This window comes from Thamnophis sirtalis, unplaced genomic scaffold (assembly GCF_051295495.1).
Source record: "Thamnophis sirtalis isolate CommonGarterSnake01/CBP01778 unplaced genomic scaffold, rThaSir2_p1.2 scaffold_3, whole genome shotgun sequence".
NCBI lineage: Eukaryota > Metazoa > Chordata > Lepidosauria > Squamata > Natricidae > Thamnophis > Thamnophis sirtalis.
The window spans coordinates 156,837,311-156,981,489 of record NW_028261383.1 but is presented as its reverse complement, the minus strand read 5'-3'; the positions used below and the strand labels follow the sequence as shown (position 1 = coordinate 156,981,489).

At 42.9% G+C, this 144,179-nt stretch overlaps 3 protein-coding genes and 1 long non-coding RNA gene across 4 annotated transcripts; 2 read left to right on the top strand and 2 right to left on the bottom strand.

Annotated features, from left to right (window-relative positions):
- The first annotated feature begins 11,980 nt into the window (after positions 1–11,980).
- Positions 11,981–28,902, top strand: METTL1 (methyltransferase 1, tRNA methylguanosine). The gene is made up of 6 exons (XM_087707884.1): positions 11,981–12,210; positions 14,784–14,950; positions 20,273–20,457; positions 22,234–22,347; positions 26,077–26,178; positions 28,460–28,902. Exons 1-6 carry the CDS (start codon positions 12,125–12,127, stop codon positions 28,586–28,588), a joined length of 783 nt encoding a protein of 260 aa, XP_087564010.1. The 5' UTR covers positions 11,981–12,124; the 3' UTR covers positions 28,589–28,902.
- A 17,708-nt stretch (positions 28,903–46,610) lies between these two features.
- Positions 46,611–60,964, top strand: CYP27B1 (cytochrome P450 family 27 subfamily B member 1). The gene is made up of 9 exons (XM_014071409.2): positions 46,611–47,049; positions 51,304–51,494; positions 53,662–53,858; positions 54,950–55,150; positions 55,767–55,930; positions 56,764–56,930; positions 58,329–58,410; positions 59,319–59,516; positions 60,170–60,964. Exons 1-9 carry the CDS (start codon positions 46,846–46,848, stop codon positions 60,281–60,283), a joined length of 1,518 nt encoding a protein of 505 aa, XP_013926884.2. The 5' UTR covers positions 46,611–46,845; the 3' UTR covers positions 60,284–60,964.
- An 8,027-nt stretch (positions 60,965–68,991) lies between these two features.
- Positions 68,992–78,330, bottom strand: LOC148048277 (uncharacterized). The gene is made up of 3 exons (XR_015695826.1): positions 78,036–78,330; positions 71,288–71,433; positions 68,992–69,143 (listed from the first exon to the last, which is right to left on the bottom strand). It is a non-coding gene; the product is annotated as an uncharacterized LOC148048277 (long non-coding RNA).
- A 12,121-nt stretch (positions 78,331–90,451) lies between these two features.
- MARCHF9 (membrane associated ring-CH-type finger 9) lies at positions 90,452–137,780 on the bottom strand. The gene is made up of 4 exons (XM_014071407.2): positions 137,091–137,780; positions 105,049–105,204; positions 102,110–102,302; positions 90,452–91,438 (listed from the first exon to the last, which is right to left on the bottom strand). The coding sequence occupies exons 1-4, from the start codon at positions 137,478–137,480 to the stop codon at positions 91,110–91,112; spliced, it is 1,068 nt and encodes a 355-aa protein (XP_013926882.2). The 5' UTR covers positions 137,481–137,780; the 3' UTR covers positions 90,452–91,109.
- Between the last annotated feature and the right edge of the window lie 6,399 nt (positions 137,781–144,179).

Here is a 144,179-nt window from a genome sequence, read left to right as displayed (position 1 = left end):
TTCAAGTAGCATTATTTTCTTCATTTACTACAATTCCTCTTGGTTTTTCTCATCTTTTTTGCAATACTTTTCATTACTTATAGCCCTGATGGCGAACCTATGGCACATGTGCCACAGGTGGCACGCAGAGCCGTATCTGCTGGCACGGGAGCCGTCAGCTCCAGCGCGCATACGCAATAGCAATAGCAATAGCAATAGCAATAGCAGTAGACTTATATACCGCTTCATAGGCCTTTCAGGCCTCTCTAAGCGGTTTACAGAGAGTCAGCATATTGCCCCCAACAATCTGGGTCCTCATTTTACCCACCTCGGAAGGATGGAAGGCTGAGTCAACCCTGAGCCGGTGAGATTTGAACCGCTGACCTGCTGATCTAGCAGTAGCCTGCAGTGCTGCTTTTAACCACTGCGCCACCTTGGCTCTTACGCGTACCGGCCACCTGATTTTCTGCCTTTTAGAGAGTCAGGGGAGGCCATTTTCACCCTCCCCAGTCTTCAGTTAAGCCTCTGGAGCCTGGGGAGAGTGAAAACGGCTTCCCCCGGCCCCTCTGAAGGAAATACCAAGCTCAGCTTGGAGGCAAGTAGTGCGGTGCGTGTGGGGGGAGTGTGTGTATGTGGGGGGTTGTTTGTGCATGTGTATGTGGGGGCACACTTTGCATTATTGGTGCCAGCACACCCATGCGCTACATGCAAACACCCTTGTATTTTTGGCACCCAACAATCAAAAGGTTAGCCATCACTGACCTATAGAATCACAGAGTTGGAAGGGACCTTGGAGGTCTTCTAGTCCAACCCAAAGGCAGGAATTCTTATTCCATCTTGGCCAAATGGTTGTTCAATCTTTTCTTGAACACCTCTAGTGATGCAGCACTCTGGGAGGCAAACTTGTTCCACTGAGTGATTGTTCTTACTTTCAACAAACTTCTCCTTAGTTCCAGGCTGGATTTTCCACTGAGACGCTTCCATCCATTGCTTCTTGTCCTGCCTTCAGGTGCAATGGTGAAATGTAAAACTTTTTGCCACTGGTTTTCTGAGCGCGGCTTGGTGGGTGTGACTTGGGGGTGGGGGTGGGGCTCATATGGCTGGGTGGGTGTGGCCAACTTAAAAAAAAATTTTTTTACTACCTATTTGCCTGCACAGATAGTAAAAAATGCTTTAAGAAGTGAAAAAAAAAAGGTTTAGCTGTGCCGGGCGATCATGGGACCCTTTTTTTCACCTTTTAAAGCATTTTTTTTTACTACCAGTTCTTTTTCAAAAAATGAAAAAGAAAAGGTTCCCACGATTGCATGGCACAGCTGATTGTCATCTAACCTTTCCCTGCACCACTTTTTAAAGTATTTTTTTCCTGCCGGTTCAGGCAAACCAGCAGGAAAAAAATGCTTTATAAAGTTTGTGTGTGTGGGAACTTCCGATGATCACACAGCTCACAGCTGATCCGTGTGATCCTCGGAAGCTTTTTTTTACTACCGGTTCACAGAACCAATGACAATCTTCCCAACTGGTTCGTGCCAACTGGTGCCAACTGGTAGCATTTCACCCCTGTTCAGGTGGTTTGGAGAATAAATCCACCCGCTCTTCCCTGGGACAGCCTTTCAAGAATTGAGGTTGGCCATGTGACCCCTAAGCCTTCACTTTGTTCAGCTAAACATATTTAATTTTCTCAAAGGTGTTTTTTTCCCCAAAGGGCAACTGAACTGTTTTTTTTTCCTTTGAGGAAGAATATATTTTGCTTCTCATCCAAGAAACTTCAACAGTTCTAGCTTGATGGTGGTGGTGATGGTGGAATGGAAGGATTAGGTCCTGACAAGATGAAGGACAGGAAACCAGGAAAAAAGATTGGTTGTAAAGATGCAAATGACATGTGAGACATATTATCTGTACTTTATCAGGTATTTTAACTTTCCCCTAAAAATAGTTAATTGACGCCAGTTTGACATTCAGACGCAATATTCAAAGAATTTCAACTTCTCAGGACCCCGAATAACAGATTGGATTTTGATAGAAAGAGGCTAACAGTACAATTGACTAAGAGGTCACATACTAAGGTCACACTTATTGAAAGTCTACTTCAAAAGATTCCAACCAACACAATGCATTTTTAGCAGATTACTGTGGTTCAGTGGTAAGATTGGGAACCACTTCTTGGGAATCTTCTTGCTCACATGGTCAGCATTCCTATTGATGTTCTGGTTTTTTTTATGGATTACGCCTATAACCTGCCTACTCCTGTTCCCCAGGGAAATGAGTGATGAGGGAAATAGAAGATATAAGATTCAGGGTATTCAGATCAAAGAATAGCAGTTCTTTGTGTTTTTAATCCAATCTTGATTCCAGAAGGCCATGTGGTTTCTGGAATGTGAGCTATCCATCAGCGGCAGCTGCATCTCTTCCAAAACAAAATAGCTTTGCCAATGCTGTCTATGCCTTGATAATTGCTTACTTACTTGGATAAACTAATGTAGCATTCAAAGACTATCCAGTCAGTCCAAAATATAGTAGATTTATGTCTGCCTCTGATTTGATGAACACAATTGCCACATCTGTTTTGAATCAGCTGTCCTAAATCCCAATGACTTCCAGACACTTTTCAATGATCTTTACACTAAGTATGATAGTTTGAATAAGCCGCACTTGCCTGAATTCACACTACATGCAAAGCCAAATCCAAATAAATCACATGATGATGCAGAAACCCCAAAGTGTTGGTTTTGAGCCTTTTGCTACCCAGAGCCATTGGTGGCACAGTGCTTAGCGTTGCAGGCTAATTCTGCCTACTGTCAGGAGTTCAATCCTGTCCTGCTCAAGGTTGACTCAGCCTTCATCCTTCCGAAGTGGGTAAAATGAGGACCCAGATTGTTGAGGGCAATAGGCTGACTCTATAAACCGTTTAGAGAGGGCTGTAAAGCACTATGAAGTGGTATATAAGTCTAAGTGCCATTGCTAAGTGCTATTTGATTTTTAAACTCATAAATAGCAGTACCAGGCAGAGACTGCTTTCTTTTACATGAGCCTACCCAATTATTAAGATCTGCTTCAGAAATCACCCCAAATAATCTAGCAACATAAAAATCTATAAATCATAGTCTGCCTCTAAAGCAAGCTTGGCATCTCATGGCCAATGTGCTTGACTTCAGGGCTCACAACATCTAGCCAGCATAACTAGTGGTAATTCCACCAACTGTAATTCAATAAAATCTGAAATAACATAATTTGGCTGGTTGAATTGCTGGTACACTGCTCATGTCCCCCAGCAATTACCTAAAGAAGCATATGAGGAAAATAGCAACAGCAGTAGACTTATATATTGCTTCACAGTGTTTACAGTCCTCTCTGAGAGGTTTACAGAGTCAGCCTATTGCCTCCACAATTGAAGTCATTTTACCAACCTCAGAAGGACGGAAGGCTAGGTCAACCTAGTGAGACTCGAACTGCTGAACTAGTGCCAACTAGCAGTCAGAATTAGTCTGCAATACTGCATTTTAACCACTGTGCCACTTGGGCTTATATAGAAGATATTATAGAGCTCACTGCTGCAGTAGTGACCAGGGCAAATGGACTGATTCAGACAAGATCCCTCTTTTGAGTTCTGGGTTTGAAGATGAATAATCTTCAAGGAATCCTTTCGGTGGGGTGTTTTTAAAGACCCCGAGATCTTAAAAGAAATCCAAACACTTGTTTTTAGATACACATAGCTCTTTCAGAAGACTGAATTAAAGGGTTATCCATCAATTTCACGAGCCATTTATTATGAAATTAATAAGGCAACAGATGGTGTTGTCATCACAGTATGCCTCAGCAGATATGTTAAGGAAGAAATTTCTTCTGGCTTTGTTTCCCTCCCAGCAAGTATTAGAAAGTAATAGTATTATGAAAAACAGTGACCGCTCCCTTTCCTTAAAATAGGACAGAGAGCAGTAAAATGAATTTAGCCCAATTAACAAGAGGCAGGCATTGGAGGGAAATGTGGTGAAGTGGGAGTTTCCCTGATGTTCCTTGTAATTCCTCTTTGCATATCCATCTGTCCATCCACATCTATTTATCCATCCATCCATCCATCCATCCATCCATCCATCCATCCATCCATCCATCCATCTATCTATCTATCTATCTATCTATCTATCTATCTATCTATCTATCTTGAAAGTCCATCTGATATACATAGCTGTGGGTGACTAACAATTTAAAAATAATAAAAACAGAAAAACAAACCCAATAATTAACTACATAACTAACACACAGCATAAAATAGCAGCCAAAAATATCAGCTCACAGTTGATTTAACCAAAACTTGGAGACACCCACACAAGCAGGACCCCGGGATCAGGGGTGATCAATTTACCTTCACTACCGGTTCACAGATGTGAGCATGCGCGGACCTTCAGGACCTTCCGCACATGCGCAGAGCGTCAAAAACAGGTTGTGATGACATCCAGGCAGCTGAGCGGAGCCTCCCGTTGCCACCACTACCTGTTCGCCCAAACCAGATAGAACTGACTGAATAGCACCACTGCCTAGGATTGACAGTAATGCCAAGGTTTTTGAAATGGCACTCTCTTACAGATGGGAATAGAAGCATACATTTCTTGCTAGATCTAATGGTATAGTAAACATCACTGGGAAAAGATGATCCCATAACTCTTACCTGTGAATCAGGCTATTTCTGAACACAGGTCAAATACTTGTTAAAAAGAGTGATAAAACTCATGTTCAAAATAGTCCAATTTACAGGTACAAATCCTAGAAAGAAGCATGCAGGGTAAAATGAGATACTAGCATATATAGAATCGTAACTGTTTATTGTTATAATGACATATATCTATTTTTAGCATTTGACTTTTTTGTGTTAAAGCATCTTGTTTTTTTCTTCTCTTTGACACTATATTCAACAACAGCACTATTCTTTTTGTGATTTGCTCTTTTATTCTTCCCTTTTTGTGATTAATTAAACACCAGTAATAAATAACCATGAGTTCCATCCTCAAGCAAGTGAGCAAGGAGTCCAGTTCTGTTCTTGTGGCTGGTAATGCTGGATGTACCTGGCAGATAGCCCTGGAAAACATGCAATTATGACTGACCCATGCATGATAAAAGCAATCATCCTGATACAACTTAATGCTGCAAAAAAAGAAAAAGGAAGCACTCACTCTTCTCACATCAGGGCAGAGGTGGGTTCCAACTAGTTCGCACCTATTGGGTAGAACCGGTTCGTCAAATCTATCGAACCGGTTAGAAGAGGTTCCACCAGTGGACCCGGAAAGCAGGCCACACCTAGAGAAGAGGTTCCAAAATTTTTTGAAACCCACTACTGGTCCTTGGATATAATTATTCTACACTATCATGCTCATATTTATAAAACTCAGTGCCTCTGTGAAAGGTAAGGATGACTACTGCGTTTGTGGTGCAATCAGAACATTGCATGTGTTGTAGTTGTTTTAACGCAAACCAAAGATGCCTTTTAAAAAACAAGTTTACATCATATTCCTATGCATGCCAGTGCTGTGTGTGAGGTAATTTAAGGTGGTTCTGACAAGTGTCGTCGGCATCTTCATATCCGGTCACATGGGCGGCAAGCCACTCCCATCCAGTCACATGGGCAGCAAGCTACTCCCACAAAGGAGGCCACACCCACAGAGTAGTTTCGAACAATTTTTGAAACCCACCACTGCATCAGGGCAACGTAAGTAAACAGCTACATGAGTTACAGAATAAGAAAATTGAAAGGGACCTTGGAGGTCTTCGGGTATAACCCCCTGCTCAAACAGGAGACCCAGAAGTGAGTTCCTACTGGTTCGGCCTGGTTCGGCCGGACCAGTAGTGGTATGCTGGCCTGGGTCGCAGAACTGGCAGCTACCCAGGCTGGCCATGCCTCCGAACCGTTTCTCTGGTCGTTGCAGTGACTGCTGCCATCTTGCTTTTGAATTCTGCACATGCGCAGAACAATTTCTATTGAACTGTGTGCATGCATGCGCAGCGCGCATCCAGCACACACGAAGTGTGCCCACGAGTGAACCGGCAGTAATGCCGGCTGGAACCCACCCCTGAGGAAACCTATATATTCCAGACAAATGGCTGTCCAATCTCTTAAAGACCTCCAGTGATGAAGCACCCACAATTTCTGGAGGCAAGTCATTTTACTGATTAATTGTTCTTTTAATTATAATTAATTGTTGACATGAAATTTCTCCTTAATTCTAGGTGGGATCTCTCTTTGGTGACACTGAACCTGGAAGCATTGAATGGTCAGAACAAGAATTGTGCTGCTTTTATACAAACCTTCCGAAATAATAAATGTAGTAAAATGATTTAAAAATAGGCTATTCAAAATTGTATCCACAGAAGCAACATCATATCCATAATACATCTGATGACAACATAATTGCACAGAGTTAGTAGATTCCAGCTCCCCTTCTTGGTTTCTAGTGACAAAATTGCCATCAGTCAATTGTAGAAGGCAGCTTTTCCTGGAAAAGCTTACAATACCTTCAACAGCAATACCATCAAATATACTTATCCCTTTTCCTTGGGAAGGACTTGATAAATTGGATAAAATATCAGCTCAAATTGTTGGAAGAAATGTCCATCTGAGTTCAGTTCCAAGTGGAGAGAAAGACACTGGAAACATGGAGGCTGTTTGGAAAGATGGCAGGGAGCTGAGGACCACATGGGGTTTTTTGGGTCCTGGGAAATGAGCACATGGGAGAGTGTGTGTGTGTGTGTGTGTGTGTGTGTGAGAGAGAGAGAGAGAGAGAGAGGGAGGGAGGGAGGGTGGGAGGGAGGGAGGGAGAGAGAGAGAGAGATTGAGATTTATATCCTTTCTTGGGCTTTGAATTTGAACTTCCTATTTCTGTGGCAAGGACATGTATTCTGATTGGTTGTCAGACTTCCAGGGGCCATGCAGAGGTAACTTTATAGGCTGTCTTGAGTCCCAGGCTTGGTTGAATCTTGCTGGGTGATGTAATCTTCCCAGGTCCATGTGCTGAGATGGATAGAGGGCTAATCCTATTATGTCCTGAGGATAAAGGTCTTTTTTTTTGTAGATAAACTGGCCTAGTCTTTTGTCTTGTAGATAGGTTGTCACCAAAATATCTGCTGGGGGGCAGGGAGCTGAGGCTGTGAGTTTATGTCTTTAGAAACATGTTTCTCCCTTAGGGAAACATAATATTCTATCTTTTTAATATTTCCTAGAATATTTCATTCTTCTAGGAGATGGATGGGTGCTAACTTCCTATAATCCCTTCCTTCAGTGGCTCCCAAAAGGAGAGCTTTCAACCATGAAGGTCTAGCAGTCAGAGCAAAAGTTCTGGAAAAAAAAATTACAGTATCCAATTTTCCATGCCATTAGTTTCAGAGATTTGATATCACTTTCTGTGAGCTTCCAGTCAGGTTTTAAGCAAGCAACAAGTCCCAAAATTCTTCACAGCCATGGTTTTCCTTTAAATTACAGGCTGCCCATTTCCAAGGGTTGGTTACTAAACCTGCCCTAGCTCTTAGTTTCCAGGGTTTGTAAGGCTAGATTGAGGTTAGCCAGTGTGCAAACCAGGCTATTTAATATTTTTCAAATTACACATAATGAGCCCTAGGATTCCTACTAATGAGACCACCAGTGCAACATATCCTGCTTTTTCTAGGCAACTGGGCAGCATCATTTGTGACTCACAATCGGGGCTTGGGTTTTGGAGATCTCTTTCCTGCTGCTTCTTCAGTGAGGGAATTGCCTGAGGGGGATTGCCCCCCCCCCCAGCCATGGAATTAGCAGGGAGATATGACTGTAGAGCAAAAAAGAGAAGTTTTGTGTAGGTAGGTGAAGGGGATAGTTTCAGTCTAATTCTGAATGGGGTGTCTCTCTGTGTGTGCATGTGTATGCAGCTACTTTTATAATATAGGCAATACAAATATGCTAGACAAATTTCCCTCCCACCAGACAGAAGTCCAAGGTGTTCAGAACTTGCTGTAGCAATCACTCCCAAATGCAATCCCTCCAAGAGTCCATTTAACTGATTGCAACATAAATGAGACAAGAAAGGAAACCTTACACTTATTTCCAGATTCCCCCTTAGTCTTTCCAGCTGTCTTCTGGGGATTGAAAAGAGTCTTCTAGTCTTTACTTGTCCATCTCAGGGTCCTTTCTTTCATGTCTGCTGGTTGGCATTAGGCTTGCCTTGGTGGTAAGGGTGGTCAGTCAGGCTTGGGAAGGTCTGCTCCACTCTGGTTGCTGTGATGACTTTCTAGTGGAGGGCTGGATCCAAACCCAACTCCTGGCTCAAATGGATGAAGGTCTACCTGAAAGACCGCCTCCTGCCAATTACCTCCCAAAGAGCAATTCGATCGCACAGGCTTGGCCTTCTCCGGGTTCCATCTGCCAGCCAATGCCGGCTGGCGACCCCCCGGGGGAGAGCCTTCTCTGTTGCTGCTCCGGCCCTCTGGAACAAGCTCCCCGTGAAGATCCGGACCTTTACTACCCTCCCGGCCTTCCGTAAAGCTACTAAGTCCTGGCTGTTCTGGCAGGCTGGGGGCTGTTAAAGCACCCAGCCCCGTCTTAATTGTGACTGTTGTGGATTTTAAAATTGTTTGTATTGTCTTATTTATTCCCTCCCCTGTTTATTGTGAGCCGCCCGGAGTCCTTCGGGAGTGGGCAGCATACAAAACCAATAAACCTAACCTAACCTCCTCTGGAGCAGCATCTGGGTCAGTGTTATCTGCTTCCACAGATTGCAGAGTCATCTGTGCAGGGCAGAAAGACATGTGAACAAGCCCACCTCCCCCATTTGTGGGGAATCTTTCCAGGAAAGGCGTTGTTGAAGGATAAGAGATGGGAGGTAGAGTGGGGTGGGGTGGGTGGATAGCAGTAGTGTGACTCAACCGGTCTATCAACTGGTTCGCTGAGTGCGCCCTTTGCAAGCATCCTTCTTTCCAAGAAGCCTTTAATCTCAACCCTCAAAACCCCTTTAAAACCTTTGTTCCAAATGACCAAGGTCCAGGAAAGCTCACTCACAGACTCAATGGGTCTGCTGCCAGCAAGGGAGGCTTACTTGGGCCAGATCCATTGGTCCAGTTAGCTTGGAGTCCAATCTGGAGTGCCAAATGGTTGATAGAAATGTCCATCTGGGTTCAGTTCCAAGTGAGGAGAAAGACACTGGAAACGTGGAGGCTGTTTGGAAAGATGGTTTAATGCTTGTAGGTTTTTTTGGGGGGGGGGTCCTGGGCAAATGAGCACATGGGAGAAAGAGAGAGAGAGACGGAGAGAGAGAGAGAGAGATTGATTTATACCCTATCTTGGGCTTTGAATTTGAACTTCCTGTTCCTGTGCCAAGGGCATGTATTCTGATTGGTTGTCAGACTCCCAGGAGGCTATGCAGGGGTAACTTTGTAGGCTGTCTCGAGTCCCAGGCTTGGTTGGACCATGATACAACCTCCCAGGTGCCATGTGGTGGGATGAGTAGAAGGCTAATCTTATTATGTCCTGAGGGTGAAGGTCTTTTGTTTTGTAGATAAGATGGCCTAGTTTTGTAGATAGGTTGGCACAAAAATATCTGCTGGAGGGCAGGGAGCTGAAGCTCTGAGTTTATGTCTTTAGAAACATGCTTCGCTTTTAGGGGAAAATATAATACTCTGCCTGTTGTGTCCGCACCATGGCAACCGTGGGATGTCCATCAACACCAGCAGTTGCCAGGATTGGCTAAGACAAGCAGGGGGAGTTAGCTTCATTCTAATTGGTTGACAGTTTGACAGCTGCACTATAAATAGTTGCTTGTTCTGTTCTGTATTAGTTGCTGATGATTATAAACCAAGTGTTAACTGCAGAGATCGCCTCAATCATTCTTTCTTACTCTGAGTACAAAATACTGGTCACGAGGAGTGGGGAAATTTCCCATGATTTCACTGAAGTGACAGATGAGAGGAAACATGTTTTTTTCCCTCAGCCGTGTAGACCTGAAATGTTCAGCATGGCAAGGGTGTTGTTGGCTCCAATGTCCATTAACACTGTACCTTGGGATGTCCTACTCACTAAATTAAAGAACCATTACTCTTCCGCGCCATCTAAGATAGCTACACGCATTCAGACAATGCACTCAGCACGAAGGAGAGTCAGTGTTTCAATATATGCGTTTCATCAGGAAGCTATTGACTGCAATTTTAAGGAATTGGACGAAGCCCTTTTAGGGCAATTGGTTTCCGGAGTTAGGGATGTCAGATTGCAGTGCCAGCTTCTGACTAAACCAGACTTTACACTTGAAGCCACTGTGGATGAGGCACGACCCACAGAAATGGCTGAAAAGTCAACCGCCCAGATCCAAACACGTATTAACGGGGCTAGCCCGAATTTCACCTACACCTCAATAACCCAACAAGTAGGGCAGGAACATGAGTGGTCTGATGAGATTGAGCAAATTGGCCGCGTCAACACTAGATATCACCTCAGGACGGAGCCCGCCAAAATTCCTAGCGACGGCTGCCTGAGCTGCGAAGGCTAACATCTCCACTTTAGCTCCCGTTTCAAAACGGCTATTTGCAGGCAATGTGGATAACAAGGGCATTTAGCTGCTTTATGCCACACAGAGGGTGAAAAACGGCCTCAAAAGAAGGCCAAAGTCAGCTGGCCAGCGCATGCATGCATGCTGGCCAGCTGACAGGACAACACCTCTCATGTCCTGACAAATGGCTGCACGTGCCACATGTGGCATGCGTGCCATAGGTTCGCCATCATGGTTCTAGGAGACGGATAGGTGCTAACGTCCTACAAAATTTAGATGTGTAGCTTCTGCGCAACCACGAAAATGATACCTTTAACACCATCAAACAATATCTGCCTATCCCAGGTGGTTGGGAAGTACAGCACACTAGGGAGGTGGACCAAATGCCAAATCCATTCTAACCATCCTGTTGACTCTGTGACGAATTTTAATATACTTAAAACCTAGTTTATAAATCTTTAAGAAGATAATGTATGTGGCTAGTTCTGAACACTAAAACAAAATACTGTTACTTCTGAGAAGTGGGTTGAGTTGTGGCACAGTACAAGTAGTCCTTGACATATGACAACAATTGAATCCAAAATTTACGTTGCTAAGCGAACATTTGATAAGTGAGTTTTGCCCCCATTTTACAAACATTTTTGCCATGTTTGTTAAGTGAATCACTGCAGTTGTTAAGTTAGCAACACGGTTGTTTAGTGAATCTGTTTTATCCATCAACTTTGCTTGTCAAAGGTCACGAAAGGTTATCACATGATCCCGGGACACTGCAACGGTCATAAATGTGAGACAGTTGCCAACAGTCTAAATTTTGATCAACTGACCATGGAGGATGCTGCAATGGCCCTAAGTGTGAAAAATGGTCATGTTACTTTTTTCACAGGGACGCGGTGGCTCAGTGGCTAAGACACTGAGCTTGTTGATCAGAAAGGTCAGCAGTTCAGCGGTTTGAATTCCTAGCGCCGCATAATGGAGTAACCTCTGGTTACTTATCCCAGCTTCTGCCAACTGAGCAGTTTGAAAGCATGTAAAAATGCAAGTAGAAATATAGGAACCACCTTTGGTGGGAAGGTAACAGCATTCTGTGCACTTTCGGCATTTAGTCATGCCAGCCACGTGACCACGGAGATGTCTTCAGACAGCGCTGGCTCTTCAGCTTTGAAACGGAGATGAGCACCGCCCCTTAGAGTTGGGAACGACTAGCACGTATGTGCGAGGGGAACCTTTACCTTTACCTTACTTTTTTATTGATGTTGTAACTTTGAATGGTCACTAAATGGACTGTTGTAAGTCAAAGACTACCTGTAATGCTTTTTTTTTTTTTTTTAAAAAGTAGGCTCCCAATATATCTTTTGATAAACGTTTGCTAACTTCATAACCTAGATACAGAATGAAGAAGATGGAAAGACAAGGAGGTGGTCGTTTAAAAATGTCTTTTATTTGAATATATTGGGTTTGGTTTCTTTTTTTTCAAATTTTGCCAGAAGTTCCCCGTCCATCAAGTATGATAGGCGTACAACCAGCATTTAAAAAAGAAAGGCGAGGCAAATTTCCTCGCGCGCTTGCGCTCCGCCGTGACGTCAGTTACCTGCGACTTCTACTTGCAGGGGAATCCACGTGTTTCGACATTTCCGGGTCTCCGACTCGGGTTAGCCATGGAGCAGGCAACGGCGGTGCCCCAGAAGCGTTACTACCGGCAGCGCGCTCATTCAAACCCGCTGGCGGATCACACCTTACTCTAGTGAGTGTAGACAGGGTTTGCCCTTAAGCAGTCCCTTAGCTTCTCATCTCCTCCCCATTTTCTTCAAATAGTTTTCCTGCGAGTTCCGAAAAGGAAGAGCGTCCAATTTTCAGCGAGTGCTTTTATTTCGTAGGGATGCATTTGTTCACGAGTCCCTGTGGTTTTGTTTTGTTTTTTCTCATTTGGCTGTTCTGAATTGCTCAAATGTTGATGCAGCCCTTTGCTGGTCGTATTGAGCTGTGGTTCAGAACATCTATCGGTGATTCTAGCTGTTAACAGTCACCCAAATGTAAAGAGATTTGGATTGTGTGTGTGTGTGTGTGTGTGTGTGTGTGTGTGTGTAAATCAGGCGTTATCTCTGTACCTGGGTGGGGACATGAAACTATCTTCTTTCATCTAGGTTATTGATTTTAAAGGACGATCGTTCTAAAAGATAGCAAGACAACATATTTCTCACCAGAACACTATAATCATTGCTACAGGTGCAGATGGCAACAGGGAGATAGGGAAACCTCCAATTTCTGTGGCCACTGACAATAATGTAGTGTTTTACCAGGATTTACACCTGACATGTATCTTATAATATTCTGTAAACCAGATTAGACTCTTCTTGAGTTTAATGTACCAAAGAAAGGCTGTCTGAAGGACAGTTGGACATGCAACCAGCATCAAGCTGATATTGAAAGATGGCAGAATGTAGGCATAGTTTAGTTTCTTGCACATTCTTATTTGCAAACCAGCTCAAAGAAAACCTATATGGTCATTGCTAAGAATTCTGGGAACTGCAATGCCAACCTATCTGGAGAGCTCCCAGTTAGAAAAGATTGGCATATCCCTTTTTATGGGAGGATGGCAGCGTATGTTTATTCAGTGTTAGGAGTAAATTTTGTTTAATTCAGCCTTTATTGCTTGAGTTGAATTTTGTTTAGAAATACTGTAATGTCCTTGGGACTTGATTTCAAAGTATCATTAACACTGCAGTCCTCTGCATAATTGCTTAGAAGTAATCCTATAAAACAGAAATGGATTGATGTAGCAGTCAGTCAATTTTTGTTTTGATCATTGACCAATATAAAATAACATTCAAAGATGGCATTTTGTAGCCATCTCAATACGTGCAGTTTAGCTGATAAGTTATGAAAAGTAACACTTAGAATTACTATTTCAAAATCATACCACTTAAATACTCATATTATAGAAACTTATAATATGGTACAGTATATAATTATGTGAAATAAATGTTAGTATGTAAAAACTTTAGAAATAAGATAGATAAACTAGTTTAATATATTTTAGAAGACAACTCAGATAATTTTATTCCCAAAGTGACAATTTATTGAATTAGTAGGTTGATTGCAATCCTAAGAATCTATTGACATCACTGGAATTTATCGTGGTTAGTCTTAATGAAAGTCCATAAATTATTGTATTTGGGAAATATTTTGCTTCCAGATTAGTACTTCATTTGACTATTAACACATATCCTTGGAATGTCAGTAGCAGTATAACTCATTTGAATGTTTTAAAATAGTCATCAGAAGCATCTCGGAAATAACCAACAGATTGTTATAACCACATGGAATCACCACAGCCCACTAACCAATTTCATTGTATACATTATGTACAATGACAATAAAGGCTTTGAAATCTAACCAACTAAATGCCTCCAAAACATGTTAAGTCAACAAAAAAAAACATGGTAGCCCAAGAAAAAACAAGAATCTGCCACATACAGTGTAAGGACTGTAACAGCCACTATGTAGAACAAACAGGCAGAAAACTAGCAGAGTGCACTTATGAACAGCAACTATTAGTTAGAAGACAGCATTCTACACCAAGCTAAATCCAAAAATGTTAGGGAATGTCTAGAAACGTCATGCAGACAAATCAGCCACCAACAGACACATAGAGACAAACCACATTTATGCACCATTCAAAAGACAATAAAAATAAAAAGGAAACAAACAAAAATCTTCTCCAGCAGCCTACACCCAGATAGACATTGTTTAACAGCAAGCAAGCAGAGAACAATACCCTAATCAAAGAACTACCAGGGAGAAAACCACACGCCCCACCAATACTGGCAGGGCAAGCTGCTATATGTAAACAGGGAGCAAACCTGCATTCATTAGCAATGTTACTTAGGTACAAACAAACAAGCTCGAAAAGCACCTAAAAACTCCACATTAAATTTTATTCTAGAATATAGGCTCAAAGATATGAGAATGACTCAAAAGAAAGCTTTCAACTCACACAAGGAGTTCTGCTGCTCATAAATGCAGCCAGACTTTGTTCAGCTTCTGCAAAAACAAACAAAAAAAAAACAAAAAAAAAACGCAGGGGTGGGGGGGAAATGATGCTTTAAGAAATCCATTTATTCAAATTAATGCAACTTTTAAAGCAGTAGTCTCTTTTTTTCCAAGCCCAAACAGCTGTATTGAATACTAGACAAGCCCGGCATTTATGTCTAGACTGAAATGAATTGTCTGCATTGTTTTTGAAGTGTGCATAGCCTTAATAGTTTCCCTTCTGCAGTGTTTGTTTCATATACCTCTGTTTTTTCCCCCAATTAGTCCTGCCAGACCTGAGGAAATGGACTGGTCTGCATTATATCCAGAGTTCTTTGCTCCTTTAACCAAGGATAATTTGCACGATGATCCAAAGGACATGGAGGAAAGAACCAAACCTAGATATCAAGTGGAATTTGCTGATATCGGTTGCGGTTATGGAGGATTACTTGGTAATTTTTTTTCCTTCCATTGATTCATAAGAAATGACTATGCTTATTTGAAAATATTCATACCATCATAAACCCTTTCAAGATGGTTTTTTTCCTTTTTTGCTTTTGGGACAAGATTTGTGAAGGTTTTGTGATATAAGTCAAGAAGGGAGTAAGGTATACCTTTTTTTGCCATCTGATGGCAAACCTGCTCGGCACTGAGTGCCCGTACCAGAATGCGTGTACATGCATGTGCATGTACGCCTGCCAGAGTGCCGGAAACCCAAAGACCAGCTGGGCGGTGTGCATGCCTGTTTTTTAGCTGGTTTTCAGGCTGTTTTCCTGTTTTTTGGTCGTTTTCAGGCCATTTTCCGGCACTCTCGCAGAGACCAGCTGGCTGGCGCACATGTGCGCTCCGGAAACCAAAAGAGCAGCTGGCGACAGCACATATGTCCACAGAGAGGGCTCTGCGTGCTACTCTGGCATGTGTGCATAGGTTCACTATCACAGGCCTATGGGCTGATTTCCACTGAGGTGATTTTTAGGTTATGATTGTGGCCACCATGTGTACAGTCTGATTAAAATGACCTTGCTGTTCTAGGTATCACATAAATAGAGTTTAGAATAGAATGGAATAGAATTCTTTATTGGCCAAGTGTGATCGGACACACAAGAAATTAGTCTTTGGTGCATAAGCTCTCTGTACATAAAAGAAAGGATACATTCATCACGAATCATACGGTGCAACACAATGATAGTCATAGGGTACAAATAAGCAATCAAATCATACTAGGAAAAAATTAATATAAATCATAAAAATACAAGCAACAAAGTTACAGTCATAAGTGGGAGGAGATGGGTGATAGGAACAATGGGAAGATTAATAGTAATAGTAATGCAGACTTAGTAAATAGTTTGACATTGTTGAGGGAATTATTTGTTTAGCAGAATGATGGCGTTCGGGGAAAACACTGTTCTGCTGTTTGTGCTCAGTTTTTCACGTGGTTAATTGTTCCTGCATGAATTGATTCTATGAAGCTACTTTTTAAATCCAGGCAAGTGTGAATTCATAGGAAATAAAGTCTGGAGACTCTGCAAGGCTTCTGAGACTTAAATTACTTCTATCTGAAATACCATAGGTCAAAATTTTAACTCCTTGTAGCATGTTCCCCCATTGAAGATACGACTCAGTGAATTCTGTAATGGTTATAGCACATGAAAATGTAGGGTTGTAGCATGCCTCCCGCAGGTAGTCCTTGACAATCTTTCATTTAGTGGCCATTCAAAGTTACGATGTCACTGAAAAAAATAACTTACGACAGTTGTTCACATGAGCTTTGCAGCATCCCCATGGTCATGTGATCAAAATTTGGATGCTTGGCAACTGGCATGTATTTATGACGATTGCAGTGTCCCTGGAGACCTTGTGGGCTTCTGACAGGCAAAGTCAATGGGGAAGTCAGATTCAGTTAACAGTCATGTGACCCACATAACATTTGCAGTGACTGACTTAACAACTCTGGCAAGGAAGGTCATAAAATGGGGCAAAACTCACTCAACAGCTGTCTCACTCAGCAACAGAAATTTTGGGCTCAGTTGTGGTAGTATATCAAGGGCTACTTGTAAGTCTATCAAAGCTTCTACCCTTTGGTACGCTAAGATTCCATGGAAGCAAAATTTATTCATTGTAGTTTGGTGTCATTAGGTGATAATATAAATATAAATATGGGTAGAGTCAAAGAAGCACCTCTGATCTGTTACTTACATATCCTATGGATAGATGTTTGTATTCAGTTCCAGGTATGCATCTCCTTTTGTTGACCTTGCTATTTCCTCTTCCCCCCACAACTCCCCAGCCAGCATGGATGATAGCAATAGCACTTAGACTTAGCTACCGCTTCACGGTGCTTTACAGCCACCTCTAAACGGTTTACAGAGTCAGCCTCTCGCCCCCAACAATCTGGGTCCTCATTTTATCCACCTCGGAAGGATGGAAGGATGAGTCAACTTTGAACCTGGTGAGATTTGAACTGCCAAACTGCTGGCAGCTGGTGATCAGCAGAAGTTGCCTGCAGTACTGCATTCTAACCATTGTGCCACCAAGGCTCTAGACATGTGTGGAGGTGAAAGGAGCGAGATGTGTGTTTGTCAGGCTAGCGTGGTCTGTGCAGCCCACCAATTTTATGCATCTTGCAAACAATGCTAGTTTGAGCTGGACCTTGCTCTACCATTCTGCCCTTAAGCACGAGGATATAGTATCATATTCATAATATGTAAGCTGTTAACTATTAAGAGACTCCCAAGTCCGCATGCTTGTTTTGCAGATTTATAACATGCTGGTTGACAATGGGAATTGCAGCAAAAAAAAAGGCTTGTCTCTTGCCCTGGTTTTAAAGTGTTTTTTAAGAGTAAATTGAATGATAGAGAATTGCAGGGCTGTGTGTGCTGTGATCAGAGCTCAAGAATACAAAATATATACATGTTATAAACTCGGGGTCGTATAGGTTACCGATTCTGCAAAATGGCTCTGGATCCACAATGGGTATAAAACCTGACAGGTAGTTAAAAAATATTTCCGCTTCCCTCTGCTGCTTGAGGGAAAGGACCGGCAGGATCCTGAAGCTTTAACCTATTGCCCCCATGACCATGTTTGAGAGATTGCCGAGGCTTGCCATGCGCTTCAAGGAGCATCTCAGTTGCCAGAAGCATTCAAAAGTTGCTTTGAAAGAACAGCAAGAGGCAGCTCCGGCAATTGAATATGGTGTTGAGTTCCACAATATCATCATCATGGCCATAATCTGAAGGAGTTGTGGCAGCAGCCACTTTGCTGAAAGAAGGCAGGTGTAGATCAAATTAGTTCTCTGAATAAAAAGATTGTTTGGAGATACTAAGCAAATTTAGCCTTGGCTTTTACAATACAAATGTGGAATTTAAATACAGGAAGAAATATTTTATCCCACCCGATTTAAATCAGCTATCCCAAGCTGTTGCCTTTTAGGTGTGGATGCCACTGGTCCCCAAAATGCCAGCTAGGGTGACATTCAAATTCTCTTATATGTTCTGACCGAGTTTTCCCAAGAGCATGAAGCAAACTCCTTGTACCGACAAAAACCCCTTTTATTAATTTTCTGTGAATTCTGCTCATTCACATCCAGCAAAGTCTTTCAAAGGAAGATTTACAGTCACAGATCTTATCTGGCTTGGAGAGCTGACAGGCCGATATTGAAAAGCTTGGCAAGGAGTCTCGGAGAGTCACAGACCAATTAAGCGAACGAATTGTCTCCAGCAAACTCCACTCCCCTTTCACTCCTCTTTTATTTCCTCTGGGAGGGGCCATTCATCGTCCACCTGTGGCCTTCCTCCCAAGTTGACCCCTGTTCTTTAGCTGTTCCCTTTGTCTGGCAACTCTGCGCATGCGCACACTGGGAACAGGCTCCATCTGTTCATCTGCCTCACTTATGTCTGACTCTGAAGGCAGCTGATAACTGGCATACGGCTCTGGCCCCCTCTCTGCCTCCGACACAGAGCCCTCATCAGAGCCTTCCCCAGACTCCAGGACTGGCCCATGTTCCTCCCCAACCTCCCCACTGCCCGAATCTGCTGCCAGCGGGTGGGCCACAACATTATACCTTGAGGCCACCAGATTGGTAGAACCTGCTATTCCAAACAACATTTGTTTGCTTGGAACAAAAGAAATGGATGAAAAAATTGAGACTGCAATCAATGCTGGTGACAATCCAGTTCATGTTAAGTGGATGTTTCCTCCTGATTTCAACAAGAGAACTATTTGTATACAGGTAGTTCTGGAGTTATGACAGTTATGGAGCCTACCCATTATAGTTTTTAGTTGTGATGGTCATAAAGCAGGTTATCACATAACTGGTCCAGATTTTGACCTTATTTGCTTTAGTTATTAAACAAATGTAAAGTGACTTGCCCGAGTTGCTAAATGCACCAATTGTTTTACCATTAGGCATTTTTGCAAAAACGTGGAAGTAAATGCCAGCTTTTGGTAAAAACATTGTAATACATGTGACTGTGGGACACTGCAAACAGCCATAAATGTGGGCCATTGCTAAGCATCCAAAGAGAAGAGGCAGCTGTCAGAATTTAGGAACTGGATCATAAGTACCTAACTTTGAATGGTCACTAAGAGAGCAGTCATAAGCTGTATTTACCTCTTATAATGTCACTTTAAGTTTGATCGTGTGAGCGGTTCAAGCAAAGAAGCCCATTTATTAAATATGAAGGCCCTAACAGGGTTATAATATAAGTAGGTGACAAAGTGCTCCTGACCACGTTTAATCAAAAAATGTTCCACTTGTTTCAGCAGATTAAATAAGCATGAGACAAGATTGCGACTTTACATAAAAGGCAATGACACCAACATGGTAGGAAAGGAGAGGGGAAAAAAGAGTCACATAAAGGTATCCAAGGCACCCCTTTGAAATTGCCTCCTCTATAATTTTGTCTTCCTGTAGGTGCGATAGGCAGCCTTTCTAGGTCGGTTAGGAATGGATTTGTAAAGTGGGTCACAAATGCTCCCTCCTCTTTAAAGAAGGGTTACTGAAGGATTTTCCTGAATAGGAAAACTTCTGCCAGGACGGACCTGCTGTGTATTTAGATGCCTCTTCCTCAGCAGGCAAAGTGGGACGGTTGTTTCCCTTTGTATTTTGTATTTGTATTTTATTAATATTTATAGGCCGCCCTTTTCCCCGCGGGGACTCAGGGCGGCTTACATAAAATAGGGAGGGGGGGTGTAAACAATAAACATAAAACAATACATAAGAGTAAAATAGAACACAACATTCATTCTTCATTCGGGTGGGGACAGATTGTGATCTTATCCCCAGGCCTGACGGGATAGCCAGGTCTTGAGGGCTGTGCGGAAGGTCTGGACGGTGGTGAGGGTACGAATCTCCACGGGGAGATCGTTCCAAAGGGTCGGAGCTGCTACTGAAAAGGCCCTCCTCCGTGTAGTTGCCAGTCGACACTGACTGGCGGATGGTATTCGGAGGAGGCCCAATCTATGTGATCTTATAGGTCGTAGGGAGGTAATTGGCAGGAGGCGGTCTCTCAAGTACGCAGATCCACTACCATGGAGGGCTTTATAGGTGGTGAGTAGCACCTTCCTTGTCCCAGGCTGCTTTTTGCCACCCCAACTTAAAAGAGAGGCGAGAGGTTGGTGTTTTGCCACACGACAACTCCCTGCTCTTGAAATTAAAAGAAAGAAATATTCAGGTGGAGGCAGAACATTTGGGGACTTCACTTAACCTATAGGACTTCGTGCAGGTGGAATATGGAAATGGGCATAAAATTGCTGATTGCTGTTTTCTTTTGTAGTGGCCCTGTCCCCCCTGTTCCCAAATACGCTAATGCTGGGCCTGGAGATCCGTGTAAAAGTCTCTGACTATGTTTGTGACCGAATCCAGGCACTCAGAGCTTCTCACCCAGGGCAGTTCCAGAATATTTCCTGTGTTCGCAGCAATGCTATGAAGCACTTGCCCAACTTCTTCTGCAAGGGACAGGTGAGTCTCCGGAAAGCATCGCTGGGGATCTTGCAGGAAGCAGAGCCATATTGGAGCGCTGAAAAACTGTTTTGACCTAGGCTTCCAAAAGCACGAAGTTGACTCCTCATCACGATAAAACCCCTTTTATTTAATTTAAAGTTAATTCCTCTCAAGCAAAGTCCCGGCTGTTGTGGCCAGCAGAGCTGGCAGCAGATTTGGACAGTGGGGAAGTTGGGGAGGAACATGGGGCAGTCCTGGAGTCTGGTGAGGCCTCTGTGTCGGAGGCAGAGGGGGGGCCAGAGCCATATGCCAGTTATCAGCTGCTTTCAGAGGCAGATATCAGTGAGGCAGACAAACAGCTGGAGCCTGTTCCCAGTGTGTGCATGCGCAGAGTTGCCAGACAAAGGGAACAGCTAAAGAACAGGGGTCGACTTGGGAGGAAGGCCACAGGTGGACGATGAATGGCCCCTCCCAGAGGAAATAAAAGAGGAGCGAAAAGGGAGTGGAGTTTGCAGGAGACAATTGGTTCACTTAATTGGTCTGTGACTCTCTGAGACTTCTTGCCAAGTTTTTCAGATATCGGTCTGGCAGCTCTCCAAGCTAGATAAGTTCTGTGACTGTAAATCCTCCCTTGAAAGACTTTGCTGGATGTGAATGAGCAGAATTCAAAGTAAATGAATAAAAGCATTTTTTTGTTGGGACAAGGAGTTTGCTTCATGCTCTTGGGAAGCCTATGTCAGAACAGCTTGCAGGGAAGAGAGTCTTCTCCCACCCTGTTTGGCGATGGGAAAGTTTTGATTTCAGGGATCTTTGGGATGGCTCACGAGAGGGAATTATTATATTTTATAAAAAGACATCTTACGTACATCTTGCACTGACTTCCCAAAGCATCAAGTAGATGCTTTGGATGCCTCTGTTGCCTGAAGAGTTTTTTAATCTAAAAAGCTAAGATTGACTCCAGATCAAGGGTGTCAAACTTGCGGCGTCACGTTGTCATCGTATGACGTATCGGGACTCTCTCCCCCCCCCTTTTAAAACCAGGTGTGGGCGTGACTGGCGCATGACACATCTGGCCCGCGGGCCACAAGTTTGACACCCCTGCTCTAGGGGAAGCTACTGTACATGATCCATAAGTCCTGCTGCTGAGGGGTAGCCTTCATTCAAAAGGGAGAGATGATTATTGGTAGTCCTCGACTTAGAACAGTTCACTTAGCGGCTGTTCGAAATTATAACTGCACTGGGAAAAAAGTGACATGACCATTTTTCACACTTACGATTATCGCAGCCTCTCCACGGTCATGTGATTTACACTTGGGTTCTCGACCACTGGTTGATATTTATGACGGTTGCAAGGTCATATGGTGATCCCCTTTTGGGACCTTCTGACAAGCAAGTCCATGGGTTCCCTTAACCAGTGTTTCTCAACCTTGGCAACTTGAAGACGTCTGGACTTCAACTCCCAGAATTCCCCAGCCAGCATTTGCTGGCTGGGGAATTCTGGGAGTTGAAGTCCAGACGTCTTCAAGTTGCCAAGGTTGAGAAACACTGCCCTTAACCACCGTCTCACGGATTTAATAACTGCAGTGATTCACTTAACCAATGTGGCAAGAAAAAGTCACAAAATGAGACAAAACTCCCTTCATAAATTAAGGGCTCAATTGTGATCAGAAGTCGAGGGCTGCTTGTAACTCTCTTTAGCGACTGAAGGTTGTCTGAATGCTGAGTAGGAGAGCTGGGTTGCTGAAAGGCCAGGCCGACCTCCTCCGTGCCTTTTATCTTTTCTTACCTCTCTAGCTCCTCAAAATGTTCTTCCTCTTTCCTGATCCTCATTTCAAGAAGACAAAACACAAGTGGCGGATTATCAGCTCCACTTTGCTGGCGGAATATGCCTACGTCTTGCGCGAACAGGTGAGCAGGGGATATTCTCACTTAGCTTAGACCTCCCCAAAGCAGCCTATATTTATAATCCAATGAAATTACTCAACAAAGGTTTTAATTTACCGTATATACTCAAGTATAAGCCGAGTTTTTCAGCCCACTTTTTGGGCTGAAAAAAGCCGCCTTGGCTTATACTCGAGTCAGTGAAAATTTTGCCCGAAATAGAGGAGAAAAAGGGGCGGGGCCATGCCGCTGGGTGACGCTCGTGAATGGCCCGGCGCCCCTGTGAGTTTCCCCTCCCGCTGTGTCAGTTTGCCGCGCAGCGCGCACCGCACCATCCCCCCTCCTCACGTTCTAATGTAATGCAGGGCTGTCTTACGATTCCCCTTCCTCCCCCTCCTGCCGCTCTGCAACGATGTCCCACCTCCTCCTTGTTATGGCAAGCAGCCACATAGCGATGTCCCACCTCCTCTGGTACAGTGATCCAATGATAGGAATCACTGTGCCGTGTGTCATAGGAGGCGGGACATCGCTCCCGCGGCTGCACGGGACATCATCATCACAGCGGGACATCAGCATCATGAGGTGAGTGCAGTATTTCATTGAATACACCGGTATTGTGTGATAATAATTTGTTATCCAGAGCAAATTTTTACAATGGCTACTGTATATTTAATGGGCACAGGCAGGCTGTATATGTTATTTATTTTTGAAATTTACCGGTAGCTGCTGCATTTCCCACCCTAGGCTTATACTCGAGTCAATAACTTTCCAGTTTTTTGTGGTAAAATTATGTGCCTCGGCTTATATTTGGGCCGGCCTATACTCGAGTATATACGGTAGTTCTTCCCCTGCTTGCCTGCATTTCAGGAGCTCTTAGAAAGATTCCTTATGGGAGAGCTTCTTTCCTACCATAGTGGTTCAGACAATTTTAGGATAATGATACCTTCAGATTACTGCTTTGCCTACTCCAGCAACAGTGGAAGCTACTTTTAAATTGAAAAGTTGAAGTCATTCTTCACAGTATGGGGCACAAGATTTTCCCAATATTGATCTCTGAGATATTTAAATATCTGCCAACAACTGGAGTCTTTCTGAATGCCAAATAGACATGTATCATTGTGCTAGGCAGTTGCCATAAAAACTGCTGTGGACAATGGGTCCTTCCAGTGAAATATTATTTATTTTTGAGCAATTGTATCTTTTCAAGAAACTGGGAAGTAGTGATTTGATTTGATTTTTGATTTGAAGTTTATTTGTATGCCGCCCTTTTCCCTGGGGGGACTCAGGGCGGCTCACAACCAAAAAGGGAGGGGGGAGACAACTTTTAACATATAAGACAATAATGCTAGCTAGTGCTAGCTAGCTAGAATGGAAGGCATTGACTCTGAAGTTAATATTGCATATCATCATGGATTTGAGCATAGTATAGCCAATAAATCAATCTAGATAAAGTGGCCAATTTTGACACATAGGGTAGTGTGGAGAAACCATGCCTTGGAGAAGCAGCATACATTTTTCTTTAGTTATAGAGCAGTGTTGGCGAATCTTTTTGGCACCAAGTGCCGAAACAGGAACGTGCGCATGCCAAAAACCGGAAGAGCAGCTGCCCAGTGGGCATGTGCGTGCACCAGATGGCTGCTCTTCCAGTTTCCGGCACAAACGTGCACTGGCCACCTGGTCTTCCAGTTTCTGGCGCACATGCGGGCACAAAGACCAGCTGGTGTGCCGTAAACCGGAAGAGCAGCTGCCCGGTGCACATGCATGCGCCGGGAAGATGATCTGGTTTCCAGCACGCACATGCCCACTGGCCAGCTTGTCTTCGCGCACGCATGCACACCAGGTGGCTGCTCTTCCGGTTTACGGCGCTCCCGCAGGCATGAAAACCAGCTGGCCGGCACGCCGGAACCTGGAAGAGCAATGGAAGGCGGCTCTGCATGCCACTTCCTGCATGCATGCCATAGATTCGCCATCACGGTTAAAGAGGATCCAAACAGTATTTTGTTACTGGCAAAGAAGTGGGCTATATTTTTCATATTCCATTGCTTTTCTAATTCATCCATTCGTTTTCATCATTAGGGAGAATTGGAGTACACATGCAAGTGAGGCTGTAAAAATCAGTGGAATAGAAAGACTGGACATTTGGGTTCTTTTTAAAACTTTTTTTTTTTTGAAGCGATGTAACAAAATAGGTTTGTTAAGTTTACCACCTTAAATTGCCTAGATAGAAAAATTGTATTGCCCCAAATAGCCATTGTATATCCAGATGGTGGAGTCCTAGAAGATTCTTGGACAGGCTTCTAACAACTCTTGACAAATTGAGGGAAGGAATTCTAGATAAGTCCCTGGAGAGTCAGCTAACTTCCAGCCAGAGTTAAACAATAGATGAGCAAACGATAGATCACAGGATGACTTGTCATTAAGCCAGTAAAAGTCCTGGATTCTCACTTATCTAACAAAAGTCCCTATTGAGATTTTCCTGTTAAATCGAATGACTGGAAAAAGGTTGGAGGAATATGATGACCGTACATTTGTATTCCTAATTGACCATTCCTAAGTGTTTGCAGTATTTGGAGATAGCCCTTTTCCTTATTTTTTTTTTATCATATACAGTATCTGCCCATCCACACAACATTTGTGGCTTCACTGGATAAGTGAAGCGAGAGCCAGCTTGGTTTAGTGGTTAAGGCATCGGGTCAAAGCAGAATACAGTAGTATGTATTCAACATTAGTTTAGACCAGAAGTGGGGAATGATGGCCACTTTATGACTTGTGGAGTTCAACTCCCAGAATTTTAACACTTGTGGACTTCAACTCCCAGAATTTCTCAGCCAACAAAGCTAGCTGAACAACTGAAAATTGAAATCCACACGTCTTAAAGTTGCCAAGAATGGAGATCCTGCTGTAAGAGAGGGTATTAATGGAAGATACGTCTTCCCTTTTAGGATCAATTAATTCATGAGGGCAGATTTTAATTGGTGGGCTCCAGAGGGGACTTTGCCTTTAAATCACAAAGGCAATTAATTTCTTTATTGAAATCTGTCAAGATGCGCCGTCATGTCCGCATGCCTTAAACCCTAAGGGCCCTGCTTACATTTGGGAAATTCTGATCTGAGAGTAGGGAAGAGTGCCAGTTGCTTGCCGGAGGAAAAGGATCAACTTTCCCCTACATCTCATAGGGAGCTGGTGCTGGCAAGAAACCTTGGAAGATCCTGATTTCTAGCTGCTTCCCGCAGGGCATTCTGGCTGACTCCACTTTCACCTGCCAGAGGAAAAAAGTAGAAAGTGCTTGTGCGCCATCCTTTTTTGGAGTTGAAACCCAGCAAAATCTTGTCTTTAGGTTGAACGGCATCCGGCCTCACCCAGTTGGGATGAATCATAGCCTCCCTTCAGCTTTTCCATGACTTCCCCAAAGTTAGCGCTCTGGAGGAAGAGGTTGGGAAAAGCCCAACCCAAGCGCTTTCTATGGGGATGACGGAACTAATGATGGCCGCGGTATCCTCCCGGCAACCCCAAGATTGCAAACATTTTGCCTCAGGTGGGAAGGGAGTCAGAGGTAGCTGGGAATTACTCACAAGCCTGACATTGGTCTTTCTACTGCACAGGGTAGTTTTTGTTCTTAAGATGTTTCTAGTGAACCTGAAATTTGCAGATGCAGGTGTCTTTAAACTACTTTTTCTCTTGGTCAGCAGTCTGGTATTTGATTCATGAGGGTCTGTCTCGCCCCCTGTTTATATAACATACCCTTTATTCGCTTAGGGCCTAGTATATACCATAACGGATGTGGAAGAGGTGCACACATGGATGGTGAAGCATTTTCGAGAACATCCCCTTTTCGAGGAAGTGCCACTAAAAGAATTGGTAAGAAAGTGTGTGTGTGTGGCCAGGCAATTTCTGTCGTAACAGATGTTGCAATTACAGACATGATTGTACATGGGTCTATGTGTCAGGGGGGGATGGGGACTATTATACAAGTATGTCACTCCTTGCACGTTGCATTAAAGTTCCTAATTCCGGTTGCAGCTCCTGGGACTTTCTCTGGGGCCAGCTGCAATCAGGCAAAGTCCTTTTTAAAACAGCAACCAAAATATCAAACCCGTGGAGCAATAAAAAAAGAATAAAAGCAATTATAGGTAGTCTTCAACTTCAGGATCACAATTGAGCCCAAAATTTCCGTTCCTAAGCAAGCGATTTGTGTCTCCCTTTGCGACTTTTATTTTTGTTGCAGCTGTTAAGCAAATCACTGCAGTTGTTAAGTGAATTATGTGGTTGTTAAGTGAATCTGGCTTCCTCCATTGGATGTGCAAAAAAGCCACTGGGAAGGTTACAGGCCTATAACCCTGGGACAGTGTAATTGTCAAAAATGCAAGCCAGTTGCCAAGACCCCCCCCCCTTCCCCCAATTTTGATCCTGTGACTTGGGGGTTGCTGCCACAGTTATACGTGTGAAAACTGGCCATAAGTCACTTTTTTCAGTGCTGTTGTAACTGGTCACTAAATGAATGGATGTAAGCTGGACTATGTGTATTAAGAACTTTTCTGACTAACAAGCTTAGAAGACTTAGTGAGAGCTTGCGGTGGCTCTGTTACCGTAGTTAATATCTATTCTCTCTTGTGCCTTGTGATTTTTTTTAACTTTTTAAAGAAATAATGACTGTTTTTATATTTTCATTGTTTTTTCAGTTGTTTTGTATTTATGAGATGGACAGCCATATAAATTTTGCCTGCCTTCCTATCTCCTATCTATCTATCTATCTATCTATCTATCTATCTATCTATCTATCTATCTATCTATCTATCTATCTTTCTATCTATCTATCTATCTATCTATCTATCTATCTATCTATCTATCTATCTATCATCTATCTACAGTATATAAATGAAATAAAGAAGATAGGGTTGCAACTGCTTGAAAACTACAGGAAGTACTTCCACATTTCTCTAAAAGATTTCTATTCCTCTCCACCCACACCATCTTTATTTATATGACATATTGGGAGTTCACTGATAACCCAATTGTGTAACAGCCATTTTAAATGGTTATGTTTAGTAACTCTGAATGAAAGCAAGGGATTTCAGTGAAGAAGACGATGCATATATGCCAGAATGGATTCATTTGGGGCAAATTCTGCTGTTCTACAAGTCATTAAGAGGCTAAATTTAGGTGCATTATGCATCCTTTACATCCTAGAGTTGAGGGAGGGAAAAGATTTTTTTGGTCATTGAGGAATACAAATTAGAATAACCATGACTTCAACTCCCATGATGTCTGGGTGTGGGAATTGTAGATCTCACCAGGTTGAGAAAGGTTGTTCTATAACACGAGTGTCAAACTCACCGGATCATGTTGCCGTTTCGTGACGCTTTCCCCATTCCTGGAGCTGGGGGTGGCCTGCATCTGGCCACGGGCCACCAGTTTGACACCTCTGTTCTACAACCTTGGCACTAAGATCATAACGTTGACTCCCTAATAAGAGTACTTAGGATTGAAAATCTAGATTCAGAATTGCAAGTAAAGAGCTTCAAGATTTATTCACAAAAGCAGCTTGCTAATTTTTAGTCCATTTGGCAATACCTGGAAATAGAAGTAGAACAACTATGGCAAAAGGCAGCGAAGATAATACCAATAGTAATAAGCACCTTGAGTGCAACCCCAAAGCAACTGGAGCAACACTTGGAACACCATCAGCATTGACAAAATCATCATTAGTCAATTGAAAAGGCAGCCTTATTTGGAACAGTTTAGATGTTGTGATTATACCCTTAACACTATCTTAACAACAATGCTGTATTCCAGATTCTTGGGAACACCTTGATTAGTGGAGAAAAATGCCAAATCCAGTCTAACCATGTGAATGATTGGGCAATGGACCATAATGATGATGATGATGATGATGATGATGATCATAATAATAATGGAGGGAGGGACAAAACTCTCTGAATGCTTAGCTTTGCTATTTGCACTTTGCAGAAGTTGCAGATGGTTGGAATGATTTTGTTTCCATCTTAGGATCACCAGTTGGGCAAGGACTGATTGAGGAGCTATGTGGAGCTATGTGATGTGACTTGTCTTCATTGGATGAATTTGCTGATCTGGATGTTGTGACCATCCCGTAAATTCCTACTGTTGTTTCTTTAAACAGGCGGCTGACCCTATTGTAAGCCTTCTAGGAACCTCAACTGAAGAAGGGAAGAAGGTTCAGAGGAATGGAGGCGAAGTCTTCCCAGCTGTCTTCCGTCGGATCAGGGAACAAGAAATGGCAAGAACATGACTGGGAGTTTCCTAAATCCTTCTAGGCATTCATATCTACAGCAAGAAGACTGGTGAAAGTGAAGGATTGGTTGCTTCTGGCTGCACTGGAGTTGACCTTTCATAAAGAGGGATGGATAATCCTTTCTGGTGAAACATTTTCACTGTTGCATAAGGGTTTTCTTGGTTCACATGTTTGCTTCTTAATTTTGCCCCTAGAAGGAATGCATCCAGTGGGCGTTCCTGATGACCACATAAAGGTCAGAAGTACACAGCACGACCAAGGCGAGGCTCTTTTAAGATTTGTCACTTTATTTTGTATATAATAAACTTGGAAAGTTTGGGGGATCCATCTCCCCTTGACTTGAGAACATGCATAAGACCCCTTTGGGACGTGGTTCCTTCTTGTATTTCTTGTCATCCTCTTCTAGCTCACTTTCAGACCTACATCTTGTACCTCCAATAACTGGTACATGTTACAGGGCAAGTGCCATCCCCTCTTCCTCCAGATCTTTGCCAGTTCTAAAATCCTTTGGGGAATTTTTGGGAGGGGAATTACTGCAGCGACAAGTTGCCAGCCTGATCACCTCATAATGTCATATGGAAAAAAAATAGCAGTAGAGCTTATATGCCGCTTCACAGTGCTTTACAGCCCTCTAAGCAGTTCATAGCATGTTGCCCCCAACAATCCGGGTCTTCATTTTACCAACTTTGGAAAGATGGAAGGCTGAGTCCAATCTTTGAGCTGGTCAGGATTGAGTTGCTGGCAGTTGGTAGAATTAGCCTGCAATATTGCATTCTAACCACTGCGCCACCATGACCCCTATGCAGCGGACCAGTGCAATTTGCACAGAAGCTGAGATGCAGATGGGTGAAACGCCTTCTGCCCAAAGCCATCTGTTAGGATACTTGATCTTTCGTGATTCATCCCTTCACTAGCTTAAGTTGCGGGAAAAACTGTACTTTGCTCACCCCCTTTTCTGTATGAAAGCCAGGCTCTTTGCTTAGTCATTAAATCTTTCGCTGCCTAAAACACACAGGAGAAACTCCTGTCCTTCGAAAGCAGCAGATACACAACAGCTGTCATTTTCCACGTTGACTGTAGAGCAAGTCCTTTGCTGAGGCGGCTTCCTTTGAGGGAGAAAAATGCTTGTTCTGGGATAATGATGATCCATTGCAGCCATGACAAATGACCTAGCTTCCCTCCTTCCCAATCCGTTGACTCACTTCTTTGTCCTGCCTACACCTTTCAGACAGTCTTTCCACACCAAAGTTTTTAGTCCATTGCAGTGGGTGGGTGTCATTTTCTCTTCCCTTTTTGCCTTTTCGATATTTCACTTCCCCTCCAGGACGGAATTAAAAGTAAAACGATGAGATCATAATCAGTGCGACTACAAATAGGCTGGGAGAGCTTACATAGCAATAACAATAGCACTTTTATACCACTTCACAGTGCTTTACAGAGTCAGTATATTGTCCCCAGCAATCTGGGTCTTTATTTTACCAGCCTTGGAAGGATGGAAGTCTGAATCAACCTTGAGCCAGTCAGGATCGAACTCCTGGCAGTAGGCAGAGTTATGTGGCAATACTGCATTCTAACCACTGTGCCACCACGGCCCCTATCCAAATCAATCTCTTTCATGTCTGACTGCAAGTGGGTAGCTGAAATGACCCAATAGGCACGTTAGGCCCCATTTTTTAGAAGGCCTCTTTTGGTCTTTTGCCTCCATTAAAAATATTTGGGGGAGGAGGCAAATAGTTCTACCCACAATATGAATGGGGGTAGTTTATTTTTATTTGCATTAATTCTATTCTGCTTCAACTATACAGTTCTGAGTGGCTTAGAAAAGTTAAAAGACCTGAAATTGTAGGACAAAATTACAAAGGAGAGCTAAAATTTAAGAATGGAAACCTTCCAATAGACCAGTGGGAGTTGAAGTCTGGACATCTTCAAGTTGCCAAGTTTGGGAAACACTGCAATAGACCAAGATTTGAAAGGCCACAGAAAATTATTATTAAATGTCAACACTTAAAAATAACTCACTTGGATGGAAATAGTTCAGCCCCAAACAAAACTGGAGTCAGTCGACATCCAAATCTAAGCCTACCTGGATTAATTAGCTAGTTAAATTAACTTAAGTTTGGGGAATTTGCAGGACGTGTTTATCATTCCCCACCCCCGTGCACACAATGTATATTTTAGCGTTGGTACAAGATTATGCATGTAAAATACCACAAACATCCACATTATTATTTAAATAATCATAAATTTTAATTACAGAAAGATATGTATGTATTTTCTGTAATTTCCTTCGCTGCTACTAACCTCAAGGAAGAGTCGGGAGCATTGAAGATTCCCATAAATGTCTGTGCCACCCCAGCAAGGGCTTGGGAATTTCTTGTTTTTAAAGGAAATTTAAAATGGCATTTCTTACGCCACTTTAGCCTTTTCATTACATCTGTTAAGGGCTAGAAATGTATTTTAAAACACTTAAAATACTCTCACTAATAACTTCTACCACCGTACTGCCAGTGCTATCTTCTCAACTTGTGCAGAATTGGAATGCACAGAATTGGCAACGTGTCATAAAAGCTCATCACGCATAACGTTATCTGTCTTCAGAGACTTAATATGTTCTCAATTCAGGGTGAGTCACTGTCAAAGGGAAATGCAAGGTGATTGTTGTGTGCGCGCAAACCTTGTAAACACTCCCCAAGTTATGAGTCACTTCTCAGTTGGGTTAGAAATTCTTGTTACGTTTATTGGGTTGTTGTCGTTGCTAACCCCACCCCCACCCTGCAGCTTCCCCGCTGATCCAGGCGGCCTCGTTACTTTCTGGTTGGCAGCCTGATCCGTGATGTGCATCAATGTTGAATTCTTGAGTAACAAGGACTCGGTGTAGCAAGCTGGGTAATTCCTAGGAAGCAAAGCACAGGATGAGAGAGTCTGGCTCAGGGTAAAGGCATGTCTCCCAAAGTCCAGACACGAGAATTTGTAGACCTCAACATGATTAAGACCACAGGTTGGCTTGCCTTTTTAAGGAAAACCTCCTTACTCTTCCTAAAGCTGGATCAGGCTAGATTTTTATGACTTTTGTTCCTTTTGTGTTGGATGGTCCTGCAAGTTATCAATATTTGTGCACTGGGGCCAAGAACCTAAAACGGAAGTCCTACCACTCTGGTCCTTTTCTCCAACCTGTTAAAAAATGGCCTTATTTGAGCAATGGGTGCCCTACCATCACATGTGGCAGATCAATTCCAGATGGCTGTTGTTTTTTTTAATACCATGAAAAAGCTTTTGTAATAATCAGCTATTTTCCCCCCAAGAACCTTCTGTGACAGCGCAAGGATGAATATACATAAAGTAGGGGAGATGCTTTCAGTTTGAAAGAAGATGCTTTTAAAATACCTGTTGAGCAGAAGGCAAAAAACCTTTGTCTGAAAGTCTCCCGTCTAAGCAGTTTAGAGCTAAAAAGCACCCAACCTTTGGGTGCATATTTCATTTCGAAGCCAGTTGTGTGTTGGTCTTTATGATTACTCAATGACTTGGTACATGCATTCCAACCAGAGTGTTCAGCAACTTCAAAAGCAGATCCCACAGAGCCAGGGGTCCCTAAGATGCCCCCCTGATGATTTTTAATTTTGTAAAAAATGAATGGGAAGCTACTCACTAGTAAGTTGCAAAGCAAAACTATGTCCACCCCCAGCAGAGTCTGGTCTAAATCTTCTTGTGGTTGTCTAGACCAAAATCCTCTTGATCTCGGAGGAGAAATATATAATGGCAGCTGACTTTTTACAGTTTGGTTTGCCTTCTGGACATACAATGCTTGGTCTCAGCCACCAAGACAACTATCTTGTGTGAATGCTCATAACAATGCACTCAGAATTTCAAAGGGATCTTCAATTTTTGGGGGAGGATTCTACTCCAGAGCCATTTCTTGTGTTTTGGAAAAAGGTTTGAAAGTGCAGGTGGGAAAGTCATCAAAATTCACTTGAGGTGAATGCTTTTTCATGGAAGAAAAAGTGCAAAGATCAAATTCCTCCCACCAAATTTATCCTGCTCTTTGATAGGGCCACTTTATCTGGACTACAAAACTCCAGTCGCCTGGAGGGTTTTTCCTGCCTAGATTTTGTTTGCTTATCTTTAATTAAAATAAGTCAACAAACTCCTTGAAGCCTACTTTGTTTATGCACCAAACACAAAGCCATCCTAGAAGGTTTCCAGAGCGGATTACGGACCAAATGTTTACTTTCTATGTCCTAACTGCATATGTGTAGTTGTTGTATTCTGAGTAACTTTCTTGTAAATAAGCAGAAATTTCAAATTTGAGCCAATTATTCAGCAATGAAGTAGGAGACACAAGGAACAACAAAAGTCACATTGATAGTGTCTATCCAAGCATACAGTATACGTAGTCCAGGTAGCCTTTAAGGTAAAGATAAAAGGTTCCCCTTGCACATATGTGCTAGTCGTTCCCAACTGTAGGGGTGTGTGTGCTCATCTCCGTTTCAAAGCCGAAGAGCCAGCGCTGTCCAAAGACGTCTCCGTGGTCATGTGGCCAGCATGACTAAATGCCGAAGGCTCACAGAACGCTGCTACCTTCACACCAAAGGTGGTCCCTATTTTTCTACTTGCATTTTTACATGCTTTCGAACTGCTAGGTTGGCGGAAGCTGGGACAAGTAACAGGAGCTCACTCTGTTATGCAGCACTAGGGATTCAAACTGCTGAATTGCTGACCTTTCTGATCGACAAGCTCAGAACCTTAGCCACTCAGCCATCACGTCCAGGTAGTCCTTAACTTACAACTATTCATTTACTGACCATTCGAACTGACAGCAGTGACATACAACCGATATTTGCACTTAACAACTGTCACAGCCTCGCCACTGTCATGAGATCAAAATTTGGTTGCTTGGCAATTTGCATGTATTGATGACGGAGTCCGGGGTCATCTGATTGCCATTTGGGACCTTCCCAGACGGTTTCCGACAAGGAAAATCAGTGGGGAAAGCCGGATTTGCTTAACAATCATGTTATTAACAACTGCAAGTGATTCACTTAACAGCCATGGCAAGACGGTCATAAAATTAGATGTGACTCGCTTAAGAACTGCCTTGCTTAACAGTGGAGATTCTGGCCTCAGTTGTCTCAGGTCATAAGTCGAGGACCACCTGTATTTGCACAGGAAATCCATTCTTCCCAAATGAGTCGTGGAGCTTACAAATAAGCAAAGAACCATGTTGCAACTCAGTGGCTGGAAATTAGACAATAAATTACAGCTTTACCTAAAAATGCCCCAAGTAGGAAAAAGGGTTGAATCTCTTCAGAGTTGCACAAGTCTCAATGTGGTCCCTGCTGAAAAACCCCAGTGGCCAATAACAATCCATCTGATGTATCATGAGCCCAAACAGTTCAAGCAAAGGACCACAGGGCATTGTTACAGTTGTCTTACAAGCAGAAAATATGTTAAGGGAGGAGTTCTTGATTTTACAGTTTTAATTTTCTTGTTAAAATGCAGTTTAAGATTGAAAAAAACAGGTAGGCAGACCTGAAGGAGGTGCATCAAAGTGGTCCACTTCCAAATAACATATGAACAGCAGATGGAGGAAGTATTTGGGTTACCTGGTGCAGATTACTGTGCAGATGATGGTGATAGCAATAACACTTAGACTTATATGCTGCTTCACAGGGCTTCACAGCCCTCTGTAAGCAGTTTACAGAGTCAGCCTATTGCCGCCAACAATCTGGGTCCTCATTTTACCAACTTTGGAAGGATGGAAGACTGAGTCAACATTGAGCTAGTGAGATTCGAACTGCCAAACTGCAGTCAGCAGAAGTAGCTGCAGTACTGCATTCTAACCACTGGGCCACCACAGCTCTTGTGACGATGATGGTGATGACTATCATCCATTCAGTCGTGTCCAACTCTTGGAGATTCTATGGGCCAAGATCTCCACATCTTCCAACCTTGTATTACGTCACTGAGTTGTTCCATCCTCTGAATTGGATGTTGATGTAGATTACATGTCATATTTTTTCACCTAAATCACATCCATTATTTCCACTTTTCCATTTCTGCTTAAAACTAGCACATGCCAATTTTGGAAATCCAGACTCCTTTGCCTCTTTTTTGGGGATAGCCGACAAGGGGCTGCTTAATCTTACCTGCAAACGGTCCTGCATTTTATTCCTTAGCATCCTCAGTTCAAATCATCCCAAGAAGTTGGTAGTAGAAAAGACTTCCCTTTGCTGGAGAGCTCAATTGTAATCAAGAAGGCTAGATGCATAAGCAGGCAAGGCAGCTGTCTCCAAGTTTTCTATTTACAAAATGAAACGTAAACATTGTGAACATTGTAGAAATTGGCAGGACCAATATGCAATTCTTCGGGTTTAGGAAATGACCAGAATCGTGATACTGGGAGAGCATTAAAAACTGCAGAATAGCAATAGCACTTAGACTTATATTCCGCTTCATAGTGCTTTACAGCCCTCTCCAAGAGGTTTACAGAGCAGCCTATTGCCCCCAACAATCTGGGTCCTCATTTTACCCACCTCAGAAGGATCAAAGGCTGAATCAACCTTGAATGGTACCACGTACAGTGGGACCTCAGGTCCTGAACGGCTCAGACCACAAACAATTTGGGTGCCGACCGAAAAATCCACTAAATGTTTTACTCACTCCACGAGCACATCCTCGGGTACTAAATAAGCACAGATGTGACAATTTCCCCTGCCGTGCAATTTTTTGTGTGCGCGCGCATGCACAGTCAGCCTTGCTTGTGGTCACGACCAAATCTGATGCCAACTGAAGTCTTGGAATGGGTTAGTTCAGCACCCAAGGTCCCACTGTACAATATATTTGCCGAACATACAGTATTAGACTTCATATTTTAAGGAACATTGTATTTTTACCCTTTGTAATTGCAAAGGTGTGTAGTTTACAAGCTGTGGATCTAAAATATTATCCAAGATAAAAGATCAAGGTGACCGATTTAATTAAAATTCTACCAATTTCATATTACTTTATTGCTAATGCATGAATGCAACTAATGGTTTAGAAGTAACCAGAATGACTCATCCATAATTTAAATAAAGACAGTGACCTCAGCGCATTATTGATCAAATGATACAACCCGTTGCTGCAATATTTTTGTTAAATATGAAACATAGTTTTTTTAAAGAAGTTATACTACGAATGGATTTTAGTCATGCATTATTTTTTTACTTTCTATACCAAAGGGGACTTCTTTGATTATAAAACTAGATAAAAATTGCTCAGATGAATAAACTTTCCTATTTCCTCATTTCAGTAACATAATCTGAAATCAAAATGGTATCTTCAGATCATAAATGCCTTAAGAAAAAAAAAGAAGGAAAGAAAAGATTCGGCTAATGATGCCAGAACTGCATGATCTTATACCATGGAACCAGTATCTGAATCTCCTGATGCTTTATTTATTTGGAGAAATACAGTCATGGCGTTTAAAATAAACAGTGAGATCAATTGTATGATTTCACTTCCCTACAACCGTTTTTAACCTAAGGTCAGAATTTTTAAGATTTGGCCTTTCTGTTGTTGAGTGGTAATTCGATAAACACAGCTGGTTGATAAGGCAATAACTACCTTCTGTCTGCAGCAAGGATTTGGGATGAAATATTTCACGCACAAATACACAAACATACTTTTTAAGGAAAGTTCAGAAGTGCCCTCTGACTAATATTACTCCAGTGCTCAACGGAAAATGAGTAAAATGGACTGTCATATGGTCTTGCCCTGCTACTAGCTCACAGGATTTCCCCCCTCCGTCATCCAGCTCCATGTTGCTGAGATTGTAGGTTAAAAGCAGTTTGTAGCTTTACGATTGGAGGAATTATATTCACACACTGCTGTCCTTCGTTCACTCAGTGACCAATGCCTTCCCGCTGTAGATTTGGCACACACAAGAAGAGAATCTAATTGTGTACCAATACATGGATTGTAAGTAGAGATCCTGATTGCCAAAGTTCCAAAATTCTCCATTGTAAATAGGCTCTCTTCGTATACATATTGAGACTCCTGTTAAGTCCCCTGGCTAAATATGGAGCTGGAAGGATACAGTCTCTTCCCCCAACTGCACATGGGGACATACCTAGGAATCCACACCACCATCCAGAGAAAGAAAAGAGACGTACAGGGATTGTGGCTCTTTCTTTTTGTCCTCCACCTTGCTTGCGCAGAGATCCCAACCGCTGATGAGGAGATCATAAAGGGTCACAAGCAAGCAATAGCAACAGCAATACCCACTTAGACTTATATACCACTTCATAGTGCTCTACAGCCTTCTCTAAATGATTTACAGAGTTAGCCTATAGCCCCCAACCATCTGGGTCCACATTTTGCCAACCTTGGAAAGATGGAAAGCTGAATTAACCTTGAGCCAGTCAGGATTGAACTGCTGGCTGTGGGCAGAATTAGCCTCCAATACTACATTCTAACCACTGTGCCACCACGGTCCTTTACTGATGGCATTGCTTTTTTCTAACTAGATGAATGAACATCTTAAAATAATGTGAACACCTATGCTGATACAATTGCTTTTATTTATAACAAAAAGCATTGGGACAAAGGAGTGACCTAAAAGTCTGTAGTATAAAATTAATGAGAACTAGCTGAGAAAGATTTGAAAGTGTCATCAAGAGGTTCCAGGGGTGAGATTCACAGCTGGACACACGGTTGCTGATGGAACCCATTCAGTCGTGTCCAACTCTTGGAGATTCTATGGGCCAAGATCTCCACATCTTCCATACAAGGTTGGAAACTTTCCTGCAGTTTGAGCTCAAGGCACCACACACAGCCCTTTCTCTTCCCATTTCCCTCCCCCTCCACAAGCGATCTTGTAAGGTAGATTGGCTTCTGGGGCTGAGAATGGATGAAAACCTGGATGTTTCTGATGCCAGTCTAATGCCTTAATCACTATATCATACCAGGACGTAACTGAAAGAGAGTGACTGGCCCATGGTTATCTAGGGAGCTTCTATAGCTGAAGGTAGATTAGAACCTAGGTCTTCTATTTCTACTCCAACACCTTAACCAGTGCCTTACATGGGCAGCCAGTACAGGTAGTCCTCGACATATGACCATAATTGAGTGCAAAAATTTATGTTGCTAAGTGAGATTGTGGGAAGTTATCATCCAGCCCTCTCCCAGAAAAATGAAATATCCTAGGAAATATTGAAAAGGCAAAATATTTCTCTGGATATGAAAAGAAACATGTTTTAAAGGGCAGAATAGTTGCCTGTAGCTTCCTGCCCATCCCCACTTTCTCAATGGACCATTGAGAGGGCCAGGCTAGTCCACTTTACATAATAAAGACTTCTCCATTGCAGCCCCAGGGGGGATGGGAGTAAAGGCATGATAATGTTGGAACTTTACTCAACTGACCACAAGGCATCTGAGAATTCATCCATACCTGGATTCAAAACACAGCCTAGAGAGTAGCCCCTGCATGGCCCCATGGGAGTCTGACAACCAATCAGAATACATTTCTTACACAGGAACAGGAAACAGAGAGGTGGGACTAAACAGGGTATAAAAAGCCTAGCAAGCCCCTCCTTCACCCCTTCTCTCTTCTTCTCCACCAACATTGAAGCATGTGATCACCTTTTCTGTTCAGGGCTCAAGCCATGTGGCCCTGTCCAACAATAAACCATCTTTCCAAGCAGCCTCCATGTCTTCAATGTCTTCTTCCCCACTTGGAGCTGAACCCAGAAGGACATTTTTTTCATCAATATGTTTGTTAAGCAGGTTTTGCCCCATTCTACAACCTTTCTTGCCACAGTGGTTAAGTGAATCACTGCAGTTAATAAGTAAGTAACCCAATTGTTATGTGAATCTGGCTTCCCCATTGAGTTTGCTTGTCAGATAGTTGCAAAAGGGGATCACATGACCCCAGAACATTGCAACCGTCATAAATATGAGTCAGTTGCCAAGCAGCTGAATTCTGATCATATGATCATGGGGATGCTACAAAAGTTGTAACTGTGAAAAATGGCCATAACCTTTTTCTGTACCATTGTAACTGTTGGAAGAATATTTCCTGAGTTCGTTCCCAGCAGGGAAGCAGCCATTGATGCTGAGAAGAAATGACACAGAATGAGCTGCCAGAAAATAGGGTTCTTTAATTCAGGAAGGCAAGAAAGGGAGTGAAACAGCTCCAGTGTTTCTGGCTTGCAAGACTTTGGGAGAGTAAATCTCAGCATTTTATGTTTAATTACCCTTTGAAGCTCTTGCAGCTTGATGGGTTTTGATGTGTTTCTGATTGCCCTGGGTTTTGTTTTCCTGGGTTAATCTTGGTCCCAGTTCTTTTGTTTTTCCTCTCCTAAGGGTTAATTCTGCCAGGGGACAGGAAGGAGTGGGTTTCTGTTTACCCTGAAGAGTTTATTTTTAGACTGATTCCCCTTATCTTAATGGCTCTACTTAAATGTTTCTGTGGTCAGCTTTGTTACTTTTGTAACAGCACTGCTGCTCTGAGTTTTCCTTTCAGCTGGTGCTTCTTGATTTTCTTAAAGGGGAAGGGCCAGTTTAAGTCTTTTGGCACTACTTCAGTGGTTCCTGGCACTGTCCTTTTGAGATGTACTTCCCACATAATTTTGAATGGTCACTAAATGAACTGTTGTAAGTTGAGAACTACCTGTAATGGTTGATATAAAATTTGGGCAAAACTAATGGTGGAATCCCACTTAAGCCCTTCAGGTCTGCTTACTAATGACATGTGTGCAACTTGTTGGAAATGGCTCCCTCCTCTCATACTGTGTGTAGCACTGAGTTCCCAATGGTTAAAAGTTGGGGTTAGGGAATTTTGGAGATCTAACATGCTGTGCCCATTCTCCTGGACATTTGCCCCCAAGTGCTGTCCTGACAATACCAGTGCTCATCATAGTTTGGCAGGGAAAGTAGCCCATTTACTTCTGGAAGGGAACTAAAACAAACTAACTTCCATCATGCTACCAGTCAAAGCAATCTCAGAAGATACAGTCAAACAATCTACTCCTTAATTATTAAAATATACTGTAATTCCTGGAGACAGGGAAAAAAACCTCTTAAATTTCAAATGCTGGATATTGAAAAGTAATGCAAGAGAAAAGACAGAACGACCACAGAGGTACAGCAGCCAAAAAATATAAAAGTGAGACAGAGAAGTAATAAACCTTTTCCAGCCAAATGCCACCTGCCTTGCAGATTATCCCTTCTGCAATTAAGTAAGTCACTTGCTAGTCCCAAGTAAAAAAAAACCAACACTGAAATTACAGAAAAATAGCCACCCATATGTTTAGGGAAAGATCCTGGGAAAAACACTACAAAGCAGTGTTTTGGCAGTTAGTTGCATTGATTTTCTTGAGAAAAATCTGAAGGAGAAATTAATTTTCCATACATTCTGGGAACATGCTCCTCAGCACACCCTTATGTGGGTATGTGCCACTGACCTAGCCTTCCCAGAAGTGCGAACCTGGTGGTTTGCATAAATCTTGTTGCAAGAAAAAAGCAAGGAGGTTTTGCTTAACATGCTTCACAAACAAGCACACATACAAACAAACAAATAAACATATCATTTCTCTATAATCCTTGTTGGTCACCAAAATACATTAACCCAGATTGTGTAAGGACTAAGCAGACACAAATGCCCAAGATGTTCTACTTGGAATAATATCCTTGTGGCTCAACCGTGGGTATGAATTCAATTAATTTGCCTGGTTCATGATTCAATTTACTGAAAATTCCAGAGCTGGGTTAATTTGGTAACTGGATTAAAGGTATGTGAATAAAGCCACTAAGGGGCACAGCTTCTCTTGTAATTTTTCTTTTATTCAGTGAATCATAAGATACAAAAGGGCCACACAGAACATCTGGTGACTGTTACAGCTACCCATTTATTTTTTTTCTTAGCAATTTGTATGAAAGATGCACCACATCTGGTGCCCCAAACCAATTCTGGATAATTTCAACCAAGAAAAAGGACCAGCTTCATCCATATTTGATTTGCTGGCCCTCTTCCCATTTGCTGCATTATTTTCTGCTGCTTCCACTGGACATTTTCAGAGTTTCATCTGGCTGTATCTTTTCTATTTTTGAGGATGCACAACCAAAAGTCTCCCTTGTTGTTCCTCAGAGTCCTGCATCATTCCTGCATCATGCATTCCTGCATCATACAACTGCACTTTCATTGTCTGTAGAGATTCTCAGTCATCCTGGTCATGGTTGTCCCAAATGTGCTTTTTCAAGAGGCAACTGGACTTGGGTTTTTCTTTTGAAGGTGTTTCGCTTCTCATCCAAGAAGCTTCTTCAACTCCGACAGGATGGTGGGGAATGGAAGGATTTATACTCCTTGCAGACAGCTGGTAATATGCAACCTTTTAGAGGATCGTTGAAGCACTTGGGAGGTTTACTTGTTCCCTCAGAGTCACCTGAGTCGTGCTCCTGATTCCTGTAGTCTGCAATTTTTCCTCTGGAAATAGACTACAGAACCCAGGACCACAACTCAGGTGACGCCGAGGACAAAGATAAGTCTCCAAGTGCTTCAATGACCCTTTGGGTAAAGGTAAAGGCTCCCCTCACACATATGTGCTATTTGTTCCTGACTCCAGGGGCCGGTGCTCATCTCTGTTTCAAAGCTGAAAAGCTAGGGTTTTTGAAGAGCTGAGGTGGTGCAGTGGTTAGGGTGCAGTACTGCAGGCCACTTCAGCTGACTGTTATCTGCAGTTCAGCGTTTCAAATTTCACCGGCTCAAGGTTGACTCAGCCTTCCATCCTTCCGAGGTGGGTGAAATGAGGACCCAGACTGTGGGGGCAATATGCTGACTCTGTAAACCGCGTAGAGAGGGCTGAAAGCCCTATGAAGCGGTATATAAGTCTAACTGCTATTGCTATTGCTATAGGGCTGTCCATAGACGTCTCCGTGGTCTTGTGGCTGGCATGATTACCGTAAATGCCGAAGGCGCATGTAGCGCTGTTACCTTCCCGCCAAAGATGGTTCCTATTTTTCTACTTGCATCTTTATGTGCTTTCAAACTGCTAGGTTGGCAGAAGCTGGGACAAGTAACGGGAACTCACTCTGTTACGCGGCTCTAGGGATTTGAATTGCCAAACTGCCAACCTTTCTCATCAACAAGCTCAGCGGCCCTTTTAAAGGATAACCCTCTAAAATATTGTTTCTCAACCTTGGCGACTTTAAGTCCTGTGGACTTCAACTCCCAGAATCCCCCAGCCAGCACAGCTGGCTGGAGAATTCTGGGGATTGAAGTCCACAGGACTTAAAGTCGCCATAGTTGAGAAACACTGCTCTAAAAGGATGCAAACTACCAGATGTCTGCTGTCTGCAAGGAGTATAAATCCTGGCAGAGCTGAAAAAGCTTCTTGGATGAGAAGCAAAAAGTCTTCAAAGAAAAAACAAGAAAGTGCAGTTGCCTTCAGAAAAAGCTCTTTCGGTGCCCTTTCATTGGATTTAAGGGCAATGACCCATGTGACTGTCAGTGGAGGACAGTGGTAGCATGGGGTTTATTGATTCTGGCTTTGGCTGTTGCAGGGGCCAGGATCCTTAGACCAATTTCAATTAGCCCTGGGACAGATCTTTCCGCCCTTCTTGGTCATCAGGTTAGGAATGGATGTGTTGCCACTCGTGTTAGTATAATCAGTGCTTACAGTCCTCGAAAAGAATGGACTTGTGGAGTTAAGTCTCATAACTCCTCCTATGCCTTCTAGCCAGATTATTTTTGAATGTGGGTTTAGCGGTTTTGCAGAGATTCCAAAAAGCATCTGGAGATGTCCCTCCCTCTTCATCCTTCCTTCATCCCACTCCAGTCAGCATGTTTTGCCATCTTTGCCAAACCCACCGCTCTGTGCAAAGTGTCTAAATATGCCCCACCCACATTGAGGGAGAGCATTTATGGTTGCTTTTCCTATCACTCGGCATATGCTCAGTGCACCTAGAAATGGAGAAGGCACCATAGAGTTCCCCCCCTCCCCAGCTGCCATGTTCTTAAACCTCTCACTGCCCCACTCAGCTTTAATCAATGTGCTTGCAATTGTCCTTATCTGCTGTGTTCAGCTTTAATTTGCATTTTGTTTTTTTTTAAAAATCATTGGTATGGAGAGTGACCAAAGTTTCAAAGTTTGCTTGAAGGTATCATCAGGTATCACATTTGTTTCGACCCATGCCATGAGAGCTTTGCGCCCGTCCAGTAGAAGCACAGTGTCCTGTCTCAAGCCAGGCACCCAGAGATGGAACCCTAACCAAGAAGAGAAGCGACCTCTACGGAGAAATTTCCTAATGGTGAGAACAATCAACCAGTGGAATAGCTTGCCTTCAGAAGTTGTGGGTGCCCCCATCCCTGGAGGCTCTCAAGAAGAGACTGGACAGTCGTTTGTCTGAAATGGTAGAGACTTTCCTGCTTGAGCAGGTGTTGGGACTAGATGACCTCCAAGGTCCCTTCCAACTCTTGTTATTCTATGTTCTAAACCACAGAGGTGGTTGCAAACTTCTCAGGAAAGTTTGCAAAGCGAATAAACAAGCGGCAAAGGAAATGTGAGTGCAAACGCGCGCGCCCGCGCATACACACACACACACACACACACACACGCACGCACGCACGCACGCACACACACACACACACGAGAAACCAGGTCCCCCAATGTCCAGCAAACGCGCCTTGAGAGAGTTGTCAAATCCAAAACAGAAGGAACCAGAGTGGTCAAGCGAGGTTCCAAGGGTCTAAACGTTGCAGCAGAGTTATCAGCCGGTTCAAATCCAGAGTCGCGGTCACGAGGCTTTAAGTCGGGAAGCCAAGGCGCGCGGAGTCCGGATAAACGGATAAATTGCTGCTAACTGGCGCTCGCTGCTTTTCTTAATAGGAAGCAGTTCTCATGCCCCTCATTTGGAAGTGCGAGATTCCCTTCCTGCGAGGAGCCTCGCAGAGCGTCCTCGCTCCGCTCTGCTGTCCGCAAGGCGAGCTTTTGCACCGGGAGTGGCTGCTCAGACTCCGCATCTTCCGAGACCCGGTGGGGCGGCTGTGTTTCCTCGTTACCGGCGATCCAGCCGCCTCTGCTTGCAGCTCCTCAGGCAGCGGTTCATCGGAACTGTTTGCGGATTGTCGGACTTCTCATCAGAGTCCAAACTGGCCGTGACGCACAGCTGTCCGGGTCTGGCTAGCGTTCAGCTCATCCGTTTCCTCATATAAGGGATATTTAAGCTTTTTCTTTATTATTTCTTTGACTGATTTTTTGGTGCTATTTCTTTTAAAGTTCGCATTTAATATAGATGTGGGATCTGGCCTGGGGGAATGGCCTGGAAAAAAAATATATCTGGATTGTTCATCTCTTATTTCACCTTCAGCACTTATTGGGTCTTCATGTCTTGTCAACTAAGCCAGTGTTTCCCAACCTTGGCAACTTGAAGATGTCCGGACTTCAACTCCCAGAATCCCCCAGCCAGCATTCGCTGGCTGGGGAATTCTGGGAGTTGAAGTCCGGACATCTTCAAGTTGCCAAGGTTGGGAAACACTGAACTAAGCAATGGAAGGGCACTGTTGGGCTTTGCGTAGGCATCAGTTGGCCTTAATTTGACCCTGAGTAATATGATGCTTAAGAGACCATTTAGTGTAGTGGTTTAAGATTCTGGACTAGAAACCACTAGATACTCTGAGTTCTCGTCTTGCCTTAGATACAAAGTCGTCTGGAGGACCTTGGGCCGGTCACTCTCTCTCTGCCCCAGGGAGAAGGCAAGGGGAAGCCACTTCCAGAAAAATCTTGCCTTGCAGTGACTTATCTAGCCATTTGCCAGAAGTCAACTTTGAGTCGTAGGTGCGTGTGTGTGTGTGCGTGCGCGTGCGTGCGTGCAAGCAGATAAAGACAATGCTTGGTGGGAGAAAAAGGAAGCTGGGAAATCCACTGATCCCTTTTGGTAACTTGGCCCACAAGAAATAAACACAGATAGCCTTCTTTACCAGCCTTATTGTGGCAGGATAGAAGTTGGCAATGAGCACATTGCAATTTCCACATCGAGGAGTGGAGGGCAGCACTTTGACCTGACCATCTGTAAAAGCCATGAGATGGTGTTTCCATTTTATGGATAGATATTTACAGGGAAAGTTAATCTTCATTCCAGATTTAAAAAAAAACACGAAAGCATTCTAAGCTCAGAGCACCCTTCGTTTTGCAACTTGAAGCAGTTCATAACCCTTTTACCTAACTCTACAACTAATTAGCTCAAGCTTTCTGAATTTCAGCACTATAATGTGGGAGAGAGTAATGTTGTTATCATTAGTGTTTAAAACAAATGAATTTTGAAATTTATGAGTCATGCAATGATCTATTACAGACTCATAAATGCCTTCTTAATTCCAACCCTAATTTATGTGCAACACTTAGCATGTTTCTGATTTTCCCCCTTCCTAAATGTACTCAGCGGTTTAGTTTTTCTTCATATGAACTTCCTTTTTTTCTTTTTGGTTGGTTTTGTTGCCCTCTGGAGAACTTTCCCAGACATACATAACTCCATTCATTCCAATGCTATGATGTTGTCAACTTCAGTCATAGAATGAAAATACCAAGAAGATTTTGTTTTTTAAAAAAGGACTTGATTGTGATTATATAACAAGTATAACTCATTGCTAGGATTGATGCAATTTTTTTTCCTCTATAAGCACTTAAGAATTTAAATTTTCATAAGATTTAAAGATTTTGGAGAAGAGGGGAAGAGAAGAGAGAAAGGGAGAAGAGAAAAGGGAGAAGGGAAAAAGGGGGAAGGGAGAACGCGGGAAGGGAGAGGAAGAAGGGAGAAAGAGAGAAGGGAAAAGGGAGAAGGGAGAAAGGAGGGAGAAGGGAAAAAGAGAGAATAGAGAAAGGGAGAAGGAAGAAAGGAAATGAGAAAGGAAGAAGGGAAAAAGGGAGAAAGGGAGAAAGAGAAGGGAGAAAGAGAGAAGGGAAAATGGAGAAGGGAGAAAGGAAATGAGAAAGGGAGAAGGGAGAAAAGGAGAAGGGAAAAAGGGGGAAGGGAGAACGCGGGAAGGGAGAGGAAGAAGGGAGAAAGAGAGAAGGGAAAAGGGAGAAGGGAGAAAGGAGGGAGAAGGGAAAAAGAGAGAATAGAGAAAGGGAGAAGGAAGAAAGGAAATGAGAAAGGAAGAAGGGAAAAAGGGAGAAAGGGAGAAAGAGAAGGGAGAAAGAGAGAAGGGAAAATGGAGAAGGGAGAAAGGAAATGAGAAAGGGAGAAGGGAGAAAAGGAGAAGGGAAAAAGGAGGGAGAAGGGAGAAAGGGAGAATAGAGAAAGGGAGAAGGAAGAAAGGAAATGAGAAAGGAAGAAGGGGAAAAGGGAGAAAGGGAGAAGGGAGAAAGAGAAGGGAGAAAGAGAGAAGGAAAAATGGAGAAGGGAGAAAGGAAATGAGAAAGGGAGAAGGGAGAAAAGGAGAAGGGAAAAAGGAGGGAGAAGGAAGAAAGAGAGAATAGAGAAAGGGAGAAGGGAGAAAGGAAATGAGAAAGGAAGAAGGGAGAAAGGGAGAAGGGAGAGGGAGAAGGGAGAGGGAGAAAGAGAGAATAGAGAAAGGGAGAAGGCAAAAAGGGACAAGGTAGAAAGTGAGAAGGGAGAAGGGAGAAAGGGAGAATAGAGAAAGGGAGAAGGAAGAAAGGAAATGAGAAAGGAAGAAGGGAAAAAGGGAGAAAGGGAGAAGGGAGAAAGAGAAGGGAGAAAGAGAGAAGGAAAAATGGAGAAGGGAGAAAGGAAATGAGAAAGGGAGAAGGGAGAAAAGGAGAAGGGAAAAAGGAGGGAGAAGGAAGAAAGAGAGAATAGAGAAAGGGAGAAGGGAGAAAGGAAATGAGAAAGGAAGAAGGGAGAAAGGGAGAAGGGAGAAAGGAAGAAGGGAGAAAGGGAGAGGGAGAAGGGAGAGGGAGAAAGAGAGAATAGAGAAAGGGAGAAGGCAAAAAGGGACAAGGTAGAAAGTGAGAAGGTAGAAGGGAGAAAGGGAGAATAGAGAAAGGGAGAAGGGAGAAGGGAGGAAGAAGAAAGGGAAGAGGGAGAGGAGAGGATACTATGCCCGAAGTCTCAAAGAAATACTTGGCTGGCTCCAGACGTGCACGAGACGGTGAAAGCCCTTCAATTGCCCGCCTCTGATTGGACGGGTGACGCATCGCGGGGGCGGGGCCCTGACTGACAGCCGACTCAGCCTTGCTCTGAGATAAATACAGGTGGTCCAAGATGCCGCGGCGACACAGCTTCCCGACGCTCTCGCCGGCTTCAGACTTCCCCGCGCAAAGATGTCTCAGACGCTCAAGCTGGCCACGAAGGCATCCTTGCTCGCCAAGCTCTTTCCGGAGCTGTGGGGGGAATCTCTCCTCGGGGCGCGATCGAAAGTTATTAAAAGCCACAAGACTCTGGAGGAGATGCCGGGACCCAGCGCTCTCAGCTTCTTCTCCGACCTTTTCTGCAAAAGAGGGCTCTCGCGACTGCATGAACTCCAGGTAAGAGCCGCCTTGAGATGACTGACTGACTGACAGACAGACAGGCAGGCAGACACCATCCCTACACCCTCATCACCAACTTGATAATCGCTTTCTCTCTCTCCCGCCCTCCCTCTCCACCTTTAAGGCTTGAAACTAATGAGTCTTTTCCTTAATGCTTCTCCCCATCAAAAAAATTAAAAAAAAATTAATTAATTAATCCCAAAATCCTTTTTCTTGCGAGGGCTTATGTAAAACCAATAAACCACATAGCCTAAAAAAAAACTTGATCCTACGGACACTTCCCCATTTTAATATCAATCCAAGATACTTGATAAGGTAAAAAATTAGCAATCAAAATATTGAAATAAGAAAAAAAGGGATTAGCAATCAAAAGATGTGTGGCATTCTAGGCTTTCCTTTGCAAGGTGTGGTGTGTCTATGTGCGTAAAGAAATGTTTTGTGTGTGTGTGTTTTAAAGAAAGGTTAACAGATGGGAGATAACCAAGGCTGACTCTCCTGTAAACTGTCTGTAAATGAAGCAAGTTGCACCATCCAAACCTCATCTAAGAGCTCTTTTTTTAAAATTACAGTTCCTTCCTTTTTTTAGAAGGGGACGATGGGCAGCAGGCATAGAGCACCTTTGGGGAACAGAAGTAATATACAATAATATACAATACGATGAATTCTGTTTTCTTCTCCCCAGTTGTTTATCCAGGGGTGTCTCCAAGGGCCAACTATTTGGAGGCAGCCAAGTATTTCTTTACTGTGTCAAAAAAATAAAGGATGCTTGGAAGAAGGGTGGGGGCTCCAGAAAAGAAAAAAATGGCAACAGCCATTGGATGAGCAAACTTCTTCTGAATGTATGGCTCTTGACCCATGATTTCCCAAATTGCCCTTTGAATCTTTCATTCTTGGGTTGCTGTTTTTTTTTTTACTTCATGGATGGTGCCTTGATTATTTCTTTTTTTAAGCTTCTGCCCAGAATTCCAATTATCCAAATGACTTATTGTATGAATTGTGGTGAAGAGATTGACCCTTGGCATCCTTAAAGCAGTGTAGAAATGAACCCTCCAAGTTAAGGACATGGCATAAAATCACTCCTCATAACCAATATTGAGCAATTCTGCAAACTTTGCTTAAAAATCTCTGTTGCTCCCCAGGAATCAATGGGAGAGGAGTTCCTCATTTAATGACAATTCAGTAGAGCTAGGGCAAGAAGGACATTAAAACATCCCTGAGCCCAACTATCCCTGGTTTGTGATGGCATATTTATAAAACGGCAGCAGGTATCCTACAAGGTGCAAACGTTGTATTGTCAAGATCCTCATTTGCATTTATGGAAACCTTGCAGTACGCACTTCTTGTCTCCAACCAAGAGGCTATTTCAGGAATGTCAGTACAGCCTATTCTTTCCTAGCTTGCTTGTCTACTGTGCTCTGTTATATAGGTGGCAGCTTTCCTTGAAAAGCCTAAGGCAATGAGATGAGCAACACCATTTTGACCTTGTGGCCATCTATGGCATTAAACTGTAGTTGCGTGTGCATGAGACACGTTGCACAATTTTAAAATCACTGATAGTTCTTTGAGGTGTATATGGATGAGAGTGCCCTAGCCCATTCTTGTTTTAACATAACATGTTCAATGAGTATGTTCAATAATTGTCTCAATAAGACGGTGTTTTATTATAATTATGGAGATTATCTTTTCTGCATGATCTAAAAAAGAGAATGTTTTATTTTACTTCCAAAATCTCTTTGCCTTTCATCATTTCTTGTGTTTCCTATAGCTTTAGCACAATGGACATGAATATATATATATATATATATATATATATATATATATATGTGTGTATATGTGTATATGTGTATATGTGTATATGTGTATATGTGTATATGTGTATATGTGTATATGTGTATATGTGTATAGGTGTATATGTGTATAGGTGTATAGGTGTATAGGTGTATAGGTGTATAGGTGTATAGGTGTATAGGTGTATAGGTGTATAGGTGTATAGGTGTATAGGTGTATAGGTATAGGTATAGGTATAGGTATAGGTATAGGTATAGGTATAGGTATAGGTATAGGTATAGGTATAGGTATAGGTATATTATTTATATTTATATTATTTATATTTATATTTATATTTATATTTATATTTATATTTATATTTATATTTATATTTATATTTATATTTATATTTATATTTATATTTATATTTATATTTATATTTATATTTATATTTATATTTATATTTATATTTATATTTATATTTATATTTATATTTATATTTATATTTATATTTATATTTATATTTATATTTATATTTATATTTATATTTATATTTATATTTATATTTATATTTATATTTATATTTATATTTATATTTATTTATATTTATTTATATATTTATATTTATATTTATATTTATATATATTTATATATATTTATATTTATTTATATTATTTATATTTATATTTATATTTTTAATTGAAGTGTCCTTGGTACTGAGGGGATTTGGTTGTTTTCTTGCTGACTTTTTTATTGCCTTTATTTACATTTGCAATGATCCTATTATATAAAATATTTTCCTATTGTAATCCAATTCTTCCTTCCAAAGATATCTGACAACTCTGACCGAGCTATATTAATGAAACAGAGTAGTGCAAGCTATTACCTTACATTGTCAAAATAGTTTTGTAGGTTTAGCAGTACATCATTAGATAGGAAGAGAAAATTATTCAAAATGCTTATCTTGTGAAATGCCCTTGCTGGCATATCACTGTCCTGATTATCTCTGGAAAGAATCTGAAGGGTGAAGAGCAGACAATTTTGGAATACCATATCAGTGTTAAATTTGTTGAATGCTATATTGGTAGTCAAATGTCAATTATTTTCATAAAGGTAAAAAAAAAAAACCCATAAAGGTTTTAGGGTGGGTGAGGCTGTTTGATTTATGCACCACTGCTGTCTTTGGATAGTGTGGGCAGCATTGAGATTAAATAGATATCCTCTCTTTGCATGTGTACCCTCTAAGAACGATTGTATATATCAGGGGTGTCAAACTCACAGCCCACAGGCCGGATGCGTTACGTGCTGGCCATCCCTATCTCCGTTTTAGGGGGGAAAGTGACGATACATCACATGATGATGTGACGACGTGAGCTTGACACCCCTAGTATATATGCATTGTTGTGATGCTTTTTTGCTATTTAATTATTGTTGATATACTATTGTATTTTCCAAAGAAGGGAAAGCAAATGAACCATTTGCGGATGCTTAACTTAAGAACTCAGTTTGGTTTTACTTAAGAGTTTTTTCACTTTTCTACTTTATCAAAGAGACACAGAACCATAAGGAGTAAGCAACTTAACAGAAAATGAGAGTAAATAATGAAAGCTATTCAAGAGTCTGAAGAACACTCTAGTCCAGTGTTTCTCAACCTTGGCAACTTGAAGATGTCTGGACTTCAACTCCCAGAATTCCCCAGCCAGCATTTGCTGGCTGGGGAATTCTGGGAGTTGAAGTCCGTACATCTTCAAGTTGCCAAGGTTGAGAAACACTGCTCTAGTCTAACCAAATGAATGAAAAGCACAATCCTACACATGTTTAGAGAGCCAACAATCCTTTTGTCCCACTTTTAAGAGTCTACATCGCAGGAAATCAATCCAAAGAGGGCTAAGCCTATTTTTCAGTCCTATTGATTGCAGTAGTAAAAATCAACTACTTAGTTTTGTCGTGTAATCTTCAGGACTAAAATTGTCCTTTCTTGTTCAATAAGCCACTGTCCTTGCACTGGCAATTTCTAAGTGCTTCTTTAGCTATTCAATCCGAGTTAATCCCTTTCACATATATGAAGGAGCTTGCATTATAGAGTTCCTAGATCCTAAGATGTATCAACGTATTTGGGTATTCATTTTGGGCATCAGATGCTTATCCTTTTTGACATGTAGTTTACCAGTAAGGGAGAAAAATTCTGCAATCATTTTTCCCCTCAGCAAGAAAATGTAATTATTGAGAAACTTGACACGTGGAACATATCTTCCATGGGTTCAGTATATTTCTACCTGGAGTGGACTGGATTTGAGATTAACAACTTCTCTATATATTTTTCTTATTTAGCAATCCTTCCAGTAATTATACAGAATTTGGGGTTAATCGAAGAAAAGAGATTGGGAGGTGGGGAGGATGTAATTGTGTTTCCTGACTGGATCTTCTTCCCTGAGTGGATCATTATGGGATGTCTCACAAGCTTCTCTCCTGCTCTGCTCCTAGATCGAAGGCAAGGCTAAATATGGGCCAGTTTGGAAGGCGAGTTTTGGGCCCATCCTCACAGTCCATGTTGCTGACCCCAGTCTGATTGAACAGGTGCTAAGACAGGAAGGCAAGCATCCCATTCGCTCCGACCTCTCCTCCTGGAAGGATTATCGAGTGTGCCGAGGCCATGCATATGGGCTGCTCACAGCGTAAGTATTCTCTGCCTTTTGTTCTCCAGGCAGGCTGGCAGGAGTTCATATTGCAGTAGAGTTCCCCTGAAAGCTGTCCTTGCAGAGGTTATTCCATTCTCATCATTTCCCACCCGGCAAATCATTCCATGCATTGATTAGCTATGGAGTAGCTCCCTCTAGTGATTTCCCGGAGACTTTCAAGAAGGTTTTATGCATGTGAAGATGCGGCTCTGATGGCCATTTAGGCAGCAATTTTAAAAGCCTGTTGACATTCATCCCTTCGTTTTATATAAGGAGTTTCTGCTCTTGAGATAGATAATTATCAGAACTAGAAAATAAAGAATCAAAGCCCAATATAATACCATTAAAACTTTGATCCATGCAACTTATAAATCCTGGCCTGAAAGGGGGAAGAAGCAAAAAGTTGGGGAAATTCTTGACTCTCTAAATTTAGCAAGTTGAGAGGACTGCAGGAATTTAGAAGGCACAAGATAGGACAGGAGAAGCCTCACCATTAGGTCAAGTGAATCAGTTACTTCAGGCAGCCAAAACAGGTGAGGTGGGTGCGGGACCCAGAGAGCTAAAGTATAGAGTTGTGTGTAGTTGCCCTGAACCATGTTAACTATCTGCTGCCCTCCATTCCAGTGATGTGCGCTGTCTTTCAATCAGTGCCCAAGTAAGATCTGACTGCCAGTTTGCTTGGGTTTTGGGTGGGGATGGAGAGGGCTGCCATCTTGCCTCTCTCATGAGGTAAAAATATTATCTTAAAAAAAATCCTGTTCCCAAACAATGTGGAGATAACACAGTATCATCTGTTCCCATGACACAAAAACACATCTTAAGACACCGGAGACTGCAGACAGTTGTGTAATTTACCACTACTACCTACACATCCTCACAAAACATATGTGTAGGTGGTAGTGGTAATTTACACAATTGACTACAGCCTCCGGTGTCTTAAGATATGTTTTCATGTCATGGGATAAGATGTTTCCTGCCCTCTAGATTTCTCATGCAAAATCAGCAGAATTAGGCAGTAATGGAAACTTTAGAGCAAAGACCTCAGATGTCCTACATGAAGGATTTCACAGTTGGGTTATGTAATGGGAGGGACCCGCCTTATTTATCAATTTTTATGTGTTACTGGGGTTTATATGCCACTCTAACCCATGGACCCTCCAAAGCTACAGCACACAACATCTCTCTCTTCATTGGCCAGACTGGCTGAAGCTGTTGGCCACCAACTTTTAGTCATAGCTTGCCTACTTCAAATGTTAAGCTGATATCCTTCTTTTTACTTCTGGCATCTCACCTTTGTGGCTGGGGAAAGGAAGCTAAAATCCTTAGTCACAGGCCAAGCTTTCTGCCCTATTCTGAGGGCACGAATGGAGACAGTTTTAAACGATAATTACTGGCCCTTCCCTGCCTCAGGGTGTCTTAGCACATCCTCTCGGTGAAGCATCTGCTTCATTTTGTGTTTCTTCCTTTGGAGTTGATCTGGGGAAGACAAGAGAGAAGATGTCCCCCATGTTTTCTGGAAATGCCTTACGTGAGAACAGCAGGATCTTGCTGAGGCTTCGGCAAGCCTACAGGCTGGGAAGTGAGAAATCACTTTGAGGGCCTCACTAAGCCATAGATGACTCAGGCTCCCTCAGTAGGGGTTCTCCCATCTGCTTGGCTGGTGGCTTCCACAGCCTGGACAAATGCAGGATGTGAGTAACAAGAAAAGAAAATGTAACCAAGAGATAAGCACTCAATCCTTTTGGAGGGGCTGCGGATGGTTTGTTTCCAGATTATTAGTGGACTACCTATCCCAGTGTGGCGTAATGGTTAAGGCATCAGGGCTAGAAACCAGGAAACTGTTCTAATCTTTCCTGGGGCATAAAGCCAGCTGGGTAACCTTGGCCCATCACTTTCCCTCAGCCCTAGGAATAATGCAATGGTAAACCACTATTGAAAAACCTTGCCAGGAAATCTGCAGGGGCTTGTCCAATCAGAATCAGACATAATTGAGTGTGGAGGGAAAAAGAAAGTCTCTTTTAAGAGGTTGGAGGTGTAGGTCCACCAACTGATACTCTTTGGAAAAGTGGGGGATGTTCTTATTTATTTCTAGTTTTGTCTCTGTAGAGCTTTGGGCTTCCCTTCTATCCAGCAGACTAACAGAGGCTTTTTTTCTACCATGCAGGGAAGGTGAGGAGTGGCAGCAAATTCGCAGCATCCTAGGAAAACACATGCTGAAGCCCAAGGAGGTGGAATCTTACACCGGCATCCTGAACGAGGTGGTCAGTGATCTGATCGGCCGGCTGCAGCACCAGAGAAACCGCCACGAGCGACACGTGGTCAAGAATGTGGCCGATGAATTCTACAAGTTTGGATTAGAAGGTATCTTACTGCTACACCCATTTTATAAAATTGCCCTACAACATTCCATCTGTATCCAAGTAGGGAAATCTAGGATAACGGTAAAATGTAGTGTAATGGGTATAATGGAGCCGGGCTGAGTTCATCTGAGATAAACTACAATTAGTCCTCAACTTAGAACCCTTTGTTTAGCGACAGTTTGAAGTTGTAATAGCACTGGGAAAAAAAAACAGCTTACGACTGGTCCTCACACTTAACAACTGTTGCAGCATCCCACAGTCATGTGAGCTACACTTGGGAACTGGCACAAAGGTTGCACTGTCCCAGGTCACATGATTGCCAGAGTCATTTTGATATGAGATGGACAGCAAAAAAGAAAAAAATGTAAACCTTCCCACCCAGCTTCTCACAAGCAAAGTCAAGTGGGGGGAAAGCCAGATTTGCTTAATGACTGCATGATTCAATAAGTGAATCTGTGGCAAAAAAGTCATAAAATCAGGCATGACTCAACCACCCTGCTTAGCAACAGAAATTCTGGTCCCAACTGTGATCGTAAGTCGAGGACTACCTATACACTATTATTATAGCCTTGATGATACAAGCACATGTGAATATCTAATTTATACTTTTCTCCCCATAAGTTCTTTCTTGACTCCTTCAGTACGATTATACCATCCCTTAAGATGTCCTCAATAATTTCCAGGTTTCTTGTAAACCAGGGTTTTAGGCATTTAAAAAATGGCAACTTATGTTGAATTCTGCAAAGTGAAAAGCTCTAACTTCAATATTTAAATTTAATTCTTCCATTACAATTTTAAAACCCTGATAGTTGCAGAGAAGGACTTGAAAGTATGTTGCCAGTGCTTGTTAAAAAACGAAACAAATCTCAGATACTAAGGCAGTGTTTCTCAACCTTGGCGACTTTAAGTCCTGTGGACTTCAACTCTCAGAATTCCCCAGCCAGCTTTGCTGGCTGGGGGATTCTGGGGGTTGAAGTCCACAGGACTTAAAGTTGCCAAGGTTGAGAAACACTGTACTAAGGAATGAGGTTTGATGGATAAAGTTTCTGCTGTCATGATTGAAGTGACCATTCATTTAATTCCCTTCCCTAGGTATTTCTTCGGTCCTCTTTGAATCCCGCATTGGCTGCCTGGAACCCAAAGTTCCAGAAGAAACAGAGAAGTTCATTAGCTCCATCAATACCATGTTCGTCATGACTCTGCTCACGATGGCCATGCCCAAATTTTTGCACCAAATCTTTCCTAAGCCGTGGCAGAAGTTCTGTGAATCTTGGGATTATATGTTTGAGTTTGGTGAGTGTTTGTGCCACTAAAGTTTCCTACTTTAAGTAATTTTAAACTAATCTTCGATTGGTAGCTGCCCAGAATTGGCAGAAAGATGGGTGACTGTATAAATGTTATAAGGAGAAAGAGCTGATAGATGATAAATACGTAGATAAATAGATGATAGATAGAGAGATAGATTAGAGATAGAGAGGTATAGATTTCTGCTTTGATGTGATTATATATATTGCCCTTGTTATTATTTATTATAAAAAATGTTTTCTAAGGACCGGAAATGTGCTATTTCTCATTTCATTTGCTGTTACAATTTTTTTTTCCTCCTTTCTTCTAAGAGAGAGATTAGTCAGAAATTTCCCCAAATGCTAAGTCTAGATAGCAATACTTTGAGGATTTGCTTGAAGGATATTGTGTAAATACCTAAAACAGATAGATACCTATTGCTGACATGTTATAGAGAGTCAGGGCCTATTTAAAAGGGGATATGCTCCTGTTTGCCTAAGGTCATATTAAAACATATTCAAGCTTGGTTTGAAATAAGAAACATTCAGACATGATATTGTTAAATATTTATTGGATGGCTCCAACAGGGAGACAAAGAATAATCTTTTGGCCATTTCTTTTCCAGCCAAAGGACACATTGATAAGCGGATGGCTGAAGTTTCAGAAAGAATCACCCAGGGGGAGAAAGTCGAAGGAAAATACCTCACTTATTATTTGGCACAAGAAAAACTGTCCATGAAATCCATCTATGGAAATGTGACTGAGCTTCTGCTGGCTGGTGTGGACACGGTAAGCATTTGAGGATGCTGTAAAATTGAATATTTTCTGTACTCACAAGTGTTATTTCTTTCTACCTTTGGAAGCCACGTCCAATCCAATTTCAGCTGAAATTAGTTCATATGAGGGTGGGGGGATGGATAGATGTTGGGGATAAGAGGTTAGATGGATGATGTCATCTTCTTAACGTGGAGTCAATTGTTCTGTGGACCGCGATAACCTTTTCTTGAATAAATAGTCAAAAGGACCGTATTCCTTCCCTTCTGTAGATGTTCTTTAGAGGAGGACAAGGATGCAGGTGTAATGGGATTTTGCTTGAACCTGAAATTTATTTTCTTACTTGAAGCAAGGACATCTTTCCCCAATCAGAAACCCTCCAGTTGTGTTAGATTATGTTTCCGGTCATTTCCAGTTAGGGATAGACTGTCAGGGTTCCAAATAGCATCCAAAAGTAGGATGCAGGCCTGACATGGACGTAGTCCAGCATATGCACAAGGGATTTGAAGAAGCCCTGCATTAAAATATATAAAGTTGATGACGCTTAGCTTTAAAAAAAAATGCTGTAAATAATTGTCTGCACTGTGGACTCTTCAGCTCTGTTTAGAATGTGGTTCGCAATATTATCTGATCCACTCCAGATCTGGTATAATCTGATGAAAGGGCATGGATTCCATCCATGATTCTTAGCTTTTGTTCTTTGGCTGAACGAAAGAAGAATGCCCTAGACAGCTAGCAGAAAAACAGTACCTACAACTTGGCAACAACGCTTCCAGCCTCGTAGGGGCTGATTATTCCCTGCACTGCTTAAACTAGTTCTGAATCCATCTCTCTCTCTGTCCCTGCAGATCTCAAGCACTTTGTCCTGGAGTTTGTATGAGTTGTCCCGTCACCCTCAGATACAAGCAGCCGTCCATGAGGAAATTATCGCTGTGATGCAAGACAACCTCATTCCAAGCGCTGCTGATGTAGCTCAGATGCCTCTGTTGAAAGCAGTGGTGAAGGAGGTCCTGAGGTGAGTCTTATTTCGGGAGCAGATAGGAAGCTGATACGCGGAAGGTAGAAACATAGAAACGTCTTATGTTGATCTTGCAAGGGGAAGCTTAAAAGATGGTCAGGTTTCTTCTTGTCTGAAAGCCTGCCAGGGGGATTTTCAGGGCAGAAGCTGAATGGTAGCAGTTCAAGGTCACCTGTCTTAAGTTCAGCCTTCTATTCTTGTCTGTCTTTGGCATTCAGAGATGCTAAGTTTTATCATCCATGACTTATTTGTCCATGTAAAAATCCATTTGAGTATAGGTAGTCCTTGACTTACACTGTTTATGAACCATGGTGGTGCAGTGGTTAGAGTACAGTACTGCAGGCTACTTCTGCTGACTGCCTGCAGTTTGGCAGGTCAAATCTCACCAGGCTCAAGGTTGACTCAGCCTCCCATCCTTCTGAAGTGGGTGAAATGAGGACCCAGATTTTTGGGGACAATATGCTAACTCTGTGAACTGCTTAGAGAGGGCTGTAAAGCACCATGAAGTGGTATATAAGTCTAAGTGCTAAGTTTGCTTGGTGACCATTCAAACTTACGATTGACCAACCACAAGCTACTTATGACTCTGTTTTGAAGTTACAGTGTAATAGCCATGACACACATATCCCCCCATGGTCATGATGTCACATTTCGGACCCTTTACAAAAGGTTCACCTTTATGGCTATTTGCAGAGTCCTGTGTTCACATGACCACAATTTTTGATGGTTTTGGGGATTTACTTCCAGTTTGGGTCAAAAAAATGCCTATTGGGTAAAGTGGGTCATCTTAATGACCATAGTGATCCCTTAACAACCACCACAAAAATGTCATAAAATTGGGTCCAATCACATAGTGACACGCTTAACGACTGAAATGACGTACAACTGTAATTCCTGGTTCAATAACAGTCTTAAGAACAGGACTACCTGTACTAACGTGGATTTTAAAATCTTTGCTTTACTTTTGCATGACTCAGTAGCAATAGCAATAGCACTTAGACTTATATACCGCTTCACAATGCTTTACAGCCTTCTCTAAGCAGTTTATAGAGTTAGCATATTGCCCCCAACAATCTGGGGTCCTCATTTTACCAACTTCGGAAGTCTGAGTCAACCTTGAACTGGTCAGAATCGAACTGCTGGCAGTTGGCAGAATTAGGCTGCAATATTGCATTCTAATCACTGTGCCACCAGGGCTCTTAGTAGGTGCTTAGCTTTCCTGCTTAGATTTTTGCTGTGGAGCATCCATTTGGAGGCAAATTTAGCTCCCTAGTTAGATAACTTTATTTCTATCAATGTGCTTTGCGCTGGGTATCTATAGATCTGGACAGCTGGGCGAGCAGTGAAATCTGTGATTCCTTTAAAATAACTCTTGCTTTTATTTGCTCTTTACAGATTGTACCCAGTGATTCCTGGTAATGCACGTGTCATCTCAGACAGGGACATCCAAGTGGGAGACTATATCATCCCTAAGAAGGTGAGCAAGGGCACAGATGATGCAAATGGAAATGGAAAGAAAGCACAGTGACCATTAGTCTGCAGTATATTGCCACAAGCCATTCATGTGTCATTTGGATACAACAATTAGAAGCAATAGATGAGTTAAGATACGGACCTACCCAAGACAAGGCTGATAATCTAGACACAATGTGATCTCAACCACACATGTTCATCTAGCATTGCAGTTATCAGTTGCCCATGATGTGCTACTGGCACTCTCCTTACCTATCTAATGTGCAACTGATTTTTAACATCAACAAAGTTATAAGTTGTGAAGTCCTTTCCAAGAGGAGAAAATTAAGAACATATAACAGGGGTGTCCAACAGGAGTGGGCAGGTGGGCATGGTCAGTTTGAGGTCATTCATATTGGAGGTGCCTGTGGTGGCCCAACAGCTCTGCCAGCAAGAATGAAGCCCCTCCATTTTCACTGGCAGAGGCACCACAGGCCAGTCCTTCACTGTTTCCAGGGTGGCTCCATGGGCCAGATCTAAGCCCTGGATGGGTTTGACACCCCTGACATATAATAAGTGGGAAGGAAGATTCAAAATCAATACAACTATTCACCAAAGGACACCAGGGAGGTTCAAAACAAGCCTGTTACTCTTTGTCCCCAAGTCTCTGGAAATGTATAAATATATATATACAGGAATTCTTATTAGATGGGAACTCAAGGAAAGGATTCCTGAATGGAAATACTGTCTTAAGGGCAAAATGAAGACAGGGGACCAATGAAGGTTTGGATCAAGAAATGGGAACTAAGATAACACTTCAAGAAGGACAGGGAAGTGAACGTAGAGCAATGAAACAGGTAGACATTCTGAACAGGGTTTTCTGAGTTGCTTTTCTCATGTTGGTTCTTTTTTTTCTCTTCCTCTTTTCTTTAGACCCTGATAACCCTTTGCCATTATGCTACCTCGCGGGATGAGAAGTACTTCTCCGACCCCAACTCATTCCAGCCTGAGCGATGGCTGCACAAGAATGCTTCACACCACCCCTATGCCTCCATTCCCTTTGGCTTTGGCAAACGCAGTTGCATTGGCCGACGTATTGCGGAGCTTGAAGTATATCTGGCGCTAGCTAGGGTACGGTCTACTGATGATGATGATGATGATGATGATGATGATGATGATGATAGCTTGCAAATAAACTCTTGCTCTACAATTGACATGCTTGAAAACTTGGAATTTTGTTTGTTTGTGGGGGAAGGCACAGTGGCAAAACATTGTCATCTTCCTCCCTCCCTTCCCCCTTCCTTCCTTCCTTCCTTCCTTCCTTCCTTCCTTCCTTCCTTCCTTCCTTCCTTCCTTTCTTTCTTTCTTTCTCTTTCTTCCTTTTTTCTTCCTTTCTTCTTTCTTTCTTTCTTTCTTTCTTTCTTTCTTTCTTCTTTCTCCTTATTAGGTTTATATTCCACCCATCTCACTATTGAAGCAACTCTGAGCGGCTATCTTCCATTTTTAAATCTCCCATGTTCCCCCTCAATTATTCCACTTTTTAATCCTTTTTTCTGCAAGAATATCACTAAGAGAAAAAGATGGAATAGTTGCATAAGTATTTTGGATCAGTCAGGTTATTACTGCCCTGTCTGAATGCACTGCCCGCCCCCCATGCAACTGTTAAACTTTGTACTATAATTTGAGAGGACAACATTAAGATTGAGAACTGTCTTACTGAGTTAAAATTAGCCTGGTCTCAAAGAATGCTAAGAGGTTTCTTTCTCTCCCTTTAAAAAAAATAGATCTTGAAGCATTTTGAAGTGAAACCTGAAGAGGAAGGAGAAATCGTAAGCCCCATGACACGGACCTTGCTTGTGCCAGAGAAGGACATCAATTTACAGTTTCTGAGTCGTTAAAACTGGACAAAACAAAGAAAAACCATTGACTTAGGTCTCCTGTTAATGGGCAACCAGCACTTAAGAGCCTTGCTGTATAGAATCCACTAGCTGCGAGTGGAGCTCCCTGTCTTAATTCTTGATGTGAGTTTGAAAGGAGAAAAAGAGGGAGAAGACCCATGTTGCTGAGCAAGGTTATCTCCAGAGAAATCCACTTTGCAGTTCTGGGACATGGACACTTCAAAATGATTCCTTCACCAAGAATGTTTCCCAGTCTCCATCTAGGCTATGAAAATGACCACAGAAACAATCCAAAGCCCATTTCAAATCTCAGCCACAACAATAACACAAATTGCTAAAAGACAATAATGGTTTCCTTAACTCAGGGTTTTCAATGAAAAGACGTTTCTGGGATTTGTAGCTATAATCAGAATTCCTCTAAAACTCCCTTGTACCACCCTGTAATCCCTTAATTCAGGGTAGAGTTGGGGCGACTGGATGGAGCTGAGCATTTACTGGCTGGATGCCTTTCCTGATGCCATGTGGAGTTCGTAGCTTTTTCTTTGCGTCCTAGGAAAGAAACATCTGCTGCTACCTAAGATTGAACTCTCAACCTTCTGAGTGGGAGGCAAGCGTCTTCACCATTAGGCCATCACGCCGTAATCAGAACTTCTCTATTGCTGTGAAAACACAGTGGATGTATCATATTTAGAACTTTGGGAATGGAACAATTATGTATCTAGGTGCCTTATTGTTATTATTGCCATGCTAATTTTTAATATTTAATGCATTTCTCAACATATTTATATTTTTTTAGCTTTTAATTTATAAATAGAGAAATATTGGTATCAGAAGCTGTCGGAAAGAAAGAACTTTTATCTTTAAAAATGAAGTAACATTTTCTGTATTTTGAAACCGTTTCTGTAATCATAATGGATTGAGTCCATTTTGGTGCTATATTTATTTTTATCTTTGAATTAAATAATGAACTATGTTTTTTAAAATACGAAACTGACTCTGCCTGTGCTTTAAGGTCAAAATAAATCTAAATTGGGTTGAGGGACAAACCAGTGATTATCTGTTCCTGTGCTACACATTTAAAGTTGCAACTAACGGAATTGTTCTGACCTAGGCTTCCTTAAAAAGCATGAAGCGGAGTCTTGGTCCTGGCAAAACTTCTTTTATTTACACAACTGTGAATTCCTTTCATTCACAGTCAGCAAGGCTTGGCAAACAGTCTTTCAGAGGAATATTTATCAACACAAACCTTATCTTGCTCGGAGAGCTGCCAGATAACTAGTTTCCAGGGCAAGGCAACACTTGGCACGGAGTCTCTTATAGAAACACACAGAACTTTCCACTCCTGAAATGACTGAAGGAACAAATTGTTTCCTGCAAAAGCCCCCTCCCCATTCACTCCTCTTTTGTTTCCTCTGGGAGGGGCCAATCACCTCCAAGGTGTGGCTTTACTCCCAAGTCGACCCTGCTTTCGTAGTTATTCTTGTCTTCTGGCAGCTCTGCGCATGCGCACACTGGGAACAGGCACCAGCTGTTCCTCTGCCTCATTGCTGTTTAGCTCCCTCTCTGCCTCCACCACAGAGCCCTTATCTGAGCTTTCCTCAGCCCCCAGGACTGGCCCATGTTCCTTCCCAACCTCCTCACTGTCCGACTCTGCTGCCAGCTGCCCTGGCATTATAAAACATGATGTACACTCAGGATCATCAAAAGAAAGCACTTGCCACTACTCAAGTTGTAACTCCCACTATTCTGGAGAGAAGCTAAGCTACATAACCTTAGCTACATACAATAAATCAGATAAAGGCTTGAAATGATGTATCCCATTTATAACATTTAAATTAGGGTGCTCAACCTTGACAACTTTAAAACTTGTGGACTTCAATTTCCAGAATTCCCCACTCAGCTATGCAATAACTCCACCTGAAGGGTTGATGTAGAATATCCAAGGGAGGAGTAGACAGCCTGAGTTACTGTGTTTGATGGAAGTCCTTAGAAAGCCAGGTGGTTCTGGCATCTTTGGGACAGGGGAGAAAATGATCCACTTCAATCCTCTGAAAATTGTAGGATTTTGGATTTCTCTCGCTCTTTCTTCTGCTGGCAATTCCTTTCAATCTTTCGACTGAACCAGGTGTACTATTCAGCTGGTTCTGACCACTTCTGGAGAACTGGTAATGGAAATTTTGAGTAGTTCGGAGAACCAGTAAATACCACCTCTGACTGGCCCCGCTCCATCTATTCTCTATCTCCCTAGTTCCAGCTGATCGGGAGGGAATGGGGATTTTGCAGTAACCTTCCCCTTGAGTGGGGAGGAAATGGGTTTTTTGCAGTATCTTTCCCCCGCCATGCCCACCAAGCCACACCCACCAAGCCATGCCATGCCTACCAAGCCATGCCCACAGAACCAGTAGTAAGAATTTTTGAATCCCACCGCTGGACTGAACCTCAATGACAACAGCCAAATGTGTCTCTACAGTAAACTGTAATCAACTGTCACAAGCTATCTATGCAGAGAGAGGCGGGGGGTGGGAGACAGACAGACAGACACCTGCCTTCTGTTCCAATTCTCCTTTCTTGAACGGTGGGCTTCTCATTGGGAACCACAAATACCAAAGCTGTGTCTCTGTTTGAAGCTGCTCTAATGCTAAAGGGCCCAAGGAGATGGGAAGAAGCTGGCAGCATTTTTACAGGGAGTTCTATACCCTTTCACACCATTGTAGTTTTGACACAAAGTAGATGCAAAGACTGTTTCTTTGCTCACAGTTTTTCAGACCATAGTTTTTGAACCCCAGAAAGATAATTTGAGCAGTGACTCACCGCTTCTGAATATTGGGAGTATATAAGGTTATGAAACATAAGCTGCTGCTTTTGGAAGCTAATGCGCAGCAACACACACTTGTGCATATCTTTTCATCTTCAACTACCCAGCACAGAGTAGATCTTCCCAGATCTTTCTTTTCATAGGATTTCGGTTGCGAAGCCTTTCAAAAACTATAAAGAAGAATTGCAAACTTCACCTCAGAAGGATTCCTTCAGCTGGGTCCCATCCCAGCAGCCTATTCATGCCGTTCCTGACAAGAAAGCAGTGAAGGGATTGTAGGACTTTCCAACAGAAAGAGAAACCACAATAGCAACTCTGCATATTGATCCTTTGCAATGAAATCAGAGGTAAAATAGGTCACACAAGTGTTGGCACATAAATCAAGGCAGGAGAAAAGCCCAATTAAAATGACTTACAATTATAAAAAATGGCGGTCAATGTGACGTATATAATTTCATAATATGTAAATAGAATTGGATTTGGCATATGTTTTTAAATAATTTGCCTGCTTTCCTGTATAGGTTTGATAAAGAGAACAAATTAGAGTTTTATGTATGGTGCAAATCTGTGTATAAGGACCAACTGCAATAGATTGATTGACTTCTTAAAATAAGGCTTCTAGGTCTGTGTCAGGGGTGGGTTTCAACCGGTTCGCGGCGGTCCCTGCGAACTGGTTGGTCGGCGAACCCGGAAGTAAGTAACTTCAGGGAACGGCGAAGGGCCCATCCGCCCGCCCACGCTCCTTACCAGTCTTTGAAGGCTTCTGCGCTTCCACGCAGGCGCATGGCACATACAGTGCCTGTGCGATTCTCTGCGAGCAGCTGGATGGCACATACAGTGCCTGTGCGAGTCTCCGCGAGCAGCTGGAGCATCGCACAGGCGCTAAGACGCATGCGTGAACTGCGCGCGTGCGGTTGGAACGGGATTAGCAACCCACCACTGGTCTGTGTAAACCAAGCAATGCAGAATGAAAGTGATATAGACTGTGTTTCCCCCCAAAATAAGACCTAACCTAAAAATAAGACCTACCTTTATTTTTACATGTGTGCCCAATATAAGCCTTACCACCCAAATAAGCCCTAGTTAAGACCATGTCCACTCTGTTGCCCTTGGTTGCATGAGGTGGGATGAGGCGCAAAGGTAAAAATCAAGCTAGGATGGGGATGGGGGGATGAAGCTAACTCCACATTCCCAGCACCCACTTACTTTAGGATAGTTGCAGCCAGGCTTCCCGCACCCTGACACCTGTCTTGCCTTGCCGGCCCACTTCTTCTATGGCCACTTGCTGCCACTTGCGGCATTAGCCCTGACCTCCATTTCTCTGTCAGAAGGCTTCAGGAAAGGTCTCTCCAGCCACGAAACGAGCTCTGGATGGACATGCACGGTGCCCCCCCTCCAGCCTCTGTTTCACCATCAGAGGCCTTTCCCGTGCTTGTTTCTTGGCTGCAGAGGTCTTTCCTGAAATGGAGGTGGGGAGGCGCCACACACGAGGGGCGGCAAGCAAGAGCAGAAGAAGAGGGCTGGCAACGGCCACACTGGCTCCTGCTGGGCAGAGCTGTCAGTGCCTCCGCCGCGAGGTGAGACAGTGGAAGACATCCCCCCCCCCCAAATAAAACAATGCTTCTTTTGGAGATTAAAAAAATAAGACTGGGTCTTATTTTTGGGGAAACACAGTAGACAACCCTTCGTTTAAGAATTGGGCAATTCTAAGGACTCGTGTATTCAGTTGGCATTTTGAGAGCATGTTTTGGACACTCTCACAAAGTGACTAACCTTGTAGAAGCCGGATCCATTAGATAGCAAGCACCAATTTCTCTCTTCAGAACCCACAGTCTACCCTTTTCTATTCTTCTGTGTGTGTGTGTGTGAAATACTGAGATAGAACCATTACCATATAGGAATATCTATGTGGTTTTAAGAATGGATCTATGGGATCAATTTGGTGTCATGGAGCCAGTTTGGTGTAGTGGTTCAGGTGTTGGGCTAGAAACCAGGGGATGGCAAGTAAAAGTCCCACCTTAGGCATGGAACCTGGCTGGGTAGCTTTGGGCCAGACCATCTCTACCAGCCCAACCACTGGGGAAAAGAGGGAGCAAGACTATTAGGTACATTTGCCACAGTGGTGGGTTCCTACTGGTTCAGACCAATTCAGCCAAACTGGTAGTGGTTTGCTGGCTTGGGTCTCTGGGACCGCCAGCGCCCCAAGCCTGCCACACCCTTGAACCAGTTCTCCGGGCGGTGCCATAAGCGCCGCTATCTTGTTTTTTTGCTTCTGTGCATGCGCAGAACAATTTTATTGTACTGTGCATGTGCACGCAGTGCTCATCAAGAGCTCACGCATGTGTGAAGCGCCCACGAGCAAACCTGCAGTAGTGACTGCCGGAATCCACCCCTGGTTTGCCACCATAAGTTGACTGGAATATATAAAAGACAGGATAAAAAAAATTACCAATGAAAATACCGTATTTTTTGGAGTATAAGACACACCTTTTTCCCTCAAAAAAGAGGCTGAAAATCTGGGTGCATCTTATACACTAAATACAGCATTTTTTACCTTCTGAAACCCTGGCCCTTTCACCAAAATGGTTGTGCATAGCATTTAGGAGGCTTTTAGAGTGCTCCTGGGGGCTGGGGAGGGCAGAAATGAGTGAAAAACAGGCCATTTTTTGCTCAATTCTGTCCCCCTAACTCCCAGGAGCACTCCATAAGTCTCCTAAGGCTATGCATGTCTTTTTAAAACAAAAAAACGGGCCTGTTTTCATGAAAAACACACCATTTTTGGCTCCTTTTTTTGGGGGGGGGGGACTTTTTTTTAATTTGCCTCTTCAAAATCTTGGTGCGTCTTATACTCCCAAAAATACGGTAATTAGGGTCCAAGGACATAATAATTTTGATTCACCCACCCTTTCTAGATTTCTGGAAAGTAAAAACAAGGAACAGGAGAAGTGCTTTCAGGCGTGTACATTTCTTTTGCTAAACAGTAATTTTACCATAAAAGTAGTGTGTGTTTTCATGGAATTGTTTCCTGTGTGAACTACTAAGATGGGTTGTGTCATGGCCCAGACTCAGGACTCAAATTCCAAGGCTAATTCTGACACTGAAGAAATTGTTCCAGCTCTGCCTCTGGAATATCAGCCTCAGGAAGGACAAAGCCAGATATTAGCTAAAGCTGATTAAGCATAGACACCACTTGAACAGCTGAAAAATCAGACGAGGATGATTTAAGGCCTTCCAGTTCCCACACCAGACAAGCAAAGAAGACAGCAGAACAGCAAACTTCTATTAGGCTCCTCGCCAGGCAAAGGAGTAAACTTCAAATTATTGACAGATGGTTGCAGCCTTACTTAAGAAGCGGCTCTGAATCAAGCTGTCTTCGCTAGAAACATGGGATTGTCCAATTTCTGGATTGTGTGTATGAGACATGCATGGATTCTACTCTTAAACCTCTGACTTTGGACTGGCTGACAAACCTTGACCTGGCTCTAAAACCTGGGCAGACTTTAAACGAGCGTTTTGTGTGCTCCTATTTCAAAACAAATTTTGCAGGCTTTGTTTTCATTCTTTTGCTCCATTGTTAACTCTTCAGCCTTGAAGTAAAACTGATAATATCTGGAGACACTGTGAGTGTATGTGTTATGTATTGTATATATTTGTCAGTTAAAGTTCTCAGTCTGGTCCTCTATTGGAGCGGGGAAAATGCTCTCTCCTGATTGGTTGTGGGCTGATCAGCTTCCCTATAAAAGGAGCTGTGTCAGCCAGGGAGAAACAGTTGCTTCACAGGCAGTATTGAATAAATAGCTGTTAGAACTCATTCTGGCCTCACCTCCATTCTTCACCCAGAACATAACAGTATATATGTGTGGCTGAAACCTGGAGAAGGACAGGCTGACATCAATCCCTTTGCTAGGGAGGGTTTCTTCTGACTTCCTTTCTCCATCCCCATTTCTTCTGTAGCTGAGATATCTTTCATCTGACCATTGCCCTGGCTGTGACTCTTCCTCGGGGGTCTACAATAGCTCACCATGGCCAACTCGCTGCAACCAACTTGCTCTGCAACAACTCATTGTGGGAGAAAGGTTACACTAATATTATAGCTCTAGCAATAGCCCTTAGACTTATATACCGCTTCAGAGTGCTTTACAGCCCTCTCTAAGCGATTTGCAAAGTCAGCCTATTGCAGTGGTGGGTTTCAAAAATTGTTCGAACCTACTCTGTGGGTGTGTGGCCTCCTTTGTGGGAGTGGCTTGCTGCCCATGTGACCGGATGGGAGTGGCTTGTCGCCCATGTGATCGGATATGAAGATGCCGACGACACTTGTCAGAACCACCTTAAATTACCTCACACACAGCACTGGCATGCATAAGAATATGATGTAAACTTGTTTTTTAAAAGGCATCTTTGGTTTGCGTTAAAACAACTTCAACACATGCAATGTTCTGATTGCACCACAAACGCAGTAGTCATCCTTACCTTTCACAGAGGCACTGAGTTTTATAAATAGGAGCATGATAGTGTAGAATAATCATATCCAAGGACCAGTGGTGGGTTTCAAAAAATTTTGGAACCTCTTCTGTAGGTGTGGCCTGCTTTCCGGGTCCACTGGTGGAACCTCTTCTAACCGGTTCGGTAGATTTGACGAACCGGTTCTACCGAATAGGTGCGAACTGGTAGGAACCCACCTCTGGCCTATTGTCCCCAACAATCTGGGCCCTCATTCTACCCACCTCGGAAGGATGGAAGACTGAGTCAACCTGGAGCCTGGTGAGATTCGAACTGCCAAACTGCTGGCAGCCAGCGATCAGCAGAAGCTGTATAGCAATAGCAGTTAGACTTATATACCGCTTCATAGGGCTTTCAGCCCTCTCTAAGCGGTTTACAGAGTCAGCATATTGCCCCCAACAACAATCCGGGTCCTCATTTTACCCACCTCGGAAGGATGGAAGGCTGAGTCAACCCTGAGCCGGTGAGATTTGAACAGCCGAACTGCAGAACTGCAGTCAGCTGAAGTAGCCTGCAGTGCTGCATTTAACCACTGTGCTACCTCGGCTCGGTTAGTAGCCTGCAGTAGTGCACTCTAACCCCTTCTCTTGAAGAGCATTGAAGAAATAGTGGTATAGAATCATTAAAGAAAAGTTGCCAAAGGAGGGAGGGACATAATGAAATGTGACTGTCAAATATTAAAATAATTTTAAAAGTATTTTAAATAACAGAATTGTTGAATTGTCCTGCACCGAGTTGGCTGTGGCGAGTTGTCCCATTCCACTCCCGGGGAATACTTTCTCAGCCCAATGCAGAGGAGTGCTTCTGGTGGGACCTCTGTGTGCGAGTTCCTTTCTTGGGGGACAGCCTGGGGGACCTTCCACCCCATTGGGACTCCAGAAGTTGGAAAAGCCCAGTTCTTCTAGAAGGCATTTGCTTATCGACCTGTATTGGTGCCAGGATTAGTTTTGATGATTTGAAGCAACTTTTGTATTTACCATGATTTTGTATTATTTATTATGTTTGTCTTATTTAGTACTTGTATCTGCAAGCTGCCTATGGTCCATTAAAGATTGAGGCGAGAGCAATCTCATGAATAAAATAATACATAAATCATCAGAAAAAAAGCAAAGGCAGTTATGTCAGCAATTCAAATCCAGATTTTATTGGGTTGGGGGATGGGGGATGGAAGCTGAAACATAAAAATAGGTCTCCAGGCTTTCCTTAAAAGGTGCCAATGAGGAAGTGAAACAAACCAACTGAGGGAGGGAATTCCAAAGGGCTGAAAATGAAGATAACATAACCATGAAAGAAAGAGGGGAGGAGGGGGGAAGATGGAGGTAAAGACAGAGGCCTTCTAAAAGCCAGAATCAAAAAGCAACAAATAAGGACCAAATAATAAAACATGAGAAACACAGTGAAGCTCAAAAAGAACTTGACCCTATGATGTTCTGATGAAAGAAATGTCCTTCTGGGTTCGGCTCCAAGTGGGGAAGAAGACACTGGAGACATGGAGGCTGCTTGGAAAGATGGTTTATTGGTGGACAGGATCACATGGCTTGAATCCTGAACAGAAAAGGTGATCACATGCTTCAATGTTGGTGGAGAAAAGAGAAGGAAGGACTGAGAAGCCGAGTCCCTGGTTTTATCCCTCTCTAGCCTTTGATCTTGAGCTTGTATTCTGATTGGTTGTCAGACTCCCATGGGCCCATGGAGGGGCAACTCTCTAGGCTGTGTTTTGAATCCAGGTTTGGTTGAGTTCTCAGATGCCATGTGGTGAGTTGGGTAAAGTGCCAATATTATCATGCCTTAATCCCATCTCCCTGGAGCTGAAGTGGAGAACTCTTTATTATGTAAAGGGACTAGCTTGGCCTTCTTAATGGCCCATTGACAAAAGGGGGTGGGAGTGGGCAGGAAACTACAGGCAGCTATTCTGTTTTTTAAAACATGTTCCTTTCTTTTCACATCCAGAGAAATATTCTGCTTTTTCAATATTTCCTAGGATATTTCATTTTTCTGGGAGAGGGCTGGGTGATAACTTCCTACAGTTCAATAGAACATTCTTTAGGAAAGTGAAATAGATACTAAAGTCCATCCAGAACCTGGAATACTTGACTGAGAAAATGCTGATTTAGTGAACAGGCCACTCACAATCACAGTAAATAGAAGTCCTATTAAAGATAAACATTCATATTGTCCATCACCCTGATTTTGAATTTCTCTGTTGCTCTTGATTATCTCTGTCATTTTATATAGATGCTTTTTTTAAAAAAATGGGACATGCTTAAATATACCAAGCACAGCACATTATTTTTACCTACAAAAGCCATCCTGTATTTGTTAAAAACCTATACCGTGTACGGGCTCTGGGAAGTCGGGGGGGGGGAAGGGAGGTGGGGTGTTAGGGGGGAGGGGGGATATATAGTATGTGTTAGATTTTAAAGTAACGCAACTGCACTTGTATACTGTTGCTCTTTAATTTCACTGTAAAAATAGGACAAGCTGAATATATTAATAGATAGTAGAAATACACCGAAGGGAGGAGTAGAGGGATAGAAGAAAGAGGGGTAGAGAGAGTGGGAGAGAGGATGGGAGGGAGGGTGAGAAGGAAGGGAGGGAATGTACTGGGAGAGAGGAGTGGTAGAGGGGGAGGGGAAGTAGGGTAGAGGGGAATGTTGGAGGGAAGATGGAAAGTTGGAGGGGGGCGAAAAAAGGGTGTATGGAGGGTCGAAGAGGTACATTGGGTTTCTATTTTGGGGGGTATTGTTGACAAGAGGAATGGCTATGTTTATTGTTTAATGTTATATGGCCCCGGTTATGCACAGTATATATGTGACTGTACGAAATGAAAATGGAAAATAAAAACACATTTACAAAAAAAAAAAAAGCCATCCTGTGAAGTTAATTGGGTTGAGAATAGAGGTGGTTCTCAGCCAGTTCTGACAGATTCTGGAGAACTGGTAGCAGAAATTTTGAGTAGTTCGGAGAACCGGCAAATGGGCTGGCCCCGCCCCCGCTGTCTCCCAGCTCATCTTCTTTTGCTGCCCTGCACAGGAGAACGGAGCTGGGGGAAGCAGGTTAGTGGGGTGGGGAGGAAATGGGGATTTTCCCGTAATCTTCCCCTGCCATGCCCACAAAATCACCCCACAGAACCGGTAGCAAAAAAAATTGAAACCCACCACTGGTTGAGAAGAATTACATAACAAGTTCAATCACATAGTTGTAATCTTGACTCTTTTTTTATTCCAGGAGGCCTCTGCCGCATTGCTTCTTGGACATTTGCTGGCTGGATCCCAATTGTTTGTGAGAATCACTGTTTACGATGGAATCCCCTTGATGATGGCAAAACTAGGAGAGAGTCATTATATGTGACTAGCTTGTAAAGGTTAAGGAGCACTAGACAAACCAGCATGCCTGTATTTGCCCACATTACATCAAATGTCACATTTTTCAACTGAGGCAGTTTGCACACGCAGCCATTCGTCACCAAATTATGAGTAATCGAACAGCAACTTAATTAGTGATGCAGGTGAGGCAGCCTATCAGTGCCAAAGAAGAAATTTCTTCCCAAACTTCCCGAGCTAAATCCTAGAGACACAAGACCAGACACAGACCATCAGCTAATTTAAACCTGGCTTGAAATGTACTTTTCTAAATTTCTTCATATGGAAATACAGAACCTTCTTGGAAAGAACGTAAGAACAATTTACCTGAATGGAGGCTTTGTTCTTGTCTCTTGAAGGTTTCTCCAAAGGTTGCCATATATGGGAGTCCTGCTTCAAAGAGCCTTCCGAGGCTCTATTCAAACTGAATAGAGGTAGTCCTTGACTTATGACCACAACTGAGCCCGAAATTTCTGTTGCTAAGTGAGACAGTTGTTGAACGAATTTTGCCTCATTTGACAGCCTTTCTTGCCCCAGTTAAGTGAATTACTGCAGTTGTTGAGTGAGAAACGCGGTTGTAAGGTGAATTTGACTTCCTTATTGACTTTGCTTGACTGCATATCTATGACATAAATATGAATCCGTTACCAAGCACCTGAATTTTGACCATGTGACTATGAGGATGCTGCAATGATCCTAAGTGTAAAAAATGGTCACAAGTTACTTTTTTTTAGTACTGTTGTAACTTTAAACTGCCACTAAATGAAATATTGTAGGTCGAGGCTACCCCTATGCAGGAGGTCCCTATTTGGGATCCTCCATAATTTTGTTGTGAGGGGGGGAGTTCCTTGATGAAAATGATTACTTCCTCCCAGAAATTTCTATTTGCTGTGTGTAATAAAATGCACCCATAGCAGTGGTAGGTTGCAGGCGGTACGCCTTGGTATGGGCATACCGAAACCTGCCCGGAGCACCGGATACCATTCTGGTACAGTGCTCCGGAGGGCCCACCCACCCGAGCTTCTTACCAGTCTTTTAAGTCTTCAGTGCTTCTGCGCACGCGAATGGCATGTACAGTGCCTGTGCGATGCTACGCTGAGCAGCTGGAGCATCTTGAAGGCTTGCTCAGGCGTAAAGACGCATGCGCGCTGCAGGCATCCATGTGGACGCCGCCGGGCCCATTCCAACTGTACCGGTTGGAATGGGATCCGGAAACCACCACTGACCCATAGGTAGACCAATGAATGCCCATAGTCACCAATGTGCCACAGATATTATCTTTGGTTCTAATAAGCCTCACTTCCCAGATGATCAGCTTCTTGAGAAATTCATTTTTTAATAGGATGCTGCAAAGGAAAGCCCCAGCCTCAACAATTATTATTATTTCATATGACACAACAGCATTAGGGCATAAAAATCCACAGAAAAAACATACAAAATCTATCTATGGAGATTCTCAGTCATCCAGGTTCATGGTTGTCCCAAAGGTGCTTTTTCAAAAGGCAACTGGAGTTTATTTTTCCAAACGTCTTCAAGGAAAAATGAAGTCCATTTGCCTTTTGAAAAAAACACCTTTGGGACAACATACAAAATGTGTATCAAAATATAAAACATAAAAATATGATCAGAAATACTTCATTTGTATTAAAACGTATGACATGCAGAATATGGTGATTGACATAAAAATAACATTGAAATATTGAATAACTAAATCATGGCTTATAAGTTGAACAAGCAAATAATGGAAGATTTCAAATTAGCATAAATGTTTGTATTATTATCAGAATTATATAAGCTAGTTAAGAGTAACAAATATGATTAATAATATTCTCTTTGTATTAAAAGGTGTGACTTAAATAGGGTGATTGGCATAGAAATGGCACATTGACATATTAAATGATTAAATAATGAAAGGTTATAATTTAATACAAATATGTGCATTATTACAAGGATTATACAAGCTTTTAAATGAAACAAATATGACTAATGCTATTTTATTTGTATTAAAATGTATGACACTCAGGTGCCACACTGTTCACACATTGAGACATTTGTAAAAAATAAAAAACTTATTAAAAAAAAAAACACCAAAGAGGTGAATTGTTTTAAATACACACAGATGAATAAAATTATGCATAAAATTAAATTATTTATGAGCAATTACTAGAGCGACTATGGCTGGCTATCTAGATGTAGATGTAGATCTATCCTTAACAATCATCCTTATTGATAAGAAAGCCGTTTAGTATCATAAACATAAAGTAAGTGGTTATTGCCTGTGACTTTGGGGTGAAAAGAGGATACTCCATACCTTCCTTAGAGGAAAAAAGAAAAGCCACAGAGTTGGAGGAGAAGAGAGGATGAGTTGGCCTCCTGGTAAATCTGTAGTTATGCCTGGCTGCCCCATTGTGGTCATCATATTGTTAACAGAGGATCCGAGAATCCAGTTCAAGCAGGCAATCGTGTAAAAGACTCAGCACACTTCCTTGTTCCAGAGCGTATAGTCCAAAAGCCACTGCCTTAGTGATAATTGAACAGACAGTAAGCTCCCCCTTAGGATCTTTGGACAAAGTGAGTAAAACATGCTGTGAAGAATTACAAAATGAGGGGAGAGTTTGGCAGCTGTAATGTGGCTGCTATGGTGTGAGCCGGGCACCAAATATTTATCAGAAAGCAAAATGTTGAAGAATCTTCCATATAACTACAAAGGTTGTGGGTCCTGGATGAGTCCCGATAAAGATGAACCCGGTCATACACTGTTTCTTGATGGTCAAATAACATGCCAAATGTTGATGATTTCTACCATCCTTGGCAGACGGACACCCTTCCTAGTGAACCATTAGCTCTTTGATCTCTCAATGTCTTGGAGGTGCTCTTGGAAACAGTGAGAACTCTGAAGCTGGATATTTTTCTTTGTACCATTTGAACTCATCAGATCAAATTAAAAACAATAACATCAGGGAAGGAGAAGGAACCCTGAATGACTGGACGTTAGTTCCCATCAGCATCAGCTCCACAACTGATGACAAAGCATTGCAGAAGTTCTGTAGTCCAAAACTTCTTAAGAGCTCCAAGTTGTCTCATATGTAAGCATAGGAGGTGCAATTCATGTGTATTTTAGCAGCTGCAGGAACTATATTAAGATCTTCAGGATTTAAGGACGAGGATGATCCCACTTCCCAACTTTGCTTGTTATAGCCCAGTGACGGCTAACTGTTTTCTCCTTTTGTGCTGAAATCTCGTGCATGTGTGCAATAGCGCATGCGAGTGCCCACACCCATAATGCAATATAAACTGCCCTCCTGTGCATGCGCACATGATCCCCCCTGTGCTCCCTCCTCCCCCATGCATGTGACCCCCACGACTCCCCCTGTGGCCTGTTTTCGGCCTCCTGGGAGCAAAAGCAGGCCACAGGGTGGTGTGCTGCATGCACCTGTGGCTCATTGTGGGCCCAACAGACCTCCCTGAAGTTTCCTGGGACAAGAAAAGGGGTGAGAGGGCGCGCAGCACCCCCCGTGCCCCCCTGCACATGTGATCCCATTTCCCATGCGCATGCGACCCCTACCCATGCTCACACATGTGCAACAGAGAGGTGAAAATCAGCTGGCCGGTGAGAGGTGCACCTGCACGCGTGTGGGTGTGGGTGGGGGCATGTGCATGTGCGGGGGCAGGGGCACACATGAGTGGGGGGTATTTTGGGGTCTCTGCCACACTTGTGGAAGATGCACATGCATGTTTGTGTGTCCCCCCACCCCCACCCATGCACATGCGTCTCCCGCATGTGTGGCAGAGACTCGAAAATCAGTTGTCTGGCCTGAGTTGTGCGCACACGCGCACTGGAGCTGAGTTGGGCGTGCCTGCAGGGAGGGCGCCACGTGCTACTTGTGGCACCATTGGTTCCCCATCATGGTTAAAGCCCTTTATGTATGAAATGTTATTGCACATCTTTGCCTCTAGATGGCATGGGACTTTTCCGACTATAGGGTCAAAGGCATTTTCTCTTCCTGTTTCAGCAGAGGTTTCCTGGCTGTGGTGTCTTCAGAAGGCTTTCATGATGCGGGTGAAGCTAGCAGAGAAAGGGGTGATGCTAAATTACAGGGTACTCTTGAGAGCGAGAACCAGTATCTACTAATAGTTTACAGACACCGTTGAAACAAGAAAAAAAAGGGGGGGGAAACTTTTGTCAAGGAAGAAGGAAATTAAGGAAGGAAGGAAGGAAGGAAGGAAGGAAGGAAGGAAGGAAGGAAGGAAGGAAGGAAGGAAGAAAGGAGTTGACTCATTCTCCAAACATTACCCCAAAGAGTACTTGGTGTCATGGTAGCCAACACGATGTTTCATTCGAAGGTTATGACTTTTCCTACCGTAGGCATTACGGTAATACTCTATTGCTTGAGGAAAAGGATGAAGCAATTTGCTGACTCCTCTGAGTGTCCTAAGTGCTGTTTGGCTCTGATGTCCTAAGTGCTGTTAATCCTGAGATTTGGCAGGGGCTCTCAGAAGATCTGAAGATCTGGGGTAAAGCTAGGGCTAACCCTGGAGTGCTCATTCAGTTAAAATGGGGGGTTTCTCCAGAACAGCTTCCTGTGTCATAGAGAGTCATAGCTATGCAGATAGTGTTGGCACCAGATGAATAGCTCTGGGATAGACCTGGCAAGTCTCCTATCTTGGTCTGCCCTGGGCAACTTCCACCTTTATTACTGCCACTCCTCAACGGATATGACTTTCACACCTATCCTTGGAGGTGACCAGCAAGCCTCTACATGTACGGCAGGGAAAAATGCAGTTCAGGGAAATTCCCCAAATTTGAAATGATCAGAACAATTTCTTCAGGGCCTTAATTTCCTCCATCTCAAATATATATATATATATATGTGTGTGTGTGTGTGTGTGTGTGTGTGTGTGTGTGTGTGTGTGTCTGTGTGTGTGTGTGTGTGTGTGTGTGTGTGTGTGTGTGTGTGTCTGTGTGTGTGTGTGTGTGTGTGTGTGTGTGTGTATGTGTATATATATATATATATATATATATATATATATATATATATATATATATATATATATATATATATATATATATATATATATATATATATATATATATATATATATATATATATATATATATATATATATATATATCCATAAGATTTATTGGAATGTAATGCTGAAGATTCTGTGAATAGCAGAAGCTGCATAAGATGTACAGTGGTACCTTGGTATTCAGTGAAACTCATCAAATTTGGTACTCAATGCACTTTGATGCAAAATTGTTGTGCCACTACTCACTTTTTGTTTCATACTCAATGCATAAGCTAGAACTTGTTGATGTTGGCTACTTTGTTACGACTCACTACATTCCTTATGGGAAAAAAAAATGTTTGATACTCATCATTTTTGGTATTCATTGTGCTTCCCGGAAACAATTAACCATGAGAACCAAGGTATCCCTGTCTATGCAACAACCAGCCTCAAGTATTTTCTATATTTTAAGTGTGATTTGATTGCTTTATTGTTTGTGTTCCATCCTGAGATCTATTGATATAGGAGCAATTATAAATATTTAATTATTAAGAATTGGTAAACCTTACATTTAATGGAAGAGGATGTGGTGGCTCAGTAGCTAAGACATTAAGCTTGTCAATCAGAAAGGTCGACTGTTCAGTGGTTCAAATCCCTAGCGCTGCATAACGGAGTGAGCTCCCATTACTTGTCCCAGCTTCTGCCAACCTAGCAGTTCGAAAGCAGGTAAAAATGCAAGTAGAAAAATAGGAACCACCTTTGGTGGGAAGGTAACAGTGTTCCACGCGCCTTCGGCATTTAATCATGCTGGCCACATCACCCCGGAGACATCTTCGGACAGCGCTGGCTCTTCGGCTTTGAAACGGAGATGAGCACCGCCCCTTAGAGTCGGGAACAACTAGCAAATACATGTGAGGGGAACCTTTACCTTCACCTTTACATTTAAAGGGAACAATTCTTTTTAGTTTTTATTTTATTAGAATATTTAAAAAGAGAGGAACATACATAGCACATATTAAATCTTCAAATATCATTCTTTTCATTTCAGGAATTGGAAAAAAAATGTTCCCCAAACTACATTATTTTTGTACGAGTTAATCTATAAATGATCTTTTTCTGCTTTATACAAGCAGTGCATTATGAAAGCGATAACTCCAGGTTTTGGCAGCCTCTGATTAATACCATTCACAGCCAAGAACATTTCCCATTTTCCAAAATGCTGCATTTCCAAAGTCGTTCTGGAAATGGATGGCCTAGAAATTTGATGAAACAAACAAACAGGGACAGAGTGACAGAAAGCTTGAGGATTGCAGATGTTCTAAAGAGGATGTCCAGCCAAGGCACTTTTGGTTAGAGTGAAGCCCCAAAGCCATTCTTCTGCTCCATCTCAGGCTCCAAAAAACTTGCTCCAACTTTCAGTATGTCCCCACACCCCACTTGAAGTAAATGCCTTCCATTCTGATGCATGGCAATATTGATCCCTATGTTTAATATTTGAAAAGCTTTTCACTTCAAAGTACAGTATTGTTTAATTTGTGTGTAGCTAATTTTTTCCCCATCTATCAGCTGACATCCATTTCTCTGCTGAATAATTTGTAGTTTAGTGGTAAGGAGCAGGAGGCAATTTTTTCACAGGAGGAAACCCTGAAGAGACATTGGACATGGCACATTGGTGTCATGCAGTAGGCACTTACCTGCATCTTTGGCCCAGCAACTATTTCAAGGGGATGCAGTGGTAAGCTATAAATTTTCTCAGCAAATTGACTTTATGCAAGCTTATTTATTGTTTATTATTTTTTATGCAAGCTGTGGCTGAGCAGGATCAGGTTGTTGGGATTTGGCTGCTGACTCACAAACTGTTTTTTTTAAATATAATTTGCATTTAAAATAAATCTGAGATAAAAGATAAACATGAAATACTATGAAGTGAGATTATAGAAAAGAAGGAAAAGTAGAGTGAAGTGAAAAAGTAAGAAATATGGAAAAATAAAAACAAACAGAAAAAAGAAAAGATCTATAAAGAAACGACTGCCAATATCCTTTACAGCAATTACAAACTTACAGTCCTTGTGCTCTTCTTCCCATCATCAACCTCTTTTAATCAGCAAGTCCATCAGTCACCAGTTTGCTGTTTTCCATTTTCAGCAAAAGTCCATAAGAGGTTTCCGGTCTTTAATAAAAGTGCTCATTTTATCCTTGATCAAACAATTTTGCCATTTCCGTGCATTCCATCATCTTTACAATCTATTCATCGGTTGTGGCTATTTCAGTATTTTTCCACCTTTGTGCCACAAACTTAATTAGTTGCAAAGGTAATCTTTGAATTCAGCTGAATATTTTTCTTAAAGCTCAGCCTGTTTCTTCCAGTCCAATCCAAAAAATATTCTGATCGCTTTCCTTTCCTGCCTGTTGCAGTTTAAGTAAAACTCCCATACCTGTAACTAGCTGGAGGCAGGCCTGATTGCAGCACTTTGAGTGATTTTTATGGACATTTCCTCATTCATTTTTAACCAATATTTCCATGAAAACAGGGCCAGTCCCTGGGAAGGTTGGGCTTGCTAACTTAATTTAGAGCAGGTGATGGAAAGACTGTTCTCCTGGTTTTGGTCTTCACTGCAGAACAAAAGCTTGGCTAAATGTCAATCAGAAGGCAGTTACTATATTCAGGCAGCAGAACAAGTTAATTCAAAAGTAAAAAGCAAAGAAATCTCAAGAAAGACATGTAGAATGCAGGCGACCATTCAGAACTGCAGGGACTTTCCTAGGAATGAGAAAAAAATTGGTTTCTGAGTTTGCTTCACAGAGCAGGCCTAGATCAGGAGTATCAAACTCAAGGCCCACAGGCTGGATCCCGCCCATGGGTTACTTAGATCTGGCTGCCCTGGAAACAGTGAAGGACCGGCCCATGGTGCCTCTGCCAAATCGTCGGCACTCACACCCCTCCCGAGCTCCGTTTTTGCTGACAGAGCACTGCAGGAGGCCGTTGCAGTTGAAAACAGAGCCTGGGAGGGATGCCCCCAACATGAGTGATGTCAAGTTGGCCATGCCCATCCCAGCCACATTCATCTGCCCCCCCCCCCAACAGAACCATGATGCGGTGCTCAATGAAATTGAATTTACACCCCTGGTCAAGATGGTGAGAATTGACACCGCTGACTCTATGGTTCAAGTGTTGGAAGAAATGTCCTTCTGGATTCAGTTCCAAGTGGGGAAAAAGACACTGGAAACAAGGAGGCTGCTTGGAAAGATGGTTTAATGGCGGACAGGATCACATGGCTTGAGCTCCTGAACAGAAAAAGGAATTACATCAGTGGTGGGTTATGGCCGGTACGCCCCAGTACGGGCATACCAATGCCTGCTGGGAGCACCAGGTACCATTCGGGTACAGTGCTTCAGAGGGCCCATTCATCCACCTGCCTGCCCTCCTTACCTATATTTGACCCAACCGGGCCATTTGCGCACGTGCACAGAGCATACTGGTTGTGACGGGATCCCAAATCCACCACTGAATCACATGCTTCAAGATGTTGGGTGAAGAAGAAGAGAGAGACTGAGATGCTGAAAGTTCCTGGTTTTATGCCCTCTCTGGCCTTTGATCTTGATCTTGTATTCTGATTGGTTGTCAGACTCCCATGGGGCCATGCAAGGGCAACTCTCTAGAATGTATTTTGAGTCCATGTTTGGTTGAGCATCGCTTCTTCCCAGGTGCCCTGTGGTGAGATGGATAAAGGGCTAATACTATCATGGCTTCATCCCATCCTGGAGCTGAAGGGGGAGATCTTTGTTATGTAGAATAGATTGGCTCACTTCTTTTAATGGCCCATTGATAGGTGGGGGCTATTAAAAGTGAGTCTGTTTCCTACCTAAAACATGTTTTTCCATTTCTTATCCAGGGAAATATAACATTCTGCCTTTTCAATATTTCCCAGGATATTTCATTTTCCCAGGAGAGAGGTGGGTGCTAACTTCCTAAACAAGAATTTGACCCCTTGCATTGAAATGATTTTTTTTTTTAAAAAAGAACCTAACCAAATAAAGAAAATTGGAAGGTAACAGAATAGTGCCCATTCATTCTGCAGGCCATTAAGGGTTATTGGAAAACATCAAACATTTGTTCTTCCAAATTGTGATGAGCAGAACAATAGCTAAATTTCTTATTTGGATGGTATTTGAAAACGGGATACCTATTCTAGCATTTGGATAAATCAACAGGAGAGATTTTTTACGAAATTACAAGCATTTAACAAATCCATGTTCATCTTCCATTCAGAAAGAAACACTAGCTCATTTGTTGCCATGCCTGAGGTAAAGTCTCTATGGAGCTTCTATTGTGTTTTTATTGTTATGGCTATTCCATTTTGTTTCATGCTTTTAACAATGTTGTAAGCTGCCCGGAGTTTATTGGAGTGATGGCTGTAATAAATGGAATGTGGTTTCTCAATTTTGATTATGCTGTCATTATTTTCATCTTAGGAAAACAATGTCCCTTACTTCTTTCTCCCACACTTCTTTTTCCCTTCTGCAAAAAAGAAATTATATGCTGGTGAAAGAAAGTTTGCTATGTGGCAAATATTTGATAGTTATGGACACTAATCCCATACGTATCACAAAAATAGCCTTTTGTTCTAATCGCTAGATTTTTTTTTAAAGGTTTCACTTTGCTTGTGTTCTCCAAGTATTCCTATTCTGTTTCTTGAGCAATTTAAAATTTTCATTGGATTTGTTTTGCATCTTTGGGGTCCTCTTGGCCATATGTATAGCCATAATTTCAGTGAATTTTTAGCATTTGTATTGCATTTTTACATCTTTTACATAGACAGATTAATTAACTGAAATTGTTTTGTGTGCTGGCCAAATGGAAAAAAGGAGGAGGGAAGTGTTCTGTTTAAAACTGCACATGTCTCAGCAGGTGGCAGTAACTGTCTGTCTGGGTTGGAAGCTAAGCATAGCCAGCCCTAGTTGCTATTTAGATGGGAAAGTACCAGGGAATCCCAAGACTCTAGAGTCTAGGTTAAAGTGAAACTAAAAAAAAAAAAACATTCCAGAAGAAACTAATGGCAAATCGCTTCCACAATGGTATAAAACTATGTCAGTAACAAATGTGGACCCATTCCTCAGGTCCCAGGAACTGACCTCCGCTTGAAGGTGGATTTACTCTTACCTGCCTTAACAAGGAAGATAGACAGCAAACTTGCAATTCCCGTCAAGAAAGATGGGAAACAGTAGGGTATCAATTCATCAAGGGCATCCTATTCAAAGCAATGGAGGGGGGTGGACTGTTGAAGCCTTTATTATGACTTTCCTTGGCATTTTTCTGAATTTCTCAGATGAACGCGTTGCAAAGCTCAGAAATCCATTCTCCCCAAATATATGTACGTGTCCCCGATTGACCTGAGTGATATAACTTAGTCAGCTTTCCATTGTGATGGTTTTTATTCCTTTGGGGAAGCAGAGATTAATTCAAAACTGGGAAAAGGTTCAGGAAGGAGAGTTTGATTACGTTATTATTGAGGTTGTCTCACAGTCAGCCAGATATTTAGATCGGATTTGGCATTTTTATCCATCTATTGAGTCATCCTCAAGGACCTCGGATAAGTAGATATTATTGTTTTATAGTGTTAAAGGTATAATTGCAGGATATGAACAGTTCCAAGTGAGGGCAGCTTTTGCAATTCAGAGCATTTTGCCAATGCTGATGACGTTAAAGCTTCCTCTTTCCACTATGTATTCAAAATGAACAGTGAATAATTATCTATCTATCTATCTATCTATCTATCTATCTATCTATCTATCTATCTATCTATCTATCTATCTATCATCTATCTATCTACTGTATCTATTTATTTATCTATCTATCTCCATCCATCCATCCCTCTCTCTCTCTCTCCATCCATTTATCCATCCATCCATCCATCCATCCATCCATCCATCTCTATCTCTATCTTTATCTCCATCCATCCATCCATCCATCCATCCATCTACCTATCTATGAGTTCATGTCTATATGTATGTATATAGTATTTATGTATCAGTGGTGGATTGCAATTTATTTTACTACTGGATCGCTTGTGCGTGCTTGTGCAATCACGTGACGCTTCTGCGCATGTGCAGAGTGTCTAGGCAGGTGGGCAGAGCCTCCTGCCGCCGCCACTACCGGTTTGCCCAATCCAGAACGAACCTCTGGTCTGTACGTGTGTTATGTATGTGTTTGAGTAGATACATACTTTCTCTTGAGAGCAGGCAATAGAATTTTATTTTTAATGTGGGCCAGTGTGCTCACCATAAAAAAAAATAATGACAATAACGTTATCTTATCTAAAGCGGCGCTCCAATTATTTTGGGATCACACTCAAGGCACTTAATATTAGTGGTACTATCTTTGCTTTCTTTTGTCACAGTTGTTCCTCTTCTATTTGCAGGATGTTACCTTTTTATTTGATTTTCTCCTATTCTTTCTCTTCTCTTCTGCTGTATCCAGGTATCACAAAGTACCCTAGCCACATAGTTATTATTTTAAAATTAATGTTTATTTTTTATTATTTACTAATTGTTTATTTATTGATGTTTGCTGAAAATTATAAAGTTTACTAGGTTTCTGTTTCATAAACAAGCCTTCTAGCTTGCATACCCTAAAATGATGTTCCTCTGAGTTTTCATTTTTTGGCACAATCCTTGAGTTCTGGGAAATGTAGAAAATGGACTATACGGCCCAATATAACTCCATGAGTTACTGTCTGCTATTCTTATAAAATGATTCTTGCCTACATAACTATTTTTGCCAATGTTTATCCTACTGCTGCAACTCACTTTATTATTCAGTACAGGTGGTTCTCAACTTACAACAGTTCATTTAGTGACCGTTCTAAGTTACAACAACACTTAAAAAGTGACTTATGACTTGTTTCACCCTTATGACCATTGCAGCATTTCCATGGTCACACGATCAGCTTGGCAACCTGATTCATATTTATGAGGGTTGCAGTGTCTCGGGATCATGTGATCACCTTTTATGACTTACTAACAAGCAAAGTCAGTGGGGAAGCCAGATTCACTTAGCAACTGCAGTGATTCATTTAACAACTGTGGCAAGAAAGGTCGTAAAATGGGGCAAAATTCACTTAACAAATGTTTCACTTAACCACAGAAATTTGGAGCTCAATTGTGGTGATAAATTGATGACTGCCTGTAGACTGAAGGAGAAACAATTAGACTATCAGTTTAAAACTTTATGGAAAATGCACCCTCAGGGTTTGTGTGTGTGTGTGTGTGTGTGTGTGTGTTTGGGCATGTGAATTTCTACTTTTAAAGTTAGTTTTGGCAGCTTTAGTTGACTCAAGAGTCTAGAGAAAAGCTCTTCATTTAATTTGAATCTACTCAACCACATGGCAACTTATATGCCTATGTCAAATGTGGATACAGATCAATGCAAAATTATTTTTTCACTTTGATGGTTAGAGTCATTTCACTTCAAATAGCATGAACGGTAACTTCCATCTCTTTACATGCTCTCTTCTCCACTATACATATGGATATTAAGAAAAAAAATCACTGTCTCTTTTGAACCAATGAGTATTATTCAGAGGTGGTATTCAGCAGGTTCTGACCAGTTCTGGAGAACCAGTTTTGAGTAGTTTGGAGAACCAGTAAATACCACCTCTGACTGGCCCCGCCCCAATCTATTCTCTGCCTCCCGAGTCCCAGCTGATCAGAAGGGAATGTGGATTTTGCAGTAACTTTCCCCTGTAGTGGGGAGGGAATGGAGATTTTATCCTTCCCCTGCCACTCCCACCAAGCCATGCAATACCATACCCACAGAATCCCACCACTGGTCTTATTGTCTTGAATGAGACATAACATCTGTCCCAACGGTAATTTTTCAAGAGGCAACTGGACTTCCTTTGTTTTTGCTTGAAGACATTTTACTTCTCATCCAAGGGAAGGTTCTTCAGTTCATGCAAACTCCATCAGCTTCACCATCATCACCTCTTCTTGAGGGTTTATCAGCAACACAGTTGAACTACAGCTACCCAATCTGATATTTCATTAATGTCACATTTTTGCCAGAAGTGATAAACACCATTTCCTTCATCTAATTTTCCAATCAGGACCTTTATCAAGTGCCAGTCTACACAGCAGGAGTGGTGCTTTATTGCCAACCTCTTTAGTCTTTCTGTAAGTGAATGGCTGCTTCTCGTTGTAAACACCAGCAGGTAATACTCATTGAGATCATTCTATTTCCCATTAGAATTTGTGTAAATGAAGTCCAACTAAATCACTGGAACATCTCAATTTGTTTGTGTACGGGTATTAATTACATGATGTCATTCCCCTTTTAAGAAACTGATATAAGAATGAGTCATGGAGTAAATTTGCCAAAATATGCTACTTGCCGGTATTAAAAGATGCTTTAAGACACACGCATCAGAACATGTGCTACGTTTAGTCACGCAGCCAGAGAACAGATGTGGAAACAATGCAGTCAAAGGGGAGAATTGTAAAATGTGCACCTCTGTGAATATATACAATGCACGGGGACTTTTACTATTGTTGGTGAACATTGCATATTTTTCCTCATGATATGGGAAGGTGGCATATGAAAGGCAATTAAAATGTCCCTTGTAAAGCAAGAAATACAGATCTCTTCCACCACGTTTACTCATTTGTGTTTTCAATTATCAGCATATATTGGGGAGAGGAATGTCCCTCCTCCAAATATAAATAGATAAAACTGCATTTGGATAAGTTTATCAATTCAATTTATAGAATAGAAACAATGTCATATTTCACATTACTAGTCCTTCCTAGATACTATGAAGTGAGCTGACTTTCAAGTAAGTGCATTTAGGATTATGAAGGACTGTCCAGCAAATGATACTTACATTATTCGATCCACTGTATAATTTATGCCACCCATTTGGAAGTATGCATACACAATATTAAGGTATCCAAGACTTGATTCATAGCCTTTAGAAACCAGCAAGATCTACCCTGTTTCCCTGAAAATAAGACCTCCCTGGATAATAAGCCCAATCGGGCTTTTGAGTGCATGTGCTAAAATAAGCCCTCCCCTGAAAATAACCCCTCCCCAAAAATATTGCAACAGCCATGAGGTGACCATGCTCGCCACTTCCTGCACCTCAAAAACAATAAGACCTCCTTGAAAATAAGGCCAAGTGCTTATTTTGGGGGGTGTCAAAAGAAAATAAGAACCTGTCTTATTTTCGGGAAAACACAGTATATAAAAATGCAACATAGAAGACCAGAGGAAATGCTTTAAAGAAAGAAGGACTTCACAACACATTTACAGAGCTGGGTTGCGCTCTTTTGCATTAACTTCTTTCAATACACCCCCCTTTCAGGTAGATATCCCTCTGTTTGTTGCAATTCCTCTGTTCAGTCATTCCTAGGGATGCTAAAAAATATGAGGTGAATGGATTCAAGAAACACCTGGCTTCAACAGTAAAATTCCAGGATCAACTGCATGGAGGCTCTTATCTGAATGCAAGCAATCACAATTGGTACCTAGAAAACCCTTCACAACACCAGCATTTAAATCATTTATATTATAATTGGAATGATTAATGATGCATCTTTCCACTCAATTATCATTCCCATTGAGATAATCATTCATGGAGAAATATTTGAAATTTTGCTCAGGAGCTTGGCAGCCTCTTTCTTCCTATAAAATAAGCTGGAGTTTCAGCACCATGGACAGAGTCATAAATAATGTACCCAAATTTTTTTGGCCATAATCCCGTGATATATGTGACTAAAACAAAAATCCACATAACTTCCTGCATTGGGGAGGAACATGGATGCAAGATCTTGCCTGAGTCATAAGACACAGTCTTATTTTCGGGGAAACATGGTAGGTAAAAATGCAAAATAGAGGATTTATAAAGGTGAAATGCTTCAAAGAAAGAAGGACTTCACAACACATTTACAGAGCTGGGTTGCACTCTTTTGCATTTACTTATTTCAATACATCTCATCTTTCGGGTAGCTATCCCTCTGTTCATGAGGTTATGAAGTGGGCAAAATAATAGACAAGTTCAGGGAGCTATACCCAACTCCTGTAAGCATTACCAAAAGGGTGTTCTTACCTGTGCAAAAAAGCCAGTACCATTTCCCTCTCTCTCTCAAAAGCAGTGTCCTACGGCCTCTCCTTTCAAAATATTGAAAACCAGTGTAGATCAAACCAGGTACCTGGTATATAGAGAAGAGAAATGGCAGGTTGGGTCTTTCCTCCCCTGCTACTCTGACTTTCCTCTCCTTCGAACACTGTTTCAGCATTTCCAGGCTGTCAGAATGATTTCTAGTGGGAATATTGACCCTTTGAGCGGAGTGAAAGCTCTGATCTGTCTCCACTGCCCATCCCTCTTCTCTCCACCCAATCCTCCTTGGCCCCATCATCTTTCAGTCATGTGCACTAGGTGGGAGCCCTTTTGTCCAAGGACGATCCTTCTAAAGAAAAACATTTGTAGCTCAGAGTTGAAATGAGGGATGCTTGGTGCTCTCTGGGCTTGGTTGTTTTCTTGCAGACATTTCACTACCCAAACTAGGCAACATCATCAGTGCTAGTTTGGATAATGAAACGTCTATGAGAAAACAACCAAGCTCAGAGAGCACCAAGGACCCCTCGATGATACTTCTTCACCGAGTACTTGCTTTTTAAAATTTCTCCAGCCCTTGCGATGTCCTCTATCATGGCATTCGTTGTGCAAGAACAGCGGCATCCAAACTGATCAGCTTCAAAGAAAGTTTTCCAATTATTGTAAATGAGGAGGAAGGGCCACTTTCCTATCTCAGGGACCCTTTAACAGAGACATAATGCCAGCAGCAAGAAGGCCTTGCAGTGAAGTCACAGCTGTAATTTTGTCTCATTAACCAAGCTGAGGGTGGCACGCAGTGGGGGGAATAGTGATTATGGTTTTGAACTAGAACTGAGGAAACTATATTTAATATCCAGTCTGAGGCGGTAGTGTATTAACCATTAAGAGCAGACTAAGCACATGCTTAGGGCACCAGGCCCAATGGGGGGCATCACAAAGTTGAGAAAGAAAAAATAAACCAATGAAGATTTGTACAGTATGTACAAAGGAGGTGGGGGGCACCAAGATTCGCCAGTGCTTAGGGCACCAGTGAGCCTTAATCTGCTACTGGTCTGAGAGGATGAGAAAATTGGGAAGAGAAGGTGCTATTTAAGCTGCCTGGAAAAAAAGTGGGGATACTGCTGCTTTTTTATGGCTTTGGACTCTGGAAACTTAATCCAGCAAGTGTTTTACTAGCAGAAAATGGATGAAGATCAAACTACGACTGGACAATCATAGCCAGCAATGTATACTTTGTTACAATTAATTAAGAATAGGGGACGTTGGATGGTGTAGAAACATGAAGGTGAATTTGAGAAGACCCTTGGGAGTCTTCCACCATCCATCTTCCATGTTGCCGTGATCATATCTGGCGGTCAAGTAGAGGTGGTGCCTTCATTCCTGGATGTTGCTGTAACAGAGCATTGTGACCTGGCAATAGCAGAGCTGTTTCATCTCAACGTTTGGATCGGCACAGATTGGCTAGAAGGGTTTCCAAGACAGGCATTAATAGTCATCCTGCTGGGGCCTGACCCCAAGGGAACACTTTTTAAAATCATTGTGTTATTTAAAATTAGCGCTGCTGTGTATCATAGTGTTGAATGTGAGACTCGCTCTACATTTTTATAAATCATGCATTCTTTGGAAACCACCACCTGAGGCTATATAGTAGAGGCATCAAATTCAAGGCCCAAGGGGTGCTTAGATCTGGCCTGCAGGCTCGCCCTGGAAACAGCACTGCAGTGCCTCTGCCAAGGAAACGGAGCTCGGTAGAGCCGCATGTGGCCGTCCCAAGCTCCATTTTCGCTGGCAGAGTGCTCAGACCCCCAACACGAGTGACATTGAGCTGGCCATGCCCACCTGGTCCCCTGAGGTCAAACACAACCCTGATGTGTCCCTCAATGAAATAGAGCTTGACGCCTCTGCTATATAGACTCAGCTCTTGGACGAACAGCCATTTGCTTTTGGGGAATACAGTTCCAGATCATCTTGCTAATTTTGTGAAAAGGTTGATTAATAAGCATTGGATAGCCAAGCATTAAGATGAATGCTTACCCATGCTGCAACCCGTAGTCATCTTTGGACAAGTTGGGCGGCACATAAATTTAATAGATAATAAATAAATTTGGCCTATGTTGGCCTAACAGGAACCTCATCCAATTTAGACAATATATTACAATCTTAGGAGGGGGAAAATGCTAGTGATAATAATAACCCCTCATTTCCACTTTGCAGAGATTTGTACGGTGGCAATGTTATTGTGACTGTGATTTCTTAATTTCTGGCTCCCCATTCATTTTGCTCATTTCCTCTGCTGTGGATTTTATCACTGTAAAACTTCTTCTAATTGACACTGCTATGCAGATATTTATAAGGGATTGTATTAATTACTTGAGCTGGTATATAATTAAGTGAAACTGAAAATTAAACATTCAAAATAGCTGTTAATTTTGCCTGGCATACATTTGCCAGGCATAGCTATTTAAATGATCATTGAAAAGTCCGCTAAGAATTAAATTGAGTATATATGTATGTATGTATGTATGTATGTATGTATGTATGTATGTATGTATGTATGTATCATCTGCACTAAACACTAACATAGTTTAGTGGCTAACATGCTGGACTAGTAGCAGGTAGACCCAGATTCTAGTCCTTCCATAGGCTGATTCAGGGCCAGTAATTCCTCCTTAGCCTGGACTAGAAAGCTGAAATATATCTATTTATCAGTCTAAACCGAGCCAGGTAATACCTTGCTTCCCTGAAAATAAGACCTCCCTGGATAATAAGCCCAATCAGGCTTTTGAGCACATGCGCTAAAATAAGCCCTCCCTGAAAATATTGCAGCAGACATGAGATGACCACTCTCGCCATCTCCAGCATCTCAAAAATAAGACCTCCCCCAAAATAAGGCCAAGCACTTATTTTGGGGATCAAAAGAAGGAAACACGGTAGATTATGATCATGCTTCATAACCTTCAATAAAGAGGCCTTCAGCCGTGCAGTGGATTGATTTGGGTTGATTAGGTATAAATCTATATATCCTGCCTATATATCAACAAATAGCTTGTGCTTTCTATAAACCTTACTGTAGTTTTTCCTGTAATTTTTCACATGATGCACCTTCTTTTGTATTTCTCTTGCCTAAAATTCAACTATATAATTTGGTCTCATTTCCCTTCCAACATTTCTTACATCATATCTCTAATTTTAGAAGATGAAAAGTATAAGTACTCTATTATGAATTTGATAATACTGTTTTAAATGACAATGTGTTTGGGGAATGTCTCTTGGCCATCCAGATCATGACTTTTAGTCAACCAGGGCAATTACAGATCCTTGCTTTGAATACCCATGTTAAGGTAACAAATATTATCTCTATAACCAGAAGACCAGGAAAGTCATATTTAAAAATCAAACTAAAGATGTCCAGATGGTCAAGTTCAGGAGTGAATCCTACATTCACACAATAAACCATAAAACAGAAACATCCTTTTGGGCAGTGGTGAAATTCAGCAGGTTCTGGAGAACAGGTAGCAGAAAGTTTGAGTTGTTCGGAGAACTGGCAAATACCACCTCTGGCTGGCCCCAGAGTGGGGTGGGAATGAGGATTGTGCAGTATCCTTCTCCTGCCATGCCCACCAAGCCACGCCCACAGAACCAGTAGTAAAAAATTTTGAATTTCACCACTGCTTTTGGGGAAGAATTTGGTTGGAACAAACCACAACTATGGAAATATGCCTGAAAGTCTCAAAATGTCATATTGTTTCCTTTTAAATTTAGAAAAAACATAATTGTAATATGTTCAGCTAAGACAAGGAGGAGATACCAGTGTCAATGTCCCCATCCTCTGCTTATTCACCAGAGTAAATTGCCACTGAACTTAAAGTAACACTTATCCAAATCAACAAGCATAGGATCGGACTACAATTGAGGTCAAATTCTTGAATGCAAGAAACGATTGCCATAATAATCACATAAATGGGATATATAGAGCATTCTATAAATGTCCACTCAGAAACAAACCCCATTCAGTTCAAAGTAGCTTAGTCCTAAACAAGACTTAAGCTCTTTCTTCTCAAAACAGACCCAAAAGGCCAAACACAGTGAGGCTTCCACCCACCTTCCTGCCTGATTCCCCCAAGTGTATATTTCCCCTTCTCCTCCAGGATCTATCATATACATGTCCACCTCTCTGGAGCAGAACTTTAAAAAGGAAAGTGCACAATGCAAATGGAAGACACCTATTTGTATATAAACAATCCTTTATCCTTCCATAATTGGAGAGAAAGGGAAGGGAGGGAAGGGAGAACAGGAGAAACAGACTTTCATGCAGTAAATTAAAGATGAAACGTGCAGCAACCTTATTGCAAGATGCCATTTTGCTTTAAGAAACATGTTTATTGCACCATTTTTCAAATTTATTTTTTTTCCGGGAGGGGATGGTCAAAGTTCAGAGCCTCTCTGGTTGGCATCTCCTGGTCAGAGAGAAAGAGAGCAACAGGATGAGGGTGGCAAGGCGTGGTTCTTCTGGCAGGTTTTCCTTTGAAAGATGAGGTAAAAATGTTTCCAAATTTCTGGATGGGTTGGCGCCAAGACTTGTCCAGAAAGGGACCCAGCAAGGGGTCATTTTAAAAAAAATAAATAAATAAAATAAAATAAATTAAAAGCCCACCCAACTTCCAAAGAGTTTAATCATAACAAGAGAAGCCAGGGAGGTGGCATCAAGGCTGGGCCAGGGTGGGAAGGGCTGGGTTATCTCTCCTTTCATCACAGGCCTGGATGGAAAGGAAAAGAATTCACATTGATGGGAGATCAGGAAGAGGAAACCACATTGAGGCGCTCCTCCCTTACAAGGAAGGCTTGGGTGGGCTCTGCGGCAACGCCACAGAGCCAGGTGCCTTCTTCATCAGACAGTATTCAATGTGTGGCCAACCCCGCAGGGGCTGAGAACGGAGCCTGTGTGTGGAAGCAAGGGCATGGTGTCTTCCTTCCATCGGGTCTGCAGAGCCTCTCCCTCTTGACAAAAGCTCCCTAAGCGATTATTATACGGTCGTCACCCTCATGACCACTTCGCGGCCGGAACCGGAGCCCCCGCGATGTTCATTAGGCCGCAGGTGGCTGAGAATGTGCAGAATTGTATAACCACAGTGATGGTTCAAAATAGTCCTAACCCGCTGGCCCCGCTGGGAGGTCCTCTCACTCCCTGAGGAGGGATTCGTCCGTGAATTCCGCCCCCCTGGCTTTGTGCTCCCACCGAGGGGTTCCCCCAGGTCCTTGGCTTTGTCGTAATTCAGCACCTTCCATTGCTGGTTCACTGCCTGCCAGCGCTTGAATATTCGATACACCGAGGAGCCTTCGTGAGTGATCAGGCCTGTGGAAAGAGACGAGGAACAACTGTGATCCTTCCACAGACAAAGAGGGTGAAAGAAAAACTGACTTGAACCAATACGCTTAGATTAGAGAGCATTGCCTTGTTCGCCAAAGACTCAAAATAATCACAGGCTATTTCATCTAACAGCTTAAAAGGTTGGGCCAAGATCAGGAAGTGGGTGGCTTGGACTACATCATTACTTCTCAAGCCAGTCCATCCCACAGAATTATTGTAAGAATTAAATTCTTACAAGGATGTGCATTGCCTTCAATCATTGAGAAAAGGTTGGGTAGAAATGCAACAATCAATCAATCAATCAATCACCCATTTTGCACATTCAGTCAGTTGCCATGCAGGATACATCATTTCCCTAAATACTTCAGCCCATCTTCTTAGTTCCTGCAGGCCAACTCTCACCCTGTCTGGATTCACACAATGTATGAAGCCATGATTGGCTTAACCAATAAGCCAAAGCTGGCAGGGTTCACAGTATTTGCTAAGCTATCCTTTCCCCTTATTCCTTTGCTTTATTTCCAACTGAATCTGCACCAAAGCGTGAACACATTCCCCCCCCCCGTTGCATATCTCCATTTTCCTGAACTTCACACTAAGCTCTTCAGAGCAGGAAATCGCCCTGTTTCCCTCCACCACCCCCTTCCCTATATAGTGCTGGGCACATTCTGACACTGCCTAATTAGATGAATGAATAAATGAAATAAAGCTCAGGGATAACAGTCTGATGCGCTGAATACACTTGGGCAGTCCTTTCTATTTCCACCTCCAACTTTAGTGAAATTCATCACTCTGCCACAAAACACCCATATCTCTCTGATCATTTATCTTCTGCTATGTACTTGTGTACATTCAATTTTCACAGAAGAACAAAGCTCTGTTTCAGGATATGAGAGATCTAAAGATGCTCATACCTTCAGAAGCCAAGAAAAATGATACAGAAATTTGTTTTTTTTTTTGGGGGGGGGGAATAGAAGTATTTTTCTTCAGTATTCTCTGTAGATTTAAAATCCCCTTGTTACTTTTTGAATATAAATTACATTATGCATGCTTTTGTATGCTCTAAAATCCTAATCTTTGGCTCCTCTAGTTTAAGAATACAAGGGATCCATTAATTTAAAAATGTGTATAGTGTTTAGCTTTCACCACAAAACTTATAATCAATAAGAATTCTAGTACCATTAAGATCGGCTAGAAAAAATAATAACAAAAAGGGTTGAGGGATCTTAAAGATCAGATGCTGGATTGGAAGGTCGAAAAAAAATGCAGAAGGCAATTGCAGATGACTTCTGTAGTTTGCATGAACGATGTCTGTTTAAGTCACCTGATGTATTCAATTTTATTTTTTTTAAAGACGAACATATTTATAATCACATATATGTTTTATGGATTACAATCCATCTAATAAACTACAGGGAGTCCTTGCTTAGTGACTGCCTCACGCATTGACCTGTCGAAGTTACCACCCCAACGAAGAACTAACTTTGCAACTAATCCTTGCATTTACAAGTCTGTAAAGCAAAGGGAGGCGGTGGCTCAGTGGCTAAGACGCTGAGCTTGTTGATAGAAAGGTCAGCAGTTCAGCAGTTCGAATCCCTAGTGCCGTGTAACGTTGTGAGCTCCGGTACTTGTCCCAGCTTCTGCCAATGTAGCAGTTTGAAAGCACGTAAAAATGCAAGTAGAAAAATAGGAACCACCTTTGGTGGGAAGGTAACAGTGTTCTGTGCGCCTTTGGCATTTAGTCATGCTGGCCACATGACCACAGAGACATTTTCGGACATCGCTGGTTCTTTGGCTCTTTGGCTTTGAAACAGAGATAAGCACCGCCCCCTAGAGTCAGGATATGAGAGGGGAACTTTTCTGTGGGCACTAAACAAGGACTACCTAAATATGGACAAGGCACCAGCATCGAAGTGCTATAAGTGCTTCATTGTTGTTTTTGCAGAAGACTTAACTTGGCTGCTCTTCTAAACTATATATTATCGCAGCTACAATGAGGTTGGATGAATTCAGTATTCCAAACGTTCAGTAAAGAAGTATATGTTTTCATTTCTTTTAGCGCCTTGACTTTCTCTGCTGTGAGGAGGCAGGACTGCTGCTGGCTCCGCTCTGTCCCACTGACCTCTAACAACGAACGTGCAGGCACTCAGAGAAAAATGGCAGGGAATTCTTGCTTTTCTCTGGTGAAAACTGCAGCACAAGCTGGAGCATCCTGCAACGATTGCATGTCCTTAGCATGAAATTTTAATGGTTCTCGGTAAACAAAGTATTCTGGTTGCCGTTAAAACCTGGCTGTTTCGGCAGTCCTGGGGCTGTTGACCTTAGTGTTAAGGTCCAGCCCCGATTAGAACGTATGTGTGTTGTGAATTTTAAACTATTTTTTTTAACTTATATTATTTTTCTTTTTTCTTTCTTTCGTTGTAAGCCACCCGTAGTCCTCCGGGATTGGGCGGCCTATAAATTTAATAAATGAAATGAAATGAATGCCTAGTCCTAGATGTAACTTGTGGGCAGGAAAAGAGTGGAATATATGTTTTATTCATCATTCTAAAGGAAAATATTCATAATTGGTAGGAGAACTTTCTTTCCATTCCCCCACCCCGAAAGAAATTTAAATTAACCTTCTCCCCACTGGATCGGGTTTTTTTAGAGGTGGGGGGGGGGAGGAAATCTCCAGAAATGTAAAACAAGATTTAAATCTCTTGCTCAACGACGAAAATTGAGTTGGCCTTCGGCAAGTTACTACAGGTAGTCCTCGACGTGCAACAGTTAATTTAGTAACCATTCAAAGTTGCAACGACACTGAAAAATGTGACTCATGACTGCTTTTTAACACTTACAACTTTTGCAGCATCCTCATGGTCACATGATCAAAATCCAAATGCTTGGCAACTGACTCATATTTATGACGCTTGCTGTGTCCTGGGATCACGTGATTTCCCCCTTTTGCAACCTTCTGACAAGCGAAGTCAGTGGGGAAGCCAGATTCACTTAACAACAGGGTTACTAACTTATCAACTGCCATGGTTCACTTAATAACTGTGACAAGAAAAGTGGTAAAATGGTGAAAAACTCACTTAACAAATGTCTCAACTAACAACAGAAATTTTAGGTTCAATTGTGGTCGTAAGTCAAGGACTACCTGTGCTTACACAGCCTTAGGGGACTGAGCCTTCAAAACTGGATATAAAAATAGAATTTTTAAAAACTGCACATACATACCTTTTAATAAAGAACCGGTAGAAACTGAACATAAAAACCTCACCCAAGTATTTTCTTCAGATACACAAATGATTGAGCACCTTTATATGCAAATCAGGCTGCCAAGGATTTCCCTGATTAAACTGAGGTTATATTTTAATGCTGGTGATTTCAAAAATATCAGTGAGCTTTTATCGTATCAGCCATGTCTACGTGGAATGGAAATTTAGTAGGCTGTCATCCTTTGTGGATCTCATTGGAAACTTTCTGATTTATTTCCATTAAGGCCTTGGCAATTACTTGGGTCAATGTATAGTAAAAAGGACCTTTCAATTCTGAGACTGGAAAAAGCCGGAGATGTTTGGGCCCTGTTGGGTTGTAGACTGGATTGCTGACATTGAAGCTCATGAATATTTAACTTTATGGAAGAGATCACTGACTTGTATCATATTTTCTTTTATGTTGGCATCTTTTTGGAACAATATGTTAATATGCATCAGTCAATTTTATGGGGAAATCATTTAATGTTAAAGATGATAATGTTCATATTGGATTATGTTTCAAAAATGTGGAATTTGACTGATTTTTAGCAGCTTTGGCTACATTGGGCAGATGGAATTAAGAAAATTATTTTAAGAAATTGGAAAATAATACTAACATTATTGTCAGTGTGTTGCTGTTGTTGCTATTATTATTTCTTTTATTCATTAAACATGAAACTCAGTCAACTGAACATTCAAAATGCATCACAAATACCATTGACTGGTACCGATGGTTGATACGGGTTGCTGCCAGCATCCTAGGTATCAACCAAGTATCTTAAGATGTTCCTAGTAGTGCAGTTTTTTGCAGTTCTGCTGGTGTTATTGCAGAAAGCTGCAATTTCTTTATGTGTTTTGTAAAATTCTTGGTTATGGTACCAAGTTCCTTGTTACTTCGAGCAATCACTAAATGAACCATTACCTGTATTAGTTTCATCCATAGCCGTGTAATTTCGATGGCCAGATCATGATATTTCATGATTTTTTCTAGTTATTTTTCTTCGACTCTGGCATCTCCAGGAACAGCGATATCAATAAACTGTATTATTATTATTATTATTGTTATTATTATTATTATTATTATTCCAGACATTAAGGATAATTTTTTCTACTAATTAAAAATGACATAATACCTTTGACACAGATGTCCACAATTTATAATAATAGATTCTTATTCTCTTTTAAATTTGAAAACTAATATAGGTAATGGTTCATTTAGTGATTGCTCGAAGTTACAACAGAACTGAAAACAGTGACTTATGACCATTTTCACACTTACGACTATTGTAGCCTCCCCATGGTCACATGATCAAAATTCAGATACTCGTCAACTAACTTATAACTATTGAAGTGTCCCGGGATGATGTAATCACTTTTGCAACCTTCTGATAAGCAAAGAGTATGGGGAAACCAGACAGATTCACTTAACAACCATGTTACTAGCTTAACAATTTAGCAACTGTGGCAAGAAAAGTCGTAAAATGGGGTAAAACTCACTTAGCAACAGAAACTTGGGGCTCAACTGTGGTCATAAGTTGAGGACTATCCGTATATCGTTTAATATTAATGTATCGGTGATATACTTAGATTGTTTATAATTTTTCCTTTTCTCTATTTTGTTTATTTATCAACTGTTTTGTAAGAAGTATTCTTTTTCGTTTTGCCCACTGTCTTTATTATTTTGTGTTTAGGGATGCAATTTTTTACTATTTTGTCTATTGTTTAAAAAATGTATAATAAAATGTTATGACTGGAGCAGCATATTATGGCTATAAAATATGTAAATAAATTGTGTTTTTTAAAAAAATCTTGTAAGCCACATGTAGCCCTTAATACAGAATAAGAAGAAATAGAATATAAAAAATTATCTACTTAGACTGACATAATATCATCCTTTTCTTTGTTACTAATCCTAATGATGGTGAAGAAATAACTATTCTGTTACAAAATCTTTGCTTTGGAAAACTGCCACAAAGCCTTAGATCAGGGGTGGAGAAAGATGGCCCTTTTGTGACTTGTGGACTTCAACTCCCAGAATTCCCGAGGCTGGCTTGGGAATTCTGAGAGTTGAAGTCCACATGTCACAAAAAGACCATTGTTCCCAACCCCTGCCTTACATAAACTCACCCTGAATATGGTTATTAGCACAAATTATTGAAAAAATAATGCACATTTACAGTTTTGAGTTAGTAATCTCTATTTTACATGCATAGGGAATTGACATAAAATTAATTCTTCAAGTTGAAATATTGATGGGAAACGCACATTTTATGAACCATTTGCCATTAAAGACTATATAAAGATTTTGTTTCTCAATACTATGCTTAAGAATAAACAAAACTCTCACTCAACTCTCTTTACATAAATCAAGGGGGTGATCAGAATGTTTAATCAGAATTTTTCCAAGAACCATTCACTAGATGAGATGTCAAAATAGGGTTTATATGTATTTCAACAAGTGAAATTGATTTATGTTTGTTTGATCACAGGTACCTGTACTTTTTAATTTAAAAAAAAAAAGAATTTTGCGAAAGAAATAGAAGTCTTCGCTTCTCGATCTGTTCACCAACTCCTGGTACACCAATCAAATATAAATATGTACCAAAGAGGCAACACCTAGTAGTAGCAATTGCTTGAGCTCCCTGCTGCCATCTCCCAAGGTGGGTCATTACCATGCAATACAGGTAATTCAGTCAAATCAAGGGGGAAACAGAGAAGTCATTCATTCATTTCTCAGTGACAGCAGCTGGCTCCTGCCCACAAGAGTCTGCCTGTTATCCTACCCATCTCAACAGAGCTCATCCATCAGTGCCATAGACCTGGCTCAGTCTCTTTAGTGAATGTCACCAGCTTCCAATTTAAAATAGGTTTCTTTCCAATCGAGGGTGTGTAGTGCTAAAGGAAAAATATCCAGTCATCTGATGAGAAACCCACCAGCAAATACAGCACAGAGTGCACCAGGGACAAATTACTAAGGCTGAATATGCTTTAAAAGTGATTCAGACCTCAGGGGGGAAAAAGGAAACACCCTTTTTTGTCATTCATTAAAGCCCTCGGGTCAGCTTTTTTCAATTGTTAGGTGTGCCTTGAAAAATATATATCCTTTTAAGGACTCTACCCCTTAAAATTAATACAATTCTTAAAGCATAGCCGATTAATGCAATTAAGTCATATTTGTAATCCACAATAAATACTTTTAGAAGTCACTGTTGTTTATGGAAATATCTTGGGAAGGTATTTTTTTTTCCCAATAGAAATCAATGATTTTTATCTGAAAGTATGTTTTACAAATGTTATTTAATTGAATAATGGTTTAAAGAATTAAAAGATCAAATTTGACTGGATTATGACAATGTCATTTGGCGATGATGAAGAAGGTCCTCTATTTCAGGGGTCTCCAACCTTGGCAACTCTAAACCTGGAGGACTGGGGAATTCTGGGAGTAGAAGTCATCCAGGCTTAAAGTTGCAAAGGTTGGAGACCCCTGCTCTATTTAATAGATCTCCGTTTAGAAGATTTTGGATGCAAAACACCAAATTTCTCTCTGGAGAAACCAATGCCATTTTACACATGCACAAATTACAAAAAGTAATCTTGTCTAAATTCTTATTTTGATGCAATGGACACTTTGGTTTAATGGATACTCCTTTTACCTTGTTAGGTTATTAAATTGAGGTGTACTGTAATAGTATAGTAATAATAATGTGGCAAGACTCATCAAGAATTTTTTTTTAAATCCTGAGGCACATTTATTTCTTTGGGTTTAGAGACCTAAAAAGGAGCAGTTATTCTATTTCATCTAATCATTGTTGTTGTTGTTGTTGTTATACAATTGTATCACAGCGGCCAGTTGTTTCGCTGGATTTGGCATTGGTTACTAGTCGGGCCCCACCCAGGGGCCTAGGACGTCGTAACATATTTTCGTAATATGCGTGCAGATCCAAGCAGTGCGGCTTTTTGCATTTGACTGATGGTGATTTTGTCAATTTTTAACTGTTTTAAATGTAATTCCAGTGCTTTTGGAATAGCACCCAGTGTGCCAATTACCACTGGAATTACCACTGCTGGTTTGTGCCATAATCGTTGAATTTCTATTTTCAAGTCCTGGTATTTCGCGATTTTTTCATATTCCTTCTCGTCGGCCCTGCTATCACTTGGTATTGCGATGTCTATGACTGTAACCTTATTTTTCTCAACCAGTGTGATGTCTGGTGTATTATGCGCCAGTATTTTGTCTGTTCGTATGCGAAAATCCCACAAGATCTTGACCATCTGATTTTCGGTGACTTTTTCAGGCTTATGTTCCCACCAGTTTGTTGCTGTTTTAATATTATAATTTTTGCACAAATTCCAATGGATCATTTGTACTACTGAATTGTGCCGCAATTTATAATCAGTGTGCGCGACTTTTTTACAGCAACTGAGTATGTGATCAACAGTTTCATCAGCTTCTTTGCAAAGTCTGCATTTGGCATCATCAGAGGATTTTTCGATTTTGGTCTTAATGGCATTTGTGCAGATAGCTTGTTCTTGCGCAGCCAGGATTAGTAACTCTGTTTCTTTCTTTAATGTACTTGTAGTTAACCATAACCAAGTTTTTTCACTGTCCACTTTATCTTTTATTTTTTCCAGAAATTGGCCATGCAATGCTTTGTTCTGCCAACTCTCCATTCATGATTTTATCACATCTTTTCTGTATTCTTGTTTTGTCTATTGGACCTTCAATAGATTTTTGTTCTTTACTTCAATTAATAGATGTTCTTGACTTTCTTTTAAATAATCAGCCAGTGCATGTTTTTCTTCTTCAACTATTTGCTTCACTTGTAATAATCCTCTGCCACCTGATTTTCGGGGCAGATATAGTCTATCAGTATCACCACGTGGATGTAAACTGTAGTGCATTGTCATTAGTTTCCTGGTTTTTCGGTCCAAAATGTCCAAATCAGCTTGTGTCCAGTTAACTATACCAGCTGTGTATCTTATAACTGGTATTGCCCAGGTATTTATGGCCTTGATGATGATGATGATGATGATGATGATGATGATGTTAATCTTTGGTGAGATTCACAGCCTTTGGGGCTGATTGGTAGCTCAACAGCTCGAACTGGCCATAACATTAGCTATGGGTTCTCCCAAATCCAGGCGAACCCATAGTAGCCCACCCCTAAGGCTACCTCTAACTGACCATTACATGGTGTCCAAGAGAGTTTTGAGTATTTTTTTTGCTACCATCCAACAGTGGTCTGGATTCCTACAGTCCTGAACTGGTCACCTTGGCCATGTGGTCTTGAAATATTCAAGCCGCTTCCCTCCGCCATAATTCTACTCATTTTGCTTGCTGGAGAGAACCGGACTGGGAATTATAGCCTTTTTCAATCTGCTAGGGATTTCAAAGGAGGGGATTGGCTCACTTATGTTACGATGGAGTATTTGGCACATACGGGTAAAGCAGAAGTGAGGGGGAAGATGGAACCAGAAGGTTGTCCCATGGATGAGAGTGGGTAGCAGAGAAGGGCGGGGTGATTTGTAAACTAAACAATGATGACATGCCAGCCTAGATGACAGACGGTTTCTCCAGGGATGGGCGGGCCCTGTGTTCAGCTCTGAAGGCCTCAACAGAATTATTTTGCAAATTCTAGGGCTATGACTAAGCTGCATGATGTAGCGTCATGCAGTTAATATTAGGAAAATGCATGCGTCACAAGAAGAAACGCTTCTGACCCCTCACAAGCACAGCTTCCCTCTGATACCCTTTAAAAGAGCCGAGTCTTTTGCAGGCTATCGCTTACCCTAAAAATAATATATGCCACTGCTTTAAGAGTCCTCTGGGTCCTTTAAAGTGGCAACATCTTTTCTTCTCCTTTTTTTCGGCCCTCACCATTTCACCCTGAAGCCTGAACAATGCTGGGCTCCTTTAATTAGTGTTGGCTGTGTTCCTTAAATATTCCTATGAAAGATAAAGTCTCCCTACTCAAGCTGAACTTTGTTGAATTCATAGATATATCCATATATTTTCTTTGGCAACAATATTTGTCTCTTGCCTTTTTCAAGTATTTTTGTTTTTAGGTTTTACAAATTAGCCTATAATTCAGAGATTTCCTGGTAGTCATCCAGCCAAGCACTAGCCAAGTTCAACCCCACTTGCTTTTTTGAGATTTGCTAAGATTATGGGAGTCCTTAGTGCTCTCTGAGCTTGGCTGTTTTCTTGAAGATGTTTCATGATCAAAGAATGATGACGTTACCTACTTTGGTAATGAAACAAAGTAGAAACTCAGAGACCATCAAGGACCCCACATTTAAAGGCTGGGCTACTGATATTATCTTCTTTGAGTATCTGCTAAGATTGTCTAGGTCAGTGTTGGTGAACCTTTTCAGCAGCAAGTGCCAAAAGAGGAGTGTGTGCTTGCACGCAAGTGTGCACGTGATGGAAACTAATAAAGCAGCTGCCTGGTGAGCAGGCTGTTCTTCCAGTTTCCGGTGCATGCATGCGCACCGGCCACCAGGTCTTCCAGTTTCTGGCAGACATGCACCCATAAATACCAACTCAACAGTGTGCATGTACGCTCTAGAAACTGAAAGATCATCTTCCTGGTGCATGCATGTGCACCGAGTAGCTGCTCTTCCGGTTTCCGGCACTCCTGCACAGGTGAAGACCATCTGACCTGCACACTGCAACCCAGAAGAGCAACAGGTGATGACTCTCATGCCCAGAGAGATGGCTGTGCGTGCCACTTCCGGCAAGCATGCCAAAGGTTCACCATCACAGGTCTAGGTGCTGACACCCAGCTGGGTAATTTTTTTTTATATATTTTAAAAAAATGAGTTCCTCCTAAGCACCCAAGTTCTTCAGCTTTCTCTGGAAGTCGGGACTGAATTTGTGAAACTAAAAGGCACTCCTTATTGTAAGCAAAGCGGATCTTGCTCTAGAAAGAGCAAAAGCAACCTCAGAATTAATGTGTAAGTCCTAAAACAAAACTCAGTGATTTTGGACACAGTGCGAACCGATATTTCTGACGAGGATTTCCTGCTTTCTCACTAATCTAAATCACATGGCACAGCGGATTCGCACACACACACCCTAGTTCTACTTACCTTTCAGGTAACGCTCGGTAGCAGGCTTGTCCTGCGCATGCGCGGAGGTGGCACATGTGCTCACATTTGTGAACCGGTAACGAAGGCAAATAGATTTCACCCCTGCTCTATACCCTTAAGACTATTCCTGGAAGACATTAATTCCTGGATTTCATTAATGACCACGATACAAATTGGCTGAAATCTACCCTGATTTTCATAGGAGAACCAGAGAAACATGAGAAATGGCCTCTGTCTGCCTGTGGCATCCTCTGTTTGTAAGAAGGGAACATGGATATTTTTCAAGCGACAGGAGAAAGCAAGCTTGGGAAAAGGAAGTTCTCACCTATGCAGACGATATCCATAAAACCGTACATCCCATAGCAGATCTGGAAGAGCAGGTCCTGCCGCTGCCACTTGGCCGAGGGGCTGAGTGACGACCAAATCAGCCAGGAGATGCTGGCAATGAGGAAGAGGGAACCCAGGATGATGGCTGCAATTTGCACTTTTTCAATCACCGTCAGGGAAATTGCCTGCCACTGTAAAGGAGGAAACAAGCCAAAAGGGTGATTACTCTTGTGGAGTTGATGGGCGTGCCTACACAATAGGACCGAAAAATCCAAATCACACAGAGGTGATGCAAGTCACCTTTGGGATTAGCAGAGCAAATGTAATGTTACTCTCTCTTCTATCCTAGCTGCAACTTCTATTCATGTTTCTTCTCTCTGTAGTAAGGTGGGAGCGGCAGTGGCCCGCCAGAGATGGCTGAAGCACCATTCCAGCATCCATCACTGGGACTAACAAAGACATTCGCCCACATCTTGAGAGCCACCAATTCTTTATCCTTATACCCTGCCATAACTCAACCCTCTGTCAAGTTAAAAAGCATTAATTCTCATATTGGAGGGTGGTTTCTTTGCATGAAAGAGAGAGCATGCATGTGCGTACAGTTCAGGGGTGGGTTTCAACCGGTTCGCAGCAGTCCCCGCGAACCGGTTGGTCGGCGAACCCGGAAGTAAGTAACTTCCGGGAACGGCGAAGGGCCCAGCCGCCCGCCCGCGTTCCTTACCCGGTTTTGACGAGTTCTGCGCTTCCACGCATGCGCAGGACGCATACAGCGCCTGCACGATCCTCCAGGAGCAGCTGTGCATCGCACAGACGCTAGTACGCATGCGCGTGCTGCGCGCGTGCACGAGGACGCCACCGGCCCCATTCCAACCGAACCGGTTGGAACGGGGCGAGAAACCCACCCCTGGTACAGTTGATAAGGAAGTCACACAACTTTCCTTCTTGTCCATCCCAAAGGGTGTATTTGGATCATCTGATCATTTGGAAAGTTAGTCTGTGTCCATGAGATGCCCTGGCTTTTGTCATTGCGGGGTGGGAAGGGGTATGACACAATTAGGTTTAAATGTCGTGGATCTGGGCTTGCACATATTGTTTGTTTAGTTCCATTAGTTGTGCAGAATCACTGAGGTGAGTTGGGCAGGGACACAAAATACCCAGGAGTGGGCTTCAAAAATTTCAGCAACGGGTTCTCTGCCCAGTGGCTGGGTGGCCATAGCCTAGTTGGCCTCCTGCACCATGGCAGAGTGAGGGGGGGGGGAGAGTGTTTGCTTTCCCCAAGCTCTGCCTCCCCTGGGCTCCAGAGCCCCTCCAGAGGCTGGAAACGGCCCCGTTTTTTTGCCTTCCCGAACTTCCAGGAGGCTCATTTCCCTCCCTCCCTGAGACGTCGCATGGCCCTGCACTTACCTCACATCCAAAATGGGCCATGTGGAGACTCCTGGGAGGGGAGGGGTGGGCAGGGCAGCAAGGGGTGGGATTTGGAGGTTCTTTGAACCGCCCATAACACTAGCTACAGGTTCTCCTGAACCAGGGCGAACCTGTAGCAGCCCACCCTTGAAAATACCTAAATAAAGCAATACATCATATTTGCAAGGTAAGTTGTCACTTGGTCTCCTTTAGTCTACTTTCAGCACTAGAACCCACTGCTGAAACTCCTATATTCTATGTATGTATGTATGTAATGTATGTATGTATGTATGTATGTATGTATGTATGTATGTATGTATGTATGGCATTTGTGCTGATAAATAAATAAATTTATTTATTTATCAACACAAATGCAACACAAATGTAACAAAGGCAACAGTAAAAATAATGTCTTTCTGTCTGGATGGTCTCTTGTGATGAGCCGATAGACAGAGAAAAGAAGCAGTATGCTTCCTCCCATATTTGGGCATACCAGGGGTTGTGACTCTACACACACACACACACACACACACACACACACACACACGTTTAAAAAAACTTTTACAGTTCCTTCCATGAGGAAGGAGCAAGTTAGGGAAAGAGAAAGCAGCTTCCCTCTGAACAGCTTGTCCCTGGAATTAAAGACAAGAATTGACGTTGCCAAGCAAACTGTCCGCTTGTGCATGACTCAGGACCAATTCATTTCTTTCGTCACTGGCACAGTCACCACAACGCGACTTTTTCACCTGTCACTTGGTACAGTTTCTTCACTCTCCATTCACCGCCCCCCCCTATATAGAGCTGAGTCAATTCACAAGACGAGAGGCTATGGAGAGAGAGAAAGGAGCACCCAAAGTTGAAGCAAACAGTTATGCTCCATCGTGACAAAAAAACAAAAAATAAAGGTTATGCATGAGACTTTCCCAGCCTAAATGTTGTCTGCCAGATTATGTTGCACTTGCAGAAGAGAACAAGGGAACGCAGGCAGATATACAGTATCCTGATCTGCCAAGATCTCTTCCAGCATGACACTCCTGGTGGAGATCACCCGACTGCCTCTGCTGATATATTAGGAGTGAATGGCAGCTTCAAAGCGGAACCTGCTCCCTCTGGGCAGTTCCTCCAGCAGCATTTGGGGCTGCTAAGGCTGGCATATGGGGTGGAGGAACAAAAAAGACAAGCGGGGAGGGAGATGTGCATCCAAGAACACAGACATTTCTGGAGAACCTTCTCATCTACCCCATATCTCAGAGGGGGATGAATGGAATAATAACTGAATATGATAGTAACCATTTGTGTGTGTGTGTGTGTGTGTGTGTGTGTGTGTGTGTGTGTGTGTGTGTTTGTGTGCACGTGTGAGAGGTGGAAAAGGAGGGATGGTCGGGGGGGGCGGAGGAGGAGGAGGAGGAGGAGGACAAAGATTATGTATAGCACATTGGCCAGAGGCACCATGTCTACCATCCTCTGCTCTTGACTCCCCTATTTCCCCTTCCAGCCACTATTCCTAAAGCTCAGTCGCCAGGCAAGGCTTACCTGCAACGGATTCTTTGTGCTAATGGCTAAGACCTGGTACTTGAAGTAGCACAGCTCACAGCTCCAGGAGCCCCTCTCACTGATCCAGCGAATCAGGCAAGGCTGGTGGGTGCAGCGAACGGAACCATCACAGCGACAGGGGCTGAGCAGTTCCCCCTGCAAGAAAAGAGAGTTGGAGGAATCACATTAAAGCAGGGAATCCTTTACGGCTTACAGCAGAGGAACAGACTCTATATATGGTCTCTATACGGACTCCTAAGTCCCAGCATCCCCAATAATGATCCAGGCTAGCTGGGGATGATGGGTATTGGCATCTGGCGACATCTGCAAAACTATAGTTCCCTATTCCTAACCTATACCCTATCCTTCTATATCTTGGATAACAACAACAATAACAACAACAACAACAATAAGAGCCGAGGTGGCGCAGTGGTTAGGGTGCAGTACTGCAGGCCACTTCAGCTGACGGTTATCTGCAGTTCAGCGGTTCTAATCTCACTGGCTCAAGGTTGACTCAGCCTTCCATCCTTCCGAGGTGGGTGAAATGAGGACCCAGACTGTGGGGGCGATATGCTGACTCTGTAAACTGCTTAGAGAGGGCTGAAAGCCCTATGAAGCGGTATATAAGTCTAACTGCTATTGCTATTGCTAACAACAACAACAACAACCCATAACAACCATTAGCGCCAGTCAATGATATTTGTGATGCACTTTTAAATCTTCAGTTGACTGAGTTTCATGTTTAATTAATAAGAGATAATGCTAATACTAACAACAACAACAATGCCACGAAGAAGAAGGGGTCAACTTATTTCCCAAAGCACCAAAGGGCAGGGCAACCAACAATGGATGGAAACTAATCAAGGATAGAAGCAACTTGCAATTAAGGAGAAACTTCCTAACAGTGAGAACAATTAACCAGTGGAACAGCTTGCCTTTATAAGTTGTGGGGGCTTTCATCACTGGAGGTTTTTAAGAAGAGATTGGACAACTACCTGTCTAAAATGGTATGGGGTCTCCTGCTTGAGCAGAGGGTTTGGACTAGAAGACATCCAAGGTCCCTTCCAGCTCTATTCTGATTGATTGATTGATCTCCCATCATGCCAAGAACACCCAATCTGAGCAAACAATCCCCTCAAAGCCTACTCAGAGAATTCTGGGTAATAAGGCCCACCTCTCAGCTGGCTGTCCATTAGCCCTGTTTCATTGTTTTTAAAAGTGGCTTGTTAGTTCTACCTACTTAATGTGCTGCTAGGCAAACCAGAAGAGCAATTAGCATCAATATTTCAGACCTGCTTGCAGGAAGTATTAATGATGTGTTATGGATATGAGCCTCAGAAAGGAAATTGCGGTGGGTTCCTGTCAAATGGAGGACAGGCGACGCAGGGGTCAGCAAGAGTTCTCTCACACCCACCCATCACACTGAGCATAGCAACAAAGGGGAGACCCAGTACAAAAGACCAGAAGACACTGACTGGGGTGCCCCGTTTGTAAAGCAAAAAATTCAGACACATGCACACACACCCACACACATTTATTTAAGATGCTGTGAATTTTTACTCTGAAAGAAAAACAGAAGTAATGGACCTCTGCCCACAATGCATTCTGTACCGGCATCCTGCTGAAAAATATCTCCCAATGTATGAACACACACAAGAGAGATAAACAGCAGTTTAAAAAACTTCAGAATTTAAGGAGACAGATGCAGGAATGACAGATTTTATTGGGGATGGCTTCACAGATAGGTCTTTGGGTGCTGTACCAATGATCACACATGTACACACCAGAGGTGGGATTCAAATTTTTTTACTACAGGTTCTGTGGGCATGGCTTGGTAGGCATGGCTTAGTGGGTGAGGTAGGGGGCAGATACTGTAAAATCTCCATTCTCTCCCCACTCCAGAGGAAGGTTACTGCAAAATCCCCATTCCTTCCCGATCATCTGGGACTCGGGAGGCAGAGAATAGATGGGGGTGGGGCCAGTCAGAGGTGGTATTTACAGATTCTCCAAACTAATCAAAATTTCTGCTACCGGTTCTCCAGAACTGGTCAGAACCTGCTGAATACCACCTCTGGTGTACACACAGTTTATGAATGTTGTCTGCCATAATAACAGATAACAGAAATGAAGCAGAAGAATTACAATTTAAATTAGAATTGCGTTTTACAGTACATGCTATAAGGGGAGAAAAAAATCTCCCCCCTTTCAGAGCCATAAACTATTGGAAAGAAAAGCATCAATGATTAACTGAATTACTAAATCCCTCTGTGGGATTGGTGAAAAAGTCCAGGCTTCTGGTCTGCTTTAGATAAATAGGAAGATGAGGGACAGGGTAAAGGGTAAAGGGGAACAAGATATGGAAAAAGAAGGGGGATATATATTTCCATTTGTCAATAAGGTGAGGAGTTAAAAGCTTCAGGTCAGAAGAGCAATTTCTGTTTCAGGCACACAGTACAGTATAGTCATAGCACAGTTGAAGTCTAATTGGTTCCTAGGTAGAATATGAATCTCATATGCAATCATACACTTTAACAGTAGAAGATGGTAGCTCTGCAACTTGTCAACACTAAGAACTAACTTTGGCTTCTCATGATGCACATAAGGCCATGATGCTAAATGGCACCTCACTTTTAGATGTTGCAACAAAGACATTGCAGTACATCAAGGTCTGGAATTGGCAACTCTTCAAAGTAGTGTGGCTATACACAGTCTAGAACGCCTATAGTCACGCATGTTTCTAGTCTAGGTTCTGGAGGCCTCAAGAATCCCTCCTATCCATTCATGAAGGATGAGGGCTATTGGCTATTAGAAAGATGGTTACATATTATCTGCATTTTCAAAACTTCCCAGTACTAGTGGCTGCAAAATATGAGAGCAGAATCTTGATGTTGCAATTTGTAGTGTCTGGTTGGGATTTGGTTGGGAACAAGACACTAGATTAGAGGAGTCTCCAGTTTGATTCACACACAACACTGTTTTTTCTCTTTCTTATTTCTCGTATATTAAAAATGATCAGGTGTGGTCCTATTTTCTGTGTGCCTCTAAGTGTTGTTTACTATCCCATTTTTTAATCTGGCAGATCAAAATGGCATCCATAGGCCTTTGTCCTCCAAGTTTATTCCCACAGCAATCACTCTGTGAAATGTGTTGATTGGAGAAAGAGAATCTCGCTCCAAGTGGCTACATCAGCTTCTACAGCTGACAGAATGGACTTGGACAATGAATTTCCTTGGTCTCTTCCAATACACTAACCTTCACACTATATTGGTGCTCAAAACTTCCTCAACAATAGCGCTTCCCAAGTTGAATGCACCAGATTGCCTCCGAATTTTATCCAGTTACTTACAATCTTTCAGGGCGTTCAGGAAAACCCAAAATAGTATCTCTGGATTAACTGACACTAGTCTTTTTTATTTTTTTTAGTGGATTTCATTGGCTTTTTTCAGTGGAGATAGTTCCATGGAATTTTATCAGGATCATCACACTTTATCATGATTCTTACTTTATTTTACTTTTAAATTGTAGGTTAAAAAAAAGTCTACAAAAATACAGCAATGCACGGTACACATGAATACACCTTTTACAAATAAAACGTCATAATCAAGTGGTGACAAAGCCCAGAGATTTCATACTTTCTAAGAAGAAAGAAAATGGTGCAGGGAACCACTCTAAGCGACCTTAGGAAAGTTTCAACTTGACCTGTCTTGGGTGGGAAATCCAAAGCAGAGGTACATTTATACATTTAAAAACATTTATAAATATAAATTGGGATTCTTAGCCCCCTGTGAACATGGCTGCCTTTGTCTAAATCCATTCCATACCAAACCGGTACCTTGGTACCTTCCCAGCTGGATAACAGAGAATTATGGGAGTGAACCAGTAGTGGGTTTCAAATTTGTTTTGAACCTACTCTCTGGGTGTGGCCTCCTTTGTGGGAGTGGCTTGCCGGCCATGTGACCTGGTGGGAGTGGCTTGCCGGCCATATGTTTTCTTTCTTTTTCTGTCTCTGTCTCTGTCTCTGTCTCTGTCTCTGTCTCTCTTTCCTTCCTTTTGTCTCTCTGTCCCTTTTTCCTTTTTTTCTTTCGTCTCTCTCTCACTTTTTCTTTCTTTTTTCTTTTTTTCTTTTTTTCTTTCTTCCTTTCTTTCTCTTTCTCTCTCTGTGTGAGTCTCTCTGTCTGTGTATATGTGTGTGTGTGTGTGTGTGTGTGTGTGTGTGTGTGGTGGGTTTCAAAAAATTTTGGAACCTCTTCTGTAGGTGTGGCCTGCTTTCCGGGTCCACTGGTGGAACCTCTTCTAACCGGTTCGGTAGATTTGATGAACTGGTTCTACCGAATAGGTGCGAACTGGCAGGAACCCACCTCTGGAGTAAACACATTTGGAAGGAACCAGCTTGAAAAAGCAATCAACCTCAGTACGGCTATGCAATACGACTACTTCATGAGGTGCACTGCCGCCAGGTTAGCTTCCAGATGACTTTGAATATTGCCTATTGTAGAGGTGGTGCAGTGGTTAGAATGCAGTACTGCAGGCTACTTCTGCTGACTGCCGGCTTCCAGCAGTTCGATTCTCACTGGCTCAAAATTGACTCAGCCTTTCCTCCTTCCGAGCTTGGTAAAATGAGGAGCCAGACTGTTGTTGGGGACAATACACTGACTCTGTGAAACTGTTTTAGAGGGGGCTGTAAAGTACCATGAAGCGGTAGATAAGCCTAAGTGCTATTGCTATTGTACAGAGACGGTTTTTAAAAAAATACACAGGTGACAAATGTTAAGTAAATATTTGAATTTAGCTTAGAAATACAGGAAGGCATGGGGAAGAAAACCGGCCTCCTATCAACACTGTAGTATAAGAGGGAATGAAGGAAAAAACCCATTAGGCCTTCAAGATTCTGTTATTGTAGCCTAAATCAATAAAGGTCTAGCATTACTTGTGATATTTATTTCCTCAGTTATTTTGCCTTGGATTGCTGACACCTACAAAGCTCTTCATGGTACAGGACTGGATTATTTGTGGGACCGCCTTTCTCTGATTAGCCGCCAACTCCCTTCCCCTTGGAATTACATCTCCCCACCCAGCAAAATACAGGTGGTGTTGACCTTGCTCATTTTTGAAAGACATTACAAACTTGTTCTTCTCCCAATCCCCCATGGTGTGGGGTCAGGATGATAGGAGATCCTGCGTCTCTTAACTATTGTTGTACTTTTAATTGTACAGTAATTGAATTTTGTTTTTTGTTTTTGATAGATGTATGCTGACCAAAGTCATGTTTAAGTGAGTTTGGCAGGTGTACAAAATAATTTTTGTTCTTTATTCTTGACCAATTTAATCGTTTGGTCACTAGCAGAATATACTAAAGGATCATGCTTTCCTATTTTACAATTGTCCAGAATGAAATCAAAGAAAGCCATTAGTAACTCACTCCTGTAGCCCAGCAACCTTAGCCTGTTCCTGTTGTGGCCCGCCAGCAGACAGCGGAGCTGGCAGCAGATTAGGACAGTGAGGAGGTTGGGGAGGAACATGGGCCAGTCTTGGAGTCTGGGGATGGCTCTGTTTCGGAGGCAGAGAGGAGGCCAGAGCCGTATGCCAGTTATCAGCTGCCTTCAGAGTCAGACATCAGTCAGGCAGACGAACAGCTGGAGCCCGTTCCCAATGTGCGCATGCGCAGAGTTGCCAGACGAAGGGAACCGCTAAAGAACAGGGGTCAACTTGGGAGTAAGGCCACAGGTGGACGATGAATGGCCCCTCCCAGAGGAAATAAAAGAGGAGCAAAAGGGGAGGGGAGTTTGCAAGATTAGTTCACTTAATTAGTTTGTGACTCTCTGAGACTCCTGGTCAAGTTTTGCAGATTATCGGCCTGTCAGCTCTCCAAGCCAGATAAGTTCTGTGACTGTAAATCCTCCCTTGAAAGACTTTGCTAGATGTGAATGAGCAGAATTCACAGTAAATTAATACACTTACTGTGAAATTTACAAAAAAAAAATTGTTGGGACAAGAAATTTGCTTCATGCCCTTGGGAAGCCTGGGTCAGAACAGTTCCTACTATCCATGAAATAAGGAGGGTCGGGATTTGAAGGATGCTGCATAAATCCTGGTACATGTCATGTGTCTGATATGGAACTTGGAACAAGGAAGGCACTTGACTAGATCATATAGAGGCTTAATCATGCACATTTTTGAATGCACAGTTCAGAGTTGATTGGAACGTTGGAAGGATAAGGTAGCATTGTACTGACCTTACAGAATAACTGAATCTCAGCATAACTGGAAGTAGCCTGGAGTTCAGAATAACGTGGCTTATGCACAATCCTCCCTTCCAACAGGTTGTTCCCACTTGTTACCCAGCAACTATGGCTTCCCTATACCCAACAATAGGGCCAGACTTGAGAGGGGCACAAGGCTTTCTTCCCACAGCACCTGCCACTGTCACTGTACAGCTGAGCACATGAGTACAGCTATTGTCATCCAAATAAGTCTTAACTACTTCTCTTGAGGCTGAGGGCAATCTGCATCTAATAAAACCAAATTTAATTAAATGGGAAAGTCAAATGTTACAGTGCAATTTTCATAATTATTCAGCTCATGTCAGGGTTGGTTGCAGAATCCGACTGACAAAACCCCCCACAACCTCTCGGCATTCCCCTCCTGTCTCTTCTTAACACTCAAACCATTAAAGCCTCTGATACAAATCCTAGAGACACAGAGCCTTTTCACACATTCCTAAAGCAGTAAAGCTCCCGTTTGTTCCTAAAAATATACCTGACAAGCAGCTGCAGATATCTCTGTGGCTTCCTAATGAATGTGTGTTTGCAAACAAGTTTGCCCCTATTTGTTTTTTCACACTTTTGTTTCCCCAAGGAGACATCAAAGGGAGCCTTTCCCACCTGGCACCTTGTAGATGTGTCAGAACTGAAAACTCCCAAATTCATAGCCAGCCAGCCAGCCCAAGGCACAGACTGTTGCTAAGATGATTAACTTGTGTCTCAGCTTCATACATTTCAGTTGCGCTGATGGTGCCGGCAGTGTTCATGTAAAGGAGTGTTACTATTAGAAGTGTGTAGAGGGTTCCCCCCCCCCACTTTCAAAGGATGAAAATCTGTTCTGAATCCTTTGGTTCCATCTCAGTTGTTGAACTTCTATCCACAGAAAATGCCTCCCTGTAGAAAACAGGAAAGCAGAGAGAATAAACGTCCCAAAAGTGCTGTTGTGGCCCGCCGGCACAAGTGAGGAGGTTGGGGAGGAACAGGGGGCAGTCCTGGGGGCTGAGGAAAACTCAGACCAGGGCTCTGCGTTGGAGGCAGAGAGGGAGCTAGACAGCAATGAGGCAGAGGAACAGCTGGAGCCTGTTCCCAGTATGCGCATGCGCAGAGAAGACAAGAACAACTAAGAAAGCAGGGTCAACTTGGGAGTAAAGCCACACCTTGCAGGTGATTGGCCCCTCCCATAGGAAACAAAAGAGGAGTGGGCTTTTGCAGGAAACAATTCATTCCTTCAGTCATCTGAAGAGTGGAAAGTTCTGTTTGTGACTATAAGAGACTCTGTGCCAAGTGTTGCCTTGCCCTGCATTTGGAAACTAGCTATCTGGCAGGTCTCCAAACGAGATAAGTTTCTTGTTGATAAATATTCTTCTGAAAGACTGTTTGCCGAGCCTTGCCTGACTATGAATGAAAGGAATTCGCAGTCGTGTAAATAAAAGAGGTTTTGCTGGGACCAAGACTCTGCTTCTTGCTTTTTAAGGAACCCCAGGTCAGAACAGGTGCTTTTTCAAGAGGCAACTGGACTTTCTGGTTTTTCTTTGAAGACGTTTTGTTTCTCATCCAAGAAGCTTCGTCAGCTCTGGAGAAGTGAAACGTCTTCAAAGGAAAACCAGAAAGTCCAGTTGCCTCTTCAGAAAGCATCTTTGGGACAACCATGACCTGGATGACTGAGAATCTCCATAGACATTCAGGAAGACCATACTTCTTCATAATATGGCATCCTTTATAAGCATGTAAACATATGAAGAACAGTTGGGGGAACTGGGTCTGTCTCGTTTAATGAAAAGAAGGCCTTGGGAGTGATGTGATAGCAGTGTTCCTATATCCAAGAGGCTGCCACAAAGAAGACCTACATTCTCCAAAGCACCCGAGGGTAGGACAAGAATCAATGGATGGAAACTAATCAAGGAGAGAAGCAACCTAGAACTAAGGAGACATTTCCTCACAGTAAGAACAATTAATCAGTGGAACGACTTGCTTCTAGAAGTTGTGAATGCTCCAACTCTGTTTTTAAAAAGAGATTGGGCAGCCATTTGTCAGAAATGGTATAGGGTTTCCTACCTATACCAGGGGGTTGGACTAGAAGACCTCCAAGGTCCCTTCCAACTCTGTTACTCTATATTTTTGTAACTAAAACTCCAGATGGTCACTAAAGGGCAGCAAACAGACAAAGAAAATTGGGTTATCTAGAATTTGGCAACCCAAATCAAATGCTTATGACAGTGATAGACCAGCATAAAGCAACCCAAATCTGGTAATAATATGATTTAAAGTGATAATACAGTTATTCTAAGTCTGAGCTTGAGATAGGCATCTGAGAGCTGTTCTCAAAGATTGAAAGTTGGTACATACTGCTGCCAAGGCCATTCCACAGAGGCCACCTTTGAATTCTAACCCTGCCTTTCATATATTTGGTTTTGGTGATTGTTTTCTTTCATTGGGATAACATTAAGGCTCTCTCCTACCAGAGGTGAACATTTTTGCGCAATAGGGCTGAAAACTATGTGAACATGGATTTATCTTTACCCGGACATAATTATGTTTATTTGCCTATAGTTACAAACGAAATGTAAGCGGGGGGGGGGGGAGGCAAGTAATAGAGATAATCCTGAATTTACAACAGATCGTTTAGTGACTATTCAAAGTTACAACTGCACTGAAAAAAGTGACTTGTGACCAGGAATAGGATTCAAAAATTTTAACAATCAGTTCTCTGCCTGGTTGCTGGGTGGGCGTGGCCTACTCGGCCTCCTGCGCCATGACAGAGGGGTAGGCTCCAAAGGGTTTTTTCGAGCCTCCGGGAGGGTAAAAATGGCCGCCTCCAGGCTCCGGAAGTCAGAAATGGGCCCGTTTTCAGACTTCCGGGAGGCCTGTTTTTCACCCTCCCCAGGTTCTGCGCAGGCCCTGCACTTACCTGGCATCCAAAAGGGGTCGTGTGGAGACTCCTGGGAGAGGCGGGGCAGTATGGGCAGGGCCATCCAGTCCTTGCAACTACCAGTCCTTGCAAACTACATATAAAATTAGCATCCGGCTCACCTGAACCAGCCCGAACCAGCTGAATCCCATCCCTGCTTATGACCATTTTTCACATTTATGACCATTGCAGCATCCCCATGGTCATGTGATTTACATCCAGATGCTTGACAACCAGTTCATATTTATGATGGTTGCAATGTCCCGGGTTCACAAGATTATCTTTTCTGACCATCTGATAAGTGAAGTCAACAACGAGGAAGCCATTGTTACATGATTTAACAACTGCAGTGATTCACTTAACAAGCATAGCAAGGAAAGTCATAAAATGGGTCAAATCTCATTTAACCAATGTCTCACTTAGCAACATAAATGTTTGGCTCCATTGTGGGCGTACGTCGAGGACTGCCTGTAATGTTTTGGGTTCTCACCAGATCTCCTAAGCAATAGAGAGAATTTAAGACAGTTTGTAGCATAGTTTTTTGCTAAGGAAAGGGAGAACTAGAATTCAATTCATACACACAGACTATATAGGCCAGGGATGTCAAACTCAAGGCCCACAGTCTGGATCTGGCCACAGAGTGCTTAAATCTGGCCCATGGAGCTGGGCTTGGAAAAAGCAACAGATCAGCACGTGGTGCCTTTGGCAGCCAAAATGGGGTGCAGGAGGGCTACACGCAGCTCCCCCAACATCCTGATTTCAGCCTGGAGGGTCTCCTGGAGCACTCTGCCAGCCAAAACAGGGCGCTGCAGGAGGCATCCATCCCATCTCTCCCCTGCCCAGCCAGCCCATGGAGAACTACAATGCTGATTTGGCCTGGGAAGAAATCCAGTTTGACACCCTTCATATAGGCCGAGAAACAGGTATTTTGCAAGAAAAAGCAGGCATTATGCATCACCAGCCCCATGAAACATCAGACTCGGCTGCCAAAGTTTTCTCCAACTCTACAAGCCAAACTGGCACTTCCATTTTTTCCCCCCAATCTCACTTTCCCACAGACTGCAGTTTAAAATAGGCAAGCCAAATTCATTCGCCTGCAGTGGACTTATTTTTCAGTTCCACGGAAAAGGCCGTGAGCCACTCAAGACCACTGCTGTCCACTCATGACCAAGCCACACACCCAGATGGACAAAGGCAGAGCGTCTTGACTCTCAGCAGCCTGTCCAGGATCTTCACCGGGAAAGAAAGTGGCTTTCCCTAAAATGATTTTTGGTAACCCCTTTGTGGAAATAGGCCTTGGTTCTCTCAAACATGATTGTCAGTAGCTGCTGATGAATAGCTGACAAAGGGTGCCTTTTGTGCATTTATATCTGTATGACGATTCACATCAATTGTTCACGGAGCTCATTTTAAGCTGCGGAATCACTGTGTGGTGATAACCACTTTGCTTAGCTATTTATGACATAGTCGTAGGCTCTGGTGGTATAATGGGATCCATTTTACACTACAGGGAAAATTACCCAAATTGCTGTTACTACCAATTTCCACCAGTCTTCCACACTCCCCCTTAGTTTCATCTTCTCAGGGCTCACGGGAAGAGATGGGCCATCAGCCTCCTCCGTCTGCTAAATGCCAACTGGAATTTACCTGCCCCCAACACGAGCTTACAAGAGAGATAGAAGCTCAAAACCACTGCCACCCTCATAGGAAGCATGTACGCCAGTGGATGATACTCCTCACTAGCAACTTGTGCCCAGGATGTATTTGCCGATTCGTGCCAGGAGCGTTCTATCGGCATGGAGGGATATTGTAATCGGCAATTTCACAGCTAGCTAATTCCTTTTGCTGCTGCCTTGTTCACCCTCATTCCGATGTGTGTGCACTGCCTTTCTGTCACAAATGCACACACATACATCTACTGGAAAAAAATCTCTGAAAACAGATCTGGAAATATGTCAGAGGCTCACAGGATGCAAGTGTCCTTGTTGCCCTGCTTAGTTCAGCTGCTCACCTCAGCTTCTGTCTGTTATCATACCTAGGTGCTAAGGGTATATTAATCTATGACATACCCAGGGACTTCTGTGTTCAACCAAGGACCAGAGGTGGTATTCAGCCATTTCAGACTGGTTCAAGTGAACCGATAGTGGAAATTTTGAGTAGTTCGAAGAACTGGCAAATACCACCTCTGACTGGGGCCGCCCCCGTCGTTCCCTGTCCTATATTCCCTTGTTATTTTTTACCTCAGCTGATTCGCGCAGCAGAGTGGATTGCCGCGCCTCAGCTGAGCTAAAAAACAGCTCAGCTCACCAGCGCTGACACCGCCGATCTTTGAATGCTGTGTAGGCGCACGAAGCGTGCTCTCATAGAACTGGTAGGAAAAGATTTGGAATCCCACCACTGCGGAGGACCTTCAGCTCCTCAAAAGTGGGAAGGCCACATTGGGTAAAAATGAAGCATGGATTATGTGCTGAGGTCAGTTTAATACCAAGATACCATCACAGATGCCATGTTGACTTGAAGGATGCTGATACATGTGGTCAAATTCTCTTCTCAGTTGAAAAATCACTTATTGGGCCAGAATTGCAGGTTTCAAAGGCAAGCGAAAACTCTAGAAGAGAATATTTGTAGCTCAGGGTTGAACTGTGGAGTCTTTGATGCTTTCTGGGCTTGATTGTTTTCTTGCAGATGTTTTGTTTCCCAACTAGGTAACATCTTCAGTGTTGAAAGGCAGTGTGGTCTGTTCTCAGAAAACAGCACTCCCATCAACACTGACAGGGCAAGGCATTCAACACAGAGAGCAAACGGTCTAGCACTGAAGGTGTTAAACAGTTGGGGAATGAAATAACACCACACACACCCACTCCCCCCCCAAAAAAAAACCTAAGCTTGGAGGGCACCAAGGATTCCCCAGAAAACACTAAAGGATGGCCATTATCAAGATCAGGGGTGTCAAACTCAATTTCATTGAGGGTCACATCAGGGTTGTATTTGACCTGGTGGGGGGAAGGGGGCATGGCCAGTGAGTGTGTGGTCAACTCAATGTCACTCGTTTCGGGGGGCACCTGTGGTGGCCAAGTGCTAAAGCAGAACTTCCCTCAGACCCTCCCTCCCTCTCATTATAATCTCCTTCCCTTCCTTCTTTCCTTCTTTTTCTTATTTTTCATTCCCTCCTCATTCTCCTTTCTACTTCCTTCCCCTCTTTCCTTCTTTTTCTTTGACTTTCCTCTTTCCCTTTCTCCTTTCTTGTCCCTTCTTGGATGCTCAAATGCAAAAGGGGAAACATTTCTCCTTTTGTTTTGTTTTTAGTTTGTTTTGCTAGCCCTCTGCCAGTGAAACTGGAGGCGGGGGGGGGCATAGGCGGCAACCCTGGCCCCCATTTTTGGCCGCAATGGCCTCCTGCAGCCCTCTGCCAGCGAAAATGGAGCTGGGGGGGGGCATTGGCAGAGGCACCGTGGGCTGGTCCTTTGCTGTTTGCAGGGTAGGCTAGATCTAAGCACCCCACGGGCCGCATGTGGCCCGCAAGCTTTGAGTTTGACATCCCTGATCTAGATCATGCTCTAAAATCCATGCCAAGGCTCACAACAGACCCTGGTTTGGCTTAAAGTAAAGCAAGACCTTTGTCAGTTTCAGCAACCCTTCCAAGTAATCTGGTGTTCTTCTCCCCTAAATCTATAGGTGAGATGAGACTGCAAAGGCTCTTCCATGACTCCAAATTGAGTTCAAGGCTTTGAACTGGTAATAACCGGGCAGCTCTTTTAGCAATCTCCAAAACCAGTGATGATCATAGCTCTCCCTTTGAAACCAATATGGGTAGTTTTCAGTCCAGGAAGTAGAAAGAGACTGTAATCCTGCTGTTCCCAGCAAGTTGGGATGGTGGGAACCAGAGATGGGCTTCAAAACGTTTAGCAAGGGGTTCTCTTCCTGGTTCCTGGGTGGGCGTGGCCTAGTCAGCCTCCTGCACCATGGCAGGGGGGGATGTTTTTGCCATCCCTGGGCTCCAGAGGCGTTCCTCAAGCCTCCGGGAAGGTGAAAACGGCCTCTCAGGCTCCAGAGGCCCTCTGGAGGCCAGAAACAGACCCGTTTCCGGCCTTCCAGTAGGCCCGTTTTTTGTCCTCCTCGAGCCTCCACACATGCCCTGCATCCAAAATGGGCCACGTGGAGACTCGGGGAGGGGAGGGGAGGGGTGGGTGGGGCCAGCCAGGAGTGGGATTTGGGGGTTCTCTGAACTGCACAGAATCTTAGCTAGAGACTCTCCCGAACCCCCAGCAGCTCACCCCTGGTGGGAATTTCAAGCTGGAGGCAAAACCTTGAATCAGAGTCTCAGCCTGTGAGCCAAAAGCTCTGACTTATTCACTGGCAAAAGAAGCAGGGAGATTCTGAGGGTTCATGTCAACTGATATGGAGAATCCCATATTTTTTTTTGTCCTTGGCAACATGCCCCAAGTAGCATGGCTTTAGTGGCACCAACACTCTCCTCACCCTCACCGGAGGGAGAAAGTAGACAAGTGAACAGCAAGATTATTTACAAGGATGTTGCCCAAGTCTGCTTGTCAATGCCAGGGATTGGGATTAATTGAAGAAGGAAAAGCAAGCGAGTGACTTTGTTGTCATTTGCTTGTCTAGCTGCCAGTGAGGAGCATCCACAGGAGAATCCACTGGCCCCACAATCTGCAAGTTGTGTTGCTGTGTACTGCCTGCCCATTTCCAGGCCACTCAAACTGACTACTCCTTTTACACCAAAAGGGAATTCAGCCTGCCAAACTGAATAACCCATTAGGATCCACCAACAAATTGGTATTTCAGCAAGACTTTTGCTACCATGCCCTCCTGTAATTAGTGGCACACTCACACACTCAGTGGGTTGCAATTGAGGATCAGACACTGCTTATTGATCAATAGCAATAGCACTTAGAGAGGGCTGTTAAAGCACTTCATAGTGCTTTACTAGCCCTCTCTAAGCGGTTTACAGAGTCAACCATATTGCCCCCAACAATTTGGGTCCTCATTTTACCCACCTCAAAAGGACTGAAGACAGAGTCAACCTTGAGCCTGGTGAGATTCGATCTGCCAAATTGCAGGCAGCTGGCAGTCAGCAGAAGTAGCCTCCAGTACTGCACTCTAACAACTGTGCCACTGTGGCTCCATGGGTCAAGCAGCTGTTTTATATGCAGAAAATGTCAGGTTCCACCGAAGCTACTCCAGAGGACTCTACCAGTTAGTTTTAGTTCCATTTATACCAGTTGACATGGCCAGGAGTCTGACCCAGGGCAAGATAGTTTGCTGATTTGCTCATGGGTGTCAGAAAGAGGTGGGATGGGGGCAGATCAACATCTTTATTTAGACATTTAGAGGCACGGTGTTTTGTACACCTGTTTTTCCTGCTTCTCTCACAAAACAACAAAGAACCAAAATATTAGCAAAAATCTACACATCCTAGAGCCTAATCACAGAAAACCTTGCTCTGTTCCTTCTTTAATTTCTGGATTTTTTTATGGCATGAATATCTATTAAAACAATTCACTCATTTTGCAGGTAAGCAAACAAAAAAAAATTGCATTCTGCCTAGGGAGTTTAAAAGGGGGAATGTTCCATTTGTGCCATTTTCTCAATTCTCCAGTATGGTACCCAGTACGACCACAATACACTCATGATGATGATAATGAACTTCTGTAGCAAAACAAGTGGTTAATTGAAGCTTTCACACCATGGCTTTTCCAACAGTGGTCCAAATTTCTATCAGCTAAACTGAAGGTGGGCAGATCTGAGGCTTACAAGAACTATGTCATGTTTTAATAGAACCTTGAGATTCCCCATCTACAGTTTCATGAAATATAGTATATTGGCAGACACCTACGAAGCAGGGATCATGACTCTACATGCAAACTTAGCCCAAAATTATGAATCAAGTTCATCTATCTTTTTTTAAAAATGCTACTCCTAGCTTTTCCATAAGCATTCTCTTTCCTCCCCAACATTCACTTTCAGGAAGAAAAATGGTTCTAAATTACTACTACTATTTAGATAATAAATTACCAAAACTTTAACCGATCCAATGCAAATCACCTAGAATCTACCAACAAATTCCAATCAATCTCTTCCTTATTGCTGTTCTATGTTACACCGATTTTGTTCTCATGTTATTGTGAGACACAGCTGCTAGTAAAAAAAAGTAGCAATGTGGCTGGCCTCAAACCACAGTTATATATTCTGTCAATAAATAGCCACATGAAAAAAAAATATGTTCAATGTTACAGCTCCCAGCAGTGGAAATCTAAGGACTGGTCCGAAGGCCTCCTATTCAGCCTCATCGCAAATCTGAACAATCGTAAATCTGAATAAATGGTTGTAATCAAAGGACTACCAGTATTGACTAAAATATAGTGACCACTGCAGTAATGCAATATTGCATCCCTGCATTTCAGTACTTGCTTGGTAGCTACAGGTGGGAAGGAATTGCATGCAGGATGTAAGAATGAAATTTCATGCAGTCAACATAAAAACCAGCCATCTGATCATCTTCTTCTTCTTCTTCTTCTTCTTCTTCTTCTTCTTCTTCTTCTTCTTCTTCTTCTTCTCCTCCTCCTCCTCCTCCTCCTCCTCCTCCTCCTCCTCCTCCTCCTCCTCCTCCTCCTGCCGTTTTGCAGCTGTTGTTGTCTTCTTCTTTACATTATAATAATCTTGTGTTATAACATTGCAATACAATGGATGGAAGATTAGCCTGATGCCGAATGCCTTTGATGCTTGAATATTTTTCTTTGTGTATATTTCTCAACAACAATCCCACAGTGACTGCTTTAGATTCAGGGAAATCAACAAAATGCAATGACAATTTCAGAATCAGGTCACTGTTTCAGACCATGCAATAGCAGGTCCTGATAGACCTCACTGAGGATTTGAGAAGTGGTGCACATATAACTTCATGATAGTTAGCCCCTTAAGCAAAAACCTGTCACTTCAAAGCTCAGTACAGTTCCTAGCAAGCTGTTTGGCATTAAATGCATGTTAAATGGCGGTAAAGCAAGCTGTCACTCAGTGCCTGTAGTCATATTGTTTCCCTGCCCCTATAGTGTTGTTCTGTGGAACCAAATTCAAAGCCAGTTGGAATCATAAACCATACAATGGAAACAAAATACATGGACAAGATATGCCACTTGCCTAAGTAAATGAAAACCTAAATGTCCTAGCTTCACTACAGTTAGTCCTCAAATTACAACCACAGTTTGGACTGGAACTTCTATCACTAAGCAATGCAGTTGTTAAATGAGTCATGCCTGATTTTACTATCTTTTTTTTCTTGTTGAGGCCATTAAGTGAATCACACGGGCATTAAGTGAAGCTGGCTTCTCCCGTTGACTTTGCTTGTCAGAAGTCTGCTGGGAAGGTCCCAGATGATGATGACATGACCCTGGGATGCTGCAATCATAAGACCCACGGTGGCTCAGTGGTTAGAATGCAGTATTGCAGGCTAATTCTGCCAACTGCCAGGAGTTTGATCCTGACCGGCTCAAGGTTGACACAGCCTTCCATCCTTCTGAGGTTGGTAAAATGAGGACCCAGATTGTTGGGGGCAATATGCTGACTCTCTAAACCACTTAGAGAGGGCTGTAAAGCACTGTGAAGCAGTATATCAGTCTAAGTGCTGTTGCTATAAAAGCACATTGGTTAACAAGTGCCCAAATTTTGATCATGTGAACATGAGGACACTGCAATGATCATAAGCGTGAGTATCAGTCATGTGGCCCTGTAACTTTGAACAGTCACTATGTGAATAGTTATAAGTTGAGGACCACCTGTAGTCTGTGGAGATAGGCTTCTTGAAAACCCTTTTTTAAAATCCTGCACCTTTTTTTAATGAGAAAACAATAAAGAAAGAAATAATAACATATGATCTCCTTATATGATACATTTGATCCCAAAGTCACCCATAGGTGGCTCATGGAAAGTAATATTGAAGTGCCAAAGCTCAACTCAGCTATCTGAACAGATGTTGTAATTAATTTATAGCTGGGGAAAATGCTGCAAAGTTCACCCTGCATATCGTTCAAAACACAGTTACCTTGGAATGCAGAAAGGTTACACTGTTCACTCATTAATTCCACGGAGTGGCAGCAGCAGCTGCTGCAATTCAATATGTTTTGGAGCTACTAATTGGTGTGGGTTTCAGAAAATTTTCATGTTCGATCTTTTACCGATTTCGGTCTTGTGAGAAAAGGGGGATATAACAATTAGCATAATCAGAAAACTCCACGTTTAGGAGAAATACTGTAGAAAGGTGAGAAATTAATATTGACATTGACATAATCCTGGCCGATGTGGCCTTGATGGCAATGAGTTTCTATGCGGCCTTAACTTTGTGACCCAACAACCCCAAAATTCTGAACAAATTAAAAGCAGGATCACAAGAGCTGGAAAAGAAGGAATTCTTCCATAGTGCGTGACACGTAAATAAACTCATTAAAAGTCACAATGAAAACTGCACATGGATGATAGGTGAAAACAAAGATCTTACAATCCACAACATAATTTGCAAAGGCCTAAAGCACTCATCACAGAGAAAGCCTGGAGAAAAAGGGGAAAAGACAATGAAAGAGAGGAGAGAAAGAGAAAGATTATGATGATGATAGGGGGTGGGTGGAGAGAGAGAGGGAAAAGAAAGAGAATCAATGAGTTATTTCCAATTCTGGCTTCATCTACTTTAGGCTTCAGATTCGCCCATCACTGATTTCCTGATTTATGTCTCCAGAGATTTCCGTCTCTCTGGAAATTTAGTTTTCGACCTACAAAAGATTTTCCATCTCTCTTTTATTTTTTCCCCCCTTGCTCCTGCAGTTTTGCTTTAACTGTTCTCCTCTATTGTATTCTGATTCAGATTGTGCTTCCTAACATTTCCCCACTTTTATTCTTTTTTTTGTTCTGCCTTTTCAGCATACGGGAATAGTGTCCCCGTGGTTTTTCAAGCCAATTTGCTACTCTTTGCTAGATCCATGCTTTTGTCCTACTTCTCCTTTCTGGCTTAGTTTGGCTGACCTGAACCTGCCCTGAGATCGAGGAAACCGACAGCAAACCGACATCCTCCTGGGAGTTAGCCAAGCAACTTACATGCTCAGATTCTTATTTAAGTCCTGTGATGTTAGGCAAGGAACTTACACACTCAAGACGTCAGGTTTAATACCCCTGACATGAAAACGGGTGGCATAGCTGGACCAAGAAAGGTGAAGATTTGGAACCATTTTCTAGATAGGAGGAATCTGAGGACTTTTTGCCATGTGTGTGTGTGTGTGTGTGTGTGTGTGTGTGTGTGTGTACATACAGGCACATATTTATAAGCAAATCCAAGTTTTGTGTGTGTGTGTGTGTGTGTGTGTGTGTGTGTACACATGTGTGCATGTTGGGTATGACCATGGTTATAAGTGCATATATACATACATATATAGGTAGTCCTTGACTTACAACAGTTCATTTAGTGACCGTTCAAAGTTACAAAAGCACTGAAAAAAGTGACTTATGACAATTTTTCAGTTACAATCTTTCCAGCATCATGTGATCAAAATTCAGATGCTTGGCAATTGGTTCATACTTATGACCATTGCTGTGTCCCAAGGTCATGTGATCAACTTTTGTGACCTTCTGAGAAGCAAAGTCAATGGGGAAGCCGGATTCACTTAACAATCAGGTTACTAACTTATCAACTGCAGCGATTCACTTAACAACTGTGGCAAGAAAGGTTGTAAAATGGGGCAAAAGTCATTTAACAAATATTTCACTTAGCAACAAAAATTTGGGTCTCAATTGTGGTCGAGGACTACACATACATATAATCATATACATACACATACACACACATATGTATATACATACATACATACATACATACATACATACATACATACTGTGGCTTAGTGGCTAACACAACTGGCTAATATGTAACACAGCACAGGTTCAAATCCCAGTAAGGGTGTGGCTAGCTGATGAGAGCTAAATAGCTTGAAATAGATCTAGACTATGTATATATGCAACACATATATACATATACATACACATACACATACACATACACATACACATACACATACACATACACATACACACACACACACACACACTGGTAAATATACATATTCTTTTGAGAGAATTTCATTTTTTAATGTGTGCCAGTGTGTTCACAGAAAAAAGTGACAATAAAGATTATATTATCTGAAATGTGGAAGGGGAGTTGATTCAGTAAGTTTCAGTAGAGACATCTGGATCTGATCTATCTGAAAGGACTACAATGGGAACCACTCCTCCTGTGAGTTAGTCAAGGAACATCTAATGAGCCATTTATCAGCCAGTTTAGCTTCACTGATCTGCCATCAGGCAACCCATCATGCTAGAAAGGTGGATATGAGGCATTATACACGCCTTCAGAGGACTCCCCTTCTTATATAGGTTGAATCCTGGCCCCAAAGTACATAAATCTCAACTGATTTTAAGTCCTTCTTATCAATTGGTTAGCCAAAGCTTCAACACGGACATCTCTGCATCAGCTGGGAAATGTCTCAACCATTGCCAGAAGCCAGTAGGATAAGTCAGCCCTACAATTAAAGTGACATTTCAGTGTGCACCCTGCCTCTCCAAATGACTCATTCCTTCGCTAGGCTCCAGTCTCTGGAAGCCTCTGGTGCCAACAGCAAATTCGGTCAAGGAATGATCTCTCACTGGGCACATGGCTATGCCACCTGAAACAGGAGAGGCCCAAATCACAGGCTCCAGAGGTGGCAAAGGAGAGTTGAGGTATCTTGTTGGAACTAGGCCATCATATGCTAAAATACCAATAATCCTTGAGTTGCAACAGTTCATTTAGCGAATGTTTGAAGTTACAATGATACTGAAAAAGTGACTTTATGACTAGAGGTGGATTGCTGCTGATTCGGCCCGGTTTGGCCGAACCAGTAGTGGAAGTCAGGCCTGAATCACAGAACTGGCAGTGACCCAGGCCTGCCACGCCCCCGAACTGGTTCCCTTGCCGTCACTGGGTCATTGCCATGTTGGATTTCAGTGACTGTGTGTGCACAGTTCACTGTAAATTGTTCTGCGCATGCGTGCAGAACAATTTACATTGAAGAGTGCGCACGTGTTGTGAACCAGTAGCAAAAGAGGCAGCAACACATCTTTGTTTATGACCATTTCTCACACTTATGATTGTTGTGTTATTCCCATAGACACATGATAGCAATAGCAATAGCAGTTAGATTTATATACCGCTTCATAGGGCTTTCAGCCCTCTCTAAGCGGTTTACAGAATCAGCATATCACCCCCACAGTCTGGGTCCTCATTTCACCCACCTCGGAAGGATGGAATGTTGAGTCAACCTTGAGCCGGTGAGATTAGAACCGCTGAACTGCAGATAACAGTCAGCTGAAGTGGCCTGCAGTACTGCACTCTAACCACTGCGCCACCTCGGCTCTCTATCAAAGTTCATCTGCTAGACACTGATTTATATTTATGATGGTTGCAGTGTCCTGGGGTGATGTGATCACCTTTTGCAACCATCTAACAAGCAAAGTAAATGGGGAAGCCAGATTCACTTAACAACTGAGTTATTAACTGAACAACTGCAGGGATTCACTTAGCAACTGCGGCAAGCCAGGTTGTCAAAACTCACTTAACAAATGTCTCTCACTTAGCAACAGAAATTTGGGACTAAATTGTGGTCATAAGTCAAGGATTTACCTGCCAAAGCGATGACAACCACCATTCAGAAGCAAGAATGAAGATTCATCCATTAGGCAGAGGGAAAGCATGTTGGACCACATAAAAATTATTTTTATATCTTAAATGATAATTCAGCCTCATATTTATGTATCCAATAAACCTGAGCTTCACTACCTGGTTGTGAAACACTATTACCTTTACTAGCCTTTTCCATTTCAAATGTTTCAGGTGAAAGCATGAAAATGATTCTTAGAAAAAGCGAACTAGCTAATCAAACAGGGAAGCCCAAGATCAATTTCTTCTGAAATTCATTAAAAATTTGAACCATATGTTTTGTCCCAGTGGAGACACTCCCACTCACTCCTCCCAAGAACCTTTATGGAGAGGGAAATCAGCTGTGATCCATCTGCTTCATGTACAAAACCCATGGGCTTATTGCTAACAAACAGTCTTTTTAAAAAGACCCCTTTTGGGATCTGCTTTTGGTCAGCCATGGAGACTAGGAGAGTGGCCAGAGCAGATTGGACAAAAGTTTACAACCCCTTGGTTAAAAATTAAAGAATTGCTTTCCTAAATCAGAGCCAGGTCAGTCATGTACTATTCTGCACTTAATGGCAGCCAGCTAGGGGTTTTCCAAAAGTGCAGATGGGTGAAGGCTTTATTCCACTGTTTCTGGTGTACAAAGATATGATGTTTCTGTCTGAAAACTAAAAGGCGCAACATCAAAGAAGATGAAATAAGATACAAGTTTTCATGGAGACCCCCTTATGCTAATTTACATCTGCAGATGCCAATTTAGAAGGTATAATCTAAATCAATGTTTTCCAACCTTGGTAATTTTCAGGTGCATGGGCTTCAACTCTCAGAAGTCTCAGCAATGACCTTGCTGATTGGGGAATTTTGGGATCAGAAGCCCACAAATCTGGAAGAAAACCAATGTATTGTGGTGACTAAGGTGTTGGACTAGAAGTGCAGAGATCCAGGTTCAGGACCAACCTGAGCTCCCGAATGAAAAGCAGGAAATACATTTAATAAAGAAAAGAAGAAGTTGCCATGATTGGGAAACTGGTTTAAATCAAAACCGCATACAAGAATGGACTCTGTATGGGAGCTGTCCAGGTGCTGACGGTTGAAAGGCAACATTAGGCGGCTCCACAGTCCCTTCTATAGGTAGTCCTTGACTTATAAGTAAGAGCATAACATTTTACATCATGTGACCCCACCCAATTTTACAAACTTTTTTTGCCACAGTCATTAAGTGAATCACCACACTCGTCAAAGGAGACATCCCGATTGCAATTTGCAATCTACCCTGCTGACTGTCCCATTGACACTGCTAGTCAGAAGCCACCTGAGAAGGTTGCAGATGGTGGCCATGTGACCACGGGAGACCATTGTAAACGCGAGGTGGATGCCAAGCATTTGGCTCATGATCATGTAACTGTAAGCATGCTGTGATGCTCATAAGTGAGAAATCGGTCATGAATCACTTTTTCCCCCAGTTCCATTATAATGTTGAACGTCACTAAATGAAGTGGCATAAAGTTGTAATGGTCCTTATTTTTAAATCAGGCTTGAGTCAAACTCTGCAAGAGAGGGCTGCTCTTTGCAAACTAGAATATATGCAAACTTACCGCATGAGCAAGGTATGTTTAATTATGGGGTCATTAATCACGGTGCAACATATGCATATGAAATGTGCCTCATCCCTACCAAGCCAAACAAAAAGATCATCGAAGTTAATTGACCTCATTGCTGCATCTTAGGGAAGTTGATTGCATTTTCTAATTACCACTAGATGGGCTTTGAGTTTGATTTTAACAATGAAAAAGTAGGGTAGACGTTTTATAAATCAAGCCATCAGGTAGATCAGCCTTTTCCCAATTCAAAGTGTGAAGGGCTGTAACTCCTACAGTTCACCATCCAGACAATGCATATCTGTTGACTGTCAACCTCAGTCATTTGGTGCCACTTAGAAATGTTGATCCTCTCTGCACCATCACAACCTACCCAAAAGGGATGACTCTGCTATGTCCTGAAAATATATAAGATGAAGTATTGTTCTAGGAGCCTCTTTCTCTCAGCTTAAGTTTTCATTCTGCAGAGACATTTGGCCTGTCTACCTTATAGAGGAAACTACTGAAGGTGCCCTTTAATGGGAAATCCTGCTGTCTTGCTCAGCTAGAGTTGCTGGTGTATGTAGGTCTGATGAGTCAGGAAGCAAAATTAGATAGTCCTCATCCTTGGTTACCACATATTAGGAATATCAGGGTTCCAAGTAACAGCCCTAATGAAAGATGGCTTCCAGGTCTCACAAAGAAGGCAACGGGTTGGGCAAAGTTGGTTGATACATGATTTCAGATGGTTTACATCTGCAATCCCTGAATTCCATTCCCCTTCTTCTGAACGGGTTTTCAGAAACCCAGCTCAGTCGTGCCACCCTAGATTACAAATCTACCTCCCTAGGAAAGCTCTGTTGATCATCCTTTGTTGCCTCGATGGTTCTAAATGTGCTTGGATGTTTGATTCAAACAGATGGGCTTCACACATTGCCCTAAGCCATAATGTGGTTTGTTTGATTTTGGCTTCGTATTATTGTACAATTCTAACTATTGTGGCTTGCAAAATCATGACTTATGGATTAACATTCTGTGTTATTGTTTTTATTATTTGAAATTTGGCTGGTTTTATTTCGTTCTGTTGGGTATTGTACTCTCCTTCAAGTTGCTGTTGTATAGTCATCTCTGTTAATCATGTACTAATGTTGGGATGAGAGGGCTCATGGCCAAAAAAAGAGATAAAAACATTTTAAACAAGTAATAAATAAATAAGGAGCTCAGCCTGGTGTATACAGACCTGCTCCTACCCATTCCACCTCAGTAACAAACTGTGAAATATATTAAGCTAAGGGTCAAGCACTGTGACCTGCATGTATAACCTACCCACATCTCTTCAGCAGATCCATAGCTCTTCAAAGGGAGTAAAGCCAAAAATGTCTCTCTCTCTTTTTAATTTGGGGATGTACACATTAAAAGGCAATACAGGTGGTCCTCAACTTATGACCACAATTGAGCCCAAAATTTATGTCAAGTGAGAAACCTATTAAGTGATGTTGTGCCCCATTTTATGACATTTCTTGGGTACATTTATTAAACAAATCGCTGCAGCTGTTAAATTAGTAACACGGCTGTTAAGTGAATCTGGTTTCCCCATTGACTTTGCATGACAGAAAGTCACAAAAGGGGATGACGTGGCTCTGGGACACTTCAACCATCGTAAACGTGAGTCAGAGATCAAGCACCTCGTGACCATGGGGATGCTACAATGGTCGTAGGAGTGGAAAATGGCCATAAGTCACTTTTCAAAGTGCCGTTGTAACTTTGAACGGTTACTAAACAAACTGTTCTTAAGTCCAAGACTACCTGGATACCCGTGATGGCGAACCTATGGCACAGGTGCCAGAGGTGGCACACTGAGCTTCTCTGTGAGCACGTGCACCATCACCAGCTGCTCTTCTGGTTTCCAATGTGCGTATGTGCACCGGCCACTGAAAACAGCCAAAAACGCCCCAAATCCAGGCTGTTTTTGGCTGTTTTGTGGGTCATTTGCGGGCTGTTTTCAGGCTCTTGGGGGCTATTTCTCAGGCCATTTAAGGCGATTTTTGGCTCTCCAACAGAAAAACAAAAAACGGCATGAAAATGGCCCAAAAATGTCCTGAAAACAGCCTGAAAAACAGCCTAAAAATGGCCCAAAACCAGCCAAAAAACAGGCATGCGTGCATCAGCCAGCCGGTCTTCGGATTTCCAGCACTGTGGTGCGCACACATCTGTTCCGGTTTGGGCACTTGGTGCTGAAAAGTTTCACCATCTCTGCTATGTAACCTTCATAAGCTTTGCAGAGGCTTAGAGCAACTGTGCTCCCCTGAAAACCGATGTTTTCAGATTGTATCCTAATCTGAAGCTGACTGAAGGTCCACTCACCTGACTAAAAAATAGCCACTGGCTTATGGTCTACTAATGAGCTTGATGGCCAAATCAAGATTTGCACATGAGTTTTCTGACTGGGGAACAATGTTTCCCTGGAGGTATTGGTTGGTGATTATACATTTGGCCAGTTCTTACCTACTAGCATCTCTTCAGCCGTCTCAAAGCTCTCGAAAATGAGTCAATCCAAGAACATTTTTCTTTCATTTAGGGAGGCATTGGGGTGTACACTAAAAGGCAATATGCTCTTTACAAGCTTTACAAAGGCTTAGGACCCCCCTGTTATCCTTAAAACAATGAAAATGGGTATTTTTCAGTGTGTGTCCCACAGTGTGTGCTATGTAAAGTTGATGCAGCTCTTGAATCAACTAGCGGTGCACTCAGCTGACTAATAGCCACTGGCTTTAAGGTCATCTAATGATGGCCAAATCAAGATGTGTACTTGGGTTTCTGACCTGGAAACAATGTTTCCTTGGGCGTATTGGCTGGTGATTACATATCTGGGTAGAGAATCTTCTCCTTGTGGCCTAAGCAGGGCCCAGTTAAAGCACTAGAATAGAAATAATTGGATTTCAGTCCCGTAAATGTATACATTTATGTCCTGTTTCCAAGAGACATCTAATAAGCACATAAAACGGTAAGCAGATTTGGAATCGTGTATGAACTATTGTTTGGAGAAGCACAGAACGGCACAAATAAATAAGGTGGTAAGATTCGGTATTCCTATCATTCATTACCAGGGCCCCAAATTTGTATTTTTAATCTACAGCCCTAATTCAGAACACTCACATATTCATATGCATGGGAGCACTGAGTGACAATACTGAAAGCAGACTAACAATGAAAAGTAGAACCGGGGGGGGGGGGGAGGGAATCCATCCATTTTTAATTGTGATGTGGGTTTTCTGAAAATTTTCAAATTGTACATTTTTCCTATGGTGACTAGGTTAGTTTGCGCCAGCCAGTTTGCACCAGAAAACATCCAATTTGCATTGGAAAAGTTTCTGATGGATGACATTTATGTTGATCTCACATATTTAAGAAAGCTAATCACTTGACAAAAACATACCGGTAATTAAGATTTAGAAATGACTAATCTTGCTCAGGACTGTAATAGTAGTAACAGTTGTTATCCTTAAACGTATGAAATGGGAGTGTTTTCTTCAGGGGAAACAAATCAAGCATTCGAAAAAGATATTTGGGTATTTCGGAACATGCACAGCCCCTACCCCCGACTTTGGGCAAGCCTAGCACCTTTTACAATATTAATATTCACTCAGGTATGAGTGAATCTCTGGATTGAATCAGGTTTACCACAAACACATGGATTACAGTTTCAGCATCTGGCAGAGAACAGAAGAACAGAAATCCAGCATTTCTGTTATCACAAACTTATATTTAGTGGAGGAGCAGAGGTGGGTTGCTCCCGGTTTGGTCCGGTTCAGGACCGAACTGGTAGTGGTGGAGGTGGGAGGCTCCGCCCACCTGCCCAGTTGCTTCTGTGCATGCACAGAAGTGTTGCACGTGTGCGAGCACGAGCAAACCAGTAGTAAACCGGTTAGCAACCCACCACTGAGGAGGAGAAATTATGAAAGCAAATAGATCAAGTCATTTATATCAGAATAGCCGAGAGAGAGGGACAATAGATTTTATGGTTGGAAGTGTGTGTGGCCGGGATTTTCTGATGATCAGGACAGAAGCAGCTGCTATCAACATGGTGAAACAATCTTTGCTTAATCCAGTATTGCTCCCTTTGAGGGAATGAACTTTTCCAGGATCTCAGCTGGAAGGCAGCTTTCCCCATCATCTGCTGCTTGATCCTTTTAATTAGACATGCCAGGAGCTGAAATTGGCATGAGCTGAACTACAATAGTTTCTTCCCTAAACTGTTCCAAATGCTAGATAATGATAATAATAAAATGCCCCAAGAACTTTAAGCTGTGTTGTCTTTTCTTTTTTTGGAGCGGTGCTCAACTTCCACATGACTTTTTAATAATTCCAGGAACATCTTCCACTTTCAGACCACCTCCCATGAAGCCAAAAATTTTAGGCAGTTCTCCTGAATCAATGGCAGGCATCACTATTGCTCCTAGTAGGACTTTCAAGCTTTAATTTATCTTTTTTTGCTAAGCAGAGGGATACTTCATACATTATGCAGAAGCAAACTCAGGCCTGCTGTTGAACGCGCGCCAACACAGAGAGAACTTGTAGTCAGTTGTGGTTCCCTGTCCAGGTGCATGTATAGGGAGATCAGGGGTCAGCATGGGTATGGAGCCGCATGTGGCTCTTTCATCCCTCTGCTGTGGCTCCCTGTCACTCAAAATATGCATCACAACTACCAATGTATGATACCTGCTGGCACACAATTTATTGAGCTTTTCAACCCCATGGATAAATCCAAGAAAACAAAAGTTTCAGAAGAAAACAGAACGTTTAATTCAACTACATATGCTAGTTGTGTGGCCTCTGAGGAAATAGTCAGGCACGGGAAGGGTTTTGGGGCTACCGGTCCAAATGGCTCTTTGAGTGTTTAAGGTTGCCGACCCCTGAGATAGATGAATGTATACATTTTATAAACAGGTGAATGACATATTTGTTGCCTGCACTATTTTATATTTGGGAATAAGTTTCAACAATAGCATAAGGGAATCGAGACAGATAAACCTATTGCGAGGCACCAGAAGTCATTTTATGTGCTCCAAATACATGTACGACAGAAGCACAATTGAATCCAGGAGTGCTTTCAAGAGTCAAGGCACTTAGGCCATGTAAATGGGGGGAAGTGGGGGGGGGGAGGAGGAACTGAATCGATTTGATCTATGCAGCATAATCCCTCAGGGAGGTGCTCTGCCCAAGCCCTCTTGGAATCAAGGGAAGCTACACAAGGATGCTCTTGTTTCACCATGTGAAGCCCCTTCAGCTGGACTCTAACCCTTTATTAACAAGGATTTTTGGTGCGGGGGGGGGGGAGGGGGAGGAGAGAGAAGTACCACTTGATGCCTATTATGTTTCAGCCTCTAATATGTTTGCCCTGACTCATTATTTTGCATGCTGCACAGTTGAAGCTTGGCGGAATTAAAAAGAAAAAGAAAGTAAGTAAGTCTGGGGCTAATTCTGACTTAAATTAAGAGTTAATTAAGGCAGGCTAAGAGTTAGAGAACACGCTCACATCATCTGTCCCAGGGTTCCTCCAAGGTGGGGACATCCCCTTGTGTTGAAGAGCAGCACTCAACACTCCTAGGCATCGCAGGCTTTGTCCTGCTGGGTGTGTGGTGGGAGTTATAGCTAGTGCATCTGGAGAGCTCTAGCTTGCAAAAGATTGTGTTTATGTGCATATGAATGGCCTCATGGAAATAAGATCACAAGTATGCACAGGTGGACACGCACAGGTGGTGCAACATACACATATACTCATCAGAAGGCAAAAGGTTCCTATGCCTCTCCTCCTGACTCCAAGTTGAGTCTCAGGAAAACACATAACTGCTTAGAAATGAGAAGCTGGCTACATAGGCACACATATTTGCTGGTTTGAGGCAATACACAACCACACCAAGAAGCTTGAGGTGGAGGAAACACCAGTACAATATTTGTATACCCTGCACTTGTAACCTTGTACACCCCTATATAAGCATGGTGTGCATCCACATGAGCCCAAAGGCAGATGTGCAAATGCTCAAATATTCCTCAGATCCAGGGAAGGAGACGCCAAGGAACACACATGCCTCATTGTGCAAACCCACATTCTTTGAAGCACGTCAAAATGCGGTCATGGTTTGAAGTACGGGCTCATCGAAAGCTTTTTATCTGAGCAACAGGCACACAAAAGTGCATGGACACATTCGTTTATTTCCCTGCCTCCAATTTGTGAATAGAAAATCAGAGTGGTGTGGGTTTTTTTCCACGCCGACATGTGTAGTCACTCAAACAAAACAAAACAAAAAAATCAGCCACACCCTACAATCATGCCAGCTCAGTCGCCTGGCTTTTTCATAGAGCTTTCGTAGCTTTCCATTCATTCAATACGTGAAAGGATGGAAGCAGCCTTCCAATCAATGCTGCCTTCCACACAATAGCCTCCCTTCCTCAGACTGAATCCCGGCGTAATGCAAGCATGCACCGGGCGTGATCTGAAAGGAGCTTTTCCTGGCATGCCTGACTGATGCCCAGCTTCTCTCTACCTCTTCGTGTCAGCTAAAAAGGGAGAAACCACCCATCGTCTCCATCAGACCGGCTGAGCTGCCACCCTGCAGAACCATGAAACTGTCACCTGCTTGACTTCAGCACTTTCTCCCCTGGTACACCCAACTCTTTTAACACTTTGGCTGACCTTTCCAAAAGGGCCCTCCCCCCCCCCCACCCCAGTAGTAAAGCACATGTTCTGCAGGAGGGAGGAATCAATCCCTGGCATCCCTAGTTAAAAATGACTGGGGGTGGGGCAACTCTTTCCTGCTGAATAAGTTGAAGAGCAAATACTAGCTGGAATAGGCAATGCTCAGCAAGACTAACCTATCCGATCCCTTCAGATTAACTAATCATAGAAAACAAAACAGTGCAGGTACCGTCCAACTCCGTAGCTGGGTGTAATCTGCATGGTTACTACTACTGATTTTGCATGTCTGAGGGCTGTTTCACATAAATGGTGTCCTTCCCACTCACGGTGATCTTGCCATATGATAACTTTCGCCAGCCTAATAACCTTTGATGTGTTGGGTTTCAACTTTCATAGTTCCCAACCAACGTGACTTTAAACCCACACTGTCTGAGAATTAGGGGAACTGCTGAAGTCCAACTGCTGCATCTGGAGGGAATCGGGCTGGGATATATTAAATAAAGGACATAAACCCACTCTCCTTGCCCTTTCCCCTTCCCCCCCAAATGCAAACTCCACAGACCAATGCTCTCCTTATGCCGAATGGACAGTAAACGACGTATTCTCACTAGAGTACTTTTGTCCAGGACCACACAGATGGAGAATGAGCTAGTATTAACTATTGTGGCTGCCTGAACTCTAATAAAATGATTAATTATGAATTCCAACATACACAGTTAATATCTACTCCAAAATCTACGTTTAAATGAGTCCCCATAAGGCAATGATGGTTAACCTTTTTGATGTCAAGTGCCCCAATACCCAAAATGTAATGCGAGCATCCCCTGCACATGGACCTCCCACGCCCCGTTTTGGCTTTCAGGTTGGTGCGGGCGGCAGAAATGGAGTAGAAAGGTAGGGTGTGCCTGGGGGAGGGCGCCTGTGGAGATCGGGGAAGGCACCGCGCCCCACGCAGAGACTCAAAGACCAGCTGGCCGGCAAGAGGCTCATGCGCATGCACGGTGCAGCTGGACTGGGCCGACGGCTGGCTTGCCCACAGAAAGGGCTCTGCGTGCCACCTGTGGCACGCGTGCCATAGGTTCGCCATCACTGCCATAAGGGAAGGCTGAAGCAACCCAAGATTTGAATTGCAAAGGTAAGCAATGCCCATCTTCAATTTATTCTCCCTACACAGTTCAGTCAGTATCGATTTCATAGATCCTCACTTTTCTGAAGTGGGACACTTAGACGCTTTCGAATGATCCTCCCATTGTCTCTCCTACGGAGGCACCCAGTGTCTACTTTTTTTTTTTTTTTTGCAGACTGTTGTCTTTTCTGTGCATTTCAAAGCTTTAAGCTGTAGGTGACCATCACTGGCATGCTTGTTGGAACAGTCTGCTTCTTGCAGGAAAACACAGCTTTGCTGCAAGAGGTGGCGACAGGGATCAATAGGTGGCATTTCTCTGAGCCAACCAGACAACTCCTGGAGGTGTGGTCTTCCTCCCATTGACACACAACTCAGAGGCCTTTTGCCAGGTTCAGCGTTTAAGCCTCCTGCTGCTTTTTATCCACTGGAGCCCACCAAATTCCCCACCCAGCCTCCTTTCGGCAGCTAATTACTGCCCAGTCTTTTTAGAATAGCCTTCCCCATCCCCGCAGGGAGCCACTACAATTGATGCTGCACAGGCACTCTTCAAAGCAGAAGTCTCCTTCTTTGTCTTAGTGCCTAAAGCCCATCACTCTGCACTCTTAAAGGCAGTTGGCTAGGGGAGGAGAAATCCTAAAGACACCCAGTCCAGCATAGGCAAACATAAAAGACTCTATGCCAGGCAAGCAAAAGGAATTCACAGGGAGCACCACAGTTGCTCTCAGGTCCCAGTGGAAATGCTTTCCAATCCTGGCAGCTCAGGAATGTTGCAATTTCCATGCATTTTAAATAGCACAATACACCTTCAGTAAACCCAGAGTCTTCTTTGTAGTCTCAAAGCAGCTTCCCCTTCCTCGAAGGCTAATGAAAAACCATCTCAAGAGATAGCATGCTTCTCCTGTGGTTCTCTACCTAGATTAAGTGACCTGGGTCGATGCCCAGACTGTCCCCATAACCATAAATGAGGTCATCTAATACAGCTCCCCACCCAAAGGCTTTTGAGTTCGTTGGAAATAAATGGCAAAGCAAACCCACATGTGGGATTGGCGAGCTGGCAGGAGCAGAGGGAAGCCACTGTAGTTTTCCAGGGATTAAGAACTGTTATCACTTTTGTATGCACTACCATTAGTTTCATCCCATGGCATCACAGGAGCTTCTCCAGAAACAAAAATAAAACAAATCTTGAAATGGAAGCCTCATTGCTCAGCTCTTGCCCCCAAACAGATCTCAAATCCTTGGCATCCTGGAAACCAGGTTAGAGGAGATGATGTGGTCTCCACCTTGACACCTGGTGACAGAGGCATCCAAGCCCCTCGATCTCAGTATGTGTGTGTGTGTGTGTGTGTGTGAGAGAGAGAGAGAGAGAGAGAGAGAGAGATTAACTTCATTGACATCTTGATAACTTTATGGCTCTTGCTGCACTGATGTCTGACACACTCCTGCCACTATCTTGGCCTCGGCGTTTCTACCCTCTGGCCCACCCAGGACATTCGAAACCCTGAACTGACAGGAGTCCCCAACAGGATGCAGGCACTAGGGAAAATTGGGGAGAAAGTTGTCCAATGGTCCAGCCCATCCTCCTGTCCCATCCTCCCCTAACATCCATCTAGTCTGGCATCCTGCCATCAGGCTCCAACTTGACCCAAGCAGGAGGGTTTTTCCCCCACTTCTGGGGCTCAGCCACACCTCAAAACCCAGGACAATCTCCCCACTCCCCGACATTTCTTTCATCCCACTGACCTGCTCTGGTCCCTGGAAGCAAATCCGGCACTGCGGGGTCCTCATACCACTATCCAAGCTGCTGCTGAGCGACACTGAGTCCAAAGCTCCTCCGGCCCCACCCGCGGTGGGTTGATGCCCCGGCTGGTGCCCCGGAGGCTGAAGGCGAGGGTCCTTCTCCTCCAAAGCCAGGCTCCGGGGCCGGGTCTCGGCGCCTCCCCCGCCGTAATATTCCGCTTCATCGTCCTGCTGGACCGAGCAATCGGCGAAGGGCGGCCATCCGCAGCCACTGCCGCCCAGCGCTCCCCGGCTTCCCCCAGCTCCAGGCTCGGGCTCCGGGCGGCCCCGCCGCATCAACACCAGCAGCTTCAGCTCGTTGAAAAACATGCGGATCCGGTACTTGAACATCATTTACCTTTTTTTCTTTCCGACGGCGGCAGCAGCGTGTACCTTTCGGGATGGGGAGAGGGAGGGGGGAGAGCCACGGAGAGGTGGGGTGCGGGACGCCGCCGTCTAGCTGTGCCCCTCCTGCCTAGCATCGAGGGACGGAGAAGATCGGGGAAGCTCCCGGCAGGTGGAAGACTGGGGGACGGCAGGAGCGAGACTCGCAGCCCACATCTTGTCGCGAAGGGGAAAGGCAAGCTGCGCGTTTACAGGTGTCGGGGAGGGAGGGGGCAGGGATGGATGAAGGGCAGGAGGAAATGGGGAGGGGGAGGTTGCAGCCCGCTATGACGGAGAGAAAGGGCTTTGGGCGCGGGCGGAGAAGGGTTAATCGAGCGGTCGGGATTCTACAACTCCGGTCCCGTCGGGGTGGGTGGGGGGCGATAGGGTCGGGAGAGGGGTGAGGGGTGGCGCGAGGGGGGGGGAGTTGGGCAGTCGTCCCGGCGCGTGGTCCAGGTGTTGCGGGAGGACTGCTAGGCTGGGACAGAAACCGCGCTCCCCCTCTTTCCGAAGCGCTGGGGTGGGGGCTTTGATCTCCGCTAGGATTCGTCGCGCTGCATAAGTCCCTCCAGGACCCTCCGCGGGAGGCCGGCGTCCGGATTTCCTCGGGTCATTGTAAAGCGAGGCGAGCCAAGGGAGAGCTTTCCGGCGGTCAGGGCCTGCAATCGGCTACGCGGAGGATCCGGAGAGGGAGGGAGGGAGGGAGGGAGGGAGGAGAGGGAAGAGGAGGATTCAGCAGACGCGCTGCAACGGCGGGCTGCGCCTCTTCTTCGCGAGCTTCCCTTTACTGCCGGCCGCCAGAGCGGCGGGGAGGCGGCTCCTCCGCTTCAGGACCTGCAGCCCCAGCGACAGGGCCCTCTCTTCGCCTCCTCCTCCTCCTCCCCTCGGGAGCTGGCTGGGCAGCAGCGGGCGCAGGCGGTTCTTTTGTCTGCAGCGCTCCCGGTAGCTCCGCTCCCTGCTGCAGCCTCAACTGCAGCCGCGCCGCCGGGCTGGAGGAGCCGCATCCCTGCGCGCTCGGGCTGGTCTTTCCCCTGCGCCGGCAGGCGGCCGCTTCCTTCCACCCTCTCCTGCCGGGATCGGGGCCGTGCGTGCGTGCGCAGGGAAGGGAGGCTCCGGCAGCGTCTGAGATGCGGAGCCCTCTTCCCCCTCGGCTCTTTATGTAGCCGGCCCCGGCGGGCACTAGGCTTCCGTCCCAGGGCGCCCCCAGCCGTCCGGGGTTGCCAACCGATTCCCCGCGCCTCTCCTCCCGCCGCCCCCGAGATCCGGGGGCTGGGGCGCACGACAGCCCGAATGGCAGCGGTGGCGGCGGCTCAGGGCTGAGGAGAGGGAAGATGGCTTCTCCTTCCGGTACAGCATGTTAAATAAAACATTTCGGGAGGAGAGCGAGAGCGTGAAGCGGGTGGATGCGGGGCTTGCGTGGGGCCTCGGAGGCGCGCCGGCGTCGGACGAAAACCGAGGGGGCTGATGCGTAACCGCTGCGCCACTCGACTGTCGGCCGACCTCAACCACGTGGAAGAGGGGAAGAGTCCCCGGGAAATGCGAAAAGTGCCCTAAGAAACATCCTCCGTCCCCCCTGTCTAGAGATGCCTCGGTGGAGGCGGTTGGGAAAGCAGCTCGGAGGAGATTTTTTTCAATCGCCTCGCAGCCCTACCCAGGCCTGTTCATTTCATTGCAAGCATTTGACAGTGGTCCTCGCTAAACGACCGTGAAAGCTTCGCCTCTTTTCCGAAAATCGTTCCCCAACTCAGCAGGCTAAAACCGTCTCTCCCTTAGGAAGGACATCTCTGTCCTGACCCAGAAGTTTGGTGGCCTCGCTTGCTCTGGTGCTTTTGTTCACATGTGAGGCTCTGGGTCAGGCAGGATGTTGAGGAACAAAGGAACATGGGCAGATAAGCAATGTTCTTTTCCCAGGTTGTATTTATGGTTAATTTGCCTTCTAAGCCTTGAAGTAGAAATGTTACTTTGATACATGGGCAGATGGATAGATAACAATCTTCTCTAAATAGTTAAATAGGATTTAAACCCAGCCAACTTTCCATTATTCAGAATAAAAATTATCCCTGCCCAAGTACCCTCAAGATATGCGGAATAGATAAAACAGGGACAGGGAAAGAGGTTCAGGAAGAAACTGAGAAAGGATTAGGGAAGGAATAGATTATATTTGATGCTGTCCTAATGTTTTGGACTTTTATCTCCTATAAACCCTTAACACAACTCTTTTAATAGAAGTTTCAGCGCACAGCATCTGAAATGAGGCAGGTTATCTCTTAAGTCTGGGGTAAAAAGAGAGGTTTAAAGAGCAGTTGGATAAAGTAGGCTGGTAATGAAATTTGGGGGAGGCTGTTTTTAACATAGTCACCAACCTGGCAGAAGGCACAGAGGTGGGAGTGGATGAGAAAAAGGGGGGGGGGGTTGATTGCAGATGAACTTATTTCACACTACAATTAAGTAATAAGAAGGGTGAACAAAAGACAAAGCGAAGTATTGCTTCATTCCTAGCACCAAAGTGCTATTAATGTTAATAGGTAAGCCGAAGGCAAGAGAAGAATGGAGTAAAAATAATTTCCCTTCCTTGAAGAATCTTACGACCAAAATTTTGACAAAAGAAAAGCTGCAGGCAGAAAAATGAATATGAGCACGTATTGTTGAATATACTTAGGTCTGGAAATGATTGTAAGGAATAAAACCAATCAATCAATCAGAATAGAGTTGGAAGGGGCCTAATCCAACTCCCTGCTCATGCAGGAGACCCCATCCCTAAAAATCTTTTTGGTAAAGCTGAGTTTTGAAAAGGGGTTTGAAGGAAAAGGACAAGGTAGCACCAAATGTCCTGGGAAGGAGGCCTAAACAGAGTGGCAAGTAGGAAAGATGGAAAGGAAGCCAGATAGTTGGACTATAGACAATGGTTGTAGAGTTGGAGGAGCAATGGCATAAGATGAGGTCATTAAAAAATAGCAGACTCTTGGAACCGTTAGGAAGAATGTAAAAATAAGGATAATTTCCCCCAAAGGTAAAGGCAATGGGAAATCACTGATAAATTGTAAGCAGTTCATAAGGAGCACACAATTTTCTCTCATTGTATTCTTAAAACATCAATCACATGAAGTCACTCGGAAAACTTTGGTATGTGAATGAGGATGGAATCTCCTCTTCCAAACCAGCAACTAAATTCAACTGTATAATGTTACTGTTGTGGCAGACTCGGACAATGAGGATGTTGGGAAGGACCAGTGCTGGGGTCTGGACACAGAGATAGAGCCAGGGCTGTCCAACATTTCCCAGCCACCGGAGAGGCTGCTGCCTTTGGAGGCTGATATGAATGAGGCGGAAGAACAGGTGGGGCCTGTTCCAGATGCACATATGTGCAGAATAGTTATGAGAGGTGAACAATAGAGGATGAGGAGTCAACTTGGGAAGCAAAACACAAGCTGGAAGCTGGATGGCCCCTCCCTGGCTGGGGAATAAATCGAACAAAAGGCAGAGTGGTTGTCATAGGAGACAACAGTTTGTATTTCTGAAGATTTTGCTGATTGTGTTTTGTGCCACAAAGACTCCTTGGCAGAACTTAATTTGCAGCCTTTCAGCTGGGAACTCACCGCCTTGCAAATATTGCAACGAACTGATAAGGAGTTACTGGAGTTAACTCCTTGAAGGACTATAGTCTGGACTTTTTGGTGAATGCAATTAATTCACAAGAGGTAAATAAAGAGAGGGGTTTCCTGACGAGTCTGTTTCTTGCTTCTGCTAAGGCTGGGTCAGAAGAACTACGCCCTTTGGATAATAAGGAATTTAAGATCTTCTGGAGTTCCTTCTTTATAATTGCATTGAGTGAGATGTCTCCTAAGAGTAGGTCCCCACATCTCTCATGGTGCGAGAGGGATGAGCAACCCTTAAATTCTTTGCCTCTTCTTGCAGTGCACCAGTTTGAGGCTTTGGGGGCTGCACTCATGTGAACTGGTCCTTGGGTTGCTTTTAGTGTACAGGTAGTCCTTGACTTACCACAGTTCATCTCAAAAGTCCGAGCTCCTGACTGACCCCAATAGGAAAATGGCACACCCTTGAGGAAACAAACTGGGTTTATTCAGCTGGACTGTGGCACGCAATGACTTCAAGCAGCAGCAAAACAGTTGGCAAGCAAATCTGTTAGCAAGCCTCTCAAATGCAAAGTCAGCGCTGGGAGTTTCCGCCATGCCTTCCCGTCACACAGCTGGGCCATCACCTTGGTCTCTTTAGTGACCGAAGTGGCAACAGCGCTGAAAAAAGTGACTTATGGTGGCTTTTCACACTTACAACCATTATAGCATCCCTGCAGTCATGTGATCAAAATTCAGATGCTTGGCAATTGACTTGTATTTATGACAGGGATTCACTTAACAGCGGTGTTACTAATTTAACAAGCGCACTGATTCACTGAGCAACTGTGGGCAAGAAAGATAGTAAAATGGGGCAAATCTCAGCAAATGCCTCCCTTAGCAACAGAAATTTGGGGCTCAATTGTGATCGTAAGTTGAAGACTTCCTGTATGCCACACTGCATTCTACAATCCTTCATGAATTCTGAAAGGCTTGGTGCATCCTTCAGAAGGGGAGGGCCACTTTTTACCTTGAAACCCAGGAGCAGACTTTGGAATACACTTGTCTTTTTTGTTGTTGTTGTTGTCTCTCACTGAAAACTCTTGATGGCTTTTGTTTGGCCTCCTTGCTTGGCCTCTGAAATTTACATTCTGTCCTATAGGCAGAAGGTCACTCAGGGCACGATTTGCATTAAAATCCAATCAACTAATTTGGCAGATAAAACACGATTGGTTTCTTGAACTCGGAGTTGCATCTGGAATTTTTATATAATTGCAGCAAAGAAATGACAGAAAAGGTGAAAGGAAAACCTATGTAAAAAGTTGTGCTGACTACCACTTCTTGCTCTGTTTATTGTTATAAGGTATTCCACAATGCAAGGACTCTCAAGTTGTGCAAAGCTACGCCAAAGCAAAGTAACGGTTTTAATTTATTATTTTCCTCTCCTTAGTTTTATTGAATTCAAGATAGCATATATGATACTTTAAAGAAACTCCTTCCTAGGTACTAGAGATGCAGCCAAGACCTGCTTGGCAGCAAGGAGGTTACTACACTGGGTGCCATCAGACCTGGGTCTTTGTCAAACACCAGATTTGCTTTGTTTCCTTTTGTCGGTAAAGATTGAATGGCTGCTCATATCAGCAGAGATACACCGCTGAGTGTTGAAGGTCACTTAAATGTGATTTTTCAGCATTAACTAAATGATGCTCTACTGCTAGAGAAATGGGTTCTGTGAAAAGATCTGAAATTTCACATTTACCATGAAGAAATGTATCCTCAAATGAATTGGGGACAGCAGTATTTGGGGCAAACTAAATTCATGTCAAAATTACACATTTGTGCAATGATTTAAAAAAAAATCATGCAAATACATTTATCACCATTACGTATTGTGACCAGTGTCATCCACAGAATTTTGTTGCTTTCACCAAAATTGTGGTGTCACACTGTCACACCACAATTACAGTCACATCACAATCTCCGACTCTTTTGAGTGGACAAGCAACATTACAACTCATCATCACAATCTCACAACAGATTTACTTAATTGAGACCCTTTCATATTCTGCTAATATCACTACTTGCCTCCTAATTACTAATATACAATAAGTGTATAAATCTTAGGGAGAGAATTGTATGTCTGCTTGTGCACCTGTGTATGTCTGTGTCACAGTGGTTTGTGCATATGACAGAATGATTGGAATAGGAGGATAAGGTACCTCATTTTACAGTCAATTTGAATTGGTAATTATTAATTCAATGTTAATATTTGATAAATCATACTTTGCCCTTCTGTAGAGTGTATGTATAAATACTCTATGACTGTGCTGTGTGTATGTATGTGTACCAGTGGTGGGTTGCAGGAGGTACGCCCCGGTACAGGAGTACCAGATCCTGCCCAGAGCACCAGATACCGTTCTGGTACACCCGAGCTCCTTACTGGTGCTTTTTGCTGTTGGCGCTTCCGCGCACATGCATGGTATGTACAGGGTGGGGCATAACCTTTTCCTAGGGGGTCACAGCAACACTTGTAATAACAACACAAATAATTCATACACCATTCGAAAGCCCATCAAAAACTGAGTTTATTGACACGATTTAATAGTCAGTATGACCACCATTAGCCCTTCGAACAGCATTCAAACGAGGTGGATAAGAACACAACAAATCTTCAAACAGTTCCGTTCGATTTTCCAGATTTTTCAACACAGTTTCCAAATTCATTCTCAAAGTTTCAACCGAAACAAATTTAACATTTAATAGCTCATTCAATTCAGTTTTTTATGGGCTTTAAAATGAGGTGTCGCGGAAGTTGTAAACTGCTGTCGATCTTGCTGTGACCCCCTAGGAAAAGGTTATGCCCCGCCCTCTGGAAAATCTGGAAAATCGAACGGAACTGTTTGAAGATTTGTTGTGTTCTTATCCACCTCGTTTGAATGCTGTTCGAAGGGCTAATGGTGGTCATACTGACTATTAAATCGTGTCAATAAACTCAGTTTTTGATGGGCTTTCGAATGGTGTATGAATTATTTGTGTTGTTATTACAAGTGTTGCTGTGACCCCCTAGGAAAAGGTTATGCCCCGCCCTGTATGGTGC

Excerpts from the sequence above, each read along its gene's own strand:
- METTL1 (XM_087707884.1), top strand. The coding sequence starts at position 12,125 with ATGGAGCAGGCAACGGCGGTGCCCCAGAAGCGTTACTACCGGCAGCGC. Across the intron at positions 12,211-14,783 it reads GCGGATCACACCTTACTCTA|TCCTGCCAGACCTGAGGAAA; the intron begins GTGAGTGTAGAC and ends TCCCCCAATTAG. Across the intron at positions 14,951-20,272 it reads CGGTTATGGAGGATTACTTG|TGGCCCTGTCCCCCCTGTTC; the intron begins GTAATTTTTTTT and ends TTTCTTTTGTAG.
- CYP27B1 (XM_014071409.2), top strand. The coding sequence starts at position 46,846 with ATGTCTCAGACGCTCAAGCTGGCCACGAAGGCATCCTTGCTCGCCAAG. Across the intron at positions 55,931-56,763 it reads TGCTGGCTGGTGTGGACACG|ATCTCAAGCACTTTGTCCTG; the intron begins GTAAGCATTTGA and ends CTGTCCCTGCAG. Across the intron at positions 56,931-58,328 it reads GTGGTGAAGGAGGTCCTGAG|ATTGTACCCAGTGATTCCTG; the intron begins GTGAGTCTTATT and ends TGCTCTTTACAG.
- MARCHF9 (XM_014071407.2), bottom strand. The coding sequence starts at position 137,480 with ATGATGTTCAAGTACCGGATCCGCATGTTTTTCAACGAGCTGAAGCTG. Across the intron at positions 102,303-105,048 it reads GCACAAAGAATCCGTTGCAG|TGGCAGGCAATTTCCCTGAC; the intron begins GTAAGCCTTGCC and ends CCTCCTTTACAG. Across the intron at positions 91,439-102,109 it reads TATGGATATCGTCTGCATAG|GCCTGATCACTCACGAAGGC; the intron begins GTGAGAACTTCC and ends CTCTTTCCACAG.